The following is a 144,179-nucleotide window of genomic DNA, read 5'->3' as shown; positions in this document are numbered from 1 at the left end:
CAGGGGTGACTCTAGAATATGTTTGTACGATATGGGTATCAAATTAAAGGTATTAATGAGAGTTTTAAAAGGGAGTGGTGGTAGTTATATATGTGAAGGCGTTTTCCAGATATCGACCAAAATGTGGACCAGGGTGACCCAGAACATCATCTGTTGGATACCGTTAATTTATTTATATATGTAATACCTGCCAAGATTTTAAGGGTTTTTTATTTCGCCCTGCAGAACTTTTTCATTTTCTTCTGCTTAATATGGTAGGTGTCACAACCATTTTATAAAGTTTTTTCTAAAGTTATATTTCGCGTCAATAAACCAATCCAATTACCTCACCATGTTTCATCCCTTTTTTCGTATTTGGTATAGAATTATGGCATTTTTTTCATTTTTCGTAATTTTCGATATCGAAAAAGTGGCCGTGGTCATTGTCGGATTTCGTTCATTTTTCATACCAAGATAAAGTGAGTTCAAGTAAGTACGTTAACTAAGTTCAGTAAAGATATGTCGATTTTTGCTCAAGTTATCGTGTTAACGGCCATGCGGAAGGACAGACGAACGACTGTGTATAAAAACTGGGCGTGGCATCAACCGATTTCGCCCGTTTTCACAGAAAGCAGTTAACGTCATAAAATCTATGCCCCTACCAAATTTCAAAAGGATTGGTTAATTTTTGTTCGACTTATGGCGTTAAAAGTATCCTAGACAAATTAAATGAAAAAGGGCGGAGCCACGCCCATTTTGAAATTTTCTTTTATTTTTGTATTTTGTTGCACCATATCATTACTGGAGTTGAATGTTGACATAATTTACTTATATACTGTAAAGATATTAATTTTTTTGTTAAAATTTTACTTAAAAAAAATTTTTTTTTAAAAGTGGGCGTGGTCCTTCTCCGATTTTGCTAATTTTTATTGGGCATACATATATTAATAGGAGTAACGTCCCTGCCAAACTCCATCATGATATCTTCAACGACTGACAAATTACAGCTTGCAAAAATTTTAAATTGCCTTCTTTTAAAAGTGGGCGGTGCCACGCCCGTTGTCCAAAATTTTACTAATTTTCTATTCTGCGTCATAAATTCAACTCATCTACCAAGTTTCGTCGCTTTATCTGTCTTTGGTAATGAATTATCGCACTTTTTCGGTTTTTCGAAATTTTCGATATCGAAAAAGTGGGCGTGGTTATAGTCCGATATCGTTCATTTTAAATAGCGATCTGAGATGAGTGCTCAGGAACCTACATACCAAATTTCGTCAAGATACCTCAAAATTTACTCAAGTTATCGTGTTAACGGACGGACGGACGGACGGACATGGCTTAATCGAATTTTTTGTCGATCCTGATTATTTTGATATATGGAAGTCTATATCTATCTCGATTCCTTTATATATGTACAACCAACCGTTATCCAATCAAACTTAATATACTCTGTGAGCTCTGCTCAACTGAGTATAAAAATGAATGAATTAAAAGCCATCAAATGCATACTATATCACTGTATCAAATGGGAACATTTACGCAGACCCGAAATCCCACAATGTAGGAATTGTCAAAACTTTTTTCATAGTGCTGCCAATTGTAATATGCCAGCAGGTGTGTGAAATGTAGTGGGCAACACAATAGCAAAGAATGCCCTTCTTCTGAAGGTGACTCAGCAGAAAAACGAGACCCATACTGCGTACTATGCAAAAAACATGGACACCCAGCATCATACAGAGGTTGTGAACGCTATAAAGAGCTGCAACAGAAAATGAGACTGAAAAAACAAAGTTTAGCTACGACTAAAACTAATCACCCTATTAATTACAACAAATCTACTAATCATAATGTAAGCTATGCAAATGTATTGAGAGAAGAGCGAGTTGCTTCTGATACTATCAATAACCAAAACATGCAAAATTCTTTTCTATTAGAATTAAAAAATACACTCTTAGCACTAGTAATCAAATTACAAACCTACAAAAACAACTAGAATTGCAGACTCAAGGGTCAATGCAATATGTGGTATTATGGACTCAGTATGAGTGGTGGTCCCTTACAAACTGTTAATAAACCTCACTTAAACATTATTTTTTTTTAATGTTAACTCCCTCATAAACTTATGCAGAAGATTAGACTTAAGATAGACTTAAAAGATAGAAATCCAGATATATTACTACTTAACGAAACTAAATTAAATCCGAAACATAAGTTAAAATTTCTTGGATATAATTTAATAAGGAAAGATAGGTCGGCAGGTATGAGAGGTGGTGGAACAGCGATCCTAATCAAAGACAATATAAAATTTACGAAAGTTTTTAACCGTAAAATTGATAACTTAACACTTTTTGAAACTTGCATTGTTAAAATACACTTGCCTCCAAATAATATATTATACATAATAGCAGCATATTATCCGGCAGGGAACAATAATGACGTATTTAAAACAGAACTCAGTTCAGTTTTCGAAGCTCTAAATCTTTAACAATTGAATCATTATTACATACTAGCCGGAGACCTCAACAGTAAGCACGCGGACTGGGGTAGTGTCCAACAAAATTCTAAAGGCAAATCACTAAAAGATTGGCTTACGTCGAATGAGATGAGATACCGCTGCAATCTATATGCCACTGTATCTCCGTCATACTTAAGATCTAATTCGTTTTTAGATATCTGTATTGCAGACCATAGACTAAACATACAAAAAAGCAACGACACAGTCAACTGTCTCAACTGCCTTAACTACGATAGCGATCATAACGCCATAGAAATTATCGCTCGTAGAGACAACAATAGCTTATTCAAATTACTGGGCAACTCGCAACAAAAAATTTTGGACTACAAAAAAACAAACTGGAAAAATTTTAAAAGCACCCTGACTTCAGAACTTGAAAATAAAACGCGGACACCGGACAATAGGAACTTGAAAAACTTTGAGATCGACCATCACCTAGATAAACTTAACAAAATAATATTAACAGCCATAGAGAAGAATGTACCAAATACAAAATCTAACAGCACTACTAACACACTTATCAACATACCAATTTTAAAATCATTGCTTTTAGAAAAAAGTAAAACACTTACTTTGATAAAAAATTATAATCGCCTACAATTACATTGCTCTTATAGCACTATACAACAAGAAAAAGCCAAACTCAAACTAATAAAGAAATTAATTCAGGACAACATCAAAATACACATAAACAAGCAACTTGAACGAAAACTATCCTTTATCGATACTAACGATCCTCTTAAAATGTCAAAAATTAAGAAATCTTTTATAAAAAATCAGGGAGAGACTATCAGTCATATTTGTATTCCATTTGCTTCATCCCCACTCATACAAGAAGCCGGACTAGATTGTACCGTTATTGAAAAAAATACCTCAACCAACAATTACATTATTAAAAATAGCAAAGAAATAGTTGATATAATTGGCGTTCATTTTGAATCAATCCACTCTCCAAAACAGAACAAACCTGACAATCTCATTCATTCACAGGTTGAAGACTGCTTCAATGAGTTTTTGAAAACAAAAACTTTATTCGACAGCATCGAAGCGACCAAAACAACATTTACCATCGAAAAGAGGGCAAATAACCTTTCCGAAGAACAAACTGAAAGATTCTTCATTCTTCCCAACGACCTCTCAGATATCGTCCTAAATAATGTATCCACTGAGATAATTTTAGAATATTGTACGCTTTTCAACAACATGTTGAACAATGCATACTTCCCATCCCTTTGGAAAATCGCCAAAACTATAGTGATACCTAAAAAAGACAGAGATAAAAACAGTATCAAAAATCTTCGCCCAATCAGCTTGCCACCAAATATTAGTAAAGTTTTCGATGTAGCAATAAACATAAACATTAATAGAATTATCGAAAATAATAACCTAATAAGTTCCAAACAATTCGGTTTTAAATATGGGCATTCAACTATTCACGCCATCAGCCTTCTGGTTTCCGAAATAAACTGGAACTGGAATAAAAAATATGTCACAGGAGCTTGCTTCCTCGACATAGAAAAGGCTTTTGACCAAGTGTGGGTAAAAGGACTCATAACAAAACTCATTGGATACAAATTCCCTGTTCATCTTGTAATTCTAATTTATAATATGATCTCTAATAGAAAATTCTCGGTATATACAAATGGTATAAAAAGTACACGAGAATTTAATATAATAAATGGACTGCAGCAAGGTACTGTAAATGCCCCCATTCTTTTAAATATCTATATACTTGATTTGTTGCATAAAATAGACAACATAATAGCACTTGCCACCGTGGTGTGATGGTAGCGTGCTCCGCCTATCACACCGTATGCCCTGGGTTCAACTCCCGGGCAAAGCAACATCAAAATTTTAGAAATAAGATTTTTCAATTAGAAGAAAATTTTTCTAAGCGGGGTCGCCCCTCGGCAGTGTTTGGCAAGCACTCCGGGTGTATTTCTGCCATGAAAAGCTCTCAGTGAAAACTCATCTGCTTTGCAGATGCCGTTCGGAGTCGGCATAAAACATGTAGGTCCCGTCCGGCCAATTTGTAGGGAAAATCAAGAGGAGCACGACGCAAATTGGAAGAGAAGCTCGGCTTTAGATCTCTTCGGAGGTTATCGCGCCTTACATTTATTTTTTATTTTTTATTTTTAATAGCATTTGCCGATGATGTTGTTATTTATCACTCAGATAGTTCAATTACTAACATAAACACAAATCTCCAGAGTAAATTCAATACTGTCGAAGAATATACAATAGATTGGCAACTCAAAGTAAACGCTAACAAATGTGAAACTGTTCTGTTTCGCCCCCTCCCCCCCCCCCCCCCCCATCAAAAAATGCAACTCAAACATTAAAAAAAATTGGAAAAAGTTCCAAATTATTTCGATCGAATCCAATCTCATAATTAAACAATCCGAGAGAGTCAAATACCTTGGTATATATCTGGATAAATTTTTATACTATAACGATCACATTAACTACCAAATAACGAAAACTACTAAGGCGTTCCATGCTTATAAAAAAATGTTCTCGACAATATTTTTGGATAAAAGGCTGAAATCCATTATGTATCAAACACTTTTAAGACCTATACTTACGTATGGATGCCAGATTTGGTTTAACATATCCCCATCATACATGGAAAGACTGAGAAAGTTTGAACGTAAAATTTTGAGATCCTGTACTTCCTTGTACAGGTCAGCATATAGTAATTATACCATATACATTTCGAATGCGAAGGTCTATAGTACAGCAAAAGTACCGAGAATTGACTTCCACATAATAAACTTGACAAGGAGACATATACTACGCTGTCTTAACAATGACAAATAACACACTGATAAGTGCACCCTTCTATGAAAGCGAAGAATACTTTTCCATTACAGTTAGAAATTGATTTACACCCCCAGAATCATTCCTATACCTTGACAGGAATTTATTTATACATAATAAAGATCACATACCGATAATCTATCACATTTTTAGAAGAGCGAATATGAAAATAATCACCTCGAAAACAATTAACACAGAAACCAAACGTTTTAATACATATACCTCTACCAGAGACAAACTAGAAGCAATTTCCATCATAAGACAATGCTGGTGGCTAAATCACATATAACCACATCCGACATAACTTTCCCTTACTTAATTTCATCTTTTATTAAAAATATTTAATCAGGCATTGTTTTTTAATGTTTTTTTTTCTTTGCAACATAATCATGGTTCATACATACATACGGCTGGGTTCTCAGGTGCCGTATTTCCCCAAAATGCTTACGGAGATGACTCCTTAAGCCCCTAGGCGGTGCTGGTTCATCAATCAGATGTCTGTTGGGATGCCCAGGTTTCTGGGTATTCAACAGGAACTGTTTGGTCAGCATCTCATTTCTCTCCCTGATGGGGTAGTATTCTCGCCTCATTATGCAGATGGTGTTCTGGGGACATAAGAAGACAGCCCGTGGCGATTCTGAGAGCAGTATTTTGGCAGGCCTGTAGTTTCTTCCAGTGGTTGATTTTTAGGCTTGGCGACCATATGGGTGACGCGTAGCACGTAATCGGCTGGCTAATTGCTTTGTATGTAGTCATGAGCGTTTCTTTATCTTTTCCCCAGGTACTGCCAGCGAGGGATTTGAGGAGTTTGTTACGGCTCTGAATTCTCCGAACAATTGCGGCTGCGTGCTCACCAAAATGTAGATCCTGATCAAACGTCACACACAAGATATTGGGGTGTAGGACAGTCGGTAGCGTAGTGCCATCGACGTGGATGTTCAAAATGGTCGACATTTGGGATGTCCATGTTATAAATAAGGTCGCGGAAGATTTAGTCGGTGATAATGCCAGGTTTCGCGAGGCAAAAAACTGGTGAGATCAGGGAGGTAGCCGTTCATTTTATTGCATAGCGCATCGTTCTTTGGGCCTGGGCCTGTGGCCATTATTGTGCAGTCATCGGTGTAGGAAACGATTGTGACTCCTTCCGGTGGTGAAGGTAGCTTAGATATGTAGAAATTAAACAAAAGTGGGGATAGGACACCACCCTGTGGCACCCCTTGTTTAATTCTCCTTGGTTTTGATGTTTCGTTTCTAAATTGCACCGATGCCTGCCGACCACCCAGATAATTTGCGGTCCACCTTTTAAGACATGGGGGAAGGGTAGACCCCTCCAGGTCTTGCAGTAACGAGCCATGGTTGACCGTATCAAAAGCTTTTGATAGGTCTAGCGCTACGAGTACTGTTCTATGGTGGGGGTATTGATTTAAACCGCAATTTATCTGGGTGCTAATGGCATTTAGCGCGGTGGTAGTGCTATGGAGTTTTCTGAAGCCATGCTGATGAGGGGCTAGCTGCAAATTTGCTTGGAAATAAGGGAGCAAAATGGCTTCAAGCGTCTTTGCCACTGGCGATAGGAGAGATATCGGACGATACGACTCACCTATGTTAGCTGGTTTCGCAGGCTTTAGTAGCGGGACCACCTTGGCCATTTTCCATTTCTCGTGTCTGAAAAAATTGGAAAGAGACAGGTTGAAGACATGCGCTAAATATTTGAAACCCTCTTTCCCTAGGCTTTTAAGCATCGGCATGGCTATGCCGTTTGGGACCACTGCTTTGGATGGTTTAGCACGACCAATGGCGTCCTCAACCTCTTTAGCGGTGATGGTGATTGGTGACGCGCTGAATTTGTGTTTATGTGTGTGTCTATTGGCTCTCCGTCTATCTTTGTCGACCGTAGGATGCATTATATATTGTCGGCAGAAAGCGCTCGCGCATTTTTTCGCGTCCGACAGCACTTTGTCGCCAAAGGCGACAGAAACTTTGTCTTTGTGCTTAGTCGGATTCGATAGGGACTTTACGGTGGACCAAAGTTTACCCACACCGGTAGAGAGGTTACAACCTATTAGGTGCTCCTCCCATTTCGCCCGCTTGTGTTCATCCACAAGCAATCTGATGCGTTGGTTTATATCCCTTATTTGGGGGTCGCCTGGATCAAGCTATCTTATAAGGTCACGTTCTCTCGCTAAGTTTGTGGCCTCCGCCGGGAAGTGGGGCCGGATTTCGGGAATTCTCCCGGGGGGAATGAAATGTGCCGAGGCGGATTCAATGACCTTACGGAAGGCACGCTCCCCTTGGCGGGCATCAGTCGGGATAGGGAGGGCAGCAAAGCGGTTGTCTGTAAAGGATTTATATTCTTCCCACTTTCCTTTTTTGAAGTTTATGAAAGTGCGTTTTTCAGTGACGATGAAGTCGGCGGTACGCTCGAGCGAAATAAGTATGGGCAGGTGGTCGGATGCCAATGTTACCATCGGCTGCCAGTTGACGCAGTTTACGAGTTCTGCGCTCACGATTGAGATATCTGGCGAGCTGTGACAGCTTCCTACCATACGTGTGGGGCGTCTCCGTTTATTGTGCAGAACGTCGTTTCTTCTATTTGATCCGCCAACATCTCACCCCTACTGTCCGCCCGCAAGTTTGAATGCCATAGATCATGATGGGCATTGAAATCGCCTAAGATAATGCGATTGTTGCCAGTGAGTAAGGCCCTGATATTAGGACGGTATCCACTGGGGCAACAGGTGGCAGGAGGGATGTAGATGTTGATGATTTCTAGGTTTGCATCGCCTGACCGGACAGATAGGCCTTGACGTTCTAAGACATTGTCCCTGCGGTCGATGCCAGGATCAAATATATAATATTGCACAGAGTGGTGTATGATAAACGCGAGACCGCCTCCATTTCCGCTCTCGCGGTCTTTCCTGTGGACATTATACCCAGAGCAGGTCTGCAATGCAGATCTTGCTGTGAGTTTAGTCTCTTGAATCGCAGCAATGCGGATGTTGTGCCGCTTCATGAAATCGACTATCTCCGTAATCTTCCCAGTTAGTCCATTACAGTTTAACTGCAGAATTCTGAAGTGCATAAGGGGAGACGCCGCCACTCTGGGGGTAAGTGACGGGTGACTACGCCTGGGTTGTGGAAGGCCAGGACGCAATTGCTGTTGTGGCCCTGGGACTGGGCGTCCTTGGGCAAGCATTGGGGTACCCGGATGATTTGGGTTTGCGACCTGGCAACATGGCGCGATGAAACCCGTGGGGGGGTTGCCGTCGCGGAGACCAGAACATCTAGGAAAGTGGCACCACCCAAGGCAGGAGCTGCATTGGGCGGATGTCGCAAACCTATATATTCTGTGCTGGCAGACGGTGCAAACGGAGGTAGGGGCTAAGAGTCTGTTTCCCTGACCTGCACGATTGCTGCCGGAAAAGAGGGGGAGAAGACGGGGGCAGGGGCTGATGCTCAGCATTGCTACCAACTCTACTACGAAGGTAGTAGTTATGAGTGGTATCAGCTGTTTGAGTTGTTGGCGCCGTGGGGCGCGAGCAGCAGCGGGTACTTGTTGTGGCTTGCTGAGCAGCGGGGCTGCTGGAAGGTAGTGGGGGGGGGGGGGGGGGGGGGGGGGGCGCTTAGGTGTAGACTACGGTACGCCCTTGGGCGTGTACAGCAGGGAGCCACAAAAGATTTTTAAAAGTTACGTGGACGTCGGGTTTTGGGATCAAGCCCAGAACAACCTGTCCGATGCAACCATCCCTTGCACGAGACACACTGAAGAGAGTATGACCGTCCTAAAAAGATTCTTTTCCGGCAGATGCAGCAAAACCATTTCTCAGGACCGGGGTCAGGAGACGGACCCGGATTGGATTCGATGCCTTCCCGGAGTAAGAGAATATGGAGCAGTCCTGCTGCAAGGAGCTGCTGGGAGGGTGACATTTTGTGGGAGGGACGAAACAAATTAAATGGGGTCACACTGAAATGACAGTCCTTGGTCGGGAAAAATCCCGAGTCGCATAGAACCGACTGCCTTGGGAAGCGCTTGCTCAAAGGTCCTTATAAACCGACACCGCAATTTCTTGATAAATTGGCTACAGGTCCACATTTTGTATTCTTTTATTTATTGTATAATTCAAGCGTTGCGCTTTCGGAGGGAATCGTTAAACCATTTTTTAGGGAGAACATTACCCTGCAGCTCCGCAGGTTAGCTACTAGTTATGAGAGTGTTTTTGCCCGTTGTACCAGAGGTCACCTTGGGGCAACCCCGCCTATACACATTCTGTGCCCTTTTAGCATTGAAATAGATGTGCAGACTATGGAGGTACAATTTTTCTCAACATGCCTTGAGAAATATTCACTTTAGGGGCATGATAATAGGGCCATGCTAGAACAATAGGATTTTTCGTGTATTTTTTTCTGTCTAGGGGTCAAGCTGCCATAAAGATATGAGTCATTAACCAATCTATGAGTCATTATCCACTATTTTTCAATAAAATTGCATGTTTTACTGTATTTTCAATTGATAAATCGTGCTAAAGCATATTATTATTGTCTCAGATGACCATTGCGTTTTCATCCTAAAGGAATTTTCCATCCCGAAAAACCACAATTTTGCCTAAAACGCTTCTGGCAAAACAACAAACCTAATGAAACTTCAAAAATCCCCAAATACGTAAAAAAAATTTGAGTGGAACTACCTTCTTTTTTGTATCATGGCTTCAACTATATGTTTGGCTCATCTGTACAATGACAAAATATGTATGTTCAAATTGTCAAAATCTGTGTATTGGTATTGGTGCGAATTGTATGGAATGGAAACATAAAACTTAGCAGTTTTTGTGTATGTGTAAGAAAATGTTGCCAATGTGTTGGTTTCCTTTTGAGTTTGCCATCTCCTTTTGACAATCCCATCGACCATGCAATGAAAAAAATAAAATCAGCTGATGAGATAAGTCAAGCATATAATTGAGCCATGGGTTTAACTTATAATCATGATGAAATTAATATTCAAGTGTTCTCATCCCGTTGACGTTTTCCCTTATTCTGACAAGTTCAGCATGCATAATTTAGAGGGTTGTCTATCATACAGAACTGCTTTTGAATTCTACTACGATCGGAGTAAATTTTACTATATGTTTAGAAATATAATAACTATGCAAGCCGCTACCAGAACATTTTTGACATAAATATAAACATAACTTTGTATTCCCCAAAAGATTATAGACAAAATTTTGCAGAAAACTTAATTGTTTGAGGAAATTTGTAGGAAACATTTAGCAATAAAATTTGGTACTTTTTTAGTACAAGTAAATACTGGCAAATAGAGCTGCCGAAAAAGTGAGGTTATGTTGTTGACATCACATTTATTATTTCATCATGCCTTATAATATTTGCATCACGCAATTAAGCATTCTTGATTAAAAAACTTTGTATAAAAATGCTCCCTCAAATTAATGGACACTTACTCAAAAATTAGAAATTCTTATACTGTAGACAAACGGATATTTTTAACTTGTTTTAAGAAGTTAAAAAGCAAACTAAATTTTCACCTCAACAGACGGCACAACTGTGCATGTATTTACACAGCTGATTTTGAAGTTTCTTGAAAATATTTTATTAACTTTTATTCTTTCAAATTTTAAATTTTTGTTTAGGAATTTTTAGGACGCGATCAATAGCTGCAGCATGATCCAACATACCAACGGGTTTGTTCCGAAGGCCGCATTATACATACCTATGCATGTATGTATGTATGCAAATTAAGGCAGAAAGGCGGAAATAAAATGAAGTCCAAATCTGGGGGTTGTGGTGAACTTGTTTAAGGAATAAGGCGGGGACCGGCGAGAGCTGCTGGATACTGAGTATTACTGTTTGAACCTGAAGCCGTGCCGATAGTTGTAGCTTTGTAAAGTAGCCGCAAGTTGGCGAAGAGAGTGGGAATTAAATATTACTTTTAATTTTTGCTTATGCTACGAATTCAACATTTATGTGAAGCAGTTCCCGGTTATTAAATTGAAGTGCCGTGAATTGCTCATTTGTGTTTCAAACAAACTTTTCTTTTAAATGTGTCTACAGAAAACCAGACGACATATTAATAATCAAATGTAAAAATCTATGTATTTAATAGAGAAAATATCGCTGCCACTTAAGTAAACATTTTAAAATAAATAATTAAATAATGCAATATACCAGACGTATACAAAAATGATTAAAAACCCCTATAGAACAGCTATATAATAGGTGATTGAGGCTGTTTACTATTGTGAACGTTTTTTTCAAACATTCACCCATTCTGAATTCACAATGGCCATATTCTTCTATTTACAATTTTATTTATTTACAAGCAACCGATTGTCTATTCTGTAGGCCCTGCGATATTTAAATAGATAATGCAGCTAATTTCATGAAAATGTCGTGGATTGAACATGCGTTTAAGGAGAATATAATTCATGAAATAATTTCTTTTAACGCCGATAAAGCAAATTAAGTGTCTCATTTGTTGGCCTTATTACTCATTAAATTGAAATTGTAATCAAATGTAAAGAAAATATGTTTAGCAAATGTTTTCCTCATTACAAGTAAGTTTTTTTTCTGAGTGCAGTGCATTCGAAACCACTACTAGTTCGTCATCCATCTCTTTTACATACTTTCAACTATACGGCGGAAATTGTCGCAGCTGCATTAACTTTTCTGTAGTTCTGAACTATATAAAATTTTTCACTTTAGAGCTAATTGGTTTATTGGCCCTTTTTTCGAAACTATACCTAAAGTACCAAACAAAAACTAGTTCGATACTAACTATAATTTCATTATTACTTTATATTTAACCCCCGTGGTGTGATGGTAGCGTGCTCCGCCTACCACACCAAGGGCACCCTAATACCATCACCTATACAACCTTCACCCCAGTCATTCCTCCGTGAGAGGATTGTGGAAGAGGATTCATCTGGGGCAGGGAACCGGTTAAATTGTTCCCGTTTTGGTCGAAGTTGGACGGAACGGTTAGGGGGGGGGGGGGGGGGGGGGGGGAGGGAGGGGGGGGTTCGTTTGTCAAATGCTAAATTTAAGCCGAAAGCTTAAGTTGGCTGACGACTGAAGTGTATTCCAAGCGGAAGTTGTTGCGATTAAGGAGGCGGTGGATAAAATGCTACCTTGAGCTCAACTACAGTGAGATCGAGGGTGGTCTGGGAGTGCCTGACCTCTCTTGCGATTGCATCGAACTATTTTATAGTTAAGATTATCTGGGTCCCGGGCCATAGTGATATCCCGGGCAACTGTAAAGCGGATTTCTTAGCCCGCATCGGTACAACTGAACCGGATGAAAATAGCTGTAGAGATCTCGGGATTCCGCTGACCACCTGTGGTTTGCTCCTACATAGCTGGGCCACGGGTCAGCTCAGCAAACGTTGGGCGGACACCACCTCTTGCAGGGTAGCAAGATCTTTCTGGCTGAAAGTGGATGACAGGAGCTGCCGAAGTGCTGCTCCATGGGTATCCATGCGGTACGTCTTAGTATACTGGCAACTCCCTCCTGCTGGAGCTGTGTGGAGGATGATGAGGTGGAATCATCAAATAACTTTATGCTTGATTGCCAGCTTATTCCAGAACAAGGCGAAAGTACTTCGGTCGCGACTGACTTGGATCTCCCGAGGATTTATCCAAGGTTGAGATCGGTATCGTTCGGAACTTCATCGTTGCTACCCAACGATTTTCGAAGTAGCTATATCTACGTCACCGTTATTTTATTTTATTGTATGTGGTATCACAACTGACCTTCATGTTGTCCAAGTGAGCTTCCCCTATCAGGGTAGCTACCACCAAACCTAACCTATTGCCTGTTCACATTCATACACTTATAAAAGGGCTTCTACAAGGAAATACTTTGTTTCGCGTAGCGGGTGGTAGACTGGCGTAAAGAGATGCCGAAGACAGGCAATCAGGAAGGTACCAACTAAAATATTTTTGCCTGGATCAGAACTCTTAAAAATCAGTTGAAATTCAATGCAGATATTATAGCGAACATGTAGAGCTTCGGTCTGGTTCGGAACCCAGGAAATAGTATCAACAAGAGAAATAGATCTCAACTGTAAATTTTTACACTAGTTTGAAAAAAGCAAATACAATATGAGAAAACATCTGAGGCTACCTTTTCTCATTGAAAAAATAAAAGGTTTACATTACAACACTTTACATATGAAAACGAATTTTGTGTGAACACGTCCTAACATATTTAACAGGAAATAACAAAACTGCAGCAATTTTCAGTTGGAGGAGAGTCATATCGAAAACGCAAGAAAAAATACAAAGATTTCAATCAGCGGTTTGTTTAGTATTGCAAATTCATTTGAAGAAGATAAAATTCTAATACTTTTTTCTATACTTTTTCTTTATACATACATAATACCCTCCAAACGTTTCTAAGTGTTTTCTGAATTTTGACTTTCTGATAAAGAGGTTCTGACTATTGTTTTCTGAATTTATTGCGGCACGGTAAATCAGAAGCCATTAGTATCACTTTGCAACTTTACAGGATTATTGATCTTGGTATTAAATTTAGATCTGAGGAAAATTCGTTAACTATCACGCCAACTTTTTTTAAATAGTTCCTTAAAGTTTAAACCATCACAAAATTGGCAATATATTTATTTCACTCAACTACATTACCAATGTATAAATTGTAATGCACAGTAGGAAAATTATCAAAAAAAAAGTGAATTGTTCTGGTCCTTTCCTTTTAATTACGCTCGTTTCTATGACCGCAACTGTTTTATAGCTGCTTTCTGAAGACAATATTTGTAGTACGTTTCAACGTTCATTTCATTTAATGTTCTTGACATTTCTCTTTAAATGTATCCATAATAAATATATGAGAACACACGCTGAGTATATAATGCTCGGTTTCGCCCGAACATATACTTTCTTACTTGTTTTGTATTGCCTTTAAAACCCGAAATCCCAACAAATTTTTAGTTTTTTATAGCTTTATCGCATGATAAGAAGAAGAAAAATATTTGACATACATATATACAATTTAGAAATCATGGCAATTGTTTAAATTATTCCTTCAGAGAATAAAAATTATTAAGAAATAACTTCCCACATAGCATATGGAAGATTGATTAAAGTATAAATCACCACAATGAACGATTTTCGACTCCTTTTGATGACTAAAAACTGTTTAAACAATTCTGCGATCTGCGACTCCCTCTTATGAGTGATATATGATTTATTGAAAATAAAAAATAAATAAATGATGGTAAATATGACTCGAAAAAGACCAAATACTGATTAGAAATATGGGTTAAAAGAGGCTCACCAAGTGTAGCCGCGCGTAGGGTACCATTTTCTCCAGACGAGGGAGTCTTTTCTGATCAGAAGGATCCGGAAGGATCCCAAAATGATCCCGAAAAAGTCCGGAAATGACCCAGTTGGGATCCCGCACAGATCCAGAAGTGATCCCGGAAGGGTCCAAAAACTATCCCGGAAAAGTAACAAAAAATCCCGAAATGGCTCCTACGGCATCCCGGACGGATCCAGAAATGATCTCGGAAGGGTCCCCAAATGATCCCAAAATGGTCCCGAAATGACCCTGATGGATCAGGCAAACCATCAAGAAATTATGCCGGAAGGGTCCCCAAATGATCCCGAAATAATACAGAAAAAGTCACGAATCGACCCCAGAGGATCCCCAAATGATCCCGATATAGCCCCGAAAAGGTCCCGAAATAATCCGAAGGGATCCCGGACAAATCCCTAAAACCATCCAGAAATGATGCCGGAAGGGATCCCAAATGATTCCGAAAGAGTCCCGCAATGATTCCGACGGGATCCCGATCGGATACCGAAAATCATCCAGAAGTGATGCCGGAATAGTGCCGAAATGACACTTAAGGGGTCCTGGACGGATCCCGTAAACCATCCAGAAATGATCCCGATATAGTCCCGAAGAAGTCCCGAAATGACGCTGACGGGATCCCGGACAGATCCCGAGGGACCCCAAATGATCAGACGGGATCCTGAACGGATACCGAAAACCATGCAGAAGTGATGCCGGAATGGTCCTCAAATGATCAACTAATACCAAAATAATCCTAACGGTATCCCGAACTGATCCCGAAATCCATCCAGAAATGATCTTGGGAAGGTCCCAAAATGATTCCGAAATAGTCTCGGAAATTCCAGAAATTATCCTGACGGGTTCCCGGACGAATCCTGAAAGCCATCCTTAAATGATCCCGAAAAAGTCCCGAAATGACCCTGACGGGACCCCGAAAGGATCCCGAAAACTATCCAGAAATGATGCCGGAAAGGTCCTCAAATGATCTCCTAATATTTCCGAAATGAACCTGACGGGATCCCGAACGGATCCCGACAACTATCTAGAAATGATGCCGAAAGGACCCGCAAATGATCCCGTGTTAGTCGAGAAAAAGTCCCGAAATGACCCCGACGGGATGCCGGACGAATCCCAAAAACCATCCAGAAATGATTCCGGAGGGACCCCAAATTATCCCGAAAAAGTCCCGCAATTATTCCGACGGGATCCTGAACGGATACCGAAAACCATCGAGAAGTGATGCTGGAAAGGTCCTCAAATGATCACCTAATAGTCCCAAAATGACCCTGACGGCATCCCGGACAGATCCCGAAATCCATCCAGAAATGATCTTGGGAGGGTCCCAAAATGATCCCGAAATAGTCTCGGAAAAGTTCAGAAATTACCCTGACGGGATCCCGGACGAATCCTGAAAACCAATCTTAAATGATGCCGAAAAAGTCCCGAAATGACCCTGATGGGACCCCGAAACTATCCCGAAAACTATCCAGAAATGATGCCCGAAAGGTCCTCAAAGACGGATCCCGAAAATTATCCAGAAATGATGCCAGAAAGGTCCCCAAATGATCCCGTAATAGTCCCGAAATTACCCTGATGGGATCCCGGACGGATCCCGAAAACCATCCAGAAATGATGCCGAAAGGGTTCCCAAATGATCCCGTATTAGTCGCGAAAAAGTCCCGAAATTACCCCGACGGGATGCCGGACGGATCCCGAAAACCATCCAGAAATGATGCCGAAAGGGTTCCCAAATGATCCCGTATTAGTCGAGAAAAAGTCCCGAAATGACCGGATCCCGAAAACCATCAATAAATGATGCCGGAAGAGCCCCCAAATGATCCCGAAAAAGTCCCCAAATGACCCCGAACCGGACGGATCCCGAAAACCATCCAGAAATGATGCCGGAAGAGCCCCCAAATGATCCCGAAAAAGTCCCCAAATTACCCCGACGAGATCCCGGACGGATCCCGAAAACCATCCAGAAATGATGCCGAAAGGATCCCCAAATGATCCCGTATTAGTCGCGAAAAAGTCCCGAAATTACCCCGACGGGATGCCGGACGAATCCCGAAGACCATCCAGAAATGATGCCTAAAAGGACCCAAAATAAACCCGAAAAAGTCCCGTAATGATCCTGGAAACCATCAAGAATTTATCTCTCGAAGGTACGCAAATGATCCCGAAATTACCCCGACGGGATCCCGGACGGATCCCGAAAACTATACAGAAATGATCCCGGAAGGGTCCCAAAATGATCCCGAAATAGTCCCGAAAAAGTCCCGAAATTACCCCGGCGGGATCCCGGACCGATCCCGAAAACCATCCAGAGATGATCCCGGAAGGGTCTCGATATGACCCTTACGGGATTACAAATAAGGTGAAGCTAATTATAAAACCATGTTAATAAGGCAGCAGGCGCATTGGAGTGAATGAAAAGTTACATAGAAACATACAGGTAAAGCTAATAAAAGCGTGCTAATAAAAACAATTGAAGGAGGGCGGATGGCGGGAGTAGAAGGAGAGGACCACTGATCGTTCCTCCAAAATTGTCTAGATCTCGATCTGTATGTGCCAGATACCAAAAACTATTGATTTAGGAGAAAATGTATATAGAGGTATAACAATTTATAGATTTTACACCAGAGGGGGAGATAAAGGGGAGGAGGGGGGCGGAGGGTGTCACTGCTTACTTTGTAAGCCCTCGACTTATTTGACCCCTTGAGTCTGTGATATTGGTGAAGGCAAGTATACGTAAAGTTATAATGTGTAAAAATTATTAAAAAGTAATTGCTCTAAGGGGTCGTGGGACCCCTACCCCTCTTTCCATGTTCGAAAAAAATTTCGCTAGTAGACTACTGTCTGTGTCCCAAATTTCATCAAAATCCGTGTAGCCATTCTGGCGTGATTCAGTCCCAAAACGAAAAAATATAATTATTAAATTATAACCGTTCCTATGTGGCGGGGACCACGCCCCTTTTGAAAAATATATAGCTAGTAGATCCTTCTATAATATTGGCTATTTGTGTGCAAAATTTCATCCAAATCGGTCCAGCCGTTCTTGCGTGATTGAGTCACAAAGACAAACGTCTGGACAAACATCGAAACATTGAAATATCCAAACATCCAAACTTTGGTATTTATAATATATACTAGCCTTTACCCGCGGCCCCGTCCGCAAGGAGAAAATGAAATATGTGGGCTATTCACGTTAGCCTGCTTATAAAGTTATCTGTTTAAAAATTTTTTTCTGTCTAATGCATTTTATTTTTGTAATTGAGTAAAAAAAAGAACTTTATGAGCTGATAACCTGATAGGATCCCAAAATGATAACGAAATTATACAGAAAAAGCCACGAAATGACCCCGACGCTATCGCGGATGGATCCCGAAAACCATCCAGAAATGATGCCGAAAGGGTTCCCAAATGATCCCGTATTAGTCGCGAAAAAGTCCCGAAATTACCCCGACGGGATCCCGGACGAATCTCGAAAACCGTCCAGAAATGATGCCGGAAGGGAACCCAAATTATCCCGAAAAAGTCCCGAAATGACGCCGACGGGATCCCGAACGGATCCCGAAAACCATCCAGAAATGATGCCGGAAGGGTTCCCAAATGATCCCGTATTAGTCCAGAAAAAGTCCCGAAATGACCCCGACCGGATCCCGGACGGATTCCGAAAACCATCCAGAAATGATGCCGAAAGGGTCCCCAAATGATCCCGCATTAGTCGAGAAAAAGTCCCGAAATGACCCCGACCGAAAACCATCCAGAAACGCCCCGGGAGTGTCTCCAAAAGTTCCCGAAGTAGTCCCAAAAAAATCCGAAATGACAACGACACGATTCTAGACTTATACAGAGAACCACACAGAAATGATCCCTGAAGGGTACCAAATTGATCCCGAAATAGTCCCGAAAAAGTTCCGAAATTACCCTGACGGGCTCCCGGACGGATCTCAAAAACCATCCAAGAAGGGTTCCTAAATTATCCCGACATAGTTCAGAAAAAGCTCCGAAAAAGTTCCGAAATGACCCCGAGGGATCCACAACGGATAGCGAAAACCATAAAGAAATGATTCCGGAAGGGTCTCAAAATGATTCCGAAATAGGCCGAAAATTACCCCGATGGAATCCCGCACGGATCCAAATGTGATCCCGGAAGGGTTTCAAAACTATCCCGAAAAAGTAACAAAAAAATCTCAAAATGAATCTTACGGCATCCTGGACGGATCCAGAAATGATCCCAACATGGTCCCGAAATGACCCTGATGGATCCGGCAAACGATCAAGAATTGATGCCGGCATGGTCCTAAAATGATCCCGAAATAATACAGACAAAGTCATGGAATGACCCCTAAATGGTCCCCAAATGATCCCGAAATAGTCCCGAAAAAGTCCCGAAATTACCCTGATGGGTTCCCGTACAGATCCCGAAATCCATCCAGAAGTGATGCCGGAAGGGTCCAAAAATGATCCCGTATTGTCCCCGAAAAAGTTCCTAAATGACCCCGAAATCCATCCAGAAATGATGCCGGAAGGGTCCAAAAATGATCCCGTATTGTCCCCGAAAAAGTCCCTAAATGACCCCGACGGGATCCCGGACGGATCCCCAAAACTATCTAGAAATGATGAAGGAAGGTACCCAAAATGATTCCGAAAAAGTCGTGAAATAACCCCGACGGAATTCCGGACGGATCCCGAAAACCATCCAAAAATGATCCCGAAATAGTCCGAAAGAAGTCCCGAAATGTCCCTGACGGGGTCCCTTACGGATCCCAAAAACCATCCAGAAATGATGCCGAAAGGTACACCAAATGATCCCGAAATGACCCCGACGGGATCCCGGACTGATCCCGAAAATTATCCAGAAATTATGCCAGAAAGGTCCTCTAATGATCCCTTAATAGTTCCGAAATCACCCTGAAGGGATCCCCGACGGATCCGGGAAATTATCCAGAAATGACGCCGGAAAGGTTCCCAAATGATCCCCAAATAGTGCCGAAATTACCCTGACGGGATCCCGGACGGATCCCGAAAACCATCCAGAAATGAAGGCGAAAGGGTCCCCAAATGATCCCGTATTAGTGGCGAAAAAGTCTCGAAATGACCTCGACGGGATCCCGGACTGATACAGACAACCATCTAGAAATGATGCCGGAAGGTACCCCAAATGATCCCGAAAAAGTCCTGAAATGAATCCGACGGGATCCCGGACGAATCCCGAAAACCATCCAGAAATGATGCCGGAAGGGAACCCAAATGATACCGAAAAAGTCTCGAAATTACCCCGACGGGATCCCTAACGGATACCGAAAACCATCCAGAAATGATGCCGAAGAAGTCCTAAATGATCACCTAATAGTCCCGAAATGACTCTGACGGGATCCCGGACGGATCCCGAAAACCATCCAGAAATGATGCCGAAAAGTCCCCAAATCATCCCGTATTAGTCGAGAAAAAGTCCCGAAATTACCCCGACGGGATCCCGGACGGATCCCAAAAACCATCTAGAAATGATGCCTGAAAGTTCCTCAAATGATCCCGTATTGGTCGAGAAAAAGTCCCGGAATGACCCCGACGGGATCCCGGACTGATCCCGAAAGCTATCCAGAAATGATGCCGGAAAGTTCCTCAAATGATCTCTTAATAGTCCCGAAATGACCCTGAAGGGATCCCCGACGGATCCAGGAAACTATCCAGAAATTATGCCGGAAAGGTTCCCAAATGATCCCCAAATAGTGCCGAAATGATCATGACGAGATCCCGGACGGATCCCGAAAACCATCCAGAAATGATGGCGAAGGGCCCCCAAATGATCCCGTATTAGTGGCGAAAAAGTCCTGAAATGACCCCGACGGGATCCCGGACGAATTTCGAAAACCATCCAGAAATGATGCCGAAAGGGAACCCAAATGATCCCGAAAAACTCCCGAAATGACCCCGACGGGATCCCGAACGTATACCGAAAACAATCCAGAAATGATGCCAGAAAGGTCCTCAAATGATCCCTTAATAGTCCCGAAATGACCCTGAAGGGATCCCCGACGGATCCCGGAAACTATCCAGAAATGATGATGGAAAGGTTCCCAAATGATCCCCAAATAGTGCCGAAATGACCATGACGGGATCCCGGACGGATCCCGAAAGCCATCCAGAAATGATGGCGAAACGGCCCCCAAACGATCCCGTATTAGTGGCGAAAAAGTCCTGAAATGACCCCGACGGGATCCCGGACGAATCTCGAAAACCGTCCAGAAATGATGCCGGAAGGGAACCCAAATTATCCCGAAGAAGTCCCGAAATGACGCCGACGGGATCCCGAACGGATCCCGAAAACCATCCAGAAATGATGCCGGAAGGGTTCGCAAATGATCCCGTATTAGTCCAGAAAAAGTCCCGAAATGACCCCGACCGGATCCCGGACGGATTCCGAAAACCATCCAGAAATGATGCCGAAAGGGTCCCCAAATGATCCCGCATTAGTCGAGAAAAAGTCCCGAAATGACCCCGACCGGATCCCGGACTGATCCAGAAAACCATCTAGAAATGATGCCGGAGGGTACCCTAAATGATCCCGAAAAAGTTCTGAAATGACCCCGACGGGATCCCGGGCGAATCCCGAAAACCATCTAGAAATGATGCCGGTAGGTACCCCAAATGATCCGAAATAGTCCCGAAATGACCCCGTCCGGATCCCGGACGTATCCCGAAAACTATCCAGAAATGATGCCGAAAGGGTCCCCAAATTATCCCGTATTAGTCGAGAAAAAGTCCCGGAATGACCCCGACGGGATCCCGGACGGATCCCGAAAACCATCCAGAAATTATGCCGGAAGAGCCCCCAAATGATCCCGTATTAGTAGAGAAAAAGTGCCGAAATGACCCCGACGGGATCCCGGACGAATCCCAAAAACCATCCAGAAATGATGCCGGTAGGTATCCCAAATGATCCCGAAATAGTCCCGAAATGTCCTCGTCGGCATCCCGGACGGATCCCGAAAATTATCCAGAAATGATGCCGGAAAGGTCCCCAAATGATCCCCTAATTGTCCCGCAATTACCCTGATGGGATCCCGGACGGATCCCGAAAACCATCCGGAAATGATGCGGATCCCGGACGAATCCCGAAAACCATCCAGAAATGATGCCGGTGGGTACCCCAAATGATCCCGAAATAGTCCCGAAACGACCCCGTCCGGATCCCGGACGGATCCCGAAAACTATCCAGAAAGGGTCCCCAAATGATCCCGTATTAGTCGAGAAAAAGTTCCGGAATGACCCCGACGGGATCCTGGACGGATCCCGAAAACCATCCAGAAATTATGCCGGAAGAGCCCCCAAATGATCCCGAAAAAGTCACCAAATGACCCCGACATACTCCAGAGAAAGTTCCGAAATTGCTCCGAGGGGATCCACGACGGATCGCGAAAACCATACAGAAATGATTCCGGAAGGATCCCAAAATGATCCCGAAAAAGTCCGGAAATTACCCAGATGGGTTCCAGCACAGATCCAGAAATGATCCCGGAAGGGTCCAAAAGCTATCCCGGAAAAGTAACAAAAAATCCCGAAATGGCTCCTACGGCATCCCGGACGGATCCAGAAATGATCTCGGAAGGGTCCCCAAATGATCCCAAAATGGTCCCGAAATGACCCTGATGGATCCGGCAAACCATTAAGAAATTATGCCGGAAGGGTCCCTAAATTATCCCGAAATAATACAGAAAAAGTCACGAAACGACCCCTAGACGATCCCCAAATGATCCCGTATTAGCCCCGAAAAGGTCCCGAAATAACCCCGACGGGATCCCGGACAAATCCCGAAAACCATCCAGAAATGATGCCGGAAGGGATCCCAAATGATTCCGAAAAAGTCCCGCAATGATTCCGACGGGATCCCGAACGGATACCGAAAATCATCCAGAAGTGATGCCGGAAAGGTCCTCAAATGATCACCTAATAGTCCCGAAATGACCCTAAAGGGATCCTAGACGGATCCCGTAAACCATCCAGAAATGATCCCGATGTAGTCTCGAAGAAGTCCGGAAATGACCCTAACGGGATCTGTTGTTGTTGTTGTTGTAGCAATGCTCGCCCCACCTAATAGCCGCGACCGATCACAAATTGTCATCAATATCCTCTAACGGGAGTCCAAGGAAACTTGCCGTTTCAACAGGGGTGGACCATAAGGAAAGGGGTGTTAGAGGCGTTGGTTCCACATTACAATTAAAGAGATGGTTGGTGTCATGTGGGGACACATTGCAAGCAGGGCATACATTTTGTATGTCGGGGTTGATTCTGGATAGGTAAGAGTTTAACCTGTTACAGTATCCAGAACGAAGTTGAGCAAGAGTGACACGCGTTTCCCTGGGGAGTATGCGTTCCTCTTCTGCGAGTTCTGGATATTTTTCTTCAAGTACTGGATTCACCGGGCAATTCCCGACATAAAGGTCCGACGCCTGTCTATGGAGTTCACCAAGGACCTGCTTGTGTTTTTCCGCTTCATACGGCTGGGTTCTCAGGTGCCGTATTTCCTCAAAATGCTTACGGAGATGACTCCTTAGGCCCCTAGGCGGTGCCGGTTCGTCAATCAGATGTCTGTTGGGATGCCCAGGTTTCTGGGTATTCAACAGAAACTGTTTGGTCAGCATCTCATTTCTCTCCCTGATGGGGAGTATTCTCGCCTCATTATGCAGATGGTGTTCTGGGGACATAAGAAGACAGCCCGTGGCGATTCTGAGAGCAGTATTTTGGCAGGCATGTAGTTTCTTCCAGTGGGTGGTTTTTAGGCTTGGCGACCATATGGGTGACGCGTAGCACGTAATCGGCTGGCTAATTGCTTTGTATGTGGTCAAGAGCGTTTCTTTATCTTTTCCCCAGGTACTGCCAGCAAGGGATTTGAGGATTTTATTACGGCTCTGAATTCTTGGAACAATTGCGGTTGCGTGCGCACCAAAATGTAGATCCTGATCAAACGTCACACCCAAGATTTTGGGGTGTAGGACAGTCGGTAGCGTAGTGCCATCGACGTGGATGTTCAATATGGTCGACATTTGGGGCGTCCATGTTGTAAATAAGGTCGCGGAAGATTTAGTCGGTGACAATGACAGGTTTCGCGAGGCGAAAAAACTGGAGAGATCAGGGAGACAGCCGTTTATTTTATTGCATAGCTCATCGATCTTTGGGCCTGGGCCTGTGGCCATTATTGTGCAGTCATCGGCGTAGGAAACGATTGTGACTCCTTCCGGTGGTGAAGGTAGCTTAGATATGTAGAAATTAAACAAAAGCGGGGATAGGACACCACCCTGTGGCACCCCTTGTTTAATTCTCCTTTGTTTTGATGTTTCGTTTCTGAATTGCACCGATGCCTGCCGACCACCCAGATAATTTGCGGTCCACCTTTTAAGACATGGGGGAAGGGTAGACCCTTCCAGGTCTTCCAGTAACGAGCCATGGTTGACCGTATCAAAAGCTTTTGATAGGTCTAACGCTACGAGTACTGTTCTATGGTGGGGATATTGATTCAAACCGCAATTTATCTGGGTGCTAATGACATTTAGCGCGGAGGTAGTGCTATGGAGTTTTCTGAAGCCATGCTGATGAGGGGCTAGCTGCAAATGTGCTTGGAAATGAGGGAGCAAAATGGCTCCAAGCGTCTTTGCCACTGGCGATAGGAGAGATATCGGACGATATGACTCACCTACGTTAGCTGGTTTCCCAGGCTTTAGTAGCGGGACCACCTTGGCCATTTTCCATTTCTCGGGTATGACAAAGGTGGAAAGAGACAGGTTGAAGACATGCGCTAAATATTTGAAACCCTCTTTCCCTAGGTTTTTAAGCATCGGCATGGCTATGCCGTCTGGGCCCACTGCTTTGGATGGTTTAGCGCGACCAATGGCGTCCTCAACCTCTCTAGCGGTGATGGTAATTGGTGACGCGCTGAGTTTGTGTTTATGTGCACGTCTATTGGCTCTCCGTCTATCTTTGTCGACCGTAGGATGCATTATGTATTGTCGGCAGAAAGCGCTCGCGCATTTTTTCGCATCCGACAGCACCTTATCGCCAAAGGCGATGGAAACTTTGTCTTTGTGCTTAGTCGGATTCGATAGGGACTTTACGGTGGACCAAAGTTTACCTACACCGGTAGAGAGGTTACAACCTCTTAGGTGCTCTTCCCATTTCGCCCGCTTGTGTTCGTCCACAAGCAATCTGATGCGTTGGTTTATATCCCTTATTTGGGGGTCGCCTGGATCAAGCTGTCTTATAAGGTCGCGTTCCCTCGCTAAGCTCGCGGCCTCCGCCGGGAAGTGGGGCCGGATTTCGGGAATTCTCACGGCGGGAATGAAATGTGCCGAGGCGGATTCAATGACCTTACGGAAGGCACGCTCCCCTTGGCGGGCATCAGTCGGGATAGGGAGGGCAGCAAAGCTGCTGTCTGTTGCAGATTTATATTCTTCCCACTTTCCTTTTTTGAAGTTTATGAAAGTGCGTTTTTCGGTGACGATGAAGTCGGCGGTACGCTCGAACGAAATAAGTATGGCCAGGTGGTCGGATGCCAATGTTACCATCGGCTGCCAGTTGACGCAGTTTACGAGTTCTGCGCTCACGATTGAGATATCTGGCGAGCTATGACAGCTTCCTACCATACGTGTGGGGGCGTCTCCGTTAATTGTGCAGAACGTCGTTTCGTCTATTTGATCCGCCAACATCTCACCCCTACTGTCCGCCCGCAAGTTTGAATGCCATAGGTCGTGATAGGCATTGAAATCGCCTAAGATAATGCGATTGTTGCCAGTGAGTAAGGCCTCGATATTAGGGCGGTATCCACTGGGGCAACAGGTGACAGGAGGGATGTAGATGTTGATGATTTCTAGATTTGCATCGCCTGACCGGACAGATAGGCCTTGACGTTCTAAGACATTGTCACTGCGGTCGATGCCAGGATCAAATATATGATATTGCACAGAGTGGTGTATAATAAACGCGAGGCCGCCTCCATTTCCGCTCTCGCGGTCTTTCCTGTGGACATTATAACCAGAGCAGGTCTGCAATGCAGATCTTGCTGTGAGTTTAGTCTCTTGAATCGCAGCAATGCGGATGTTGTGCCGCTTCATGAAATCGACTATCTCCGTAATCTTCCCAGTTAGTCCATTACAGTTGAACTGCAGAATTCTGAAGTGCATGAGGGGTGACGCCGCCACTCTAGGGGTAAGTGAGGGGTGACTACGCCTAGGTTGTGGAAGGCCAGGACGCAATTGCTGTTGTGGCCTTGGGACTGGGCGCCCTTGGGCAAGCATTGGGGTACCCGGATGATTTGGGTTTGCGACCTGGCAACATGGCGCGATGAAACCCGTCGAGGGGTTGCCGTCGCGGAGACCAGAACATCTAGGAAAGTGGCACCACCCAAGGCAGGAGCTGCATTGAGCGGATGTCGCAAACCTATATATTCTGTGCTGGCAGACGGTGCAAACGGAGGCGGGGACTAAGAGTCTGTTTCCCTGACCTGCACGATTGCTGCCAGAAAAGAGGGGAGGAGAAGAAGACGGGGGCAGGGGCTGATGCTCAGCATTACTACCAGCTCTACTCTGAAGGTAGTAGTTATGAGTGGTATCAGCTGTTTGAGTTGTTGGCGCCGTGGGGCGCGAGCAGCAGCGGGTACTTGTTGTGGCTTGCTGAACAGCGAAGCTGCTGGAAAGTAGTGGGGATACGCTTAGGCGTAGACTACGGGACGTCCTTGGGCGTGAGCAGCAAGGAGCCACAAAAGATTTATAAAAGTTACGTGGACGTCGGGTTTTGGGATCAAGCCCAGAACAACCTGTCCGATGCAACCATCCCTTGCACGAGACACACTGAACAGAGTATGACCGTCCTAAAAAGATTCTTTTCTGGCAAATGCAGCAAAACCATTTCTCAGGACCGGGGTGAGGAGACGGACCCGGATTGGGTTCGATACCTTCCCGGAGTAAGAGAATATGTAGCAGTCCTGCTGCAAGGAGCTGCTGGGAGGATGACAATTTGTGGGAGGGACGAAACAAATTAAATGGGGTCACACTGAAATGACAGTCCTTGGTCGGGAAAAATCCCGAGTCGCTCCGGTACATAGAACCGACTGCCTTGGGAAGCGCCTAATGGGATCTCGAACGCATCCCTAAATAACCCTGACGGGATCCCGGACAGATCCCGAAATCCCATCCAGAAATGATCTTGGGAGGGACCCCAAATGATTCCGAAAAAGTCCCGAAATGACCCTGACGGGACCCCGAAAGAATCCCGAAAACTATCCAGAAATGATGCCGGAAAGGTCCTCAAATGATCTCCTAATAGTTCCGAAAGACCCTGATGGGATCCCGAACGGATCCCAACAACTATCCAGAAATGATATCGAAAGGGCCCACAAATGATCCCGTATTAGTCGAGAAAAAGTCCCGAAATGACCCCGACGGGATGCCGGACGAATCCCAAAAACCATCCAGAAATGATGCCGGAAGGGACCCCAAATGATCCCGAAAAAGTCGCGCAATTATTCCGACGGGATCCTGAACGGATACCGAAAACCATGCAGAAGTGATGCCGGAAAGTTCCTCAAATGATCACGTAATAGTCCCAAAATGACTCTGACGGCATCCCGGACAGTTCCCGAAATCCATCCAGAAATGATCTTGGGAAGGTCCTAAAATGATCCCGAAATAGTCTCGGAAAAGTCCAGAAATTACCCTGACGGGTTCCCGGACGAATCCTGAAAGCCATCCTTAAATGATCCCGAAAAAGTCCCGAAGTGACCCTGACGGGATCCCGAAAGGATTCCGAAAACTATCCAGAAATGATGCCGGAAAGGTCCTCAAATAATCCCCTAATAGTCCCGAAAAGACCGTGACGGAATCCCGAACGGATTCCAACAACTATGCAGAAATGATGCCGAAAGGGTCCGCAAATGATCCCGTATTAGTCGAGAAAAAGTCCCGAAATGACCCCGACGGGATCCCGGACGAATCCCAAAAACCATCCAGAAATGATGCCGGTAGGTATCCCAAATGATCCCGAAATTGTCCCGAAATGACCTCGTTGGCATCCCGGACGGATCCCGAAAATTATCCAGAAATGATGACTGAAAGCTCCACAAATGATCCTGAAAAAGTCCCCAAATTACCCTGACGAGATCCCGGACGGATCCCGAAAACCATCCAGAAATGATGCCTGAAGGGACTCAAAATAACCCCGAGAAAGTCCCGTAATGATCCCGGAAACCATCAAGAATTTATCTCTCGAAGGTACGCAAATGATCCCGAAAGTACCCCGACGGGATCCCGGACGGATCCCGAAAACCATCCAGAAATGATGCCGGAAGGGTCCCCAAATGATCGCGAAATAGTCCCGAAATGATTCCGGAATAGTCCCGAAAATGTCTCAAAATAACCCCGACGGGATCCCGGATGGATCCCGAAAACTATACAGAAATGATCCCGGAAGGGTCCCAAAATGATCCCGAAATAGTCCCGAAAAAGTCCCGAAATTACCCCGGCGGGATCCCGGACTGATCTCGAAAACCATCCAGAAATGATCCCGGAAGGGCCTCGATATGACCCTTACGGGATTACAAATAAGGTGGAGCTAATTATAAAACCATGTTAATAAGGCAGCAGGCGCATTGGAGCGAATGAAAAGTTACATAGAAACATACAGGTAAAGCTAATAAAAGCGTGCTAATAAAAACAAATGAAGGAGGGCGGATGGCGGGTGTAGAAGGAGAGGACTACTGATCGTTCCTCCAAAATTGTCTAGATCTCGATCTGTATGTGCCAGATACCAAAAACTATTGATTTAGGAGAAAATTTATATTGAGTTATGACAATTTATAGATTTTACACCAGAGGGGGCTGATAAAGGGGGGCGCGGAGTGTTTCACTGCTTACTTTGTAAGCCGTCGACTTATTTGACCCCTTGAGTCTGTGATATTAGTGAAGGCCAGTATACGTAAAGTTATAATGTGTAAAAATTATTAAAAAGTAATTGCTCGAAGGGGTCGTGGGACCCCCACCCCTCTTTCCATGTTCGAAAAAAATTTCGCTAGTAGATACTGTCTGTGTCCCAAATTTCATCAAAATCCGTGTAGCCATTCTGGCGTGATTCAGTCGCAAAGACGAAAAAATATAATTATTAAATTATAACCGTTCCTAGGTGGCGGGGACCATGCCCCTTTTGAAAAATATATAGCTAGTAGATCCTTCTAGAATATTGGCTATATGTGTGCAAAATTTAATCCAAATCGGTCCAGCCGTTCTTGCGTTATTGAGTCACAAAGACAAACGTCTGGACAAACATCCAAACATCCAAACATACAAACGTCCAAGCTTTCCCATTTATAATATATACTAGCCTTTACCCGCGGCCCCGTCCGCAAGGAGAAAATGAAATATGTGGGCTATTCACGTTAGCCTGCTTATAAAGTTATCTGTTTAAAATTTTTTTTCTGTCTAATGCATTTTATTTTTGTAATTGAGTAAAAAAAAGAACTTTATGAGCTGATAACCTGATAGGATCCCAAAGTGATAACGAAATTATCCAGAAAAAGCCACGAAATGACCCCGACGCTATCGCGGACGGATCCCGAAAACCATCCAGAAACGCCCCGGAAGTGTTTCCAAAAGTTCCCGAAGTAGTCCCAAAAAAACCCGAAATGACAACGACACGATTCTAGACTTATCCAGATAACCACACAGAAATGATGCCTGAAGGGTACCAAATTGATCCCGAAATAGTCCCGAAAAAGTTCCGAAATTACCCTGACGGGCTCCCGGACGGATCTCAGAAACCATCCAGAAAATATCCAGGAAGGGTCCCTAAATTATCCCGACTAACTCCAGAAAAAGTTCCGAAATGGCTCCGAGGGGATCCACGATGGATCGCGAAAACCATACAGAAATGATTCCGGAAGGATTCCAAAATGATCCCGAAATAGTCCAGAATTGACCCAGATGGGATCCCGCACAGATCCAGAAATGATCCCGGAAGGGTGCAAAAACTATCCCGGAAAAGTAACAAAAAATCCCGAAATGGCTCCTACGGCATCCCGGACGGATCCAGAAATGATCTCGGAAGGGTTCCCAAATGATCCCAAAATGGTCCCGAAATGACCCTGATGGATCCGGCAAACCATCAAGAAATTATGCCGAAAGGGTCCCAAAATGATCCCGAAATAATACAGAAAAAGTCACGAAACGACCCCTAGAGGATCCCCAAATGATCCCGTATTAGCCCCGAAAAGGTCCCGAAATAACCCCGACGGGATCCCGGACAAATCCCGAAAACCATCCAGAAATGATGCCGGAAGGAATCCCAAATGATTCCGTAAAAGTCCCGCATTGATTCCGACGGGATCCCGAACGGATACCGAAAATCATCCAGAAGTGACGCCGGAAAGGTCCTCAAATGATCACCTAATAGTCCCGAAATGACCCTTAAGGGGTCATGGACGGATCCCATAACCCATCCAGAAATGATCCCGATATATTCCCGAAGAAGTCCCGAAATGACCCTGACGGGATCTCGAACGCACCCCTAAATGACCCTGACGGGATCCCGGACAGATCCCGAAATCCATCAAGAAATGATCTTGGGAGGGATCCCAAATGATCCCGAAAAAGTCCCGCAATGATTCCGAGGGGATGCTGATCGGATACCGATAACCATCCAGAAGTGATGCCGGAAAGGTCCTCAAATGATCACCTAATACCAAAATGACCCTGACGGCATCCCGGACTGATCCCAAAATCCATCCAGAAATGATCTTGGGAAGGTCCCAAAATTATCCCGAAATAGTCTCGGAAAAGTTCAGAAATTACCCTGACGGGTTCCCGGACGAATCCTGAAAGCCATCTCTAAATGATCCCGAAAAAGTCCCGAAATGACCCTGACTGGACCCCGAAAGGATCCCGAAAACTATCCAGAAATGATGCCGGAAATGTCCCCAAATGATCACCTAATAGTTCCGAAAAGACCCTGACGGGATCCCGAACGGATCCCGACAACTATCTAGAAATGATGCCGAAAGGGCCCGCAAATTATCCCGTATTAGGCGAGAAAAAGTCCCGAAATGAACCCGACGGGATGCCGGACGAATCCCAAAAACCAGCCAGAAATGATGCCGGAAGGGACACCAAATGATCCCGAAAAATTCCCGCAATAATTCCGACGGGATCCTGAGCGGATACCGAAAACCATCCAGAAGTGATGCCGAAAAGGTCCTCAAATGATCACCTAATAGTCCCAGAATGACCCTGACGGCATCCCGGACAGATCCCGAAATCCATCCAGAAATGATCTTGGGAGGGTCCCAAAATTATCCCGAAATAGTCTGGGAAAAGTCCAGAAATTACCCTGACGGATACCGGACGAATCCTGAAAACCAATCTTAAATGATGCCGAAAAAGTCCCGAAATGACCCTGATGGGACCCGGAAAGGATCCCGAAAACTAACCAGAAATGATGCCGGAAAGGTCCTCAAATGATCTCCCAATAGTTCTGAAAAGACCCTAACGGGATCCCGAACGGATTCCGACAACTATCCAGAAATGATACCGAAAGGGCCCGCAAATGATCCCGTATTAGTCGAGAAAAAGTCCCGAAATGACCCCGACGGGATGCCGGACGAATCCCAAAAACCATCCAGAAATGATTTTGGAAGGGACCCCAATGATCCCGAAAAAGTCCCGCAATTATTCCGACGGGAATCTGAACGGATACCGAAAACCATCCAGAAGTGATGCCGGAACGGTCCTCAAATGCTCACCTAATAGTCCCAAAATGACCCTGAGGGCATCCCGGACAAATCCCGAAATCCATCCAGAAATGATATTGGGAAGGTCCCAAAATGATCCCGAATTAGTCTCGGAAAAGTCCAGAAATTACCCTGAGGGGTCCCGGACGAATGCTGAAAGCCATCCTTAAATGATCCCGAAAAAGCCCCGAAATGATCCTGACGGGATCCCGAAAGGATTCCAAAAACTATCCAGAAATGATGCCGGAAAGGTCCTCAAATGATCCCCTAATAGTTCCGAAATGACCGTGACGTGATCCCGAACGGATCCCGACAACTATCCAGAAATTATGCCGAAAGGGTCCGCAAATGATCCCGTATTAGTCGAGAAAAAGTGCCGAAATGACCCCGACGGGATCCCGGACGAATCCCAAAAACCATCCAGAAATGATGCCGGTAGGTATCCCAAATGATCCCGAAATAATTCCGAAATGACCTCGTCGGCATCCCGGACGGATACCGAAAATTATCCAGAAATGATGCCGGAAAGGTCCACAAATGATCCCCTAATAGTCCCGAAATTAACCTGATGGGATCCCGGACGGATCCCGAAAACCATCCAGAAATGATGCCGGAAGAGCCCCCAAATGATCCCGAAAAAGCCCCCAAATGACCCCGACGATATCCCGGACGGATCCCGAAAACCATCCAGAAATGATGCCGGAAGAGCCCCAAATGATCCCGAAAAAGTCCCCAAATGACCCCGACATACTCCAGAAAAGGTTCCGGAATGGCTCCGAGGGAATCAACGACGGATCGGCAAAACCATACAGAAATGATTCCGGAAGGATCCCCAAATGATCCCGAAATAGTCCGGAAATGACCCAGATGGGATCCCGCACAGATCCAGAAATGATCCCGGAAGGGTCCAAAAACTATCCCGGAAAAGTAACAAAAGATCCCGAAATAGCTCCTACGGCATCCCGGACGGATCCAGAAATGATCTCGGAAGGGTCCCCAAATGATCCCAAAATGGTCCCGAAATGACCCTGATGGATCCGGCAAACCATCAAGAAATTATGCCGGAAGGGTCCCCAAATGATCCCGAAATAAAACAGAAAAAGTCACGAAACGACCCCTAGAGGATCCCCAAATGATCCCGTATTAGCCCCAAAAAAGTCCCAAAATGACCCTGACGGGATCCCGAAAGGATTCCGAAAACAATACAGAAATGATGCCGGAAAGGTCCTCAAATGATCCCCTAATAGTCCCGAAATGACCGTGACGGGATCCCGACAACTATCCAGAAATGATGCCGAAAGGGTCCGCAAATGATCCCGTATTAGTCGAAAAAAAGTCCCGAAAGGACCACGACGGGATCCCGGACGAATCCCAAAAACCATCCAGAAATGATGCCGGTAGGTATCCCAAATGATCCCGAAATAGTCCCGAAATGACCTCGTCGGCATCCCGGACGGATCCCGAAAATTATCCAGAAATGATGCCGGAAAGGTTCCCAAATGATCCCCTAATCCCGAAATCCATCCAGAAATGATATTGGGAAGGTCCCAAAATGATCCCGAAATAGTCTCGGAAAAGTCCAGAAATTACCCTGAGGGGTCCCGGACGAATGCTGAAAGCCATCCTTAAATGATCCCGAAAAAGCCCCGAAATAAAACAGAAAAAGTCACTAAACGACCCCTAGAGGATCCCCAAATGATCCCGTATTAGCCCCAAAAAAGTCCCAAAATGACCCTGACGGGATCCCGAAAGGATTCCGAAAACAATACAGAAATGATGCCGGAAAGGTCCTCAAATGATCCCCTAATAGTCCCGAAATGACCGTGACGGGATCCCGACAACTATCCAGAAATGATGCCGAAAGGGTCCGCAAATGATCCCGTATTAGTCGAAAAAAAGTCCCGAAAGGACCACGACGGGATCCCGGACGAATCCCAAAAACCATCCAGAAATGATGCCGGTAGGTATCCCAAATGATCCCGAAATAGTCCCGAAATGACCTCGTCGGCATCCCGGACGGATCCCGAAAATTATCCAGAAATGATGCCGGAAAGGTTCCCAAATGATCCCCTAATAGTCCCGAAATTACCCTAATGGGATCCCGGACGGATCCCGAAAACCATCCAGAAATGATGCCGAAAGGGTTCCCAAATGATCCCGTATTAGTCGCGAAAAAGTCCCGAAATGACCCCGACGGGATCCCGGACGGATCCCGAAAACCATCCAAAAATGATGCCGAAAGGGTTCCCAAATGATCCTGTATTAGTCGCGAAAAAGTCCCGAAATGACCCCGACGGGATCCCGGACGGATCCCGAAAACCATCCAGAAATGATGCCGGATGAGCCCCAAAATGATCCCGAAAAAGTCCCCAAATGACCCCGACGAGATCACGGACGGATCCCGAAAACCATCCAGAAATGATGCCGGAAGAGCCCCCAAATGATCCCGAAAAAGTCCCCAAATGACCCCGACGATATCCCGGACGGATCCCGAAAACCATCCAGAAATGATGCCGGAAGAGCCCTCAAATGATCCCGAAAAAGTCCCCATATGACCCCGACGAGATCCCGCACGGATCCCGAAAATCATCCAGAAATGATGCCGGAAGGGTCCCAAATGATCGCGAAATAGTCCCGAAATGATTCCGGAGTAGTCCCGAAAATGTTGCAAAATAACCCCGACGGGATCCCGGACGGATCCCGTAAACTATACAGAAATGATCCCGGAAGGGTCCCAAAATGATCCCGAAATAGTCCCGAAAAAGTCCCGAAATTACCCCGGCGTAATCCCGGACCGATCCCGAAAACCAACCAGAAATGATCCCGGAAGGGTCTCGATATGACCCTTACGGGATTACAAATAAGGTGAAGCTAATTATAAAACCATGTTAATAAGGCAGCAGGCGCATTGGAGCGAATAAAAAGTTAGATAGAAACATACAGGTAAAGCTAATAAAAGCGTGCTAATAAAAACAATTGAGGGAGGGCGGATGGCGGGAGTAGAGGAGAGGACCACTGATCGTTCCTCCAAAATTGTCTAGATCTCGTTCTGTATGTACCAGATACCAAATACTATTGATTTAGGAGAAAATTTAGATTGAGTTATAACAATTTATGGATTTTACACCAGAGGGGGTGATAAAGGGGGGCGGGCGGAGGGTGTCACAGCTTACTTTGTAAGCCCTCGACTTATTTGACCCCTTGAGTCTGTGATATTGGTGAAGGCCAATACGTAAAGTTATAATGTGAAAAATTATGAAAAATAATTTCTCGAAGGGTCGTGGGACCCCCACCCCTCTTTCCATGTTCGAAAAAAATTACGCTAGTAGACTACTGTCTGTGTCCCAAATTTCATCAAAATCCGTGTAGCCATTCTGGCGTGATTCAGTCGCAAAGACGAAAAAATATAATAATTAAATTATAACTGTTCCTAGGGGGCGGGGACCACGCCCCTTTTGAAAAATATATAGCTAGTAGATCCTTCTAGACTATTGGCTATATGTGTGCAAAATTTCATCCAAATCGGTCCAGCCGTTCTTGCGTTATTGAGTCACAAAGACAAACGTCTGGACAAACATCCAAACATCCAAACATCCAAACATCCAAACATCCAAACATCCAAACATCTTAACATCCAAACTTTCCCATTTATAATATACTAGCCTTTACCCGCGGCCCCGTCCGCAAGGAGAAAATGAAATATGTGGGCTATTCACGTTAGCCTGCTTATAAAGTTATCTGTTTAAAATTTTTTTTCTGTCTAATGCATTTTATTTTTGTAATTGAGTAAAAAAAAGAACTTTATGAGCTGATAACCTGATAGGATCCCAAAATGATAACGAAATTATCCAGAAAAAGCCACGAAATGACCCCAACGCTATCGCGGACGGATCCCGAAAACCATCCGGAAATGCCCCGGAAGTGTTTCCAAAAGTTCCCGAAGTAGTCCCAAAAAAACCCGAAATGACAACGACACGATTCTAGACTTATCCAGATAACCACACAGAAATGATGCCTGAAGGGTACCAAATTGATCCCGAAATAGTCCCGAAAAAGTTCCGAAATTACCCTGGCGGGCTCCCGGACGGATCTCAGAAACCATCCAGAAAATATCCAGGAAGGGTCCCTAAATTATCCCGACTAACTCCAGAAAAAGTTCCGAAATGGCTCCGAGGGGATCCACGATGGATCGCGAAAACCATACAGAAATGATTCCGGAAGGATTCCAAAATGATCCCGAAATAGTCCGGAATTGACCCAGATGGGATCCCGCACAGATCCAGAAATGATCCCGGAAGGGTGCAAAAACTATCCCGGAAAAGTAACAAAAAATCCCGAAATGGCTCCTACGGCATCCCGGACGGATCCAGAAATGATCTCGGAAGGGTCCCCAAATGATCCCAAAATGGTCCCGAAATGACCCTGATGGATCCGGCAAACCATCAAGAAATTATGCCGAAAGGGTCCCAAAATGATCCCGAAATAATACAGAAAAAGTCACGAAACGACCCCTAGAGGATCCCCAAATGATCCCGTATTAGCCCCGAAAAGGTCCCGAAATAACCCCGATGGGATCCCGGACAAATCCCGAAAACCATCCAGAAATGATGCCGGAAGGAATCCCAAATGATTCCGTAAAAGTCCCGCATTGATTCCGACGGGATCCCGAACGGATACCGAAAATCATCCAGAAGTGATGCCGGAAAGGTCCTCAAATGATCACCTAATAGTCCCGAAATGACCCTTAAGGGGTCATGGACGGATCCCATAAACCATCCAGAAATGATCCCGATATATTCCCGAAGAAGTCCCGAAATGACCCTGACGGGATCTCGAACGCACCCCTAAATGACCCTGACGGGATCCCGGACAGATCCCGAAATCCATCCAGAAATGATCTTGGGAGGGACCCCAAATGATCCCGAAAAAGTCCCGCAATGATTCCGAGGGGATCCTGATCGGATACCGATAGCCATCCAGAAGTGATGCCGGAAAGGTCCTCAAATGATCACCTAATACCAAAATGACCCTGACGGCATCCCGGAATGATCCCAAAATCCATCCAGAAATGATCTTGGGAAGGTCCCAAAATTATCCCGAAATAGTCTCGGAAAAGTTCAGAAATTACCCTGACGGGTTCCCGGACGAATCCTGAAAGCCATCTCTAAATGATCCCGAAAAAGTCCCGAAATGACCCTGACTGGACCCCGAAAGGATCCCGAAAACTATCCAGAAATGATGCCGGAAATGTCCTCAAATGATCACCTAATAGTTCCGAAAAGACCCTGACGGGATCCCGAACGGATCCCGACAACTATCTAGAAATGATGCCGAAAGGGCCCGCAAATGATCCCGTATTAGTCGAGAAAAAGTCCCGAAATGAACCCGACGGGATGCCGGACGAATCCCAAAAACCAGCCAGAAATGATGCCGGAAGGGACACCAAATGATCCCGAAAAAGTCCCGCAATAATTCCGACGGGATCCTGAGCGGATACCGAAAACCATCCAGAAGTGGTGCCGAAAAGGTCCTCAAATGATGACCCTGACGGCATCCCGGACAGATCCCGAAATCCATCCAGAAATGATCTTGGGAGGGTCCCAAAATTATCCCGAAATAGTCTGGGAAAAGTCCAGAAATTACCCTGACGGATACCGGACGAATCCTGAAAACCAATCTTAAATGATGCCGAAAAAGTCCCGAAATGACCCTGATGGGACCCGGAAAGGATCCCGAAAACTAACCAGAAATGATGCCGGAAAGGTCCTCAAATGATCTCCCAATAGTTCCGAAAAGACCCTGACGGGATCCCGAACGGATCCCGACAACTATCCAGAAATGATACCGAAATTGCCCGCAAATGATCCCGTATTAGTCGAGAAAAAGTACCGAAATGACCCCGACGAGATGCCGGACGAATCCCAAAAACCATCCAGAAATGATTTTGGAAGGGACCCCAATGATCCCGAAAAAGTCCCGCAATTATTCCGACGGGAATTTGAACGGATACCGAAAACCATCCAGAAGCGATGCCGGAACGGTCCTCAAATGCTCACCTAATAGTCCCAAAATGACCCTGAGGGCATCCCGGACAAATCCCGAAATCCATCCAGAAATGATCTTGAGAAGGTCCCAAAATGATCATCCCGAAATAGTCTGGGAAAAGTCCAGAAATTACCCTAACGGGTTCCCGGATGAATCCTGAAAGCCATCCTTAAATGATCCCGAAAAAGCCCCGAAATGACCCTGACGGGATCCCGAAAGGATTCCAAAAACTATCCAGAAATGATGCCGGAAAGGTCCTCAAATGATCCCCTAATAGTTCCGAAATGACCGTGACGGGATCCCGAACGGATCCCGACAACTATCCAGAAATTATGCCGAAAGGGTCCGCAAATGATCCCGTATTAGTCGAGAAAAAGTCCCGAAATGACCCCGACGGGATCCCGGACGAATCCCAAAAACCATCCAGAAATGATGTCGGTAGGTATCCCAAATGATCCCGAAATAATCCCGAAATGACCTCGTCGGCATCCCGGACGGATACCGAAACTTATCCAGAAATGATGTCGGAAAGGTCCACAAATGATCCCCTAATAGTCCCGAAATTACCCTGATGGGATCCCGGACGGATCCCGAAAACCATCCAGAAATGATGCCGGAAGAGCCCCCAAATGATCCCGAAAAAGTCCCCAAATGACCCCGACGATATCCCGGACGGATCCCGAAAACCATCCAGAAATGATGCCGGAAGAGCCCCCAAATGATCCCGAAAAAGTCCCCAAATGACCCCGACATACTCCAGAAAAGGTTCCGAAATGGCTCCGAGGGAATCAACGACGGATCGCGAAAACCATACAGAAATGATTCCGGAAGGATCCCAAAATGATCCCGAAATAGTCCGGAAATGACCCAGATGGGATCCCACACAGATCCAGAAATGATCCCGGAAGGGTCCAAAAACTATCCCGGAAAAGTAACAAAAAATCCCGAAATGGCTCCTACGGCATCCCGGACGGATCCAGAAATGATCGCGGAAGGGTCCCCAAATGATCCCAAAATGGTCCCGAAATGACCCTGATGGATCCGGCAAACCATTAAGAAATTATGCCGTAAGGGTTCCCAAATGATCCCGAAATAAAACAGAAAAAGTCACGAAACGACCCCTAGAGGATCCCCAAATGATCCCGTATTAGCCCCAAAAAAGTCCCAAAATGGCCCTGACGGGATCCCGAAAGGATTCCAAAAACAATACAGAAATGATGCCAGAAAGGTCCTCAAATGATCGCCTAATAGTCCCGAAATGACCGTGACGGGATCCCCACAACTATCCAGAAATTATGCCGAAAGGGTCCGCAAATGATCCCGTATTAGTCGAAAAAAAGTCCCGCAAGGACCACGACGGGATCCCGGACGAATCCCAAAAACCATCCAGAAATGATGCCGGTAGGTATCCCAAATGATCCCGAAATAGCCCCGAAATGACCTCGTCGGCATCCCGGACGGATCCCGAAACTTATCCAGAAATGATGCCGGAAAGGTTCCCAAATGATCCCCTAATAGTCCCGAAATTACCCTAATGGGATCCCGGACGGATCCCGAAAACCATCCAGAAATGATGCCGAAAGGGTTCCCAAATGATCCCGTATTAGTCGCGAAAAAGTCCCGAAATGACCCCGACGGGATCCCGGACGGATCCCGAAAACCATCCAGAAATGATGCCGAAAGGGTTCCCAAATGATCCCGTATTAGTCGCGAAAAAGTCCCGAAATTACCCCGACGGGATCCCGGACGGATCCCGAAAACCATCCAGAAATGATGCCGGATGAGCCCCAAAATGATCCCGAAAAAGTCCCCAAATGACCCCGACGAGATCTCGGACGGATCCCGAAAACCATCCAGAAATGATGCCGGAAGAGCCCCCAAATGATCCCGAAAAAGTCCCCAGATGACCTCGACGATATCCCGGACGGATCCCGAAAACCATCCAGAAATGATGCCGGAAGAGCCCTCAAATGATCCCGAAAAAGTCCCCATATGACCCCGACGAGATCCCGCACGGATCCCGAAAACCATCCAGAAATGATGCCGGAAGGGTCCCCAAATGATCGCGAAATAGTTCCGAAATGATTCCGGAATAGTCCCGAAAATGTTCCAAAATAACCCCGACGGGATCCCGGACGGATCCCGTAAACTATACAGAAATGATCCCGGAAGGGTCCCAAAATGATCCCGAAATAGTCCCGAAAAAGTCCCGAAATTACCTCGGCGTAATCCCGGACCGATCCCGAAAACCATCCAGAAATGATCCCGGAAGGGTCTCGATATGACCCTTACGGGATTACAAATAAGGTGAAGCTAATTATAAAACCATGTTAATAAAGCAGCAGGCGCATTGGAGCGAATAAAAAGTTAGATAGAAACATACAGGTAAAGCTAATAAAAGCGTGCTAATAAAAACAATTGATGGAGGGCGGATGGCGGGAGTAGAGGAGAGGACCACTGATCGTTCCTCCAAAATTGTCTAGATCTCGTTCTGTATGTACCAGATACCAAATCTATTGATTTAGGAGAAAATTTAGATTGAGTTATAACAATTTATGGATTTTACACCAGAGGGGGAGATAAAGGGGGGCGGGCGGAGGGTGTCACTGCTTACTTTGTAAGCCCTCGACTTATTTGACCCCTTGAGTCTGTGATATTGGTGAAGGCCAGTATACGTAAAGTTATAATGTGTAAAAATTATGAAAAATAATTTCTCGAAGGGTCGTGGGACCCCCACCCCTCTTTCCATGTTCGAAAAAAATTTCGCTAGTAGACTACTGTCTGTGTCCCAAATTTCATCAAAATCCGTGTAGCCATTTTGGCGTGATTCAGTCGCAAAGACGAAAAAATATAATAATTAAATTATAACTGTTCCTAGGGGGCGGGGACCACGCCCCTTTTGAAAAATATATAGCTAGTAGATCCTTCTAGACTATTGGCTATATGTGTGCAAAATTTCGTCCAAATCGGTCCAGCCGTTCTTGCGTTATTGAGTCACAAAGGCAAACGTCTGGACAAACATCCAAACATCCAAACATCCAAACATCCAAACATCTAAACATCCAAACATCCAAACATCCAAACATCTTAACATCCAAACTTTCCCATTTATAATATATATATTAGATATTAGATATTAGATTAGATTAGATATTAGATCAGGATAATTTTTTGATCACAACTTTTTCGATTCAAAAGAAAACATGTTTAAAATGTTTCTTATCACCTGACTTTATACAAGTCGATTTTATTCAAATTTTCAGGATAGCTTCACATCAACCCAGAGTGTTCCTGTGAAATTTCTTTCCGGAAGTGGAGCAGGGACCGTTCTATTCGAACAAATTCTATTCATGGTTCTATTTATTTGAAATTTGGTTTATGGCCCTTTGCCTAGATAAGTATTTACAATACTTTTTTTCTGAAATAGACCGGGACCGACTGGGACTAGGACTAGGAGTAAGGGATGGAGAAAAATTAGAAGACCTAGAGAGAATAGAAAAGAGGGAAGGAGAAAGATACTGAGAAAGAGATAGAGTTAGACGAAGATGGATAGAGGGGTAGATTGAGCGAAAAAAGGTGAGGGAAAAGACGGAAAAGAGAAAGAGACGTAGAGAAAAGTAGAGAGAGGACTGAATAAGCAAAAAGAGAGGGGGACGGAGAGTAAGAGGTAACAAATTCTTAAACGTTATGCAGATAGACCAAGGATCGGGCAGAACAACGCCTGCTGGGTCTAGTATGCTAATAATGTAAAATATTATATGGTATTTGTTACCCGGCTTTAGGTCCATTTTTTTTAGTATTAAAACACCAAAAATTGTTTCTCCTTCAGTTTACCAATATATTTCGGTTACACACGGTAACCGTCTTCAGGGCTTTGAAATTGTTTTACACACTGTTTAACGTGGAGTTACTAACTAAAGTCGGTTAAACAAATACCATATTAAAAGAAACAGGTCGCCAAAGAAATTCAAGTTAAATATTATAACTAAGAAAATATTTACGAAGACTTCAGATATGATAACTGTATATGTATTAGATAAAAAAAAAATTATAAAATCCTTACTTGCTTTGTGAAAACTTAGCAAATGCCTCGATATTTAAATTTATCAAATTTATATGTATGTGGATAAAGTAATCTTCTGTTGTGCGTGATGTTGGCAAACAATTTGTATTTTCTTAGCGAATTACGGTAGCAAAAAGAACTGAGATGCACAATAAAAAAATTGTATTTTGTTTATTAAAATTTTTAAGGTTTGCTTTAGAACAGATGTATAAATACATACATACATACATACAATACTCATTTCGTAAATTGTTTTAACGCGAACAACTGTCTGTTTTCATTTTATAGTTATTTATTTTATAAATTTAAGTCTTTGTTCAATATTTAGCACTTCGTCACTAAGCTTTTGTTTTTATCCGCTTTTACTTGCTTTATGCACATTTTAGGTTCCATTTGTTCGTTATTTTCATTTAAACTTTCCATAATGTTTTATTTGAAAATGTACGAACTTAGTGTACATGTCAAGAACGTCAGAAGTCTACCAACAACCAGCTCTCTGATGAATCAGGCGCTTCGGGATATACATATATGCCTGGGCATCTGGAGTCGGGTTAACGGCTAACGCGGAAAACTTGATCTTATGTTATTTACTAGGAAATATAAGCTTCATAATTGGACTAGGCCTAAGCTTGGAGAGGTAACTCCACAAGAAAAGTATTACACAAAATATCTAGGAGTTGTACTATGTAGTAAGTGGCAGTGTATGCACGTGAAGATGCTAGTGTGAACGTGGGACCTATCGCCCAACTCCCTCATTGGGTATTTACGGCAATTATCAAGCTCATACTTTACTATGGTTTCCTAGTTTGGTGGACAGCCACAAAAGTAGATATACCTAAAAACTTGCAGATTAAAATAACGGGGCACTGAAAACCACACAGACACCAGCATTGCATGCCATTCTGCACATCCCACCTGTGAGCCTAATGACCAAAAATGAAGCGGTATCACATAGAAAAAGGTTTGAAGTCTCGGGGCAGCTTGAGTGCAGTCCGATTGGACATAGCATTATAAAAAAATAAAAATAGGGCGATCGGACGACATGGTTCCGTGCCTGAGCTTCGAAAGAGATCTTGGACAGAGACCGAGGGTCCGTTGCTTCCAAATTAACGAAAGGGAACTGCTGCCTATTGTGGCGATTCAGAAATAAAGAGATCGTACAGGCTGTCAGATCACTGCAGTGTTTTTAGGCTATAGCCGTGAGTAAAGCAGCAGACAATTTTGAAGATGCGTGCTTAAGCTGCAGTAGCGTCAACATATAAATTGATAGTCTGGCGCCTATCAACACAACAACCTCACATACTTCATCAAGAATTGTCCTAGAATGCAAGGAAGCATTGAATAGACTTCTCTCAGGCCGGTCAATACATCTATACTGGATTCACGGTCATAAAGAGATAGAAGGTAACGAAAAGGCCGGAGAGCTAGCAAGGAGAAAGAAGCACTCGATGAATCGACGGTAGACGTCCCAATCCGTTTGGAAGAAAGAAAAAGGAGATAGAAGTTATATATTATTCAAAAACAGGCAAGGCGTAGACAGACGCGCGCGGCTGTAAATTTCTATGATCATGCGCGGCCACCGTGGTGTGATGGTAGCGTGCTCCGCCTATCACACCGTATGCCCTGGGTTCAACTCCCGGGCAAAGCAACATCAAAAATTTTAGAAATAAGATTTTTCAATTAGAAGAAAATTTTTCTAAGCGGGGTCGCCCCTCGGCAGTATTTGGCAAGTACTCCGGGTGTATTTCTGCCATGAAAAGCTCTCAGTGAAAACTCATCTGCTTTGCAGATGCCGTTCGGAGTCGGCATAAAACATGTAGGTCCCGTCCGGCCAATTTGTAGGGAAAATCAAGAGGAGCACGACGCAAATTGGAAGAGAAGCTCGGCCTTAGATCTCTTCGGAGGTTATCGCGCCTTACATTTATTTTATTTTTTTTTAATTAAGCTAGGTCCTAGAAAGTCTAGTATTTGCCACGAAGACAGAGTTGTATACAAATCAAACAAATTCTGGTAACACTATGACCACATTCAGTCTACTTCAGACCTTTATTGACCGCCCAGTTTAACCTAACATAGACATTTTTATCAATTTTGGCGCTATTCGAGCGGAACAAACCTCAGCTTCGGATTCAATACTTCGAAATACATAAAGGTAGAAGGACCTGCCATAAGGGCTCAGATAAAAACAGAACTTTTTTACTTTGTGTGGCGGTGTCATCTGAACAAATTTTTTGACAAATTTGTTTAATTACGTGAATTGTATTTTTATTCTTTCCATAATCTACCCCAACAAAAGTATACGCAACTAATATGTGAGTGTGTCCGCCTTTGCTTACTCCAAACTGGAAAAAGAAGCGGTAAAGATGGGTTTCATGGTGAATGAGGACAAAACGAAGTACCTGCTGTCATCGACCAAAGAGTCAGTGCATACGTGCCTTGGTAACCACACTACTGTTGGCAGCCATAATTTCGAAATAGTAAAAGACTTCGTTTATTTGGGAACCAACATCAGCACTGAAATCCAGCGAAGAATAAATCTTGCCAATAAATGCTACTTTGGACTAGGTAGATTGAAAAATAAAGTCCTCTCTCGGCGAACGAAAATCATACTCTACAAGTCACTTATCGTACCCGTCCTGCTATATGGGGCAGAAGCATGGGCCATGACAACAGCAGATGAAGCGGCTTTGGGAGTGTTCGAGAGAAAATTTCTTCGAAAGATTTATGGACCTCTACGCGTTGGCGATGGCGAGTACCGAAGAAGATTTAAAGATGAGCTGTACGAGCTATACGCAGACATCAACATAGTCCAGCGAATTAAAACGCAGCGGCTGCGCTGGCTAGGCCATGTTATGCGAATGAAAGATGATGCTCCGGCCAAGAAAGTGTTTCTATCGGAACCCGCCTATGGAAGCAGAGGTAGAGGGCGGCCCACACTCCGTTGGAAGGACCAGGTGGAAAACGATTCAAACTCCCTTGGTGTGACCAATTGGCGCCGGTTGGCGGAGCGAAGGAACGATTGGCGCGCCTTGTAAGTAAGTAAGTAAGTGTCCGCCTTTTATAAGTGCCAAAATTTTTCACACGCACACACCTCAAATCTTTTGTTTTCACAGTAAGATCAATGCGGCCATCACAGGCTATGTCCCTCCTACATGTGAAGTCGAAATTTGACCTTTTTGTAATCCGGCTGTCATCATTATGTTATCAAAAAATTAAGCACATTTCTGAAATAAAATTAGAAATAGTGTAAATCCAAAGCGCAGACACTTAACATGATATCATAGCTAAAAACTTAGGCATATTGAATTTTGGTGTGTTCCAAGTCTTATTTCATGCTTTTGAATGAAGTAAGCTTACCACGCCATAGACTTACGTTGTTGTTGTTTTCATCGGAAAAGCACTCTCTGAACGAAAAGCGGAATGGTCATAATGGTATTCTAACCAGCTCCGTATGAGGACACAATATCAATCGCCACAATATCACTATCGCCTTCCACGAAATTTGGAAGGAACTTTTAGCAGCGTTTCCTACGAATGGAGATCCGACAAATTTTGAAAAGAGGAAGTTATGCCCCTCTACATAGATGTGTTCAAAATATACTGCAGTGTCGGAGAACGGATTTTCTTAAACAAATGCATATTGCACTGTCTATCCGTCTCTAGAACTTGGCGCGATTTACCTCCGAGCAGATTTAGGTGGTACTTCTATCCCAATTTGTGTCGTTCTACAAATTTTATGTTTTATACCGACTCCAAACGGCAGCTGAATGACTGATGAATTTTCACTGAAAAGCTTTCATGGCAGAAACACACTCGGAGTGTTTGCCAAGATACTGCCGTGGGGCGACGCCGCTTAATAAACCCTGTTTTCTACTTTGAAAAACTTTTATTTTTTAATTTTGATGTTGTCTTGCACGGGAAGGGCCAGGCCTATGTATACCACTAGAAAATTGAATAAGAGAGCTGGATGTATTCAGAACTCCTCGAAGATAGTCATAAAGTTGAAGTGGACACAACAGTCACCAGCCAATTCCGTAATTATCGCACTTGTCTAGGTTTCTGGTTACAAAAATATTGATGAAATCGGGAGAGTAGAAGTATATTTTGAAGTATAAGACCATTACCATACGAAAGGGGTACTCTTTAAAAAGTTTTAAGACTACAAAGCAAATTTGGCCTTATACAAAAACAAATTCATTAGGCTAGCACGCGAAACAATTGGGATTCTTCAGTGGGGGTTGCAGAGGTTGCGGCATTGATCGTTGCAAAGAAATGGCAACGCCCGGCCATGAATGGCCTGCTCTAAGTAATATAAGATACAAGATCTAGAACATTAAGCAGATTAAACTAATTGGTTTGCATAAAACCACAATCAATGAACAACAATAAACCAATTAATCCGAGTTTCAGGGTGAAATTATCAAAATGGCGGTTCGTTTGCCACTTGGGTATGGTTCTTCTAGCCTGTGCGGCCCAGGTCGACCCACAACCAACTAACTATAGATGTTTCAACCTACGATAAATGTGTTTTCGAATCCTAAGTACACAAATTGAGAATCTTTGGCAAATTCTGAAAATTGGCTTATTTAGGCCTTCAAACTGAGCCACAGTTCTTTGAATTTAAAATCGCAATGTCATGCAATGTAAATCCTAAGTGTACACAGAAATTCTCCGTTTTGGTTCGGAGCTCAAAATATGTATATTTATGTGTGTGTACGAATATTTCTTCAACCTTTTTGTGAAGTGATCTTGGGAACTTTAGGGCCTTTCTTATTATCTAATAACCAAACTTGAACGAAGAACATTTCAGAGAGTTGTGATGGAAAAACTGACAAGTAACGCAATTTGGAAAAGTTAGGCCATGAACTCGAAATTTTCCGTTAAATTCGCGCCAAATTTTTTTTTCATACAACTTTTAAATATTGCTACATAATATGGTTAAATATGTAGTATATATTATATAATTAAGATGTAGATATATATGTACACTTGTCATAACAATAACTCAATTGCCGAACACAAGTGTGGAAAATTACGGAGTATACGAGTGAACATAAAGAATTGAAGAGAGAAGGAAAACAAAATTTATTCAACGAAGCTTTTTTTCTGATGCTAACCGTAGGTACAATACCGACACAGTCATAGTTCATAGTTCTCATGTGCATACATACATATGAACGTTCATATAGTTATGTGTGCCGTTACTTAAGTATGTACATGCATACATACCTCCCACTTATGTATACATTTATTTATATGGATGTATGTATGTTTGATAACTACGTCGGCTATTAAGCGTTGGGCAAGCGTGGCGTATGAGCAACAAATTATCCTGCATATCTCTCCCAATGGGACTAATTGCAGCTCGAGCCTAAATTAGATCTTCAGCATTTACGCATAGCATTTTCCGTAGTTACTAATATGTTTTTTCTTTTACTTTGTAACGACGACACTTTTATATGCACATATACACCGGACACACACACATACACACAAGTCGAAGCAGGTAAAAGAAAATAAAAAATAAATATTTATTAATTTCGTCGTACTGACGCTCTTGCATGCTAAACAAAAATAGCATACTTACATACATACAGATACTGATATACACATATTTATTTATTTGCTCAGCAGCAGCGCTTTATCACTTTGTTTATTTTATTAGATTTTTCTCATAATATTTTATTTTTCTGCAGTTGCTCTCGTTGGGCTTAGGGAGGTTAGTTAACTGCGAAATGATTAATGGAGGACGGTCGTCAAGACCTTGAAGTTATGTGTATCTTAGATCCGTCGTACCACTACTAACTAAAAAACACCCATTTAAAAGAAAAATTAAAAAAAAAAAAAACAAAAACAGATATGGATGCATGTACATACTTTTATTCACATTTGAAGTAGGAACGAAATAATTGCATTCGAATTATTCCAATCAAATAAAATTATTATCAGCCAAAATTAAACAACCGAATTTGTATGATTAATTGACATTTGGATTTGGAAAGAAATTGGATTTGGTTAGCGGCTAACCAATCATTACACTGTTATCACAATAAACCATGACAACAACACTGTGTTGTCGGTGATACCAACAATGATAGCGTCAATTTTATAATTCAATATTTTTCTTTTTATCGTTATTAGGTACCACAACAACAATTTTTATAATTGCAAACGTCACCAATAACGCCAACCGCGATTAATTATATTCACAGCGAAGCTAAAACGCGTAACCAACCTGATTCGTATTCACATATTTTATTTACTTATTTGTTTGCGCAATTATTTGTTTATATAAATTTAGTATTTGTATATGTATCAATTTTTTTCTTACTTTTCTATTTCAGTCTTTCGTGCTGGTATTTTATAGTTTGTTAATTGCGTACTATGTGTTTAAAGAAAGACGTTAAGATGGAGCACAACCACGATATCAATTCAACCGAACGCAATACGCGACAAAGTTACACTGAGATATACCCCAGCGCATAGAGTCAAAAGTCGGCCAAGCGAATCAGCTATCAGCTCGTTGGCAAACGGGCCGCTAAACATCACACGTGTATGTACAAACGTATGTATGTATTTACATATACATATACATATTAGGGTGATTGAAAAATAAACTTACTATTCCACCCAAGCGATTGTTTCATAAATGTTGCAAATTCAACCAGGCCCTACGAGAAGGAGGGGGGTGGGGGGGAGGGGATTCCTCGGGTCCGGGGTTTCTCTCTACGGCCCTAAATGCAACATTTCAAACTTACAGCAGTGAAAATTATTGCCGATAACTTGGCTGTTGTGTCATTAATACACTGCAGGACAAGAAGCCTAACTACGGGTTATTTACAAGCTGATTTCTTTGAACTGTTTATTTTTTTTTTTTTTTTTTTTTGAATAAAGTTAACTGCCATTGGCCGAAAAAAGGTAAAGCATGACTATTTTTGCTCTTCTTGTCAACTTACTTGTATAATTGAATATAAGTTATCCAATTAGCAACTGTGAGGAAAAATATGGTCGGACAAGTGCATGCCCGACGATTGGAATCTGACGATGTTTTCTTTTCTGAAAAAAAAAATGCTACCCAGATGCAGCACGCTTAAATTCTAGGTCACCTAGCGTTCTCCCAAATAGGCTGAGAAAAACTGAGAAAAACCAACAGGGCGACACTATTTTAATAAAGGAAAACGCCATAAGTGCTTTTTGCCTAGTCCTCAATGACGGGGATCCTGCAAACTGCGTCAACTATCGCGGAATCAGCCTTCATAATGTCACATATAAGGTCCTGTCAAGCGTATTGTGCGAAAGATTGAAGCCTACAGTGAATCGGCCTTATAAGTGCGGCTTCAGACCTGATATATCTACCAGATTTTCACAATTTGCCAATTCTTGGAAAACAACTGCGGAAAAAGAATTGACACACATCACCTCTTCGTCGATTTAGAGCCGCCTTCAACAGCACGAAAAAGAGCTGCTAAAGTACCGTTATGTCTGAATTTGGTTTCCAAGAAAAACTTATACGCCCCTATAAAATAACGTTGAGCAACCCATCAGCTCACTCAGAATTGAAGGAAATCTCCGAGCTCTTCGAAAAAAAAAACGAGTTTTCAAACAGCGTGACCCTCTATCGAGCGATTTCTTTATTTTAATGCTGGATAAAAGTATACTAGCTGCAGACCTTAACCTCTCTGGAACAATAAGTGTAAAAGCGTGCAGTTACTGGCGAATGCTGACGGCATTGATACCATTGTCCTGAACACCCACGCCCGTAAGTTCTGTGTACTATAAACTGGAAAAAGGAGCAGAAAATATGGGTTTGATGGTGAATGAGGACAAAATGAAGTAAGTGCTGTTATCGAGCAAATAATCAGTGCATTTCTGCCTCGGAAACCACGCCACTGTTGGCAGTCATAATTTCGAAATAGTAAAAGACTTCTTTTATTTGGGAACCAATATTAACACAAATAACAACATCAGCTCTGAAATCCAGCGAAGTTTCACTCTTGCCAATAAATGCTACTTTGGACTGAGTAGGCAATTGCAATAAGTCCTCTTTCGATGAACAAAAATCAGCCTCGAATACATGGACGGTATCGAAAGAGATGGCTCTTGGAGTGTTCGAAAAAAAAGTTCTTCGAAAGATTTACGGACCTATACGCTTTGGTGACGGCAAGTACCGAAGTACCACTCCGCTTGAAGGACCAGGTGGAAAACGGTTTAAATGATTTTGGTGTGACCAATTGACACTGATTAACCCAGCAAAGAAGCAACTGGCGCGGCTTATTGGGCGACCATAGCTGCTTAAACGGTTAAGCGCCGCCAAATAAGTAAGTAATTACCAAGTCTTATATCGTCGGCTTAGATTAAAAACGTGCTAACCGCCTTTAAAAAATTGTACATGGCAGACAAGGTTAGGTGAGGTTACATAGACTAAATTAAATTATAGTGCTGCCATAAGTTTGTTTAACGACCAAACTGAAAACCCCTATAAAAAGCCAGGACCTGGACAAGGATCAGTTTGTAAAATAACTCCGTCCTCTTGGCAAGTACAACAAGTTTTTTAGGAACTTTGCAACTTTTTGCTTCTCGATCTGATATCTGCGTCACTAATAATAGCGCAGGGCACGATCACAAAATGTGCACGATCGTTTCTTCCTCCAGTCCGCAGTCCCTACATCTGCTATCACTAACTCAGCCTATTTTAAAGGCCTGTTACGCCAGAAGGCAGTTTAGAGCCGGAATACCCGTCATAAGTCTACAATTCTCTCTTTTTTATGATACGAGTAACTTTGAAAGTCTAAGATTGTAAGACCTACACATGATCTTCGCTACTTTACAACCCCGTGCTTGGATTTCCGCCTTTCCTGCTTGGTCGATCATGTGCATCTCTCGCCTTCTCCTAATCTCGCTCTGCGGGATGCAACCCTTTTAGCTAGGTCATCTGGTTTTTTCTTTCCCTTCTATTCACATATGCCCTGGGACCCAATATAGATGTATGTTTCTCCCTATCCCTATTCTTTCCAGGGATTGCTTACACTCCAATTGGCTGTCGAAATTAAAGTTTACGTGGCTGTAGTTTATGCTATTTTCTTCCAGTTTTTCTACTGCTTTGGCAACGGTTTCTACTTCTGTCTGAAAAACACCACAGTTATCTTTTTATTTCCGGATCAGCACAGTGCACCGCAGACCATACTCCATACATTACGTTGGAACCATTGGTCTACACGTTTGGCCTCATCTGCCATTTGGGATATTTACGTTACAAAAATCAAGCGGTAATTTTTAAAATTGACTTTTATTAAAAAGATCAAAAAGTAAGAGCGGAAAATAATAATAATTTTCTTTATTTCGAGCAAAACATCAGTATGTTCTGAATACTACAAAAATAACTTCCTCGATTTTTAAAATAATATAATAATTATTATTACTTCTGATTTTTACTTTTTTCTTCAGCCATAATTATTATCTTCGACTTTTATTGTTTGCTTAAGAATAATGATTATTTTATTTAAATCAATAATAATCAAAATCTGATTTTTATTTTATTATGCATAATAAATCTCATGACGTAGGTGACGTATTTTATCTCTTTTGGCCATTATGCATTATCTGCATGTATTACTTACCATTTGCTAATCTCTCATCGTACATATTGTAACGAATTTGGGGAAATTCCGGTTATTTGAAACCTTATACTACCGTTCGTATCGCTAAATTGTTGAACAAATAACTCCAGTACTCAATAATGCAAAATGGTCTTTATTAGACTACTTTGAAAGTACTTCACAATAGCACCTATAGTTCGCAACTAAAGCCGTGCTTAAATCAAACTGATTACTGACTACTCAGCTTTCGCTGCTTTTATACTCTCTGTTGCCTCGTTCACCCATTTCTCCTAAGGTCTAGTAACTTCGCGAACTTCAGGCCTGATTACCAGCCATATATGTACATGTATATTTGTAGTTTATAGTCTCTCGCATAGCCATATGCGTGTGTATATGTGAGTACTACTTCGGCTGATGGTGAGTATCTCTCTGCTGCCTTGTATGTACATGTGTAAATGATGATTAATGTTAGGCTTGGGTCGTTTTCGAACTAAAGAACTAACGAACTAGTTCTTTTAATTGAACTAGTTCGGTAGTTCGTTCAGTAAAGCGAACTAAACTTTTATGGGGCAACTTTGCAGGCAAAAATGTATTTAAGTTGTTTTAGAACGTATGGCAACTCACTTCGTTGTCATATGTATACCGAAACAGCTGATTGCATTTCCCGGCAATTCCGCAAAATCATATAATTAGTAATTTATACATGCAATAGTGGGTAGCCAAGTGATGCTTTTTATATATGAATGTGTGTATTAAATAAAGATTATTATTTTCAGATGCCGAAGCGAAGTTCGATATGGGGCCACTTTAAACAAAGCGATGGTGCAAAAAAAGTTAAATGCAAGTATTGCGGAGCTGCAATAAATATTTCTGGTGGGTCCCTTGGAAATTTAAGGCGGCATATGAAAAGTAAACATCCCTTCACTGCGTTGGAAAACGACGATGAAGAAGACGTTGCGATGGTGGATCTAATGTCTGAACCTGATAAAGGTGGTCAGCAAGTAAGAGCGGAAAAGTCTCCTTTTAAGCAGCCAAAAATGACTGCATATGCCAAAAAGCCTCCAAATAAAAAAAAATCGGACGAAATTGATAGACAGCTGCTAAAGATGATAGCTAAAGGACACCATGCCATATTTCCGTAAACTAATTGAAATGTTTTCCCAATGCCCTGGTTATAAATTACCGACAAGACAGAAGCTTTCAAAAAAGTTAATACCTGAAACATGTGAGGAGCTACGTATTAATGTGAAGGAATATATCCAAGCTGTGGAAGCTGTGTGCCTTACAACAGATGCTTGGACCTCGCGCAACAATGCTCATTATGTCGCTGTAACAGCTCATTATGTCAATAGTGACAATGCAATGAGTTCTAGTTTGTTGTGCTGCAAAGATTTCAACGATAGGCACACCAGTGAGAATCTGTGTAATTTTTTAAAAGATTTTGTATGTGAGTGGGGTATAGCTAATAAAATCTCTGCAATAGTAAGCGACAACGCACCAAATATTGTGGGTGCCATAACCCAGGGAGGGTGGCGGTCGGTTGGATGCTTCGCCCACTGTTTAAACTTGGTCGTGCAAAAAGCGACCCCAGAAATATCTGATGTAATAGATAAAGTAAAATCGATAGTGGAGTTTTTCAGACGAAGCGCACATGCAGTTCGAAAACTTGAACAAATGGAAGAACAACTGAATTTGCCAAATTTAAAATTAAAGCAAGATGTTGTTACCAGGTGGAATTCGACATACGAGATGTTGGAGCGTTTCATTAAATTAAAAGATGCTGTAACTGCTGTAGTAGCTATTATGCGCCCAAAATTGATTGTTGATCAATCAAGCTGGGAGGTTATAGAAGGGGTTTTACCACTTTTAAAACCCTTTTATGAAATAACTATAGAAATTAGTGCAGAGAAGTGTGTGACTTTATCAAAAGTTATAGTATGCAGAAATTTAATCAATAATTTTCTGTCAAAATTTTCGTCAGAAAACAGAAAAGTTATGGATTTACACAAGTGTTTAAAACAGGGAATGCAAATTCGTTTTGACCGATTAGAGTATAATGAATTATATGCGGAATGCACTTTTCTAGACCCCCGCTTCAAACAACAAGGTTTTCAAAATGAAAATGCATTTGAGTACACTAAAAATGAGCTGTCCCGAAAAATTTTAAATGAAGATATTCTCGCGGAACGGATTGTTATTGAAGACGACGGTGCAATTGAAGAAGACAAAAAGCAATGTATTTGGGATGAATACGATAATACAATACAAGGCCTTATGTTAGTAAGAACAGAGACTACGAAATCGGAAATTGAAAGATATATGGAAGAAAACTTTTTAGACCGCAAAAAGGATCCCTTAAAGTGGTGGGATCAACACAAGGTTATATATCCTAAACTTTACGGGTATGTTGGGAAAACTTTTTGCGTTGTTTCTACCTCCGTTCCGTGTGAGCGCATTTTTTCTGCATCCGGTCAGATAGTAAATGAGCGAAGAACGCTCTTAACTACAAAGAAAGTATCTAGTTTGATTTTATTGCACAGTAATATGTGATCAATTCAATATACATAGCTGCATGCTTTTTTCTCTTATAATTTAAACTAAAGTTCCTGCAATTCTTAACATGATCTCACATGCCGTGATGTTATACGCTTCTGTTTACACCATTAACATTTTACCGAAGTGGAATACTCTATTTTAAATATTATGGCTTTTAAGTTTATTTAATGAATTAATGTTTATGTTATATTTCAGAGACTCCAAATAATTATTATTTGAAATTTATTTTTTGAAATTTATTATTTGAAATTTTTATGTTTATTTGAGATTAAAATCTTTTAACCTTCATACGGTCTTCAAAAAGATCGACATTGAAGGTCTTCGGGCCAAATTTTACCCCCGTTGTAAAAGCATGGTATAAAAGTTATTTATCACACTGAAATGTTTTGTAAAATATTGCTTATTATTTCTAGCTCCAATTAATCGATAAAGATAGTTTTTTTGACAACTTTTTTTTTAATTTTCAATTTTTTTAATAAAAGCCACAAAAGGGTCAAATTTGCCCCGAACACCTTATTTGTAAAAACATCTGTGGCTCGAAAAGTCGTTAATGTATAAGCCCGAAATCATTACTATCTTTTAAGTTTCTAAAATGAATAAAAGTCATAAAATATCAGACATATTAATAGCAAACTTTTCGAGAAAAAACGATTTTCTTCCCAAAATGGGTCAAATTTGACCCGAAGACCGTATGAAGGTTAATACAATTCATATAATCTTCTGTTTTTTATTGATGCATGCTTTTTACCTACTCTTCACCTCCATGCTTGAGCAGCTCGGCGGGTGAACAGTTCTTTCCCGCGCTATGTTATTCTTCAACAGGGATATCGAAATTGGAACTTCGCCATAGCCGGGTAGTGGAGCATATTTTCCATCGTCATCGATTGGGGTGTCGGGCATTCCTCATCATACTAGTTATTTTTACGAGCTTGGCGGTACCTTAAGGTGTCCTCAGCGGCGGTGAAATATGCTCCTAATAACCGGTCACGTCGTTAGGTTGGATATAGTTTTCAGTGAGTAGTTGTTAGATTCGAGTGGAGAATTGCTCAGCAGTCTGTTTTGCGGGCTGCTTTTCGACAGCAAACTTCCTTAGCTTTGCTGTGCCTATCTTGGCTGCCACAAGATGGTTTCCCGAGTCGATATTTGGACCTCAAAAAGTGCGCACATCTAGAACTCTAGAGCTGTGCCTGGCATCAATCACAACATGGTTAATTTGGATTCGCGTTTCTCGATCAGGAGACAGATAGGTTGCTTTATGGGTTGGTATAACAAACAGCCATTTTCAGTATCGAGGTGAAATAAATCAGCCTCTTCCCATTGGGGTATGTTACCTCACGCAGGCTTGGTTTTCCGATCTGGCGTTGAAGTCACCAAGCATGATTTTAATATTGCTTCGGGACAGAGCTCGTATGTCTTCTATAAATTGTCGTAGGAGTCCTTATCTTTATCTTCCGTTTGATGCCACTTTCAAATTGAACTATTGAACTATTTAAATTGATTGAACTATAGTTCAATGAGGTGAACGAACTAAGGAACTAAAGACCTAATCTTTTAATTGAACTAAAAAATCCAACTCTAATTAATGTGTTTATTTAGCTTGCTTTAATGTTGTTGTGCCTTATTTAAGAACCTTAGGGACGTGAGTATAAATTAGTGATGCTAATATTCGTCACAATATATATTGGATGAGTTGGTGGGGTCGTATGAGTAACATTTTTGATATATGGAAATGAAAACAAATTACATTTACATTTTCATATCCATTTTCCAGCACTGATAGTGTTTAGGCAGGATCCCTAACTTTTCCGCATCTGATTGCGATCCCCCCAATGCAACTCTGCAAATCGATACTCGATACTCAACTTAATTTATAACCACCCACACCATCACCGTCACATGCATGTGTATGTGTGCTTTTTGTCAGCACTCATGCATATGCATGTCGGGGTTGATGTGTGGGTGCCTTTCCCCTCCAAAACGGAGGATTTTGCGGGTCAACGGTTGTACCCAGCAATCTCTGCCGTTCTGATCACAATGAATTCAGGTAATATTGTACCCAAATTATTTTACTTTTATCTAATAAAGTTCACCCATTATATCGAGGAAAATCCTCTTGTGTTTTCTTTTATTTCATTAGAGTGAACTGCCACCCGAGACCGACCCTTGTGCGCCTACCCACTGCCGGTTTACGACGCACTCAGGCCGAACAAATAGTAAAATTTTGAGTGATTTATTTTGGGAATCAGCAACTGCAAAGTAAGAGGAATATTCTTTTAAAATTGTAAGTCGAAAAACCTCATATTAGGTTTTGAGTTATATTATGAATTATAAAAGAAAAATCAAATTTTGATCATTATTCTTGATTTAAAAAATATTGATTATGAGGTAATGATTACTCTTAATTAAAACCATAAAAATCGAAGATATTAATTATGCTGAAGGACAAATTAAAATTCAGAAGTAGTGATTATTCTCATTATTAAAATCAAAATTAATTTTTATTAGTGATCAGAATTTTAAAAATGAAGTCAAAATATTATTTATGATTTAAATTAATAAAATCAAATTTAATTATTACTTTCAATTAAAAGAAAATTTTGTAAATAATAATTATCTTTATGCAAAATTATATAAATCGAATAATAATGATTATTTATTGGTTTATATTTGTTAACTCAAAATGATTACCGCCCCTGAATATATGTAAGTAAAAAGTTGCCTTTTATTATTCATGTCAAAAATAATAGTTAAAACTTACATTTTATTATAAAATTCAAAAATAAAAGTTAAAAATTTACTTTTATGATAAAAGTAAAAAAAGTGGTTGAAATTATGCTTATATTTTAAAAGTCGTTAACGGTTATTATAACCTCTGCCTATTTTGCGGTCATTGCCATGCAAAAGTAGAAAGCTTTTTTCCAAAGAAAATAATGCACGTTAGTTAATTGGAAATCAACTTGTACACCGAAAGAAATGATGCAAGTAAAGTCAACAAATCAGGATTGTGTTGTTGTTGAATTAACAGGCATTCAGTAAAATTGATCGCATTGTGGAGTTTTTTGTCGAGAAAACAAATTTGCTTAGTTATTTCAATGGAAGAAAATTTGTTGTCTCAAGTTAACAATATTCTGTAAAAGTTACAGATTCTCAATCAAACTAACCAATTTTTCTGTCAAAACAACTGATTTCATTGATCATTTCAACATTGTCAAGCTAATTCTAAAGAAAATTACGCTCTATGCGCTCATTTCTTTGTTCTTATGACTATCAGGCCCATAGTACAGGTTTACAAGTATGATATGTATGAGAAGGAAACAATTCCTTTCTCTTTCTAATACACTGCCGTTTGACATTTCGGTCAGTGTCAAACTATTTTCGAACTCAGTGGAACCTGCGTGGAACATGCGTTTGACACTGAACGAAGTGTCATATTTACCGGTGTTGCTGTCGTGGAAAGCGACGCAGGGAAACAAAAAAAGGAGCGGAATATCGGATATGGGTTGCTGTGATGGTAAATTTTTTTGAACGAATTTAGGATGAAAATGTAGTGCACCTATATGGGTCCTACAGAAAATTATACAAAAGTCTTGAGTTGGGGTATCTGAGGACGCGTAGTTATTCCAGTATTAAGAATACAAACACGAGTGCTAAGTTTTTCTACCCGTTTAAAAGTTCTCCGCGAGAAACAGTTTGAGACCGAGGTCGACTGCAATAACCCGTCCAAAAATTTGGAAAGAGAAATGAAAAGACGCGTTTTGTCCTGTTATCAATATTTCAAAGGCGAAAAAGTATTCGAATTATTGGAAGCGAGGCAAAAACGAGTCTATTAATACCTCCCCCAACGATTTTGGTCGTGTTTTAGCAAACGTCCCCGGTAATAAAGTATCACAATTTGTTAATTAAAATTGTCGAAAACATATAGATTTTAAAGAGAGATGTAATAAAGTGCTCGCTTGAAAGTAAATAAGGATATTTCTTTGTAATTTTACGATAAAAATTTTACGCAGTTTTCGCTAGCAGCTACTACACTTTTCTTGGACCTAAGAAGTACAACAGTGCCAAATAGCATCCACACAAAAAAACGAACAAGAACAAGCATTTTATCAGGTGAGCGTGGCTGTGTGTGTGCGTGCTGCTACATATCCTACTTGTAGACCTGTACTATGATCAGGCCACAGAAATCTCTGTCATATCACCAGCCACTGTTTTCATTGGCATTCTTAGCTTGACATTTGGCGTTTTCAGCGTTGAGTAATAGAAAGTTTGTTATATGAACGGCGAGTTGAGCCAACTAAAATGTAAGACGTGTTTCGGTATCATTATTATTAAACCGGCAACTATAGATTAATATTTTTAAAAACCCTGCCTGACGATGATGACGTGACGGTTTTCGAAATGCTACCATCGCAATATGCCAATAAATGTTTCATTCTTTTCAGTTTTTCCCAATAAAACCAAAATAATAATTGAATAAAAATTAGCACAAACAGTTTCTAAGGTTAAGTTTTTTTAATCAATGTTTTCAACTAAACGGCGTCGTGCTCTGTCAAAATTGATACTCATGCAAGCTTATGGAAACTTACGTGACGTAAGTCGTAAATACTTATGTAAATTGTATTCTTTAAATTATGGGGTTATATTAACATTTTGGACTTGTTTTAGCAGTAAAGTGCTAAAGCAAAAAAATTAAAAAAGTTTTAATTGTTTTCATCATTATTTTTGTCTACTCTGGACAAAAAGAGTCAGAAAACTTCGCCCTGTATTGTGTTTTGAGTAGGCGAAATATCTGCGCTTAATTTGAGAAATTTCAGCGCCCAGCGCGGCAAAAATCGCCGTCGCTCGGCACTGTATTTGCAGCTTTACATTTGATGCACTTCTTTTTTTATTGATTTTGCACTTTTTATATTCAGCGTTTCTTGCACACAGAGTATATTAACTTTGTTTGGATAACGATACAGTTATAAAGGAATCGAGATAGATATAGACTTCCATATATCAAAATCATCAGTATCGAAAAAAAAATTGATTGAGCCATGTCCGTCCGTCCCTCCGTCTGTCCGTTAACACGATAACTTGAGTAAATATTGAGATATCTTCACCAGATTTGGTACACGAGCTTATCTGGACTCAGAATAGATTAGTATTGAATATGTGCGAAATCGGATGATAACCACGCCCACTTTTATATATATAAAATTTTGGAAAACACAAAAACCTGATAATTTAGTAAATAATGCACCTAGAATGTTGAAATTTGACATGTGGACTGATATTGAGACACTTGATAAAAATTTGGAAATTTTTTTTAAATGGGCGTGGCACCGCCTACTTGTGATAAAATCAATTTTACAAATATTATTAATCATAAATCAAAAAACGTTGAACCTATCGTAACAAAATTCGGCAGAGAGGTTGCCTTTACTATAAGGAATGCTTTGGAGAAAAATTAACGAATTCGGTTGAGGACCACGCCCACTTTCATATAAAAGATATTTAAAAGGGCCGTAAACGAAAATAATAAGTTATAACTTAGCGAAAAATTGTTTTGAATCAATGATATTTCATTCCCAGGAGGATTTATAACAATAAATAGGAAAAACTTAAAATTTTAAAAAATGGGCGTGGCACCGCCCCTTTTATGACTAAGCAATTTTCTATGTTTCGGGAGCCATAACTCGAAGAAAAATTAATGGATCGCAATAAAATTGGGTACACAAATTTTCCCTATATTTTCCCAGGAAATACTTCTAGAAAAAATGGACGAGATCGGTTAAACACCACGCCCACTTTTGTATAAAAGATTTTTAAAAGGGTCGTAGACGAAAATAATAAGCTATATCTTAGCGAAAAATAATTTTGAATCAATGATATTTCACTTATTAAGTTTTATTGTAAGAGGAATTTTTTTTTTTTGAAACGGGCGGTGCCACGTGTTATTTAGAAAAGTAATTTATCTGAAATGCAATGTACAATTGAAGCTCACGCTGAGTATATAATGTTCGGTTACCCCGATCTTAGACACCTTACTTGTTTTTTTTTTTTTATATTTTAATGGTCGTAAAGCAGCATAAAGTTAAAAAAATCTATATTTTTAATCCCCCTAATATCTAATCATATATGTATGTATGGGTGTGGGTTTAAGAACACGAATTCGTGCTACATACCTATAATCAACAAATAGGTATGAACTTATTCTATAATTTTGTGAACGAGTGAATTCACGATGCAAAATAGGAGAAACGAAAATGAAATATCTCACATTCGCTGGCGCTCAGCTGGGATTTGGTCATAATAAATATAATTTAACAAGTAAATCAGTAAACGCTAAATTTGTAATAATTAATTTACTCAATACCTCAAATACTCGCGTGTAATAAAAACTTTCAAACCTCACTTATAAGGAAGAGAAAAATACTTCATATACCTACATACTTCCAAACATACAACAACAACAACTAATATTTATGTACGATACTTAAAATTATGCATATGTTTGCATTTACACTGACTTTTCCAAAGCTTTTGATAGAGTTCCTCACACAGTTCTGATAAAAAAATTAAGCTGTCTCGGTTTGCATTCAAATCTTCTTTTGTGGATATGTTCTTATTTAAGTAATAGACACTGTGTTTTTATCATTGATGGGAAAATGTCTAGTCCGTTTGTTGCGACTTCTGGCTTTCCCCAGGGAAGTATACTAGGCCCACTTTTATTTATATTATTTCTCAATGACATCAGTAGTTGTTTTTCGTTTGCAAAGTGTTTACTTTATACAGATGACTTAAAAATATTCTCAGCTATTAAATCGCCAGAAGATGTCATAAAGCTGCAGGATGATGTAAATAAGCTTCACCAATGGTGGCTGAATACCTGTCTCTCTTTAAATACGCATAAATGCTTCCAAATTATTTATTCAAAACCAACTAACATTTTGTCTACAAAATACAGTATATCTAACTATGAACTTCAATGTGTTGATGAGATTAAAGACCTGGGTGTCGTTTTCGACAAAAAGTTTTCTTTCATTAATCACATTAACTACGTAACATCGAAAGCATATTCTATGCTCGGATTTGTACGGCGCAATGCCTCAAAATTCTCAGAACCTATACCTTTAAGCTGCTCTACACGTCATACGTTAGATCTCATCTTGAATATGCTGTCTTCATTTGGAGACCAAACAACCAAACGGCCATTTGTAGAATTGAGAGAAATCAAAAAATTTTCCTTAAATATACCCTTCGGCCGTTAAAATTTTCGGAGCCGATTCCTTCCTACTCTGCGCGTCTTTTACTTTTAAGCCTCAAGTCTTTGGAAAATTCATGTATAATATTATTAATGGCTACATTGATTGCCCATATTTGCTGGAAAGGATTCGATTTAATGTTCCCCAGAGATCTCTCAGAAATAGCTTTCCACATTACGATTATTTCAGAACGAATTACGCTGGTAATGCTCCCATTACGCGTGCTATTCGGGAGCTTAACTCAATTAAGTAATTCCGCTGCTCTTGAGTTTTCTATACAAAGGGCTGAATTTAGGAATATTTTGAAGTCTGATTTCTAGGTACCCCGATTACTTTCAGGCATAAGTATTTTTTAAATTTTAATTGTATCATAGTCTGTAAGGATTAAAATTCATAGACTTAAACAAATAAATAAATAAATAAAATAAATAAATTAAAGTATGTCCATATGTATGCATGTACGTGAATATATGTACATATGTATGTATAAATGATTATTCTATACGGTATATACATATTTAGGTACTTTAAAAACAATTCGTTATATTGATGTTATTGTATCAGAGTTATCAGTTTTAGGGCAGGCATGCGAATTAAATTTTTGTTTTATCTCGTCTTTACGAATAGCAAAAACCAAAGAATTTATGCAGCTTAAGAATTAAGAAGGCAATAGCAATGGCGAAAAAGTCTTGTCAACAAGTGATTTTCTTCAATGAGAGCAAAAATTAGTAATCCCGGTGTTCTCTGCCAAAAAAAAAATCTCTTCTCTGATTTAACTTAATTTAAATACAAAGTTTGTGCAAATACTCCACTTTTGGGGGCGACGGCTTCTGAGTGGTATTTTTTAACTTAAAACGAGCTATTCTAGTTAATTTACTAAAAGCTGCTCATTCCCTCAAAAAGGAATTTATACTCAACTAAACGAAAACCCACTCAGACTTCAAAACATTGAAAAAGAGCGATTTCGCAGCTTTTCAATAATTGTTTTATTTTTGCTTTCATAAATTCCACGAAACCCATTATTTTCTTTCACCACCATGTCAAATAATCTCCCTCTCGTTCCCGTTAGTTTATAGGATCAGTGTTGCCAGAAAATTTTGAAACCTTAAGCTAAATTAAACAAAAAAATTGCTAAAAATAGGTAAACGAAATTTTCAAATATGAACGAAGAATTATACTCTTCGGCACAACATGTTTCCACCAAATGCAAGGAAGGAAAAAACGTATCTAGTATTATTTACTAGGAGATATAAGGTCCCTAATTGGACTAAGCCTAAGCTCGGAGTAGTAACCCTACAAGAAAAATAAACCACAAAAAGTATCTGGGAGTTATACCAGATAGTACGTTTTCGTAGAAGAGAGAGAGCGAAGAAAGCGTCCGCGGCACTGTATGCATGTAAGAGGATGCTACGATGCATGCGGGGTCTATCACCCAAACTCTCTCATTGGATATTTACGTCAATTGTCAAGCCCATTCTACACTACGGGGTTCTGGTTTGGTGGTCAATATATAAATTGATAGTCAGGCGTCGATTGAGGCAATAATCTCACACAGTACTTCATCAAGAAGTATTCTGTAATGCAAAGAAGTATTAGAAAAACTTCGCTCAGGCCGAACCATACATTTATACTGGGTTCCCGGTCATAAAGGGGTAGAAGGGAAAGAAAATGCCGATGAGTTGGTAAAAGACGGTGCAACACTCGCTCGATGATAGACGACCCAATCCGTATTAAAAAATGTAATTGAATATAGACCTTGCTTGCATATAACAGGATTATCTTTATTTTTCCAATCGGAAATAAAATAATTAGATTTTCAATAGAAATGTTTCCCTTCTATAATCGATTATGAAGAAACATTAGAGATGCCGATTTTTTTTTTATAGGCATAGAACCACCTCTAGGGTGTCATCTCAGAGGGGACGCGCGAAATGAAAAAAAAAAATGAAAACCTGAAAATTTGACAGGTTATTGGCAGTGATTTCTGCCATGGAAAGCTTCCCGGTGAATACTCATATGCCTTTCGGATTCGGCGTAAAACTTGTAGGTCCCATCCCTTCCAGCCAATTTGTAGGAAAATTGGAAGGGAAGGTGGGCCTAAATTCTCTTCGGAGGTATATCCGCCTAGTATTTATTTATTTATTTCAATTAGGGCATGTGTAAACTGGATTATAGGATGAATCTTTTATATCTACTGCATTCATTATTTGTTTAAGATCAATAGATAATCCCCGCGTACCAATTGACAGTGATCCAGATCCCTATAGAATTTAACATGCAAATGCAAGAAAAAAGGATCCAGATCAAAGTCCGTTGGAATGCGACGATTATAAAGTAAGGCTGTGTAACTCTGTGCTGTGTTGAGTTATTTAGTTGACACCGATGGTGTAGTTAATGGTGCTGATACATTATTTCGTGACTGCAAAGCTTTAGGAGGGACATCTCTTGGCAGTTGTTGTGTTAACAGTCATTTAATCTGTTAACAGCTCTAATAGGTTATTACTCATAATTAAATCTGCCTGTTACCCAGGCTTTATATAAATTGCCATCAGTGAAAATGGAGACAGTCCCTTGAATGCACTACTTCAGCGCTACAAATTTGGTGACTGGTTCTGAACTAGTGCGCAAGGAATGCGGAGGGGGACACTTCATATTGCTACTAATGTATGAATATCGAATTATTCTAACTATAGGCTGTTGATAAAAGTATTGATTATGTACGCGCTCTAGTATCAGCTGTATTTGCTCATACCCACACCGGATGCCCTGAGTTCAAACCCCGGGCAAAGCAACATCAAAATTTTTAGAAATAAGGTTTTTCAATTAGAAGAAATTTTTTCTAAGCGGGGTCGCCCCTCGGCAGTGTTTGGCAAGCGCTGCGGGTGTATTTCTGCCATGAAAAGCTCTCAGTGAAAACTCATCTGCCTTGCAGATGCCGTTCGGAGTCGGCATAAAATCATGTAGGTCCCATCCGGCCAATTTGTAGGGAAAATCAAGAGGAGCACGACGCGGCCTTAGATCTCTTCGGAGGTTATCGCGCCTTACATTTATTTTTTTATTTTTAAGAATCATTAAAAAATTTGTGAAAATTAAAAGTAATTCCAGCAAAATCTATATATATATAAAGAAGTGTACATTTTGATTGTCCTTCCATAACTCGATAACGGCTCGACAGATTGCCATGACATTTTTAGGAAAGATACAGGAAGGAGAGATGATGGTTAGTTGATTTTGAAATCCCAAATCGGTTTAGCCATTCTTTAGTTATGATTTTTTTTTAGAAAAAATTCAAAATTTGAAAAAAAGTTTACATTTCATAAAAAAAATTTATAATCTTTCATTTCTTTTTTTTGGTTGGTTGCTACGAAGTGCAACGGGGTCCGCTAGTATTTAATAAAAATGAGTAAGCGACACAATAGACGACTCATAAAAAAACAAAGAGATGTTTATTTAGCGAAATTGGATGAATGCAGTGTTAGTGGAGGCGAAGGTCAAAGTGTTAGCTCAATGAGAATGGAGGCGCCTGAAGCAGATGCGGGGCCAGCTACTGATGGTGACTTCGTTGGGGGTTCTGGGTGATGACTTAAAAACCAAATTAAAAAGTCGTATATTGAATGTCGACCAACACGAAAATGCGCCGAAGGATACTTAAAATTTTACACAGTGAAAATTTAGACGTGCCTCTAAGCGCAGAGACTCATAGGTCAAGACATTGAGAATGTGTCTCCCGGTATATATTGCCACATAGGAGTCATGAAGCAATTAGAAAAAATGGCGCACATACTAATAGGTTACGATTCGATATTTTTGGATGTGAATATTGATGGAATTCCACTTTTTCGAAGCTCGTGTTCTTATTTTGGGCCAATTTTGCTTCGCCTTGTAAATGTTTAAAATGCATCTGTTTTTTGCGTAGGAGTTTACTTGGGTTGGAAAAAACCTAATAATGTCGAAAAATGTCTGAAATCGTACTCAAAATTCTACGCTGCTCTTTTGGGTAGGAATGTTAATATATTTCAACAACATATAATTTACTATACCATTTTCCAAGTAGATGCAATTTCACGCTTACCCACATCTGGACAGCCTGAGGATATTTTAAAAATCTATGCTCATCGAAGAATTAAGCGATTTTAATGACTAATACAATGCATTTCCCTCAATTTTAAACGCCTAAGCCATACCCCGTTTTTAGTACTTTTTTTATTGCAATTAAAAATTTACAGTAATTGAAATATGTTCCTACTTATGTATTTATATTAATCACGAGAATTCATTATAATTTGATGTCAAGTTCTTTGGGTCCTTAAGAAAAGGGAGGTAAATTGGCTTTTTAGTCAATATGTATTAGTGTGTAATTATTTATTTATTTATTTCTTCGTCTACGGATAATCTTACAGACTACTTGAATAATTAAATATTTTAAATAATTTTAGTTTGAAGGTATTTATACTCAAACTAAAATCAATAGCCTCCGAATATGTGTTGCATAATCGAATGCATCTCGATATTGGCTCATTATATGCGTAGGTAGATCTATGCGCAGGAACAGTAAAAGGTCTAACCTGTCTAAGTTCACGCGCTGTATGGTTAAAATTTATTGGTTCATAGATTTGAGTACAATTTACTTTACCATTGATGATGTTATATATGAACATTATTGAAAAGTAGCTCCTTCTGTCTGATAAGCTTGTCAATCCTAACAGTTTACGCCTTCCCAGATAATTAGGCACGCCGTCAGGCCAATTAAGTTTACATAAAGCGAACTTGGTAAACATTTTTTGCACCCTTTCTATTTTGTGAGAGTGAATTTGGAAGTATGGACTCCAAATAATGCAGCAATAGTCTAGAAGACTACGCACCAACGAGATATACAGCGATTTTAAGGTCATTGGGTCAGAGAATTCGGCGGAGTTACACGTATGAAGCCAACCATTGAGAAAGCTTTAGACACAATATGGTCGATATGCTTTATAAAAGTTAGTTTCGAATCAAAAATAAGACCTAAGTCATTAAACAGCGTATTCCTTTCTAATATTTCCCCATCTATTGAGTAGGCGAAATTATAAGGATTACTTTTTCTTGCATATGAAACAACACAACACTTTTGGATATTAAGATGTAAATTGTTGACTGAGCACCAACTATGCAAATTATCTAGATCTGACTGAAGATCGAGGCAATCAGTCAAATTACGTACTTTATAAAGAGCTTCACATCATCAGCGAACATTAAATACTCTGCTTTTGCAAAAATATTTGGCAAATCATTGATAAATATAAGGAATAGGAGTGGACCGCAATGCGTTCCCTGCGGTATACCTGACCATGCATTTACTGATATAGAAGAGCTGGTGGTGCCCATTTTAACAAATAGTTTCCTTCCTGTTAAGAAACTATGAAAGAAATTTAAAAATTTTCCATTAAAACCGAAAGCCCAGAGATTGTTGATCAAAATTGCATGATCAACCTTATCAAAGGCTTTCGAAAAGTCAGTATAAATTACGTCAAGCTGGGCTTGATCTTCGAGAGCATTTTCAATTTTTTTCGTCATTAGTATAAGATTTGTGCAAGTCGACTTTTGTGGCATAAAGCCGTGTTGAAATTTCGATATTACACAATTTACCTGATTCATTAGTCTTTTTTCAAGTACGAAATGTATTAAAAATTATATCTGCGATATAGTCTTAGCGTAATCTCTAAATAACGCGTTTAATCTCCGAAGAGCTTTTAATTAATCAGCCAGTTTATCACCTATTTTTATGTTTGCTTGGTTGTTAAAGTTTAAAATAATAGTTGTAATTGAAGATTGAAGAAATACTAAATAACAAAGTTTTTCTAAGTTTTTACAATCTTCTTGAGTATGCAGTTTGCAATCGAGTGTTTGCCAAACAACTGCCGAGGGGTGACCCCACTTAGAAAAACTTTTTTCTTTTATATAATATCTTTCAAAGAGTTGTGAAATTTTTATGTTTAAAAATTTTTTTTTTTTTTTGTTAATAACATACATATGTATGTATATTCATTCAAGAAATTCGATTGAAAAAAAAAATAAAAAAAATTTATATTGGATTTAATCAGCTGTCAATGTTACATAAACAAATCAGTTGTCCAACTTCAAGACCGTATTAATTTTTGTAAAACTACTCTTGTTTGTATTATTTTATAACATGGCTCAATTATATGGTTGGCTCATCTCATCAGCTGATTATATTTTATTTTTTGCATGGTCGATGGGATTGTCAAAAGGAGATGGCAAACTCAAAATGAAACCAACACATTGACAACATTTTCTTACCACACACAAAAAGTACTATGTTTTATGTTTTCATTTCATTCCATTCGCCTAACACCAATACACAGATTTTGACAATTTGAACAGACATAATTTGTTGCTTTACAGATGATCCAACCATATAGTTGAACCATGTTTTATAACTTATGTAGGAAGACGGACAACTGATTTATTTATGAAATAAAAGTTTGTTTATTTGTTGTGAAATTAATTATTACTACCAACTTTAGAACTAGCTTAGAACTGTCGAATTTGAAACAGGACCATAACTCAGCACCTTTGTACCAGTCCATAACAATCTACTTTCGAACTAACCTAAAGCGGGAGTCATTGGTGCCGTATGTCGTATCGCTGTAGTCGTATCCCTAACGTTATCAGCTTTTTATCATTACGACGGTAAACAAAAAACCAATTGGTTGGCTATGATACGGTTACGACCTTAGCGGCACCAATAATCGATTGCATTGATTCCCATAAGGTTGGTCGAATCAGCTGTTATAAGGTTACCGATACGGTTACCGATAAAGCACCAATGTCTGCAGCTTTAAACTGTCAAGTTTGGAGCAAGTCCGTAGTTAATCACCTTTGCAGCGATCCATAGCTATTTACTTTTGAGCTAGCGGAGAACAATTCATTTTAGTACCAGTGTATATCTAGTTCGAAAGTTATGCAACCGGTGGTAATTGCCACTTCCTAGGACATCGCCATGTAAAAGTAGACAGTTGAAAGCTTTGCTTGGGGATAGAGCAGGAGCTAGTACCATATACAAAGTGTATAGTTCAACGCTACTTCTATACTAGTTCTATTCACTGCAGGGTTTATTACAACATTTTCCAAGTCTTTAAAGACCATATTTTGGCAGATATTAGCATTTCTGAAATCACAATGCAGTTAGTAAAAGCCCCGACACATAAGCAGTTTTTCATATAGATGAGTTTAACACAAGCTTGTGCATTATGAGTAGATTTCACGTATTTTTATGGAGAATGGTAGAATCAGCGACACTGGCGCCACCTGATATTGAAAAGTAGCCAACTCCCAAATTTTGTTGCAAGCAAATCATAAGAAGAATTTGACATTCGCTTTGGCTAAGGGTTTTGATACACTTTACAAGAGAAATTATTTTTCCGACTAGTTGGTAAATTTTCCAACATTTTTCGCAATTAAAAACTGCAATATAACAATCGAATGCGACACAAAATATGTTAGCAACAATCTAGCGGCAACCAGCTATAGAACAGGTTGTACCGAAAAGCGCAGACACAAACCTCTGGTGGCCATAGTGTATAACATATAGCTGAATCAGTTGCGATGAATAGTGGACACACACCATTTGTAGAGGTGAAACATAGACATTTATATCAGTTGCATGTGAGTATAATACGTATTGAAATTTAGGATTACTATTTTATGCGCAGCAATTTCAGAAGAGTAGATAAAGTTTAACGCTTAGTAGTCCATATAAAACTTAAGCGTAAACGTAGATCGATGTAAAAAACGGTTCCCCCATAAATTCAGAAAACAAAAATTCAGAAACACATTTTTTCAGAAAACATTAGTCAGAACCCTTTTTTCAGAAAGCCAAAATTCGGAAGTCAAAACTCAGAAACAAAAATTCAGAAATCAAATTTCAGAAGTCAATATTTGTAAGTCAGATTTCAGGAGTCAAATTTCAGAAGTAAAAATTCAGAAAGTAATCAGGCAGCAAAAAACATTAAATTTTACTTCAGAATTTTATTTCAGCCTGGAACACAGCAACGTCGAAGAAGGCGCTATATTCAATCGAATTATAGAAAATGTATTATATCACCAAATTGGGCGAAGTCCGTACATATAATTCCATCGAAAGGTGGCACAACGTCATTCGAAGTGCGTTGGGACACACCCTAACATATTTAATTGCATAAATAAAATAAAAAAACGAGCAGGCAATAATTGAAACAAAACTGCAGCAATTTTCAGCTGCAGGTGAGCCATATCGGAAACGCAAGAAAAAATATAAAGACTTCGTTTTTTTAATACTGTAAATTCAAAAGATCGCGGGTTCGAATCGAGCTCAAGGCCTAACAATAATTATTTTATCATTATTATTGTTATGATACATTTTTTCTTAATTGAAACAACAAAAATTGTTAATACATCCCAGAGCACGGGGAAAAAGTGTCAATCAATATGACAATATGGCATCATTGCCATGAAACAAGTCCAATTTTCAGATCCATTCTGCAACATATGCCGTAGTGCTGTGAATATCAATTGGCAAGAAATAGGGTAGAAGTAGAAATAATGAAGACAAACTAACAACCGCTGTGATAGCTGAATGGTTATAGCAGCGGCGCCTAAACGTTAACGATGAAGGAATTTAGCAGTGCCCGAAATGGATCTATACAACGAGCTTTGGCAGTTGTCTAAATTTTTTCCTTTCTACTATTCTAATTTAAAATTTTTTTAATTAAGAAAAATTTATCATACCCTACAAAAATTGTTGGATTACGTGTTCCATTTTCTTCATGTTGGAGTACTCTAACAATACTCCTTTGCAACGCGTTTGCGGACCACCATCAGCCGATCATTGCTCGTTTTTAACGACCGTGATCACGACACGATGACGATCGCACAGAGTTGCTAAAAGCAAAATATTGCATACAAATAACTGATAATAAAATTTTACTACGGCAACTCTGATAAAATACAACCGCGCATTGGTTTTATGTACCTATACATACTATAGTATAGAGAAATATTAGTTTCTTTATTCACGCAAATGCTAAATAGCTTAAAAATATTCGTAGTATAAAATATAAAAGTTGTATTGCCCCTCTTCATTTCCTTTAATTTTAAATTAAATTCACTCCGATAATTCTTTCCGACACAATTCCTCTTTAGTACTTTGGCATATGATCCTCTGTGGGTGCTCTATGGAGTACTACAGTGAAAGTACTTTGGAAAGTACCCTCACGTATGTACTCTATGGAATACTCACAAACAAAGCGACTCCTCCTAGGACATCGCAATGTTAATTGAAGCACATTTTTTGTATGAATACAGATTAATTTTGGAACACTCCTATACTCTTAAGGAGTATTCCTTACACTATTTATGGAGTACTCGCGTTTTTTGAAGGGAAGTGATACTCACATCGCTAGTCTGATGCTAAGAAAATGAAGCCACAACAATAATAAAGCAGGCAGTCACTTGTATCTACATAAACGAATCAATCATTATGGCTACACATATGTACGTACACGCAACGGAGAGAGACGCACAAACACATGCATATATCTTATCTGAGATGCTCCCAAAAGTAGGCAATCATCTGTGGAAGTATCACTAACATATACACGCGCATGGGCTATGCGAGAAGCTATAACAATCGTGCATCTGTGGTTATAGCTGAGAAATTTATAGCTTGTAAACGAGTAGTAAATTCTAAAAGGGGGTAAAGCTGAGAATCGGAATGAGTTTGATTTAAGCACGCTATCTGTTGAGAAGTAGAAGTGTTATTGTGAAGTACTTTAATAAAGGCCATTTTGCATTAATGAATAGTGGAGTAATTTATGGAGTTTAGTGATTCGAACGTTAGTAGAAGGTTGCAAATAAGCGGAATTGCACTAAATTCATTACAATAATGATAAAATAATTATTGTTAGGCCTTGAGCTCGATTCGATGCCGCGATCTTACAAATCAGGCCGATATAACAACAAAAATCATAAATTCACTTGAAAAAGATAAATAATAATTACGTTCTTGCTATTGCACACAATTCAAAATTTTAGATTGTACTACTTTTTCTTTATACATAACTACCCTGCAAAAATTGTTGGATTACGTGTTCCATTTTCTTTATGTTGGAGTACTCTAGCAATACTCCTTTGCAATGCGTTTGCGGACCACCATCAGCCGATCATTGCTCGTTTTTTTAACGACCGTGATCACGACACGATGACGATCGAACTGAGTTGCCAAAAGTAAAATATTGCATACAAATAACTGATAATAAAATTTTACTATGGCAACTCTGATAAAATGCAACCGCGCACTGGTTTTATGTATACATAGCATAGAGAAATATTAGTTTCTTTATTCACACAAATGCTAAATAACATAAGAATATTCCTAGTATAAAATATAAAAGTTGTATTGCCCCTCTTCATTTACTTTAATTTTAAATTAAATTGACTCCGATAATTCTTTCCGACACAATTCCTCTTTAGTACTTTGGCACATGATTCTCTGTGGGTGATCCATGGAGTACTACAGTGAAAGTACTTTGGAAAGTACTCTCACGTATGTACTCTATGGAATACTCACAAACAAAGCGAGAGTGGGATCACCTACTCCTCTCGTAGGACATCGCAATGTTAATAGGAGCACATTTTTTGTTTGAATACAGATTAGTTTTGGAGCACTCCTATACTCCTAAAGGAGTATTCCTTACACTATTTATGGAGAACTCGCGTTTTTGAAGGGTAGCTTTACCAGGCGAACGTTGTAACGCCCGAGATCGAATGGATGTTGCGTTATTTTTTCTGTTTTGTTTGTTGATAATTTAATTTATTGTTCTGTAAATTGAATTGAATTTTGAACGCATATTTGGTGAAATTTTCTATTAAAACATTTTATTCTTGTATCTTATTTTATTTTATTGTATTGTTTTTACCGCTGACGATTGTTGCTTTGATTACATTCCGAAGAAGCATGACTGATTACCCAATTTTCAAAGTTGATATATGCGCAGGCATTCCTTTTGGTTCTAAGGAATATAGAAATTCATTTGGATAATTCACAATTTTATCTTCATCTGTAACTGTGTCGATCGATTTATATTTCGTCACTTCACCAGGAAATTGATTTTGAAAGCGATCATTGATTTTGTTAACATGATCATTTTTGGGAGCTAAGATAGTTCTTTCGCATAGCCAAAAAACAAAAACATTTAAACAATTTTTGTTGTTATATCGGCCTACTGATTTTAAGATCGCGGGTTCGCATCGAGCTCAAGGCCTAACAATAATTTTTTATCATTATTATTGTTATGATAAATTTTTTCTTAATTGAAAAAATTTTTAAATTAGAATAGAAGAAAGAAAAAATTTAGACAACTGCCAAAGCTCGTTGTATAGATCCATTTCGGGAACTGCTAAATTCCTTCATCGGCAACGTTTAGGCGCCGCTGCTATAACCATTCAGCCATCACAGCGGTTTTTTGTTTGTCTTCATTAATCCTACTTCTATTCTGGTTCGTGCCAATTGATATTCACAACACTGCGACATCTGTTGCAGAATGGATGTGAAAATTGGACTTGTTTGATGGCAATGCCGCCATAGTGTCATATTTTATTGACACTTTTTCCCCGTGCTCTGGGATGTATTAACAATTTTTGTTGTTATATCGGCCTACTGATTTTAAGATCGCGGGTTCGAATCGAGCTCAAGGCCTAACAATAATTTTTTATCATTATTATTGTTATGATAAATTTTTTCTTAATTGAAAAAATTTTTAAATTAGAATAGAAGAAAGAAAAAATTTAGACAACTGCCAAAGCTCGTTGTATAGATCCATTTCGGGAACTGCTAAATTCCTTCATCGGCAACGTTTAGGCGCCGCTGCTATAACCATTCAGCCATCACAGCGGTTTTTTGTTTGTCTTCATTAATCCTACTTCTATTCTGGTTCGTGCCAATTGATATTCACAACACTGCGACATCTGTTGCAGAATGGATGTGAAAACTGGACTTGTTTGATGGCAATGCCGCCATAGTGTCATATTTTATTGACACTTTTTCCCCGTGCTCTGGGATGTATTAACAATTTTTGTTGTTATATCGGCCTACTGATTTTAAGATCGCGGGTTCGAATCAAGCTCAAGGCCTAACAATAATTTTTTATCATTATTATTGTTATGATACATTTTTTCTTAATTGAAAAAATTTTTAAATTAGAATAGAAGAAAGAAAAAATTTAGACAACTGCCAAAGCTCGTTGTATAGATCCATTTCGGGAACTGCTAAATTCCTTCATCGGCAACGTTTAGGCGCCGCTGCTATAACCATTCAGCCATCACAGCAGTTTTTTGTTTGTCTTCATTAATCCTACTTCTATTCTGGTTCGCGCCAATTGATATTTACAACACTGCGACATCTGTTGCAGAATGGATGTGAAAATTGGACTTGTTTGATGGCAATGCCGCCATAGTGTCATATTTTATTGACACTTTTTCCCCGTGCTCTGGGATGTATTAACAATTTTTGTTGTTATATCGGCCTACTGATTTTAAGATCGCGGGTTCGAATCGAGCTCAAGGCCTAACAATAATTTTTTATCATTGTTATTGTTATGATAAATTTTTTCTTAATTGAAAAAATTTTTAAATTAGAATAGAAGAAAGAAAAAATTTAGACAACTGCCAAAGCTCGTTGTATAGATCCATTTCGGGAACTGCTAAATTCCTTCATCGGCAACGTTTAGGCGCCGCTGCTATAACCATTCAGCCATCACAGCGGTTTTTTGTTTGTCTTCATTAATCCTACTTCTATTCTGGTTCGTGCCAATTGATATTCACAACACTGCGACATCTGTTGCAGAATGGATGTGAAAATTGGACTTGTTTGATGGCAATGCCGCCATAGTGTCATATTTTATTGACACTTTTTCCCCGTGCTCTGGGATGTATTAACAATTTTTGTTGTTATATCGGCCTACTGATTTTAAGATCGCGGGTTCGAATCGAGCTCAAGGCCTAACAATAATTTTTTATCATTATTATTGTTATGATAAATTTTTTCTTAATTGAAAAAATTTTTAAATTAGAATAGAAGAAAGAAAAAATTTAGACAACTGCCAAAGCTCGTTGTATAGATCCATTTCGGGAACTGCTAAATTCCTTCATCGGCAACGTTTAGGCGCCGCTGCTATAACCATTCAGCCATCACAGCGGTTTTTTGTTTGTCTTCATTAATCCTACTTCTATTCTGGTTCGTGCCAATTGATATTCACAACACTGCGACATCTGTTGCAGAATGGATGTGAAAATTGGACTTGTTTGATGGCAATGCCGCCATAGTGTCATATTTTATTGACACTTTTTCCCCGTGCTCTGGGATGTATTAACAATTTTTGTTGTTATATCGGCCTACTGATTTTAAGATCGCGGGTTCGAATCAAGCTCAAGGCCTAACAATAATTTTTTATCATTATTATTGTTATGATACATTTTTTCTAAATTGAAAAAATTTTTAAATTAGAATAGAAGAAAGAAAAAATTTAGACAACTGCCAAAGCTCGTTGTATAGATCCATTTCGGGAACTGCTAAATTCCTTCATCGGCAACGTTTAGGCGCCGCTGCTATAACCATTCAGCCATCACAGCGGTTTTTTGTTTGTCTTCATTAATCCTACTTCTATTCTGGTTCGTGCCAATTGATATTCACAACACTGCGACATCTGTTGCAGAATGGATGTGAAAATTGGACTTGTTTGATGGCAATGCCGCCATAGTGTCATATTTTATTGACACTTTTTCCCCGTGCTCTGGGATGTATTAACAATTTTTGTTGTTATATCGGCCTACTGATTTTAAGATCGCGGGTTCGAATCGAGCTCAAGGCCTAACAATAATTTTTTATCATTATTATTGTTATGATAAATTTTTTCTTAATTGAAAAAATTTTTAAATTAGAATAGCTCTGGGATGTATTAACAATTTTTGTTGTTATATCGGCCTACTGATTTTAAGATCGCGTGTTCGAATCGAGCTCAAGGCCTAACAATAATTTTTTATCATTATTATTGTTATGATAAATTTTTTCTTAATTGAAAAAATTTTTAAATTAGAATAGAAGAAAGAAAAAATTTAGACAACTGCCAAAGCTCGTTGTGTAGATCCATTTCGGGAACTGCTAAATTCCTTCATCGGCAACGTTTAGGCGCCGCTGCTATAACCATTCAGCCATCACAGCGGTTTTTTGTTTGTCTTCATTAATCCTACTTCTATTCTGGTTCGTGCCAATTGATATTCACAACACTGCGACATCTGTTGCAGAATGGATGTGAAAATTGGACTTGTTTGATGGCAATGCCGCCATAGTGTCATATTTTATTGACACTTTTTCCCCGTGCTCTGGGATGTATTAACAATTTTTGTTGTTATATCGGCCTACTGATTTTAAGATCGCGGGTTCGAATCGAGCTCAAGGCCTAACAATAATTTTTTATCATTATTATTGTTATGATAAATTTTTTCTTAATTGAAAAAATTTTTAAATTAGAATAGAAAAAGTTATAGCATTTTGAAAACAAAAACGGCGTTTTTTTAAATTCTTAACTTTTTTTGAGTTGGATGAAAAAATTTCTGAAAAACCTCTTTCGTAAGCTAGAAAAAGAAGAAAGACTTTCAGCCAATTCTAAAGGGGTCGGGTTCAAAATTGGTCGAAATGGGATGGAATACCCCATATATAGATGTAGATAGACTGAAGCTAAACAATTTTTTTAACAGCGGCAGATTACTAAACGTTCAAAAGGCATAACAGCTAAACTCAACAATGTAGTCAAACTTTAAGTGTTAAAATAACTTAAGTTTGTACGGCAGCCATAGTTTTTCCCCATTCCACATTTTACTGGAGGTTTTAGGACTAAACGTCACATAGCTCCTTATCAATTTTAATTATCCTACCATTAGGACATCCAGATATATGCAGTGTAATATATTCCATTTGTATGGGAGGTGCCACGCCCCCTTTTTCCCAATTCCATATTTTCTTGGTGGTGTTAAGGATTGACCTCAAATAACTTCTTACTGAATTTCAATGTTCTGGCATGTGTACCTTCAAAGTTATGCAGTACCAAAGATTCCATTTGAATGGGAAGTTCCACGCCCCCTTTTTCCCAATTACGCCTTTTGTTGGTGGTGTTAGGGATTGACCTCATATAACTCCTTACTGAATTTCAATGTTCTGGCATGTATACCTTCAAAGTTATGCATTACTAAAGATTCCATTTGTATGGGAGGTGCCAAGCCCCCTTTTTCAAAATTCCGCATTTTCTTGGTGGTGTTAGGATTGACCTCATATAACTCCTTACTGAATTTCAATGTTCTGGCATGTGTACCTTCAAAGTTATGCAATACCAAAGATTCCATTTGAATGGGAGGTTCCACGCCCCCTTTTTCCCAATTACGCCTTTTGTTGGTGGTGTTAGGGATTGACCTCATATAACTCCTTACTGAATTTCAATGTTCTGGCATGTATACCTTCAAAGTTATGCATTACTAAAGATTCCATTTGTATGGGAGGTGCCAAGCCCCCTTTTTCAAAATTCCGCATTTTCTTGGTGGTGTTAGGATTGACCTCATATAACTCCTCATTGAATTTCAATGTTCTGGCATGTATACCTTCAATGGGATGCAGTACCAAAGATTCCATTTTATGGGAGGGGCCGCGCCCCTTTTATATATCGAAATTATTTTTAGCCTAAAACCTTCCCGTTGATCGAAGGAACCCATAACCAAAATTTGGTGATGATTGATGTGTGGGAAATACGTTTCCATAGCGAACACACTCACACAGAATTTGATTTTTATATATATATGGCTAAACCGATTTGGGATTTCAAAATCAACTAACCATCATCTCTCCTTCCTGTATCTTTCCTAAAAATTTCATGACAATCTGTCGAACCGTTCTCGAGTTATGGAGTGACAATCAAAATGTACACTTCTTTTTATATATATAGATTCCTTCCCAATAAATAAACGTTTTTGTATTTTGAGAAAAATTTAATGTTTTTTCTGTCGTCTGATTACTTTCTGAATTTTGACTTCTGAATTTTGCCTTCTGAATTTTCACTTCTGAATTTTGACTTCTGCAATTTGACTTCTGAAATATCACTTCTGAAATTAGACTTCTGAGATTTGACTTTTGAATTTTGACCTCTGAATTTTGTCTTCCTGAAAAAAGGATTCTGACTAATGTTTTCTAAAAAAATGTGTTTCTGAATTTTTACTTTCTGAATTTATGGGGGGCACAAAAAAACACAGCTATTAAGTGCTTGAATGGTAATTAACCAATTTGATTAGTGTCAGCTTCTGCAATAAATTTTCTATATTCAAAGACCCTTTACTAAATTTACACTCTCTAAATAAGAAGACAAATAGAAAGAAACTGTTATTTTTCGTCAGCCAGTTGCCGAAGGTGTTACTTAGTTTTCGTATGAAATTTAAAAGTGTTAGTTTTTGTACTGGAGCTGATAGCCATAACAGCTACTGCTCTTTTTTGTTAGTCTTAAAATTAATTTTAAGCCTAAATATATAATAATATAGAATAATAATATATATATATATAATATATATAATAATAATAATAATAATAATTTTTTTTATGGCACGTCGATATTTCGAAGAAAAAAATATATTTTAGCCAAGATATGCCAATAATTTATTTACTCATTTTTTTAAATTTCGAAAGAAATCTCATTCAAAATATGCAAACAACGAAAAAATGGTAGATTAGGTTAGGTTGAACTGGCCGGTCAATAAAGACCTGATATTGGTTGAATGTATTCACAGTGTTACCGTTGTTACCAAACTTGATTCGACGACCAAAAGGAACATCCCCACTAAGTACCAGGACTTATGTATGTTATAAAATACCTCCTTCATCTTTTCGAATTCTAAATAATTTTTAGACCCTAGCTTAAAAGCTGCCCCGATATCTGAAAAATGTTAAATACTATTAAAAAGGTAAGCGGTTTAATAAATTTAGATTTTTACTGATAGCCTTACGGGAGTATTTAAATACGACATACAGCTCATTGTAGTGTACAAGAGCTGTATTTAAAAAATACTAAATAAGACTTTAAGACGCCTTCTGAATTGCCACATTGTCGCTAAAAGTTATTCAGTAAAGCAATTAAGAAATGGCCGAAATATGCAATTTTCCTTCCTTGTTTCAATTCCAAAAAGTTGTTCATACGCCTTGACAAACTACTGCCTTACAAATGCTTTAACAGCATTGTGTACAAAACTGTGGAGGCGTATTTCACATTAAATGTATTGGTTTTTCCAAGTATGAGCAAAGAGGATAAATATAATAAGAGCCGCCACTCGTTATTTTTTAGGCATTTACTCGATGTAAACTGTGAGGTAGTCGCTACTTTTGTTTTATGAGGGATATTTTTGAATTGCCTTCCATTTATCCATGCGGTGTTGTCACTTTATGCAAACGTGTTTTTTGGAAAGAGAATTAAATAATTAATTCAATACAGTCGGAAAAATAAACACAAATACCCCATGAAAATGTATAGAAGACATCATGGTTCAATTATGTACAGGTTGGCTCATCTCATCAGCTGATTTTATTTATGTCATTGCATGGTCGAAGGGATTGTCAAAAGGAGATGGCAAACTCAAAATGAAACCAACACATTGGCAACATTTTACTTACACATACAAAAACTGCTAAGTTTTATGTTTCCATTCGATACCATTCGCACCAACACCAATACACAGATTTTGACAATTTGAACAGACATATTTTGTTGCTTTACAGATGAGCCAACCTGTATATAGTTGAACCATGGAAGACATTTATAAACATCTCGCCCAAAAAAAAAGTAGCGACTACCTCACAGTTTACATCGAGTAAATGCCTAAAAAATAACGAGTGACGACTCTTATTATATTTATCTCTTTGGTATGAGACGGATGCCTTGTTAAAGCATTCAAACTTAAAATTTTTATGTGATGCATGCATTGATTACATTAATGGTGCGCATAATAATTACAAAGAGTTGATAAGTTTAATTAAAGATAATGAAAAAAAATGTGAAAGTATCGTGGAGGAAAAAATAAATAAAGTGAATGAAACTGTAAAGCAAATTAAAAAGATAATCACAGACCAAAATAAAGAGAGCCGGGTCGAAGTAAGAGCGACTTAAGCCCCCATTACTGATACTTAGCATAGACTTGACTTGACTTGGCGTAAACTTGGCAACTTAGCCACGATTATACTCCACTTGGCGCATAAAATCTGGCATCATAATCAGCGTTGAAATTTATTTTTAAATAAATGTCAATTTGTATGACAAAATGTCAAAATGAAATGGAAACAAACAAATGGCATCTCAAAATGTAAACGTCACTTAGAACTTACATAGAAAATCAAAATTCAACAGACTTCTAAGTCAAGTTAAGTTTTGAGTAATCAGTAACATGCAATGTTAATTTAACAGAACTGTAAGTGACAGTTCGCAAGCCAAGTCAAGTCTATGCTAAGTATCAGTAATGGAGCCTTCACGCAGACAAATTAAAAGGTGGAGTGGCGGGAAAAGCACCTGTCATTTTGAGCCAAAAGCAAATCAAGAAAGTGAAGTAACGAAGAAAGAAGTAAAAACAATAATTCAGCCATCAAAATTGAGTGTAGGTATGAGCGGAATAGCTAATAGACAAAACGGAGCAGTGGCAATACGATGCGAAATGGATGAAGCAAGAAAGATATTAGTTAACGATATTAAAGAAAAAGTGAGCGAAAAACATGATATCCAATTACCAAATATGAGAAAACCAAAAATTTTAATAAGTGGTCTGAGTGAAATGCTGGAAGGAGAGGTAATCGTAAACGCCATAAAAAGCAAAACAATTTGAAAGATAGCTATATGAAATGTTTAAAGATATATAAATCCCACAAAAATCCAGCGGTTCACAATGCATTACTGGAAATAGATGGACAGGGGTTCGAGAAGATCATGAGTTTAAAAAAAATAAACGTTGAATGGGATAGATGCAAAGTGTATGAGATTAATCATATTTTAAGATGTTTTAAGTGCTGGGGTTTTAATCAAAAAGCTGCAGTATGTAAAGAAAAGGAACAAATATGTGCCAAGTGTGGTGAAAAGGGCCATACGGATCGTCAGTGTACAAATAATGTGTTGAGATGTGTTAATTGTGTGAAGGCAAAACAAAGGTTTAATCTAAGTAGCTTGTGCATAAATCATGACTGCAGAGATACTTGTTGTCAATCGTTACAAAAAAAATTAAAAATTGAATCTGAAAGGATTCAGTATTAGCAATTAACGTCTAATATAAAATGTTTGTATTTGAACATTGGCGGTATCAGGGCGCATTTCAATCTACTCGCAGCCATCTCAGTTGAAGAGCAATTTGATTTTATTTGCGTAACTGAATCCCATCTTACAAATAACATACAAAACAATGAAATAAAACTCAGTGACTATTAATTAGTGAGATGTGATAGTATATCGAATCATACAGGAGGTGTATTTTTTATGTAAGCACGCAGTGGCAATTTGAAATGATAGAAGAAATTGCAATCGGAAAAAGTATATGGTGTCTAACTATAAAAGTAACACGTAAAAATACAAACAACCAAGGACTGTATAGATCGCCATACAGGCAAATCTGTCCAGAAAGGGTATTTTGTGACTTTCAACGAAAAAATAGATCAATTTAGTGATGTTGCTAGTGAAACGCTAATAATGGGTGATTTTAATATAGATTGGCTAGTAAACAGCGCATACAAGCAGCAAATTTTTCAAGCAGTCTCAGACAATGCGTTTACGCAAGTTGTTTCAGAACCAACAAGAGTTACGATTACTAGCGCTACATTGATTGATTACGTAGTGACTAATATGCCTGATGTTGAAGCTAAGGTGAACATGAACTATAAAATAAGTGACCACGAATCAATTGAGATAAATCTAAAAAACCGGCAAATTAACCGTGATAAAATAAAAATTACTGTTCAAAAATTCAAATTTGATAAGGATCTTTTGATAAGACAACTGCAAGATACAAATTTTGAAAATATTATGAGGAGCAATAGAGGTCTAAGCGACATGGCTAGTATTTTAAGTAATAAACTAAAAGAGTCCATTGATAAAATGATCACTACTAAAATGGTTACAAAAAAGAAAAAGTTTGATGGGTGGTTTGGGAACAATCTACGCAAAATGAAGCATACTAAAATACAATTATACAAGTTAGCCAGGTGGATCAATTCGTTTGCGGATTGGCAAAATTATAAAGATTATAGAAACTACTATACTAAGGAGCTCCAAAGTGCGCGAAACAAACATATATCTAATAAACTTGATACTTCAAAAGACCAAAAAGCAATGTGGAGAACAATAAAGCAACTCGTATTAAACGAAGAAAGAACTGAAATAGGCAAAATAATTGTGAAAGGCCATGAACTAAAAAATAAAGTGGAAATAGCTAATGAGCTTAATACATTTTTTATAGAAAGTGTTGAAGAGCTCAACAGAGATATTCCCCAAGTGTCATATACTAACTATGTTAAGCCATGTGGAACGCAATTTAAATTTAAAACATTGGACTTAAACGATCTCTTTAGCGTTATTAAAGTCATGAACAATAAAAAGATTACAACCGCGTCTCGACAAAAATTATACTGTGCGCCTTCGAAAAAATAGGAGCAACCCTCCTGAAAATTATTATTAATTCTCTAAAGAGTGGTGAATTTCCCAGCAACTGGAAAATGTCCATGGTGGTACCAGTGGAAAAAGTAAAAAACGCGGTGAATCCAGAAGAGTTTCGACCAATTAATATGTTAATGACCGAGAGTAAAATACGTGAGAAAGTGGTACACAAGCAATTGGAAGCCTATATGGAGAAGAATCAACTGATATCCCAAAACCAATCAGGATTCCGGCAGCGACATAGCTGTGAGACAGCGTTAAATTTAGTAATTTCTAACTGGAAATCAGAAATGAATGAGGGAAAATGCATAGCTGCTGTATTTCTGGACTTCAAGCAAGCATTCGAAACAATTGACAGGTGTATTTTGGTAGAGAAAATGAGAAGGTATGGAATTGATGGAGTCGAAAATCAGTGGTTCGAAAGCTACTTGAGTAACAGATGGCAACGCACGAAAGTCGCAGAAGGCGTCTCAGAGCCTGCACAAATAATACTAGGCGTACCACAAGGTGCAGTGCTTGGTACTCTTCTGTTCCTAATATATATTAATGATATGGAAAATATACTACAAGGAGTTGAAATCTGTCAATTTGCAGATGATACACTACTATATACTACCGGAAATTCATGTCAGGAGTGTATTGCTAGGTTGAACTATAACTTAAAATTTATCTATAACTATATTAGTATGAACAAGCTAAAACTCAACGTTAAAAAAACGAAAGCAATTGTAATCAACGGCGAATCGGAAGGTAATATTATAGTTAATGATGAAATAATAGATAAAGTTGACGAAATTAAATATCTAGGCATAGTCATCGACAAAAAAATCTCGAAAAAAATTAGATTTTTCCATAGAATTCGCAAAAATATACCTATCAACAGCGCAGTACATTTTGAATACTGTTCGACCATTTTATTCCTGGGATCCACACAGATGAAAAACAGGCTGCAAAAACTACAAAACAAAGGGATGCGGTGCATACTATTATGTAATAGGCTGACACCAATCACATATATGTTAGAAACTCTGAAATGGTTAAATATCAATCAAAGAACAATTATGAACGTACTTCTTTTTGTGTTTAAAATGAAATATCACCTACTACCAAAGTATTTAACGAGCCAAATAGCATATGTAGAAGATGTGCAACCCTACGGCTTAAGGAACAAGAATGATTTTAGAATTAAATTTTATAAATCCAATAAGGCACGAAATGTTTTAATGTATAAAGGCCTAAAACTTTTTAATGAATTGCCAAGCAATATAAAAAACGAAAGAAATATTAATGTATTCAAAAGACTGATAATATATCATATTAGAGAACATTATAGCTCATAATGAGCCAATTAGCTATTGCTAAGATTACCGATTTTGTACTACTAAACTGTACTTGAAAGTTTTAAATAGCTACGGCTAAATAAAGAAGCTAATAATAATAATAATAAATAATAAAACTCTTCAACCAATGATTGTTTCCGGATGAGACCACTAGACTAACTATAAAAATCAGGTAGACATGTATATCTGTTGTTTTGAAGTCTATGATTATATCTGGGAGTAATACTTTTAAAGTATTAATGAAAAGCAGCAAAAGTAGTCGCCTTTAATATCTATCTATCTAACTTACGAAAACATCAAAATATTAGAAAGCATTAAACATACTTAAATTATTTTTTTATTAATATTATATAACTCTAAAAATTAATACATACATATTTGTGTATTTACAATAACGAATTATAACTGAAACATAAAAAAATGTTAGTTTCTTAATTTCCACGGAGAATTTCAAGCTCCTCGGGAAGTGCGTATATACGTAATTGCTTTTCAATAATCAAATCCTGTAAATGTGTTAGCTCTTGTGGGACAAATGTCGCGCCATCTAAATACAAAGCCTTACTCCATGGACATTCGTCTAAAGCCGTTAAAAGACACCTTTTACTGATCTCAAAATCGGTACACTGATCCGATAAAAAACGTATGTATAGACGCCAAAATAATGAATTTCGCAATAAGGCTGTTTTCAATGTGCTTTGGGGCATATGACCATCATTAGCTAAACTCTTAAATATATGCAATATACGATTACGTACAATAAGTTCGCTACAACGTTTATCCCATTCAATAACCTGCGTTGCATCATTGGCAAACAATAACATATCTGCATTTGTTTGAATATATCTATAACGAGCTAAAACAATTAGAAATGTAACTGACAGTATTGTTGGTTGGACACTTAGGATTGCAGTGCGAGTACGAAACCAAGGCTCCGAGCTTAACATGCCACAATGTTGCAGTAGAAATAGGTTGCGAGGAAATTCATTTAATGCAACATACACTTTATTTCTTACCAATGTGTTGGGGACCACACAATTTGGACAAGCCATTTGTAATACAACAACATATAATTCCATAATTTGTTCGCGTAAAAAAATATGTCGATCATTATCTCTACGGAATATGTTGAGTAGTTTATCTAGATATTTGATTGCTTCCAATTTTTGTCCACTCAAACAATGAATTAGTATGCGCACTTTTAATAATGATACCAAATAGTCAGGTAGTAAATATTGTTCTAATATCATAATCTCAACATTTTTCTCGATTGTAATATGTTGCTCTAACTTATCGGATATCTTTTGAAGTGCCGCAAGCTTTTTTCCGGTGCCAATCACTGTCTTATTTCTTATGCTATCATCTAAAGCATACGCGGTAAGTATTTCTAATGCTTTGTCTTTTTTATTACAGCCGATAAGCATTTCTGCATATGTTACATAAGTGTAACATAGATCAGAGGTTTGCGTTTCTTCTGAAGAATGTGTGGTGATTACATTTTCAAATATATTTTGCGCTACATCCAATTCTTTGGGGTGTTCTAATATTTCATATTCGAAAATAGCAAATTCAGTATATAAAAGAAGAACATTACGATTTGGTAATTGTTTGAGTAAATTTTTAAAACGTTTACGTGCTGCTTTTACATAATCAGCAGTTAATTTTAAACTACAGCGTTCAAGTATCAATAATAAACGTTCAAAACGACACCAAAGTGCAATAAATAGTTCACGTTTCCTTTTATCTATATTTTCGTATGAGGCGGCACAATCAAGCAAAAACTGTTTTATGCAACGTACATAGATTTCATGTCCAATTGTATTACTTAAAAATGTTGGACTAACAGTCATTTCTTTAGCCAAAGTATATAAACCGAGTTGAAACTCGTTTTGCGATTTTTGTGAAATTGTAAAATTTCGTTGTAAACAAACTGCTAATATATCTTCAATTGCATCAGAATCGCCTATACGCTCCAAATGTGCGCTGAACTTTTCCGCCATGCCATCACATTGTATGAATGGTACTTTAAGCAATCTTAATATTAATAAAATTAAATAAAACGAGTTATCCCGTGATTTCAATGGATAGATGTAATGACAAATGTCTTCATTGAAAACAATACGCTGTGGATCATTGCATTTAGCCGACTCTGGACATGGTAAAAAGCTGAAACCTTGACGCAACTTTTCGATGCGTAGCCATATCTCATTCATAGGTAAACCCGACTGCAAGATAAGTTCCTCGTATTCAATCAATGTATTTTGATCAGATTCCACAGGTGTAAACGCTTGAAGATGATCGGTTGAAACGTTCAGTTCTAAAGCAAGCTTTAATAATGCAATGAATTGTTCATAAAGTCCTGCTTGACGAAGAAAAAGCGCGCAATTATTGAATAACCGCAGCATTATATTATCTGAATCGATATTGGTGACTACAGCTAAGGCTCCTTTTCTCATATCTTGGACATGATGCATTTTTGACATGCAACGCTCATATATACGCAATACGTCTGGTACCACGCAACGAGCCATTGAACCTTGGGTTGTCATTATTTGTGCAGTCCATAAGGTGTAACTGTAAGGATCTTTACTAAGTAAACGATCTAACATTTTTGTTACTTCAAATGAAGGATACGTTGCGTTTATTATATCAATATAGTGTTTATATAATTGTTCATTGCGAGGAAATCTATTTAATGCGCGATTAATTATATCCAATTTTTCTTCAGCCAATAAAAGCCGTGACCATTTGTATGGATTTTGATCTTGCAATGCTAGTAAATCTTGCCATATCTTTAGATCACAATGTAACTCTAGCGTTTTACGATTTAATTGGCCGAGACGCGCAGTATACTCATTTTCATCTAAAGCATCTATAGTATCATTGCTAACTTCACTTCTTAAATTTGCTAACTTTATTTGGTAGTACCGTTTTCCATGTTTATCTTTCTTATTATTATAACTACGTTGCGTTCCACCCAAGATGTCGCTAAATGAACGGCGATAGCGTGGACATGCAGGTTTATGTAAAGTGCGTACTGTGAGATAAAGTTGCACTTTAGTTTTATCTACATAATATTCTTCGCTACCATTAAATTCAACTGTAGGCAACGAAAGCTGCACTTCAGTCCTATTGCTTTCTTTATGCTTCTTTTTCTTCGTTTTATGTTTTTTCTTTTTGTGTGGTTTTGTATGTGGCTCCTCTACATTTTCAAGGCTGGTACTGCTAATCGATTCGAAAAATTCCATATTTCCTATATTTTTGATGTCATCGTTTTCTAACGGGAAGCTGTTGTTTGCCAGCCAACTAGACGTCGGTTCCTCACTATTTTCGGATTTTGTGTCTCTGCTGACATCCTTGTCAGCGAGCGAATAAGCCGGAAATAAGGACATTATCAGAATTCGCGCACTAAACTGGCAATAAACAAAAAATGTTTTTGTTTATATCTAACAAATCCAAACTAATCATAAAATTACAGTCAGCTGATCTTAATGTCCCTGCGCAGTGTGTTCAGTGAACTCCGATAGATTAAAGAAAAATATCGATAGGCAACGGCATGTGCCAGTCGTCTCTGTCACAAGCAGCGCTCTTATCACTGAAAAACGTGAAAAATGTGTAAGTGGTTCTATTTTCTTCCTTTTAAAGAGCTAATTAAACTTCCTTAACCCTAACGCCATAGTCGTAACCATACCCATATCCATAACCATCTCCAATGTGTGCCTTAACCTAAAAATCGTGAAAATTTCTTAAAAATGCAGAAAACACAAAACTCAAATATTTTTAGGTTATGGATATGGCAAGAAACCAAAATCAATTGGTTGGCTATGGTATTGTTATGGCGTTTGCGTTATGGTATGGCACCATTAATCGATTACATAGATTTCCATCCGGTAGGTTCGATAAGCTGTTTTAACTGGTTTTGGTTATAAGCAGCGGTGGGCACCACTACATTTACACGTTTACCAAATTGAGAATGTGTAGTAAACACGAACGCGTAGCGAGCACGAAAGAAAATCAAGTATTTATTTAGTTTGATTTAAGAGTTGTGCTTTTTCGTTCATTTCAGAGATTCGAATCTTTCGTTCTTTTTCTGATGAACGAACAAGTTGTTCATCTGTTCTTTTTTTTTCAAGCAAATTTGTTCACTGCTGCTCGCACCAGCGAAAAAAGCCAACAAGTATAGAGGGGGGTGTGTATGCAGCAATGCTTTGTGTAGGTATATTCAAATGTGTTATGAATAGATAAGTAAATATATATATGTATAATTAACTTCAAAAGAAGCTACAAATTTCGGAAAATCCAGGAAATTGAAAGAGTAGAGACACAAATTGTAAATATGAACTTTTCAAGTTTAATAAATGTAATAATTAGTTTCTTACAAAAGATGTTTTTCATAAATAGTCCATACATAATTGCTGTAGCAGTGCCACAAACACATGACCACACAAATCTTTATTGTAAGTGGCATCATCGACATTCGTGCTCACTGTGAATTTCAGCGTATGTGTGTATGAATTTACAATGTTCGCGAACGAGAAGAGAGAAAGAATAACTTTAGATAAAACGAACTAAAAGAACAAATAGAACCGAAATCGAAGATCTAGTTCACTTGTTCAGTTGAGAGACCCGGTCAATTGAACAAGTTCAGAACGAAACGACCTAACTCTATTTGATTTCAATGATTGAACGGTGAACACGTGTCACACGCACTCTTTGGTACTCTGTTTTAAGCGTGCGTGCAACACTTCCTCACTGTACGACCATCGAAATCAAACTAAAAGAGTTGTCGTTGATTTTGACGTAGTAGCCATTGTGCTCTCGCTTATTTATTTATTTATCATTAATCAAACACACAACCTTAGGTTAATTTACAGTGTTTGAGCTTACAACTAACTTAAAAATGACATTAAAAAATTAACTTGACAAGTGAATATGCTTAACAGGTTTGTTTAACAGAGAATAACAAGTCTGAGGATGTAATAAAATGCAAAGAAGAAGAATGTAAGAGAAAGTGCACATTGCCTTTTAATTAACGAAAATAGTTTATGAGCTCATTCTTGAAGCGCAGCGCATTTTGTATGGCTTTAAGTTTTTGGGGCAGAGCGTTCCAAAGGCGAACAGCGTAGACAAAAAATTGACGTTCAGTAACTAGGTAGTTGTACTTCATAGTAGTTAAGTTGAACGATCGAGGTGATTTGTTAAATTTAAGGCGGTCCATGAGATATTCAGTTTCGCGAGATGCGATGATCTTATGAAGCAGTGTTAGGCACTTTAATTGTAACAGGTTATCGAATTTAATAGAAAAAATCCGCTTGGCGAAAATGGAGATGTGCTCGTAACAACCAACACTATACACATATCTGACCATATTATTATAGAGGACATTTAGTTTACTACGACACAAGCTATTGCAATTGGCATAAAGTTCACATCCATACAATAAAGTGGGTAACAGATATGTTTTAGCTAACAGCAGTCGAATTTTAACTGGGGTAAAGTGTTGGGTAGTCCAAAGTGAGCGAAGCAAGCCATAAACCTTGCCTATTGCTCTATAAATGTGGTTATTGCCTGTCAAATTCCTATTAAAAATCATTCCAAGATTTGTTGCGGTGTTTACATATCCTACGACTGAGTTATTTAATTTTACTTTATTGAAACTATCAAGCGATATGATTTTCTTATAGATTACTATGCACTGTGATTTATTTGGATTTAAAAGTAGGCCATTATCACTTGCCCATTTGTTTACATGTTCTAAGTCAATGTTAAGATAACTAATACAACTATTAACAGATAAAAGAGGTCAACTGACATATAATTGCACATCGTATACATATATGGTCGCTTAGCAGGTGCTAAGCTCACGCCCACCCCGGGTTATAAGTCACCATTAATTGACCTTTATATCAGTCTGAAAGTAAGTGGAAAACGGCCTACTTCGCGACGACGATGAATTATATCTGCTTAAGCCATAATAAGTACGTCATAATTTTATCATTTATACAGTACTTTTTATACAGCCCACTAGCATGGTTGTTTCCAACCATAGATGAATGGATTTGCAACTCTTTGTTTCGAGAGAGCGCTGTCAAAATGCACATTTTTTATAACATTTATCAATGATGCCACTCAAACAAAAATTAATAGATCTGAAAATGGGGATTTTTGACATACATTTCGGCGATTATAGTTTCAATCATTTAATAAAATGATAGTCGTCAAATATTAATTTCTTTGAACTTATTTTACAATAATACGACTAGTTAGAGTTAAATATAAACAAATCTAAGTAAAACTAACATTTCGATTAAATTAATTAGTCAAATATTGTAACTGCATTTAACTCGCAGTGAAAACCATATATCCTTTTGAAATTTCAGTAAATCGGACCTATGATATAATAATTAACATTACTTAATGGATAGGGCTTATCCTACATGTCTGGCGTTCCAGGTTCTGTGATCAAGATGGACTGGTTGCATCGGGAGTTCATATTTACAAAACCTGCTTTTAGTGATAACTTTTGAATGGTAAATAATATTTACCCTCCGCCTTCGAACTAATAATACTTACACTAAAACAAGTATTTTTATCCTTTTTCCCATAATTTTTGAACGCTATTCTACAGTTATAGGTCAAACTAAAGTTTACCAAAATTTTTGGCACGTTTTTCGTTTTGGCTGGCACATTTTTTGTTCTGGCACCCGCTTCAGCTGGCGCGAGGGATTTATCTGTGATTGTTGCCAGCAACAACTAGAAGATAAAACCCTCGTGAGAGCGAAAATATGAGAGCATAAACAAAAGATTCGTATCAATCTGATCTATGTTTCCAACCCTTTTCCCAAAAGCATAGATCAGATTGATACGAATCTTTTGTTTATGCTCTCATATTTTCGCTCTCACGAGGGATTTATCTTCTAGTTGTTGCTGGCAACAATCACAGATAAATCCCTCGCGCCAGCTGAAGCGGGTGCCAGAACAAAAAATGTGCCAGCCAAAACGAAAAACGTGCCAAAAATTTTGGTAAACTTTAGTTTGACCTATAACTGTAGAATAGCGTTCAAAAATTATGGGAAAAAGGATAAAAATACTTGTTTTAGTGTAAGTATTATTAGTTCGAAGGCGGAGGGTAAATATTATTTACCATTCAAAAGTTATCACTAAAAGCAGGTTTTGTAAATATGAACTCCCGATGCAACCAGTCCATCTTGATCACAGAACCTGGAACGCCAGACATGTAGGATAAGCCCTATCCATTAAGTAATGTTAATTATTATATCATAGGTCCGATTTACTGAAATTTCAAAAGGATATATGGTTTTCACTGCGAGTTAAATGCAGTTACAATATTTGACTAATTAATTTAATCGAAATGTTAGTTTTACTTAGATTTGTTTATATTTAACTCTAACTAGTCGTATTATTGTAAAATAAGTTCAAAGAAATTAATATTTGACGACTATCATTTTATTAAATGATTGAAACTATAATCGCCGAAATGTATGTCAAAAATCCCCATTTTCAGATCTATTAATTTTTGTTTTGAGTGGCATCATTGATAAATGTTATAAAAAATGTGCATTTTGACAGCGCTCTCTCGAAACAAAGAGTTGCAAATCCATTCATCTATGCCCAAAAGTATTGTTGGACTGTCATGGTGAAGAGTTTTTAAGTTTCTTGAATATTATTGGAAAAGCTAAATAATTTTATATATTGAATCAGTTTTTGTTTCGTTTTTGTGGGTTTATCGAAAGGAGGAAAATTGTGCTCGCGAAGTCTCAAACAGCCAGACGCATTAACAAACGCAAACAAGTGTTGTATAGAGCAACATTTTCTTCAAGCTTCTGCTTACTTTTTGGCCTAATAAGTGAAATTAATACGTCACGCGATTCCAAGATGTCGGAAGTTGAGAACAACCAACAAACCAACGGAACGAGTAATGGAGATGTTCCCGAAATTGAACTGATCATTAAGGTAAGTGACACTGACACTTTTTGCGTGAGCACTTTGTTTTGGGGGAAATTGTTTCCTTAAATTTATTTCAGAAAATTTGCTGAAAATATATTTTGCTGCTTGTGTCTTTTGGATGGCGTGTTTTTGTATGCAAGATGATCTTTACAATAATTTGTATTCTCTAACTTTGGCAATTTCACGTTTGCCACTCTGCGGGCATACTTATGTACATTTATAATAAAGTTATGAATGTCGATTCTCCAGTTCCAGTTGTACTATGCGTGTATTTCTAAATAGGGTTTCCAATAAGTAATAGCGAATCTTCTCACTGAGTCTACCTCTTCTTCTACATGCTTACATGTTTTCGGTAAAAAAAGGCCGAACGCATTAGGTATTAACGATATGCCAAGTAACTTCATTCATTATAATATTTTTTATTTTTCCCTTATATTATTATTTTTTTTTCAAATTTATGGTGCTACCACGAGCGAAGTCGGCATGTGTGTGTACATATATTATCTATGATGCTAGCAAACAGGTTTCTCTTCGCTTAATAAAATGTCATATACCACAATTGCTGGCAGGCTGACTGGTTCATCTGGCGTTTGAATGTACCCACCTCGTGTATACATACAATTCCATAGCTACTGTTTCTGGATACATTACTAAGTCAAGCTTTTGTGAACTTTTATGTTTACTTAGCATTTGTGGCTTTTGTCAAAATATTTTAAGTAGGATTAATGATACGTCATCTATGTGACAGTTTTCTGTTCATATGACTAATTTCTACGTTTGAAATAAATGTTTAATACCTATATATCTTTAGATAAGCGAGCAAAATAAATTTGTAAATAGTGGGTGGGAGCATAGATATCTGAAAAAATTTTATTTCTACCCAGGGTCATCGTATGAGCCATACATACGCCTACATAGCTCCTAATACATACATACAAACATTCAGATCGAAAATTAGGAAATTTAAAATTTAAATTTCAAGTAATGCGTATCACAGAATTCCTGGACTAATATTTATACCCCCCAGCGGGTTAGGGGGTCAGAATATACCCGCGGTAGGTATGCCTGTCGTAACAGGCGACTAAAATATAAGATTCAAAGGGCTGTGTAGCGCAACCCTTCAGGCAATATATAGCTTCTCCAACCCAAATGTCAACCTCACCTATCCGCGGCGAATCCTGTTTCACTAACTGACGATGCTCTGGCGACCCCAAGCTCCTCATGGTACTTGGGGGGTGGGAAGGGAGGGATGGCCTGAAGGTTTAATGTGGCCACATAAATCGTCCCTGAGATGGTCGGGCTAGCACCTTAATGGTGCTGGGTTACCGGAGCGTACCGGATCTGTATCCGGCAAAGGCCCATCGCATCGATAACACCCCCAAAGCCTTCGGGGAGCACCTTATCGCTACAACAACAACAATAACAACTATTATTTATACATGTAGTAAATTAATGTATAGCTCCACTGATAATGGCAAATATCTGCTACCATGGGTATAAATGTGGGCTAATCAGTTTTTGCTTCTTTGAACCACATTCTATTTTTTTTTTCAATTGATTGCATTATAGATGGAGAGTGCGATAAACCTAAAAAAATGGCTTATTTCAATTGGCTTTAATAATAATAAGCAAGAGATACAGAGAGAGTTTCTTTTTTAGATAGTGGCGTCCTACTTTAAATTGTTTTCCTCTTGTTTTATGCCGATCCTTAACGGAATCTGCCTTGAAACTTACATAATTCTTTATAATAAGAAATGTATTATCTTTAAGTGTTGCCGTAACCATGTAACAAATGGCAATAAAAAGTTAATATTATTTCGGTAACGTTTTACAAGACGATGCCCCACCAAAATTATCAAAGGTGGTATCAAAAGACGCGTCTCCACCTCCGTTTTTAGAATCCGCAACCGAAAATTAAAATTTGTATTTCTCTCAAAAGATATAAGCAAAAAATCGGTTCAACTTTTCACGTGGTTGTTGTTTTTTTGTTGTACACACACACACTAATGCAGAAAGGTGTTCTGTGCAAAAAAAACTGTGGATCGGGCCCCATATTTCGGATTCTCGGGTCATTTTACGGTTTTTTGTAAATAACTTTCGACAGAAATAAAATTTTTGATTCTTAAAACGGAGGTTGAGACGCGTTTTTTGATACCACATTTAATAATTTTTGATAAAAATTAGGTGGTGCACCGTCTTGCATTTTCAAATTTTTCGTTGTTGCCAAGGCGAATTCATTACCAGGTGTCAAGGTGAATCCATACCAGGTGGTGGCAAAGCGAATTCAACCAATTCGCCTTACAGAAGAATGTCAAGTCAAAAGGAAATTTTCATTGATTCCGATTAACTGACATGTTGTAGTACAAGGCGTTGTATGGAAAATAATCAAGAAGAAGCAGTAAGCTGTTGGCAAAGCAACACCTGGTACTGAATTCGCCTTGGGTTGGCTCAACTCATCAGCTGATTTTATTTTTTTCATTTCACTCGAGTAGGGATTGTCAAAAGGAGATGGCAAACTCTAAATGAAACCATGGCGGAATGATACAAGGTGGCAGCATGGTGACATACCTACATCCATAAATAAGAATTCCATGTACTTTGTTTTTGTAAATTCGATGGACAAATGTCAAAATCGTACTGCGCCGGAAGTTGATGTATTAAATCAAATAAAAAAAGGTTATAATCAGCTGTTCGATGCGGCCACCTTGTATCGTTCCGCCATGAATGAAACCAACACATTGACAACATTTTCTTTCAACGTACAAAGCTGCTAAGTTTTATGTTTTTATTCCATTCGGCTAACACCAACACGCAGATTTTGACAATCTGAACAAAGGTATTGTTGGTGCTGTAGAAATAAGCCAACCATATAGTTGAGCCATGTATATCACATAAAACGAATAGGACACCTTGTGAACCGCCTCAATAATATACAAAAACAGGAAAAAACAAACGATTTTTTTTGCGCAAAATTTAATAGGTATGGGTTTTAAAAAAAAACAAAGCATATATATTTTTTGTTTTCTTTATTGATAGCGTTACGTACATATAGTATAATACATATCCATTATCAAGAAAAATTACATTTGTGTGTGAGAATCTAGCAGAGCTGTGCAGTAATAAATATATTTGGTAATGGTAATTGGTTAATTACAAGTACATATTTGGTAATTAAAAAATTCAATTATCAAGTACATTTACTTTTTACTGGTACTTGGTAATGAATACATCTTTTTTCAATTCTTGATCAATTACTTTCAATTATTTTCAAATATCTAAAAAATGGAGACAAGGAATTCTGATGATTTCGAGATGCACAGTCAGAAAATAATACTTCCTAAAATGGTTTTCAAATTAGCATATTTTATTTTATTGTCTTGGTTTAAAAAATAAATTTTTTACTGAATTAAAAACTAATTTTCAGCCGCTTTACAGATACACAATAAGTAACTAATGAAAATTGAATATCCAAGAGGCCGCATGTAAATTTTATGAAAGCTCTCCCCAAACTACAGTACTTTTTCACATTTCTCATGCCTCTTGTCCTATAAAGAGGTGCTGGTTGCGAGTGTCCCACGACTCAGCGGATTCACATCGAAATTCTCCTCAGTCTGTACCAATGTTCAGCCTTTCTGAAACAGCTTAATTTTTCTTATAATTGTGTGCACACAACGAAAGTCTGGGTTCATGTCCCGGGAAAATTAAAGAGTAGCGCGTCCAAATGTGGAGAGATCGGCCTAAATCGCCTCGGAGTAACATTGCGCCTATTTATTTATTCTGAAAAATAAAATGGCTGCTATTAAACAAAAAAAGAGTTTCTTAAGCTTCTAATATGGTGTACTATTCTTGCTATTTGACAATGAAAAGTTTTTTTTATACAAAAAATTTAAAATAATTGCAAATGCGAGTATTGAATAACAAGTACCAAAAAAATACTCGGTAATTGGTTTTTTCAATTAGTGAGTATTTGTAATGGTAATGGTAATTGTACTTGATTCTACTAGCTCTGGAATCTGGAGCTTACAAGCTTATCAAAGATCGATAAAAAAAATTTATAATAAAAGCACATACCTGAATACTGATTCGGAAATCCTATTGACAAGACTACGAGTTTTTTCGTTGAATATAAGAAGTGATAGTTTGAGATTAAGATGAACAAGTAAATGGATAGGATAACAACTTTCAACTTTTTTCGTCATGGGTGGAATACAGCTAATACTGTTCCATCTATTAATAACAATCGGACAATTCACAAGGTCTTTTATTCGCCGTAGGTGGCATGCTTTAATCAAATTTTATATTGGAAACCATGGAAACAATTCAAGTCTTAAAATTTTACATGCATCTTGTGAATCGCCCAAATATTATTTATTTATAAAGATGAGTTAGGGTAGTTATTTATCTTATTAATCACTCGAGCTGTAAATCGCAAGTTGTTTGACAGCTTTTTCAAAACAAGATATTTCATCCTAATTGAAATTGTCAAATCAGCACATTTTAAGACTATTAAAAGATAATATTAAAGATACAATTTAATGCTTTTAGGTTGATTGGAGGTTTTGCAACATTAAAATCCACAGTTTATCCGGTTTTATAAAAGAAATTATTTCCGCACCAAGGTTCACTTTCCCATGGAACCTCCCACTTGCAATGTGTCTCTATATGACACAAACCATATTTTTTTGTGTAATATGGAAGCAAACCCTCTTTATGGTCATATCATGCTAAACATTTTTTCTCGGAGTTGTGACTTCAGGTGATCATCATTTCGTTATTTTAAAAAGTTTCGGAAATAACAAGCAAATGTGGGCCGGAGTACCTACTTGCTTTTACAAATAGGGTACCATTTGGAGGTGAGATAATTGTTTACTTGCGGTTAAGGGAAGATAAAAAAGTGAAATTTGATTCGAAATATTTGAAATAAGCTGAATAAAATAATAAAAAGGTGTGTGAAGATATTTGTTGCGGACAGTTACATGTTTGCATGGGCATGCGCTCTTTCATGTTGTAGTTTAAACATGCATACATACAAATGCACATACATATGCGCTTCCCAAGGCATGTACCGGGGCGACTCGGCATTTTTCCCGACCAAGGATTGTCATTTCAGTGTGACCCCATCTAATTTGTTTCGTCCCTCCCACGAATTGTCATCCTCCCAGCAGCTCCTTGCAGCAGGACTGCTCCATATTCTCTTACTCCGGGAAGGCATCGAATCCAATCCGGGTCCGTCTCCTGACCCCGGTCCTGAGAAATGGTTTTGCTGCATCTGCCGGAAAAGAATCTTTTTAGGACGGTCATACTCTGTTCAGTGTGTCTCGTGCAAGGGATGGTTGCATCGGACAGGTTGTTCTGGGCTTGATCCCAAAACCCGACGTCCACGTAACTTTTATAAATCTTTTGTGGCTCCTTGCTGTTCACGCCCAAGGGCGTCCCGTAGTCTACGTCTAAGCCCATCAATGCCCATCAGGATCTATGTCATTCAAACTTGCGGGCGGACAATAGGGGTGAGATTTTGGCGGATCAAATAGAAGAAACGACGTTCTGCACAATAAACGGAGACGACCCCACACGTATGGCAGGAAGCTGCCACAGCTCGCCAGATATCTCAATCGTGAGCGCAGAACTCGTAAACTGCGTCAACTGGCAGCCGATGGTAACATTGGCATCCGACCACCTGCCCATACTTATTTCGCTTGAGCGTAACGCCGACTTCATCGTCACTGAAAAACGCACTTTCATAAACTTCAAAAAAGGAAAGTGGGAAGAATATAAATCCTTTACAGACAGCCGCCTAGCTGCCCTCCCTATCCCGACTGATGCCCGCCAAGGGGAGCGTGCCTTCCGTAAGGTCATTAAATCCGCCTCGGCACATTTCATTCCCGCCGGGAGAATTCCCGAAATCCGGCCCCACTTCCCGACGGAGGCCGCAAACTTAGCGGGAGAACGTGACCTTATAAGACAGCTTGACCCAGGCGACCCCCAAATAAGGGATATAAACCAACGCATCAGATTGCTTGTAGATGAACACAAGCGGGCGAAATGGGAGGAGCACCTAAGAGGTTGTAACCTCTCTACCGGTGTGGGTAAACTTTGGTCCACCGTAAAGTCCCTATCGAATCCGACTAAGCACAAAGACAAAGTTTGCATCGCCTTTGGCGACAAAGTGCTGTCGGACGCGAAAAAATGCGCGAGCGCTTTCTGCCAACAATATATAATGCATCCTACGGTCGACAAAGATAGATGGAGAGCCAATAGATGCGCACATAAACACAAATTCAGCGCGTCACCAATCACCATCACCGCTAAAGAGGTTGAGGACGCCATTGGTCTTGCTAAACCATCCAAAGCTGTGGGCCCAGACGGCATAGCCATGCCGATGCTTAAAAACTTAGGGAAAGAGGGGTTCAAATATTTAGCACATGTCTTCAATCTGTCTCTTTCCACCTTTGTCATACCTGAGAAATGGAAAATGGCTAAGGTGGTCCCGCTACTGAAGCCTGGGAAACCAGCTAACATAGGTGAGTCGTATCGTCCGATATCTCTCCTATCGCCAGTGGCAAAGACGCTTGAAGCCATTCTGCTCCCTTATTTCCAAGCAAATTTGCAGCTAGCCCCTCATCAGCATGGCTTCAGAAAACTCCATAGCACTACCACCGCGCTGAATGCCATTAGCACCCAGATAAATTGCGGTTTAAATCAATGCCCCCACCATAGAACAATACTCGTAGCGCTAGACCTATCAAAAGCTTTTGATACGGTCAACCATGGCTCGTTACTGCAGGACCTGAAGGTTTAATGTGGCCACATAAATCGTTCCCGAGATGGTCGGGCTAGCACCTTAATGGTGCTATGGTACCGGAGCGTACCGGATTTGTATCCGGCAAAGGACCATCACATCGATAACACTCCCCAAAGCCTTCGGGGAGCAACCTTATCGCTACAACAACAACAACAACAACAACTGCAGGACCTGGAAGGGTCTACCCTTCCCCCATGTCTTAAAAGGTGGACCGCAAATTATCTGGGTGGTCGGCAGGCATCGGTGCAATTTAGAAACGAAACATCAAAACCAAGGAGAATTAAACAGGGGGTGCCACAGGGTGGTGTCCTATCCCCACTTTTGTTTAATTTCTACATATCTAAGCTACCTTCACCACCGGAAGGAGTCACAATCGTTTCCTACGCCGATGACTGCACAATAATGGCCACAGGCCCAGGCCGAAAGATCGATGCGCTATGCAATAAAATAAACGGCTACCTCCCTGATCTCTCCAGTTTTTTCGCCTCGCGAACCGTGGCATTATCACCGACTAAATCTTCCGCGACCTTATTTACAACATGGACGCCCCAAATGTCGACCATTTTGAACATCCACGTCGATGGCACTACGCTACCGACTGTCCGACACCCCAAAATCTTGGGTGTGACGTTTGATCAGGATCTACATTTTGGTGAGCACGCAGCCGCAATTGTTCCGAGAATTCAGAGCCGTAACAAAATCCTCAAATCCCTCGCTGGCAGTACTTGGGGAAAAGATAAAGAAACGCTCATGACTACATACAAAGCAATTAGCCAGCCGATTACGTGCTACGCGTCACCCATATGGTCGCCAAGTTTAAAAATCAACCACTGGAAGAAACTACAGGCCTGCCAAAATACTGCTCTCAGAATCGCCACGGGCTGTCTTCTTATGTCCCCAGAACACCATCTGCATAATGAGGCGAGAATACTCCCCATCAGGGAGAGAAATGAGATGCTGACCAAACAGTTCCTGTTGAATACCCAGAAACCTGGACATCCCAACAGACATCTGATTGATGAACCAGCACCGCCTAGGGGCTTAAGGAGTCATCTCCGTAAGCATTTTGAGGAAATACGGCACCTGAGAACCCAGCCGTATGAAGTGGAAAAACACAAACAGGTCCATGGTGAACTCCATAAACAGGCATCGGACCTTTATGCCGGGAATTTCCCGGTGAATCCAGTACTTAACGAAAATTATCCAAAACTTGCGGAAGAGGAACGCATACTCCCCAGGGAAACGCGTGTCACTCTTGCTCAACTTCGTTCTGGATACTGTAACAGGTTAAACTCTTACCTATCCAGAATCAACCCCGACATACAAAATGTATGCCCCGCTTGCAATGTGCCCCACATGACACCAACCATCTCTTCAATTGTAATGTGGAACCAACGCCTCTAACACCCCTTTCCTTATGGTCCACCCCTGTTGAAACGGCAAGTTTCCTTGGACTCCCGTTAGAAGATATTGATGACAATTTGTGATCGGTCGCGGCTATTAGGTGGGGCGAGCATTGCTACAACAACAACAACAACAACACATACATATGTGCATGCACAGGCACTGAAATTATTGCCTGAAATCAATGGCGAGCTTTAATGATTTATTTTTATACCTTTCATGAAAATGATATGATATATTAAGTTTATCACGAATCTCAAAATTATAAGTCCTTTAAGGGGAAGAGATAGACCCACCAATAATTATACCGAAATTATCAGGATGATGAGCTGAATTGATTTAGCCATGTCTGTCTGTTTGAACGCAAACCAGTATCTCACTTTTTGAGATATCGTGTAGAACGTCGAGTCGCAACATATATGTATGTATATTCTGTGCTGGCAAAAGGTGGTAGGGACTGCCGCTCGCGCCCGACGGAGCTCATATGAGCTGGTGGCACCGTGGGGCGCGCGCATCAGCGGGAACTTTTTTGGGCTTGCTGGGCAGCGGGCTGCTAGAGGGTAGTGGGGGGGGGGGGGCGCTATTGCGCACACTACGGGACGCCCTCGGGCTTGACCAGCAAGGAGCCACAAAAGATTTGTAAACGTTACGAGGACGTCGGGCTTTGAGGTCTAGCCCAGAACATCCGTCCGGTGCAACCATCCCTTACACGTGACACACTGACAAGAGTGTGACTGTCCTAAAAAGATTATTTTCCGGCAAACGCAGCAAAACAATTTCTCTGGACCGGGATCAAGTACAGGTCCTGGATTGGGTTCGATACCTACCCGGAGCAGTAGAATATTGCGCAGTTCCGCTGCAAAGATCTGCTGGGAGGATGACAATTTGTGGGAGAGACGCAAGATATTAAATGGTGTTACACTGAAATAACAGCCCTTGGTCGGGAAAAATCCCTAGTCGCTCCGGTACATAGAACCGTCTGCCTTGGGAAGCGTAATTTCTTCCGCTTTTTAACCGCTAAAAGCTTCAAATTTTTCCAGATGCTCACAAATATGGCATATACTATTGATATTTTTTAAGAGCTGCGTACTGCATAAGAAAATTAGACAAAAGAAATTTTTCTTAAGCATTTCTTGAGTGTAATTTATATGGATTTTTTGGTTTTCTTTCTCTTAAAAGTGATATACATACATACATGAAAGTCATAAGACCTATGGCATTGCCGAGGACAGTCCCGTCGTTTTTTTTATACCTTTCATGAAAATGAAATGATATATTAAGTTTGTCACGAATCTCAAAATTGTAAGTCCTTAAAGGAAAATAGATAGACCCACCAATAACTATACCGAAATGATCAGGATAAAGAAGCTCTGTGAAGTTGGCACCTCCATTTGCGAGTTATTAAAAAAACCAAATGTCATTCGTTGGCCATTGTTTTGACAGACAAACATGGACAAACATGGACAAACGATGAGCAAACGGCGGTCATACGATTTAGCACAATGAAGCGAAAAAAAATGTCGGGGTTTTTTCGAAAAAAAAAAATATATTTTGTTATAACTTGTTAACAAAAGGTGGACAAAGGAAAATTTTTCCTGGACAAACATGGACAAACGATGGGCAAACGACGGACATACGATTTAGCACAATGAAGCGAAAAAAAAATTTGGGGGTTTTTTCGAAAAAAAAAATTTTTTTTGTTATAACCTTTTTAACAAAGGGTGGGCAAACGAAAATTTTTCCTGGACAAACGTGGACAAAGGAATGAGATGGCTTTTTTAATTACTCGCACATGTAGGTGCCAACTTCCCAGAGCTGGATGAAGAGCTAGTTGATTTAGCCGTGTCCGTCTGTTTGTTTGTATGCAAACTGGTCCCTCAGTTTTTCAGATACCTTGATAAAATTTGGTAAGCGGGTATATTTACATAAAATAAATAAATTTAAGGCGCGTTAACCTCCGCAGAGATCTAAGGCCGAGCTTCTCTTCCAATTTGCGTCGTGCTCCTCTTGATTTTCCCTACAAATTGGCCGGACTGAACCTACGTGTTTATGCCGACTCCGAACGGCATCTGCAAGGCTTCACTGAGAGCTTTTCATGGCAGAAATACACTCGGAGCGCTTGCCAAACACTGCCGAGGGGCGACCCCGCTTAGAAAAATTTCCTTCTAATTGAAAAACCTTATTTCTAAAATTTTGATGTTGCTTTGCCCGTGGTGCGAACCCAGGGCATACGGTGTGGTAGACGGAGCACGCTACCATCACACCACGGTGGCCGCCATATATATTTGCATAGGTGTCCGATTATACATTTGTCGGAACCGGCAAGATCAGAGCGCTATGGTGTATATATCCCATACAACCGATTTTTCGGAAAAGAGGATTTTTGTCATATTTTCCTCAATTTATCAGTTTGAAGCTTCAAACTTCACCATATGCTTTCACACATTGCACATATTGTTGTCTGAGAGAATTGTATAGATCGGTGGTATATACATATGTGGCAGCCTTGCCACTACTCATATGTAAAATGTATTAGCTTTCCAGTCTCTCAGAGCGACTAGTTATCCCGCTAAACCAGCGATGGACAAAACGGCTCGTATGAAAATAGAGCTGCCACCGCCCTTAGTATGTTCAAATTATTAAGCGTTTTAGGATAAACTAGCCTTTACCGGCGGCTTCGCTCGCACTAAAGGCCACAAATTCACAACCCGAATTGAATTTTCAGTTGTAATTTTAAAAGCTCCTTTATGATTCAAATCATAAACAAAGCAAGTTTTAAAATGAGAAAAATGGTCGCCGTAAATTAAACACACACCCAACACATGCTCCAACAAAGCAGTGTGGATTTAACGATATATGTATGTATTTGAGCTGAAGAAATTTGAAAGTTCCTTCATAATTTGAAATTTATAAATGAAAGCAGTTAGGTTTGTAATAAAACTGGTAAAATTAGTCGATGTTTATACGACTGGTACCTTTTTTTACTTTTAAACTGATACATTTCTATCTAGGCTCACGGCAACACTGCCACCAAGTCTGAAAAGGGTTTCGTTTTCCCACGATTGTATACGAAACGTGTATTAGTACGTTTTTCTGCTACTACTTCCTCTAATGTGACTATTTTAAAAATACTTTTTTAAATACTTTTATGTATATATTGCAAAATGAATCAGCTTGCATATAATTAAATGTATGTGAAGAAGAAATGAATGTCAATAATACACTGCTTAAAAATGTATGTTTTTGTTTTCGTACTATTGCAACACAGTTTGGGAACTGGTTTTCGAGGTTGAGAGAGAATATTTTCATTTCAGTTTTTTAGTGTTTCCGCAACCTTCTTGCGATGAATATCGTTTGAGACGAGGCGTACGATATTTCTAATGTATTTTTTTACTCCCCTAACACCCCAAAACCATTCTTGAAAGGTGTGAAGTGTTCGGCACAGCCGAAGACAGTCCCGTACTTACTTGTTTTAATTAAATTTTTGATAGGTTTGCTTAAAAACGTTGCTAATGCTATATTTAATTCTAAATGCTCATATGAATAGAAAATAAAAATGAACACTGTATTTAAAACAGAAAATACGTCGCAGAAAACTCACATCCCAATAACAGGCCCAATATCATTTTATCGATCGGTGCCTGATTTTGTAAATGTTAAAGGCCACGGCACAATGAAATTTTTCATATAGGTGCGTTTAACACAAGCTTATGCATTCCAATAACATCGCCACAATCAACCAATGTTGCGTTTGTAAATATAAAGGAACTTCAGATTTGGCAAATGAAGTTTATTCGCCTTGCCCATTCACATACAAAATTTCCTGAAGATCTGTTTTAAACATTCTCCCTATACAACAAAAATACTTGCTAATATATTTTGTGCCGTATTGATTTGTGATATTGCAGTTTTTAATTGCGAGAAATGTTAGAAAAGTTACTAACGAGTGGGAAAAAAAATATTTCACTTGCAAAGCGTGCCAGCACCCTTAGCCAAAGCAAATTCTTCTTATGCTTTGCTTGCAATCATTGTGAAATAATAAAAGTGGCGAATGTTTGAGAAAGTTCACAATAGTAAACAGCCTCGATCACCTGTTCAGTCGTTGTTTGATTACCTAACCCTTTCGTTACATCTTTTTACTGCGCCATTCAAAAAATCCAAATTTTTGTCTGAATATTTGTTTTAGCACCAATAACAATACAAATATATTTTTTTTTGGAATTTTTTTTAGTGCTATTTTATGTTGCCATATGGCAACAAATGTTTTGTATGTCAAAGAAAAGCAGTATTTTTTGTTTGTTTTTGAATAAAGGTTCGTACTAGGGCTGTGAACTGCATCCGGGTTTTTCAACTATCCGGATAAACCGGATATTCGAATAACCGGATAGCTAAGCAAAAAATCCGGCTATCCGGATTCACAAATGGGGAAATCCGGATATCCGTATGTCCGGATACTGGAATATGAAAGTTGAATATCAGCATATCAGAATTGAACGAAGCAAACATCGAAAAATTATTCGCAAAATATGTTTGTAGATTATTAAATTAAAGTCAAAATTCAAAAAGCCACAATTTTACAAACAAGTGAAAATAAGAACAGTGCCATTCGTATATATTCAGCCCAATTCTAAACGAAAATTCCGTGCGAGTTTTTTCCCTTCTCCCATTCCTCGTATTCTGAACAATGTTCGAAAAAGCGGAAACCGGGAGTGAGGGAGAGGGAGATTTCTCTGCCATTTCATAGGAGTTTTTTCACTAGTTAATTTAAAGGGAATGCATCAAAATAGTTAAAGGAAATTGGTTCTTTTAAGAAAAAACACTTATTTGTACAAATTTGTGCTAAAATATGTATTTACATTCTACCACAATATTCTCACTGTTAATACAACAACCACAATATTCTTTATTTTAAGTCGAAAAGTATATCATAACCAACGGAAGAGCTCTTTGTATATTTGATGCAGCCATCCAGAAATTGCACAAGGATTTTTTAAGAAGGTTTAATTAGATTTTGGCATATGGCGAAAGGCGAACTCAATTCGACTTGGCCGCCAGAAAATTGCTTTGCAGAATGAAAGCAGGCAACTCCGGCAGATTTGTGTTATCCCGCCGTCTTCTTCTTATGCTCCTCTGTTGATGTTGCTGTGGCACCAATTCATTACTCATTTCAGTGAATACCACATGAAATGCAATAATGTGCATTGTTTATACCTTGTTTCTTAATTTCAAACAAATTCGCAACAATAATTAAACTTTTAAATTTTTTAAACAAAATAAGAAATGCGCAACGAAATTTCAATTGACAAAACAGCTGACTTTGAAAATTCGAAATTCCTATTCCCCAATTTCTCTTCTCCCTAGGAGAAAAGAATTGGAGGAATTTTTCCGCGGGAATAAAAAATCCGCGTTTATTCAAATTGTACGTTTATTAAAATTTGGTTTAACATCAAAATAAAATTTTTTTTATAAATCAAGAGTCCTAAACTATCTTAAAATAATAGAAAAAGGTTTTAAATAACAAATCCATTCAATACTATAAATATATACTTACATATTAAAAAATAAATAAAGATATAAACTAAAAACGAAAAATCTTAGCATAGAAAGTAATACAGAAAACTAGAGCTATATAAATTATTTAAAATAATACAAAGCAAAGAAGTATTTTACCAAGAACTTAGTCGCTACAGTGATAGTCCTTATAGCAATCCCGTTCCCCGTTGGGTAGACATATGTAGGTGAACCAAACACTTTGAACATTTGTATATGGAAAATCCTGAACATCCTTTTAATTTGCATCTGTTTGCATTTTTCTCCCAATGCTGATTTCCATCATATCGGATAGAAACAGATGGTGCTGTTTCATATCTCTTTCGAGAAGTTGATGGACTGTCGATGTTTTCATTCAAAGAGACTTTTGGCTGTCCACGTTTGCGAGAACATGCGTTCTTATTTGCTTACGCTAGCGGTTCATCAGCAATGTCGTTGCGGAACTCAAGCCGATCCATGTGTTTCTGCTTTTGGCTTTTATTATTACCCTCATGATCCTTCCTGTACTCCAGCCATGAGTTGCAGGTCAGGTCAATAAAGTGGTCAATGAAAGAAGAAAATCTACTTTATCAACTCCTTCCATGCTCTTGTTGTACACAGTCACAATGTTTGGCTGAGCTATTTCAACTTTCGTCTTTTTTTTCAAATAAAAAGCTTTGCACATTTTTAAGCGGATCTATATATATATTTATGAAATCAATTGGACAATACCTCCATCAAGTCATCTTATGACATAAAGTTTGTCCTCACTTTCGATGCGGTAATCAAAAATACCTCTACCTTCCTTTTTTACTACACCTATATCCTCACACATTTTTTGGCAAAATGAAGGAATATCTGTGAGTGCTGTCCAGTTCATATCCAATCATAACCTTCAAACCAAGAAACATAAAAAATTCTTCCTTCGCTAAGTTAAATGATCGACCGTCTTTTAAAAGGGAGGCTTGGTTTGTCGCCTGCAATACTTCTTCAAAAAAATCAACAGTTAAGTACTCCAAAATGTACTGTACTGGAAGTTTTACATCGTTACTTGAATACAACTTGAGGAGGAGCCCACGAAGTCTTTTTCCATCGAAAGTCATTAACTTGTTTTGGTTGATAGTCCGAAGCACGCGCTTCTGAGTTAGTTCGTCATTACATTCTTCGTTGGTATTTTTAATACTTATATCATACGGACCTTGACGAGAAAGCTCCTCCATTATGAAAGTTTCATTATTGTCAAATGCCTCAAATAAATCCTCTAATATTTCTTCCGATTCAGAATCCTCAAAATCTGACAGATCTGAGTCGAAATTCTCCAAAATCTTTTCTATAACTCTGTCGCTTATTTTTCTTGCCATATTTGAAAATATTATTCCGCAAACAAGGACACGTCTCTGTGCTACCAGTTTCAATCGCAAATAAATTTCCTCCGCAATCTAATGCAAGTTAACACCTTACGAGAAATTTGTTGCCATATGGCAACAAGCTTAGTTTTAAAAATTAGCACGACTTTTAAAGCTTCGAGCGAAAAATATTTATATGCCAAACGACAGAATGGACATTTTTCAACATACTTTATTCAAAAATTGTTGAAAACATTTGCCCAAAATATCCCAAAAATTTAAAAATGCAAAACACAAATTTGAGAGTAAAGTGCTATATGCCAGAAGCCTTTCTTTAAAAATGTTATATTATTACCGATATTTAATGGGCGATTATAATTTATTTCACTTCTATTTAACCACTAAACTTAAATTTTTGAAAATATGTACGAAAAAAGTTAATATTTTTTACAAGAGAGGGCTGACGGCCTGTCAAAATTTACTGTTGCCATAACAATATCGCGAAAGGGTTAAATAATTTGCTCAATAGTGTTCTTCAATCATTTTTGTAAACGGCTGGTACATTGCATTATTTTTATGATTTAAAATATTTGCTAAATCGGCTGCTCATATTTTCTTTATTAACTACATTTTAGAAATAAAAATAGCCGTGTTTTTTTTACACCTACGTCGAAATTTGCTGGCAAAAAAAACACTTATCCTCACTTAGATAATGGTAAGGAGACCCATCTAGCGGCAGTGGTTAAATAACTAGCTACGGAACGGGTTGTACCGAGAAGCGGATATACGCACCTCTGTTGCCATAGTGTATAACCTATACCTGAATCGGTTGCGGTGAATACGTGGTCAAACCCACTACTACAGCAAAAGACGTCATGCCAGGGCACGTGAGTGGTCACAAACGACAAACGCAAGATAAGACGGAGCGAATGGCAGCCCAAAAGAAGAGAGAATGGCAGTTAGCTAAAAACACGAACAAGAAAAAAGCACTTAAGGCTAGGGCGGACGCAATCATCATTTCCAAGGCGGGAGCTGCGACGTACGCTGACATATTGCGTAAAGTGAGAAGTTGCGACAAACTAAAATCTCTGGGTGGTGACGTCAAAACGATTAGAAGAACGGCGAAACGAGAGCTGTTACTACAGCTGAAAAAAACGCAAGATGGGAAAACAAGGGCATACCAAGCATAAATTAAAGCGGTACTAAAGGACTCGGCTAAAGTTATAGCAAAGTCCCAAATGGTCATACTACAGTGCAGAGATCTCGATGAGATTACTACACCCGAGGAGATTTGCGACGACCTCCACCAGCAATGCAACATCAAGCTTTCAGACGTGACTGCCTAAAAGGCATACGTGCAGGGTCCAGCGGCACGAAGTCGGCACTTATAAGCCTTACCGCGGATGATGCCAAGGCTGTTCTTAGTACGTAAAGACCCTGGTAGGATGGGTTTCCTGACGAATTAGAGAGGTCAAGCAAGATAAACGCTGTTACAGGTGCTGGGGCTACGGGCATATAGCTCAGAAATGTAAGGAGACTGTAGATAGGTCTAGACTATGCAAGAAATGCGGTCAGGAAGATCATAAGGCTGCAAGTTGCAAAAACGCACCGAAAAGCGCGCTATGTGGGGGACAACATTCGGTAGGCAGTTTTAAATACCAACAACGAGAGGGCAGCAAAATGGCTGTCTCATGAGGGTTTTGCAGCCCAATTTAAACCATTGCGAGGCAGCCCAAGAGCTATTATCCTGAACAAGCCTCAATTTGGGCACCAGGGAAATTTCTTTCACAGGAAAATATGACGCCAACGGTAGCAGGATTCACGTGGGCAAAAATCAACGGTATAGACGTCTTCAGTTGCTACGCCCCTCCGAACATGACCATCATGGCCGAGTTCGAAGACATAATGTATGGGATCACCAGGGAATCACGAGGTAAACAACCGCATTTTGTGTGTGGAGACTTCAATGTATGTGTGGAGACGTGGACGAACCAACGAAAGAGGGAGAGTCCTCCTCGAAAGCCTTACTTCTTTGAGGCTAAAACTACCAAATAACCAAGGATATATACCTTCGATACAGGTACCAGACGATCCATTATAGATCTCACCTCCGTCAGCAGCGAAATAGCAAGACGAGCGAAATGGTGCATAAGCAACGTCTACACACACAACGACCATAAAGCTATTAGCGTAGAGCTGCTTGAAACTCCACGAACAGTAGCAGCAAAACATCTACAAAGTTGGAAATGGAAACATCACCTTTTCGGTCCACAAATATTTGATATTATCTGGAAGGATGCCATAGTACGAGGATCGCAAACGAAAGACCAGACGGTTCAAATAACTAAGTCGCTATGTATGGCATGTGATGCTTTCATGCCCAGAAGTCGCGGAAAAGCCCAGCGGACTCCAGTATATTGGTGGAACGACGAAATTGCGGTAGAACGTAGAAAATCTCACAAATCACAAAGAATAGCGCAGAGGGCACGCTCATCACCGACATATGCGGAGCTACACAGCACCTATGTTGCACAAAGAGAGGCACTTAAAAATGGCATAAAAAAGAGCAAGAAGTTGTACTTTAGGGGACTGCTGGATAATGTCGACCTTGATCCTTGGGGATCAGCCTACAGAACTGTGATGGCCAAAGTTAAAGGACCGATATAACAGCAACCACGATACTAATGAATAATATTGTTGAAATCCTTTTCTCGGCGCAAGATCGCAGGACTTATCAGAGGAAAGGATCACCTTGCATAGAGTTTTTGGAGAGGAACCTACCACGAGAAATTTAGGATCACAAATGTGCAATAGGAAGGAATGCTGAATAGTAGTGAGCAAAATGTATTTATAGTCATGACATGCCTGATGGGTGCTGAGAGGGAGCGCAGAGAAATGCGCAGGCGAAGCAGTGGCGATTAAATCGACACTCAGAGCAAATAGCGGGAACCTGGACGCAGAGACAACAGTAGGTTCTTAAAAAATGTGAAATATGGAACGCCACCCTGAAGTTAGGTGAAAGTGGTACCGGGGTGGGGCTGCTTTTTAGTCTACGGACACACGGTTGCTGCGGCGGCAGCAATTATGATGCATTAGGCATTTTTCAGCCCTCCCGCAAAAAATAAATATCAAATTGCACAATTAATAAGTCGCTGAGTCAAAACGTATCGAAAAAAAATATAAAATATCCAAAAAGTCAATGAATTCACCATAGCGAAAACAAAAAACCAATAGATTGGCTATGGTATGGTTGTGGCTAGGGCGTTAGGGTATGGCACCATTGACCAATTTAATTAACACATTAATTTCCATAAGCTTGGTTGGATCAGCTGTTTTATATATGGATATGGATATCACGAGTTTGCCAGGCCCTTAAACTGTGCTTCGGCATTCCCCTTTGAAACAGCGTTATCAGCACAAGTCCCAAAACAATATTTTTGTTTGCGACTCTACTTGTCTAAAACTAGATTTTGGGGGCATGTATTGAACCCAACACCTTTCGAAGAACCTATAAGAACTGTATCCGCCGGAAAGCAGTATCTTGTTCGTTCGTATTCAATTCAACATAACCGTTCCCCGAACTTGAGCCCACCACAAACTTTCTTGTCCACTATTGGATCTTAAGCCATTGCTAGGGCAGCCAGCTTGTCACTGGTGTGAGGGCTTAGCCGAACTTCAGATCGGCCTACTTTGTAGCTGATCGGTTTGAACGCTTGCATTGTGCCGGTTGCAGCATCAGAACAGTAGTGTTCCGATAGGGGATTAAAAGGTGTTTCGCATACATCGGCCTTCAAATAAGCAAGGACGCGGAACATACATATTGTTACGAATATTAGCAAAACTAAGGGGTGATGCCATCCCTAAGCCGATGCTAAGCAGCGCCTTGCATGCACATCCATAGACCAATCATTATGTATCTACATAAATGAATCAATCATTATGTCTACACATATGTAGGTACACGCAGCTGAGAGCAACCCACAAGCACATGCAGATATCTTTTCTGAAATGCTCCTAAAGGTATGCAATTGTGATTGTGGAAGTGTCGCTCACACATACAAGCGCATGGGGTATGAGAGAAGCTATACAAATTATACATCTGTAGTTGTAGCTGAGAAGTTTATAACTAACTAAGTAAATTCTGGAGGCGCCTAGAAGATGCCACGAGGAAATCACAGAGTATAAAAGCATCAGCGGTAGAGGTGCTATGGGCAGTTTTCAGTTAAGTACGCTATCTGTCGGGCAATAGTTTAGTTTCATCAGTTTGGTCGTTAAGCCAGCTAGTTGCAAAGTATAAGTGTTATTGTGAAGTACTTTAATAAAGGCCATTTTTCCATTATTCAATATTTGAGTTATTTATTCAACAGTTTAGCGATACGAACGTTAGCAGAAGATTGCAAATAAGGGGAATTGCAGCAAATTCGTTACAATTGGTGTCAGAAGAGGAATTGTTGAATAAATTCCAGAGGACATGGCACAGTTCAGTGAATTGAAGATCCAGCAACTGAAGAAGGAGTTGGACAGCCGTGGATTGCATACAACCGGCAATAAACTCGAACTTCAGGCACGACTACGAGAGGCAATGGAATTACGTGGAAGAGTATGTCTTTCATCTTGATGGCGAGGAGACAACAAAAATTGAAGAGAAAAACGAAACATCGCAGACAGTTACCAGCACAGACTTGAACATGATATTGGCTGCAATATCTGCACAAACATCGACAGTAACATCAATGTCGTCGCAAATGTCATCTCAACTGGAAGAACAGAAGACATATTTGGCATCACAATTGGAAATACAGGAGGCAAGCATTTCAGAAATGTCGACACAGATTACATCCAAAATGGAAACTAAGCTGGAATCGCAGGAAAACCATATAACAGCGAAGATTGAAGCACAAGAGGCACGTATAACAGAAATGTCATCACAAATATCCACAAATATGTCATCACAGCTGGAAGAACAAAAGACATATATGGCAACCCAACTGAAAGAACAAGAGACACGCATAACAGTACAACTAGAAGCACAAGAGGTGCGTATATCATCAAAACTCGAAGCGCGCATGGACGAAAAAATAATGCAGTTTGAAGAAAAATTCGAGGCAGAGGTGGATGCGTTGAGAGGTCGTATACAGGAGTTGCAATTAAATCGCCCAGCTGTTTCAGCAAGCAATCCAAAAGTAAAAACTTCATCCTTTGATGGTTCTGTTCCTTTCCAGGTGTTTAAGATTCAGTTTGAGAAGACCGCAGCAGAGAACAACTGGAATGCTGAAGATAAAGTTGCTGCACTGTTCATGGCATTGAAAGGGCCTGCAGCTGAGATTTTACAAACCATTCCAGAGGGCGAACGGAACTGTTATAAAGCATTGATGGGTGCTCTAGAGAGACGATACGGAACTGAGCATAGGAGACATATATACCAAATGGAGTTACTGAACCGCTTCCAGAAGCCTGGTGAGACATTGCAAGAGTTTGCGTCGGATGTTGAAAGGCTGGCACATTTAGCGAATGCGGACGCGCCCTTGGAATACACTGAAAGGGTAAAGATTCAGAGCTTTATAAATGGCATACGGGACGTCGAAACAAAGCGAGGTACATACGCAAACCCAAAGCCAACATTCGCAGAAACGGTGGCACAAGCTCTGATTCAGGAAACAGCGTCGCTTCTGTGTAAGCCAGTTTTCAAAGCACGCCGTGTGGAAGTAGAAAGACCAGAGTGGGTAGACACAATTTTGGAAGCGTTGAAGGGTACGCAGCAGAAGAATAATGATGCAGTCAAATGCTTTAAGTGTGGAAAGCCAGGGCACATTGCGCGTTATTGCAACACCAATCCTAACAGTTCCAACAATGTGGGTGGTCGTAAACGCAAAGCTGAAGGAGATGAGCAAGAGCGAGTAAGATGTAGAGATCGAGAGCTAGATCCAGCTATTGAATGCCCTGTGATATCTGTGTTGCAAATTGGTAGACAATCGAGCAGTCTTACCGTCAGAGGGAATGTGGATGGTAAGGAACGTGTACTGACTGTAGATACGGGCGCATCTCATTCCTTGATTCGATCTGATTTGGTCTACAGGAGAGTAAAGTCATTACCTGGAGCAAGGTTGCGTACGGTCACTGGCGAATATAACCAAGTCCGGGGAAAAGTGATCTGTGAAGTCTTAATTGGGAAGGTCATGGTTTTACACAAATTCGTTGTGGCGGAGATTATTGATGAAGTTATATTGGGAGTGGATTTCTTGGTTGACCATGACATCAGAATCGATATGCAGAGAAGGGTGATGCGTTATGAGAACCAAGATGTGCCACTTGACTTCAGTTTGGAAAAAGGGTTCAGAGACCACGAATGTCAAGGAAAGTAGATCGAGCAAAAGTTGATGGATCGAATGGGCCAAATAAAGCGAAATCAAAGGTACCTGCGAGAAAAACACTGGCATTGACAAACCCTAATGGACGCACTAAAACGACTGAAAGAATTTTCCAGAAAGAATGCAAGGGTGGTTTCAAGCCAGCGCGCACTACTGTTGTGAAACGTCAAGACGATACTGATGATGCAAAGTCAATCCGTCAAGATCAAGCTCTGCGAAATAGTTCTTCATTGGCCAAGCAACAGAGTGTGAGGGAACGGCCCAGGGTAATGAGAAGTAAGATGAAACACAGGTATGACAAGAACTTTAATTCGGAAGGTTCCTTGGAGGGAGATTTGGTACTGCTTTACAACCCTCACCGGCGCACAGTGTTTCGTGTAGAACAAGCTAGCTGGACAAAATTATTTTTTGAGATTTTCCGTTTCATATGCAGTCATTTATTACAACTACGTCATTTTTTTCAGCCATATGTTCTTTTTTTTTATTTTTTTCCAAAATTTTACTTCATATGCATACATTTGCTTATTTCATATACAGTAACTCATGTGAATAAGTGACATAGATCCAAAAAAATTTAAAGGAGTCAAGAATATTACTTTATTGTACTTAAATTGAATGGACTACAAATCTCAATACTCTAAAAAATTCTAAAAATTCGGAAAAAAATTAAAATTTTTTATGAAAATTCGTCGAATTCTTCAAACATTTTTTAAATATAATTTAGTTTTTGTTATAGATCGTGACAAATTTTCTTATGGAAAATAAGTTAAAATATGAAAATTCGTCGAATTTTTCAAATATTTTTTAAATATAATTTAGTTTTTGTTATAGATCGTGACAAATTTTCTTATGGAAAATATGTTAAAATATGAAAATTCGTCGAATTTTTCAAATATTTTTTAAATATAATTTAGTTTTTGTTATAGATCGTGACAAATTTTCTTATGGGAAATTAGTTAAAATAAATTTGCGAAAGCGAAAATTGTAAGAATTATCCAAAAAGGGGTGTCTACTTATTTATGTGAGTGACTGTACATATGTACATACATGTTTTGTATTTATTTGAGTATTTATCCTGGCACTACAATTTTTACAAAATTATTTTATAGTACCAGTCAGGAATGTAAAAGTGAATTACAATAATAATAATAACAATGTAAATATTTAAATTAATTATGTGAAAATTACTTATTACAAAAACTTAAAAGTAAAGTATCATACAAAGTAGAAAAGACAATAGATTTAAATTAAATAAAACCTGATCCAACAAAAAGTTATAGGGTAGGTTATCTTTTGTTTGTTTAGAAAAAATAAATTTAATTGGACGACAATACATGGTAGAAGAAGGTCGAGAATTCTGCCAAACAATGTTACCTTTTTCATCCTGTAATTGAAGAGGAACGAAAGAAAATATAAACAAAAACTCATCGGTGTCAGAACTGCATGTAAACTTCTGCTTATATGTACTATGGTCAGAGCTTCCATCGCAACCCCACTTGCTGATTAAAGTATACGTCAAGTTTGTAGGTAATAAACTAACAAAAACTTCTTGATTTGCTAAAACTAAACGCTCAACAGTTTTATCTAATACGGACTGGACTTTAATTTCCGCACGTGTTTCACCCACATCAATTTCATTTGGATAGCATTCTGCCTTAGCTTTTCTTAGACTATAAAATGATGGATAAACGTTATGGCCTGCCTTGATGCTCCACTTCCGAGTCGTTTTGTACCTATGAGTCGTCGACTTGCTATCTACGTAGTATGCTAAAGCTTCTACATTGCTCAAGCATATTTCATCTGGCTCACATGTCATCTTTGTTCCGGATATTTGAGTGGTTTCCTGTGATTTTTTTATAATGTTAGCAACATTTCTGTTGCCGGACATACGCGTTGATACTTCTGCCGCATAAAGTAATTCACCAGGACTTCTAGATTGCAAGAGGTCATCCACTCGACGCCGTTTGGTTTTTTCACTGCAGCTAACAAAGTCCTTCTTTCGTCTTCCGGGGCCGAGGTTACCTGAAGAAGTGGTTGGCTGGTCTGATAGCAACTTTGAATCCACCGTTATTGTAAATGTGAAGTCTGGACCCGAAAGTCACTCCGAGTTTTTATTCAAAAATCGCTCCTTATGTCTTCCAGAAGTGTTCCACTTTTGATCCAGCTTCGACGAATATGCCGATATTTGTAAGCTTAAACTTTTTATCGAATACTCGGCTGCTTCGCTTAAATCGTACTTAAGTACAACAAAACTCAATAATTCTCTATATCTGGTTTCCTTCGAATTTTGAACCCAAATGTCAAAAAACTCCGTTCTTGGTACGGTTATAACTAAACTGCTTTGTTTTGTTGATTTTCCGACAGGGTGAATAGTTGATGATTGTTGTGCTGCCATCTTAAGTGTCGTTGATCGTTCTGATTTGTTATCAGTTGTGCAGTATTTATATTACATTCAGGTATTAACGTAGATGCTAACAAATGGGGTTTTTTGTGTAGCGTTCCAGTGTGGTTATACCTGCATTAGGATTGCTTTGTATGTACCTGTTTTTATGCCTTGGTGACTGGTGCGAAAGGTTGTGGCAGGTTGAAGTCAGTGATCTTCGCCTTTTTGCTTTTGGTGTGCTCTTGTTGACCTTGCGCGTTTATTTTTGTGTGTGTTATGGCTACGTGTTTGTTCCCTGTACCTGGGAATTGGTTTTGCCGTTTGTATACCAGCTTTAAAGGTTCAAATATCTCGTCGGAGCTGGTACGTACATACATCCTATTTTATATGTAGAGATAACTAAATCTACAAAAAAAAAATTTTAAATAGATGTGCAAAGAATTCGCAATGGTTTTTTCTTTCGACTATTAGAGAATACTTGCGGCTATAACATATGTGAAATTTAGCCCGGATGTCCGCGGATGTATGTAACTTTTTTGTCCCTAAATTTAAAAATATAGAGAAAAAATACCTTTTCTTCTTAATAAAGGACTGTTAAATATATTGAAAATACTCTAATTGTGAAAGAATTACTGTTAAAAATTTTTACTTACCTTCGAGCTTAGAATCCATCAAAAAAATTATATAAAAGTGTTCACTTAAACGAAATATGAAGCTTAATATTCAACAAGAATTTTGCAAATTAATCAATGCATTTTACGGCCACTCCTGTCTTCTTACTTCAATTACTCAATATATATGAGCAGAAATATCAAAAAAAAGCAAAAATCCCGTTATTTTGTTTATTTTCTTTCATTTCTCATTACACTTTTCTTGGAATAAGAACTTTGTTTTTGTCCAGCTAGCTTGTTCTACACGAAACACTGTGCGGCGGAAAGGTGTTCCATCCAAATATGGGTGCAGCTGGGAAGGCCCGTACAGAGTTGTGAAGAGGATCAGTGATGTCATCTACCGCATACAAACAATTGGGAAACCACGAAGTAGAAGGGTGGTTCATTTGGAGATGCTAGCAGCGTTTAGATCGAGAGATTTGTCTGATCGGGACGATCAGACTTAGGTGGCGGGCAGTGTTACGAAGAGGGGTGCTGCCATCTCTAAGCCGTTGCTAAGCAGCGCCTTGCATGCACATCCATAGATCAATCATTATGTATCTACATAAATGAATCAATGATTATGTCTACACATATGTAGGTACACGCAGCTGAGAGCAACGCACAAGCACATGCAGATATCTTATCTGAAATGCTTCTAAAGGTATGCAATTGTAATTGTGGAAGTGTCGCTCACACATACAAGCGCATGGGGTATGAGAGAAGCTATAAAAATTATACATCTGTAGTTGTAGCTGAGAAGTTTATAACTAAGTAAATTCTGGAGGCGCCTAGAAGATGCCACGAGGAAATCACAGAGTATAAAAGCATCAGCGGTAGAGGCGCTATGGGCAGTTTTCAGTTAAGCACGCTATCTGTAGGGCAATAGTTTAGTTTCATCAGTTTGGTTGTTAAGCCAGCTAGTTGCAAAGTATAAGTGTTATTGTGAAGTACTTTAATAAGGACCATTTTTCCATTATTCAATATTGGAGTTATTTATTCAACAGTTTAGAGATACGAACGTTAGCAGAAGATTGCAAATAAGGGTTATTGCAGCAAATTCGTTACAATATGTATGTTGTACTTAGAACAAAAAGAAGACGTCGCAACGCTCAACATGTTGGAGGGGGACAAACAATTCAATGTCGCAACGGGTCTAATCCCAAATGGGTCGATCGAACTCATCTTTACTATTGAGGAGGCCTCGGTGTGATTCTAATACACTAGCCATCGCTCTGATCTGAAGGAAATGTTTCTTGAATTTTCTTAATTCTATTGGTTTAGTTATTCAAAGACCGAGCTTCTATTCCAAATTGCGTCGTGTTCTTTTTAATTTTTCCTATCAATTAGCGGTACGGGACCTACATAAATACACTCTATTCGTCTGCCAAACCACTGCCGTGGGGCGACCCCGCTAAGAGAAACTTTTTTTAACTGAAAAAACGTGTTTCTAAATTTTTGAAGCTTCTTTGCCTGTGACTTGAACCCAGGATCTTCGGTGTGGTAGGCTCTACCACCACACCGTGGCGGCCGCACACACACAACATCAAGACCGGTCCAGTCGTTTAGGAGGAGCTTAGTCAAATAAAAACGTGGAGAAGAAATATATCTATTAAGATTTCACCTCATTAGTGATATGATGTAGCAAAGTACGACAATTTAAATCTCTGCATTCATACACAACTGTGCTCTTACTGCGTATCCGAAAAGCCAGTTACTTTAAATTTTTCGAGATCCATGATTTAGACAGCTTTGAAAATGGTTATCTCCCATCAAAACCGATAAATCCCAAAGAAATTTTGTATAGGGGATTGTTTTTATGACTAAAGCGGCAATTACCCGCCGACGTGTGCCGTACGTACGGAGGTACGAAACACGTTTGACCGAACCCTCAAGCCCGTAGGAATCAATGTGTGCGTCTGTGTACATGTACATAACATATTTGTGTGTGTATTGTTTACAGATAAGCACTGTTGCCATTGTCCATTTTGCATGCATGCTTATGGAACATCAACTTTTTCCAATTTAATTTTTGATGTTGTAAAAGGCTGGAATTAATATTAAATAAATATAAATAGATTACATATTTATAATCTGCACTTTTATATAATTATTTCGAATTATTTTCACAATTTTTCAAACTTTAATTAGGTGTTTTTGCATAAAACTGCAAACGGTCAAAAATTAGCGTACAAAAGTTTACTAGGCAACTCTGTCTAGTGAGAGAGCGATCAGCTGACACGTTCTTACGAAAAAACTAAAATTGTTTTGATTTCTACGTTCCGGGCTACGTACGTACGGGCGTTGCACGTCGGTGAGTTTTCGTGAGTTTTCGTTTTAGTGGACATTTTTTAGAGCATTGTCTATTATAACTAAGAGTAGAGAATATTTTGCATGTGTCTTTCCTAACGGATTTAGGCAAGCTAAATCCAACCGCTTACCCATAGATGTTGTCATATGGCCGCAATCAGACGTAAATCAGAGAATATGACACAGCTGCTAACCCATTTCCCTTCGTTTATTAGTGGTGGTGGACAATTTTCTCACTACCAGTAAAAAATAGTTGTAGTGTAAATTTGTAGTGATAGTGAAATAATCATCGCACTAACAATTTAGTCCACTGTACCGTGAGGTATACCTAACTGAAAAGGTCGACGAAGTTAGTCGGTCGGTATAACCACCTGTCTATATGATTATTTGCAGTACCTCTCAATTTTAGTGATACCTGTTTGAATTTTTTTCGTCTCACAATTATTATCATATATATTATTTCTAATTGCTGTTTTTATGTACGGGTCCCTTATTCGCGCTTATTTGGAATCCAAATCTATGACCAAAGTTTTGGTTGTAAAGAGGAGATTCGGGCTATTAGCAAGCTTTGGGCAATTTTGGTCGTAATGCTTTTATTTAGCTATATTTTATTAAAATAATTTGTTAAAAATAAACGATTGTGAGCACACAAAGAAATCTATTTGTACTATGGCACTATTGTGAATATTTGCACTGCATTACCGACAGTTGCTACCATACGCCAACTGTAAGTTTTAATTGATTGATAGAACAGCTGATTTCTGTTGATATTTGATAAGAGACTTTAATATTGGTTGCGCAAGATGCGCTTGGGTTCGGCTCGTAAAGTATTAATCATTTGTTGTAACCTGCCTGATTGTCGGTAGATTCAATACAACAGATACTGCAGATATAATTACTTGGGGCATGACTTCTTCGCTTTAGAAACTAGTAACATGAAATCTTACAAAAGATGAATTTTTAAGCAAGCCAGTTTGAAAAAAAAACTGTCCACATCGTTTTCAGTTCCCCTGTTAATGTTCACAGCATGTTGGCCTACAAAAATTGTAATAATTTCGTCTGATTTTCCTTCATCTATTAATATTATTTTATGTTCGTTTGCTTTCGTAGTTTTAAAACTATGGAATTAAATTTTTCCATAATGAAAAAATAATGAAGGGCGCGATAATAAAAAATGCAAATTTAGCTTTTCTCGTTTTCTTATTTTGAAACATCCAAAAAATATGGTAGATATTTTAAGACATAACTAAAATATGGCAAATTAGAAACTTGTGCAGTGGGCTTTGCAAAATTTAATTAAAATGGCTTATCTTATAAATATTTTCGTATTATTGTGTAACTTAGTAATTGTTGATCTACAGTCAATATGCCATCTGAAAGGTAGCATTAAATCTTTTACTTTGTTGCATTCGCTGACGGGATTTTAGTTTGCTATATTAGAAAGGATTTGAAATAAATAAAACTACAAATGTGCATTACGTAAAAAAATGGGTTCATGCTAGAAGAGCAGTTTATTCAACCATCCGTCTGTTTAACAAAAAATATCAGCAGTACTTTTCTGGATATGTATTCATCTGGTACGATTTGCTGCAAACACGTCGAAGTTTCCCTTCCCCCTCCCTCTTTCTGTAGAGTATTTTTTATAACCATGTTGTTACTCATGTTCTAAGCTTCAAATCTTTAGTTCAACGACCCCAAGGCTCCCCAAATTTACATGAATCATTAAGGTCCACTTGCAGAACAGCAACTTATCTTTTTAAATCAGATTTAACTTAAAAATTTTATTAAAAATGTATGAATTTAAACCCTCCTGTGGGTTTAACTCTCTCTAATATCTCGACCCATACGCCAACCAGAGGATTTTTTCTTTTATATCAAATTGCGACTAGGTTTGAAACTATCAGGCCTGTTCTGAATTCCGACTCGGAATGAAAAGTAAAACGACATTGATTTCGACTCGGTTTCTATTTGGTGTTCTCAATTCCGATTATAAAAAATCAATTCGAAGTCGATTTCGAATCGTTTTCATTCCGATTCGGTAACCAGTTTAATCAGCTGTTTTTGTTTATGTGTTTTGTTTTAAGTATCATAAAATTTTATTTTAATTAAAAAATGCCTGCAGATATGGTTTTTGGATGCGCAGACGCAAGAAGACGTGCTATTGTGCGTGCGAATCATAAAAATGCGCTGGATCGGAATTCAGAACAGGTCGACTTCATTTCGATCAGCATCGATTTGTTTGCCTAATAGATTTCTTGATAGAAGTTTTTAAAGAAAGATTTATTATGCCAATTTAACTCAAATTTAAACAAAAAAATACATACAACTCTTCCAAATAAAATGAAGAATTAAAAAAAAAATGATTTGAAAGACAAATATCGCAACATTTGTGTATAATCTGCCAATTAATTTTTATTCCGACTGCTCAGAGGCAATACTTTTCAAACCGATAATTTTTGGTCGGAATCGAAATTGAGAACACCAATCCATTTCGATTCCGAAAAAATTGATCGGAATCGGAATTCAGAACAGGCCTGTATATTCTACATAGCTTAAAGTCTCTAGCTCACTGCGAAGTAGGTTAGGCCCGATTTTTCAGTGCGAAGTTGACTAGAATTTTATCCTACTATTATGAATGATTAGGTCAAATTTGTTAGTGCGAATTTGAAGTGTTGTTAAAGTTATAAAAAATGCTCGTTTCAATTAAATGAGTCCAAACGGCAGGGTTAAACTCTAATTAATTAAGCTTCGGTTTTTCAGTGCGCGTTTAACCTCCAATCAAAGTTGACTGGAGTTTAACCCTGCCACTTCGCTTAAGCTGAGATGAGCATCAAAATTTTATGTTATCGAACAAAGCGGCAAGGTTAAACTCTAGTCCACTTTAACTCGAGCTTAAACTGGCATTGAAAAACCCGATCTTATAAAGCTGTTGCAAGATTGCCAAATTAAGCAGTAATTATCATAACTGTTCCTTTGAGTTTTCTCCACCTGGCATGTACCGCTATTTTTATCAGTTCGATTAGCAATACCAGAACTTAATTGCTTTATATTTGTTGCTTGTATATTTTTGTTTTTATTTACACAGAACAATATTTTCTTTGTCGCTTTATAAGTTTGTTAATGTGTACTCTGTTTTGGGAGCACTCCATGGCTGTTACGGGATAAATCGTTTAAATGTTTACAGTTTTCGCCTTTAACTAGAGGCAAACCCTAATCTATGAAACCAGAAGAACCAAATATTCACTTTCATTTATAAAAGTTATTCTTAATTTAAAGAAATCCACGCTGAGCAGTATTAAATTCGATTGTTTACGTAAATGAGCGGCGAAGGAGAAAATTTAGAAGCGCGGTTTTTATAATCCAAATTTTCTCTGAACTTTTAGTTGAATAAGGTCTTCTTATCTCAGAGAGGACCTTATTGGGCAAATATTTTATGCAATTTTTCACTAGAATGGAAGCGAAATATAGAAAAACGAGCATGGTATCCAAAAATTTCAAATAAAAAAATATTTCCATTTCATTTGAGTGAAAAAAAAGATATTGTAATTTAACAGTTGTTGACATAGAAGTGCGAAACAAAATATTTCACCTTATGGCTACTTGAGAAAAACTAGTTGACTTTATGACCATTTCATATTGTCATAATTTCAATAGACCATGCGGCCGTTTGAAATGTTCATAAAAATTGTCGTTTTTTAAATTAAAAATTTAGTTTCAATATTCTTGTCATATTTACATATTTCTATTTGTATATACAAAAGTTAGAGGAGGTAGAAAATTTTTCACAGAAGTATTTTGATTGCGTTTGACAGAGTCCCTTTTTATGTTTGAACAAAAAAAATATATATATATATATGTATACATAGATGCATTTCACTCCCATTTGTTTTTATAGCGTAGGGCTGTCAACTGCATCCGGATTTTTCAACTATCCCGGTAAACCGGATATTCGAACAAGCAAAAAATCCGGGTATCCGGATATCAGGATTCGCAAACGGAAAATCCGGATATCCGTATGTCCGGATACCGGAATATAAAAGTTGAATATCTGCATATCAGAATTGAACGGAAGCAAACATCGTAAATTATTCACAAAATATGTTTGTAGATTACTAAATTATTATTAAGAAAATAGTTTAACATCATATTACATACTTACATATGTATTTCTAAATACAGGCCTTTTTTGTATTCACTGTTAATTGATTTAAATGTCCCACGAATTTATTGTTATTAATATTATTAAACATATATGGTACATCAATTTTTTGCTTTCACTGGATATCCAAAAATATGGGTTATTAACCGGATCTTCATAATTCTGGATATCCGGATGGTTGCACAAACGAATATTAACCGGATATCCATGCCTTCCGGATTTTATCCGTGTCAACGGATATCCGTATGGATATTCGAATATGCGGATAGTCCCAGCGCTATTATAGCGTGAAGTTGACACGTCAGGCTTAGTCGATTCGATTGGTTTTTTTATACAAATTTTTCTTATTCATTGAGGGTTGGTATACCTTAAACATATGTATTGCCAGTGAAAATCAGGAAATCAATTAGTAATTCGACTAAAATTTGTCATTTTCCATGGAATGCTCGTTCTAAAAAAATGTATGTTTACGACATCATCATACTTATTATTTCAAATGCTCAGCCGGCACTTCACGTACTTGCTAAGAAATACAAATAACAATTAAGTAAATACCCACCAAAAAATGTTAGCTTTTTAAAGCGAATTTAATTTGGACTGTGATAAGTATCAGACAACTGATTTATTCCTTATAATACTCCTTATTTTTCTTTATTATTTCAATAGATAGAGAATAGAAAGTGAGTAGATAACTACACCCGTTCAAAACGAAATGGATTTTAATGAAAATGGATTTTGCCTTAGCTCTCTGATTATTCTCGACTCGATTACTACTGAAGGTTTCTAACAATTTTCTAGAGTGGGCTAACTATGTACTAGTTATCTTACTTTAGAGGCTGTGTTTGCTGGGTACGTACTTATCCAGAAAAACCCCTTGAATCCGGTATTTTAGTCGCCTCTTACGACAGGCATCCAGAATCTTTTTATTAGCAAATATGGCAATGTTCATCATAGATGGCTAAAAGTTAGATGGTAAAGAGTTGTACTAGTGGAAAGATAGAGGGTTGAGATGAGAGTGGGAGTGGAATAGTGTCCCCAGTGACTCATAGGAGTGAACACCGAATTTCGGGTCCGATAGAAGTTTTTTTTTACAATTTAATTATTTGAAATATTTTTAATTTTACAAGCAATAAAATAAATAAATAATAAGCTGTTCTTAAACAATTAGCTTGTTCTTCATTAGATAACTTGTGCAATCTGATAATTTTTGATTCTGTCAAGAAATATTAATGCGCTGCTGCACTATCGCCCCTGTCGTACAGAAAGCTTGGTGACTTCAGTTTCAGAATCGTATTGAAGCAGGTCGCCTAAATTTACTTGAACTATTTAGTTTTAGCATTTAAAGATGGTCATCGGCTACCATTACTGGAATTGCACGTTTTTGGACACGAGTCCCAGTCTACCCAATGTAGGAATGCAAATCCCACATTCATGTTAATGCCAAAAATATCAGGGCACTTAAGCTCCAATAAACAAAAGAAATAAATTCTCACTGGTTGGCATTTATGTTATATTGACAGTCAAGCAGCAATTAAGGCAATAATCTCTGATAGCACAGCATCTAAATGCGTGTTAGAGTGTAAGCAGTCCCTGGAGAGAATCGGGACAGGGAGAAGCATATATCTCCACATTGCTCCGTAGACGTCCCAATTAGACTGGGCGAGATTAAGCGAGGGCGAAAGGTGCACATGATCGACCAAGCGGGAAAGGCGTGAGTTCAAGCGCGGGCTGTAAAGTGTCGAAGATTATGTGTAGGTTTTACAACCTTAGACTAACAAAGTTGCTTCTATCATTAAAAAGAGAGGACTGACTGGACACTGCCTTCTGGCGTCACATACCTTTAATTTAGGCTTGGTCAGTGATAACAGATGTAGGAAGTGCTGGCTGTAGGAGGAAACGATCGAGCACGTTCTGTGCTCGTGCCCTGCGCTTGCCAGGCTAAGACTCCAGCTATTAGGAGTGCTACAGCTGTCAGATCTAGAAGCAGCAAGTGGCTTGAGCCCTAGGAAGCTTCTAGTATTTGCCAAGAGGACAGAGTTATTTTATAACATAGGTCCTGGTTTTTGATAGGGTTTTTCAGTTTGGCCGTTAAAACAAACTTCTGCTAACACTACGGACTTATTCAGTCTCTCATGGACCGGCCAGTTCAACTTAACCTAACCTCACTGGTTGTAAAAAAAGTTCAAATAAGCATTATAGATTTAACATTTTCGTAGCTTTCCTCACACATAAATTTTCAAACAGTTGAGAATAGCATTTTTTAGAAGCAACGGAATTCCATATTAAAAATGTTCCTTTCAGTTTGGCAGTAAAAATCAGACTTATTTGAAGTTATAAAGGGGGGGAGGGGATGACTTTCATATGGCCTATATTTGCATCTTTTGCATGGACGCCTCTCTACGGCATCAAATATAAGTAGTAGACTGGGTCGATTTATTAACCTATATCGCGCCATCGATTTTTCGATAGGATTTAGGCTCAGGAAAAAAAGTTCCACAAAATTGGTAAATGCTGTTTTTTGAAAAAAAAATTTCTTTTATGGAGATTTAGAAGAATTTTGGTCGAAAAATCGATTTGTTTTTGCAGGCTTAAAATTTTTTTTTTTTGGGTATGAGTAGTGGAACTTTTTTTCCTGAGCCCAAATCCTATCGAAAAATCGATGGCGCGATATAGGTTAGCTGTCGTCCATACAAATCGACCCAGGTTAATAAGTAGGCTCTATACAATTCGTTCTGAACATTTAAACTTTTTGTGGCGTATATTTGGAAGGAATTTAGTTTTTCGGGGTTTTTAGGTTTAAGTGTGCGGTATGATACCACGATGCGTATTTAATACTGTTGAATAATTTAAGTAAATGAATCAGTTTTTATTACATGCAATTAAAGTACATTCAAATTTCGTCACAGAACGCTTAAGGTGGTACACATATTTGTACACGTGTTCCATACACATGCTTAAATAGAAATGTTCCTTGCAGTGTATTAGTGCTTTAGATACACAATTTCAGACAAGCAGATATCATTTCCTAGTCCACGGCTACTTCAGCTTCAATCATTCCATAAATAACTAAATAGTATAAAGGAATCGTGAAGCAGACTGCCTTTTTTCAATTAATTGTCACCCCCAACATAGAAATGAAACATTTTAATATTCTTTACAAAATTTTCGTTTCATAGTTAGTCAGTGATGAAATTCGTTTACATACAAAATAGAGAACCAATCCATGAGCATGGGACTATATTTAGATCGTAGAGTGTATAAAAAGAGTGATAGAACAATTCTTTCCACTGGACACACTTTCTTGCATAATTATAAATACATACACTCTTTTAAGTTCTACGCTATTTGAAAATGAAATGCAGTTCTATAAATGGTTTCAACATATAAATACGAGCGCGATTATAATTATGCGAGTGGTGTCTTTATTCCATAGCATCCCCGTTTTAAATTCTGTAGCGCATCTAGGAATATATGGCATGAAACGCCTGCCTTTCATATATAAAATGCCGAATTTGAATGGCTGCTCTTTTTAGTAGGTCATAAGCACCACTTCGATTCGGTCGGCGGGGACTTCAAACTAAAATTCTTGGAATTTTTTTTTGGAATTGATAATAACATTGGGTAGTTCTCTAACTCTACAATTAATATAAATGTAGAAAGTTTACAATTTTATTGTAAAAAGCTTTTTACAAGAAACAACAAAATATATAAGTGAACTAGTTTTAAAGGTCTTCAATTTTTACTTACCCATATCCATGGAAACTGGTTTTTATAGTTAATAATTTATAAACTAACCAATAATGTGGAAAACTATTTTTTATTAAAAAACCAAGAACTACGCGTGCGGTTTCTTTCGTTTTGAAGTTGTGCGCTGTATGAATATTGTATATTTGTGTAGATAAGGTGGAACGTTTTTTTACATTTTACACGCTTTCTAGACTCAGTGAATAACCTAACTTAAAAATGAAATTTACGAAAATTTAATGAAAATAATAAAAACAAAGGACTAAAATAATTAAAAAAAATTTAAAGATATTTGGTGGCAGCTTTCAAAATGCGCTTCGTTAAGACACCATATAACGCACCAAAGCCCATTGAAGGGAACGAGGCGGAATCGCTTGATTGTAATGACATGGTGGAGATGTTATATTCACAGATCTCCAATACTGCCAAAGCAAAGGAAAATAGAGAAACAATGGTAAAAGAACAAAAAAAATGTTTTAATAAGGTTTAATAATTAACAAAAATTAAATCAAATTATGATAATTTCACAGAGGCTTAATGAAACAATTGGCTTTCTATACAAAATACAAACTCATAATTATCTCAGTATTGCTTTATTGAATGCCCAATGGGGTGAAAAATCTAGTCGGTTTTGCTTGCTGTCTCCGATTTTATTATCAATGTAACAAACGATAATTAAAATTAAGTTATTTTAATAACTTATGATAAATAGAAAAAGACCAAAAAAATGGAGATTTTGATTTTTGCAGCATAAGATAATATGGTTTTTTTTTAAATACGCACATCTTTGGTCAGGTGCAAAATCTGCAAAGATATTCCATTTTATTTTGATTATCCTTAAAGTTAAAGTGGAAACGGCTGCTGTCCATTTTAATTATGTTTGATAAGAAGCATATTATTTTTTTAGGGGCTGCTGTTAATGAAGCAAGTGGCCCTGTGTGAAAAACAAAAATTAATTATTTCATTAAACGAAGTTGTCATTTCATTAAGTTTATGTTGGAAATTGGTACTACACTGGATACAAAAGCACGCTCATTTTGTTTTCTGGTATTTTCCCGAATATCTTCTTGACCTGAGTGATGAAATTCGAGTCACTGAAATACATATATTAAGAGATATATATACTTTTTGAAGTGGGACATGCGCAACTGGCAGATAAAGTTTTCTGTATAATAAATCTGACTTAATTTTCATGTTATAGGTTTGTTAGATTTTTGTGGGAAGTTGGTAACGTTGTGAGTGGAGAGAAAAGAACTTGTCAAAATAAGTTGTAAACAAAAGACTGAGTGTAAAAACTTTGTGAACTTTTTACAAGAAGTAAGAAGGAAGAAAAGAGCTAAGTGATGAGGAAGAAATAGTAGTTGTAGAGTTAGTTGACTTGTGGAAAGCAGATGATCTTTTGTTCATAAACAAAACTCATTTGATCGATCTCGATTTAAGATTTGCTTTCTTGTCGAATTTGGCATACATCATTATGCCGGAAAGAGGTTTGATAAAAAGGAGGGATGACGTCAGGTCAATTGGAAATGGTCTCAACGTCAAATTTCAAACAGCTATAATGAAAATGATATTGGTATTATGACCATCTTGAATCGCCGAAATGGTCATAGAGTAAACTATATTTTTAAACGGTTTTTTAGCTTGATTTGACAGGCCGGCCGGCACGAATTCTATAATTAAAATTTAGGTAACTTTCCGATAAGCTACAAACTTCAAACTTGGAATATAGTTCAGAACCCGATGACAATGCAACTCCGGTAGGTGGCACATGGATCGAAATATTTGAAAAGATCATATTTGTGGTCCGATTTGGCTCATATTTGGAATACATATTACATACATGAATAGAAAGCGGCATATTAAAAAATATCGCCGCCGGTTGGCACAAGGGTCGAGATATTGACAAAAATCGTATTTGTGGTCCCATTTGGCTCAATTTGAAACACTGTAATACGTGTAATACAGAAATAGAAATTTCTTTATGAAAAAAAAAAATCCTGCTAGGTGCGGCAAGGATCGATATAATAAAAATACTCGTATCTGTGGTCCGATTTAACTCATATTTGGAACAAATATTACATACAGTCCAGTAGAAGTGACATCAAAATACTTTGGAGTTCGAGGACTTAGATTGTAACAAATTGTCAGGAAAGAGTCCATGTAAGAGAAATAATAGCCAATTAATTAATGTATGAGAAATAATAGGCAATTAAGACTAAAAACTTGAAAATAAAATAATTTAAAAAAATGTTTAAGCTAAACGGTTTTATTGAAAACAATACTTACATGAAGTAATAATAATACTAAAAGGTAGAAAATAATTAGGTAGGTCCTAGGTACTAGTTATCACACTCCTCATCAATCTAGGGCGTTGATCAGACAATTAAATAAAAGCGTTGGAAGCGTCAAATTTCTAAAAATGTGAGGCATAGCATAACCTTATTAAGGTTCAGTTGGTCTTACGTATGACTATCAATAGTTATCGCTTGAGTGAAATGGTTTTCAGTCACTGTTCGTAACACGTTATACGGCACGGCCCTGGTTTTTCTAATTGAAATAAATAATAGTTTTTAAGAAACTAAAAACTATTTGATTATTCTGTTAATAACTTTAAGGCTCACTTTCAGAACGGCAGGCCGTTATTTTGGCTGAGAGTCAATTGAAAAAAATGTATGAGTTCAACCTCTCATGTCAGGCTAGCTCTGAGTTCATCCAGAATTTTATTTTGAGTAAATTATTTATGGTTACCTATTCCATCTTCTACTAATGTAACATAATATCTTTTTGATAAAAAATTTCTAATTTTTAGTTCGGTTAGTTATAAAAGCGTAGCTTTTTAGTTTTTCAAACTATTAAATATTTTTAAATTTTTTAGTTCGATGTATTTTGTTTGTAGTTTTCCATGTTTTCGAGTACGTTCAAACGTCGGATATTTGCTTGTACGTGAAGGACTGTGACTATTTCACTGATTGATGAAATGAAATTTGACTGCGATGGGAAATCGACTTAAAAAAAATATTTGCTTTGTTTTTTTTGTTGGTCATGAAAAAAACCTTAAAAATCAAAGTCGAAAAAAATAAAAAATAAAAATGAAACTTCGCAGGCTCGAAAATTATTATTTTTTGGATATGCGTAGTGGAACTTTTTTTCCTGAGCTCAAATCCTGTCGAAAAATCGATGGCGCGATATCTGTTAATAAATCGACCCAGTCTAATGTATATACTAGCGTCATCGTCAAATGTTTTACAACTTATTATTATTAAAGTATTACAACTTTTAATGCGCAGCGGTGGAACGTAAGGGGATGAAGTGCGTGTATAGCGTAGCATAGTCAACTCGACTATTTTACATACAATTTGACACCCATATTCTCTTTCATCCAATATAGCGGACCTGTGCCATAGTGGGAGAAGCATCGCCATACATTGATTTTGCCACCTTCATGTTTTATCCTTAGGAATGCTTATATGGGATCAGAAAAAGCACTCTGGCCCTTGTACATGCTCTCGGCGCCCTCTCGAACCAAATAGAACGACTTTGGCTTCATCGGACCACAAAATGTTGTTCCAATTTCGACTGGCCTTTAGCACAGTGTTTAGCACGGCACATTTTTGAAAATTATTGTCTCAAAACTTACAACTACCGATTGTACCACTTGAAATTAATAACAATTTTCACGCTTCATTCCAATCACTTCGAACGAGTACTTCGTTTGTACTGCTATTTTTAATCACAGAAAAAAACAACTGCGAGGTAACGGGACTTCATAAATGTGGCAACTGTATCGTAAACTTATTTAAATGCAGAGTGGTAGTATTTGGGCCTATGTTCTGGTGTACACAAATTTAAATAACAAGTGCTATTTAAGTGTAAAAAAAACTATGACAACAATTTTCATAGGTCACCGCTATTATTTCGAAAAGTTCTACTTCATTATATCAAAATTATCCTTATCGAATAAGATTTTAATTGATCCATGCCCATCCATCCATTAAAAGGACTACTTGAGTAAAATTGAGGTATCTTTACGAAATTCGGTATACTGGCTTATCTCGACTCAGAATAGAATCAAAATCGAAAATTCCGAAAAACGGAAAAAATGGAATGGGCGTGGCACCGCCCACATTTAGTTGGGGAAAATTTAAAAGTTTTGCCAGCCATAAATCAAAAGCCATCGAAGACTTTGAATGGAGGTTGTCCTTGTCTTTATGTAAACACCTTGGAAATTTAACAAAATCGGTTGGCCACCATGCCCACTTTAAAAAAATTATTTTCGGAGTCGAATGCTAACAAAAAATTTAACGTTCTTGCGGTATAAGACAAAATTATACTGATACTTTACCTCAGAAGTGATATGCTCTAGCAAGTACGAAAATTTAAACTAGAATAATTAGGTAGGTCCTAGGTACTAGTCATCACACTCCTCATCAATCTAGGGCGTTGATCAGACAATTAAATAAAAACGTTGGGCCCGTGAAATTTCTAAAAATGTGAGGCGTAGCATAACCTGATTAGGGTTCAGTTGGTCTTATGTATGATTATCAATAGAAATTTGACGCTTCCAACGCTTTTATTTAATTGTCTGATCAACGCCCTAGATTGATGAGGAGTGTGATAACTAGTACCTAGGGCCTACCTAATTATTTTCTAGCTTTTAGTATTATTATTACTTCATGTAAGTATTGTTTTCAATAAAACTGTTTAACTTAAACTTTTTTTAAATTATTTTATTTTCAAGTTTTTATTCTTTATTTAATTGCCTATTATTTCTTATTCTATTTAGTTCATTTAGTGACTCATTATTACAAAGACTTTTTCCTGACAATTTGTTACAATATAAGTCTTCAATACATAATCCTTCCAAAGACTTTACTCGACTCTGCGCCACATATGCTTGTCCTAGAGGCACTGGAATTCAGTTTGATTTGAGCTATCAAGCAGTTATTGATTAAGCACGCAATCTGTCGGGCAATAGTACAATTTCATTTGAGATATCAATCAGTTTGGTTGTTAAGCAAGCTAGTTGCAAAGTATTAGTGTTATTGTGAAGTACTTTAATAAAGGCCATTTTTCCATTATTCAATATTGGAGTTATTTATTCAACAGTTTAGTGATTCGAACTTAGCAGAAGGGCAAATAAGAGGATTTGCAAGTAAATTCGTTACAATTGGTGTCAGAAGAGGAATTGTTGAATAAATTCCAGAGGACAACAAGGACATGGCAAAGTTCAGTGAATTGAAGATCCAGCAACTGAAGAAGGAGTTGGAGAACCGTGGATTGAATACAACCGGCAATAAAGTCGAACTTCAGGCAAGACTGCGAGAGGCAATGGAAGCAGAAGGAATTGATGTGGACGAGTATGTCTTTTATCCTGATGGGGACGAGACAACAACAAAAATTGAAGAGAAAAACGAAACATCGCAGACAGTTACGAGCACAGACTTGAACATGATTTTGGCTGCAATATCTGCTCAAACATCGACAATGTCATCTCAACTAGAAGAACAGAAAACGTATATGTCATCACAGATGGAATCCCAAGAGACATGAATAACATCGAAGATTGAAGCACAAGAAACGCGTATGTCAGAAATGTCGACACAGATTACATCCAAGATGGAAACTCAACTGGAAGTACAGAAGACATATATGGCATCCCAACTGGAATCGCAGGAGACACGCATAACATCCAAGATGGAAGAACAAGAGGAGCGCTTATCATTGCAGGTGGCACAAATGTCTTCACAGTTAGAAGCACAGGAAGCAAGGGTAACATCAAAGCTGGAAGCACAGGATGCAAAAATCGCTCAATTTCAGGCAGAAGTCGATGATTTGAAGGGTCGTATGGAGGAGTTACAAATAAATCGCCCAGCTGTTTCAGCGAGTAATCCAAAGGTAAAAACATCATCCTTTGAGGGGTCTGTTCCTTTCCAGGTCTTTAAGCTACAGTTTGAGAAGACCGCAACAGTGAACAACTGGAATGCTGAAGATAAAGTTGCTGCACTCTTCGTAGCATTGAAAGGACCAGCTGCCGAAATCTTACAGACTATTCCAGAGCACGAACGGAACAGTTATGACGCATTGATGGCTGCTGTAGAACGACGTTATGGAAGCGAGCATAGAAAACGATATTCCAAATTGAGTTGCAAAACCGTCACCAACGAGCGAATGAGACTTTGCAGGAGTTTGCCTCGGATGTTGAAAGGTTGGCACATTTGGCAAATGCGGGCGCACCCGTGGAGTACACCGAGAGGGTAAAAATCCAGAGTTTTATAAATGGCATACGGGACGTAGAAACGAAGCGAGCGACATATACAAACCCAAAACCCACATTCGCAGAAACGGTATCCCATGCACTGACTCAAGAAACAGCATTGCTTCTGTGTAAGCCAGTTTTCAAAGCACGCCGTGTGGAGGTAGAAAGGCCAGAGTGGGTAGACGCAATATTGGAGGCGCTGAAAGGATCTCAAAAGCGGAATGAAAAAGTTATCAAATGCTTCAAATGCGGGAAGCCCGGTCACATTGCACGTCATTGCGATCCTGGTCCTGGTAGTTCCAACTTTGGTGTCCGTAAACGCAAAGCTGGAGAAGATGAGCAAGAGCGTGCCAGATGGAAAAATCGAGAGCTAGCTCCAGCTATTGAATATCCTGTGATATCTATGTCGCAAATTGGAAGGAAATCAAGCAGTCTTACCGTCAGAGGGAATGTGGATGGCAAGGAGCGTGTACTGACTGTAGATACGGGCGCATCTCATTCCTTGATCCGATCTGACTTGGTCAACAGGAGAGTAAAGCCGTTACCTGGAGCAAGGTTGCGTACGGTCACTGGCGAGTATAACCAAGTCCAGGGAGAAGTGATATGTGAAGTCTTGATTGGAAAGGTCACGGTTCTACACAAATTCGTTGTGGCGAAGATCGTTGAGGAAGTCATATTGGGAGTGGACTTCTTTGTTGACCATGACATCAAGAGCGATATGCAGAGAAGGGTGATGCGTTATGAGAACCAGGATATACCACTTAACTTCAAGTTGGAGAAAGGGTTCAGTAGTAATCGAGTAATGGTGGAGAAGACTCGACAAAGGCCACGAAAGTCAAAAGAAAAGGGTGATGGATCGAATGGGCCAAATAAAGCGAAATTAAAAGTACCTGTGAGAAAAAGACAAACATCGACATCGACAACCCCTAATGGACGCACTAAAACGACTGAAAGAATTTTTCAGAAAGAATGCAAGGGTGGTTTCAAGCCAGCGCGCACTACTGTTGTGAAACGTCCAGACGATAATGATGATGCAAAGTCAATCTGTCAAGTGCAAGCTCTGCGAAGAAGTTCATTGGCCAAACAACAAAGTGCAAGGGAACGATCAAGAAAAATGAGTAGTAAGATGAAACGCAGGTACAATGAGAACAAAAATTCGGAAGGTTTCTTGGAGGGAGATTTGGTACTGTTAAACAACCCTCACCGGCGGAAAGGTGTTCCAGCCAAATTTCGGTGCAGTTGGGAAGGCCCGTACAAAGTTCTGAAGAAGATCAGTGATACCATCTACCGCATACAAACCACTGGGAAACCACGGATTAGAAGAGTGGTACATTTGGAGATGCTAGCGGCGTTTAGATCGGGAGATTTGTCTGATCGGGACGATCAGACTTAGGTGGAGGGCAGTGTTACGAATATTAGCAAAACTAAGGGGTGCTGCTATCTCTAAGCCGATGCTAAACAGTGATATCATGCACATCCATAGATCAATCATTATGTATCTACATAAACGAAACAATAATTGCGTCTACACATATGTACCATGTACGTATACGAGCAGCGGAGAATCAATGCACAAACACATGCATATATCTGAGATACTCCTGAAAGTATGCAATGAGAAAAGCTATAAAATCGTGCAATTGCAGTTACAGCTGAGAAATTTGAGAGCTGATGGCAACTAGTAGATTCTGGAAATGGAAGCGCCTAGAAGATGCGAACGTTGAAATCAGAGAGTATAAAAGGCAGCAAATGTAGAGGCGCTGAAATTCAGTTTGATTTGAGCTATCAAGCAGTTATTGATTAAGCACGCAATCTGTAGGGCAATAGTAGAATTTCATTTGAGCTATCAATCCGTTTGGTTGTTAAGCAAGCTAGTTGCAAAGTATAAATGTTATTGTGAAGGACTTTAATAAAGGCCATTTTTCCATTATTCAATATTGGAGTTATTTATTCAACAGTTTAGTGATTCGAACTTAGCAGAAGGGCAAATAAGAGGATTTGCAAGTAAATTCGTTACAATACGTATGTCTTTTATTTAATTGGACAATTTTTAATTTTAGTTTCTTAATCCCTGAACAAATCCGCGGTGAGGGTACTTACAGGTGTCATCAAAGATCATTATGCTATCACACCAATGCTCCGACGATGGTGAATACCAACAAGCTCCCTCTGCAGAAGCTGTCAGGATGAGGAGGAGTCGATCTACCACTTTCTCTACCGATGTCCCGAGATTTCTGGGTGCACAGTTCTTCGACAGCCTCGCAGAGGTTGGGCAGGCCGACGTCTCACTTCTTCTTGGGTTCATCAGGAAAAGCAAGTGGTTCGTTGAGGACCACTAGGAGGTAATGCGGTTAAAAGAATGTACCGCCACCCTGGCCTTACTGAGCGTACTCACAATGGACAAAAATGTCTCCGAGTGGTAGTGTGGATAATACCCACGCACACCCCCTTAACCTAACCTAATCACGGTTACGTACTTATGAATTTCGCAAATATCGCAAGATTTAAAGGGTGTATTGCCAATTTACGTTAGGTTAAACTGGCCGGTCCGTGAGGACCTATGTTATAAAATAACTCCGTCCTCTTGGCAAATACTAGAAGATTTCTAGGACCTATGCCGCTTGCTGCTTCTAGATCTGATAGCTCACAAAGTTGGAGTCTTAGCCTGGCGAGCTCAGAACACGAGCAGAAAATGAACTCGATCGCTTCCTCCTCCAACCCGCACTTCCTTCATCTGCTACCAGTGACTAGGCCTCATTTGAGGGCATGTGACGCCAGAAGGCAGAGTCCAGTCGTAATACTCTTCATGCGCCTACAGTCATCTCTTTTTAATGTTATAAGTAACTTTTTTTAGTCCCACCATATTGACACTTTGCAGATTCGCGGTTGGGTACACGCCTTTCCTGCTTGCTACGGTGCAAGCATTGATGTATGCTCTCTTCCCATAGATGCTGTGCTATTCGAGATTATTGCCTTAATTGCTGCTGTCCTGTCAATATAAAAGTTGACGGTGCCGCGGTTTAAGCCAATTTTTCTATTGTTTCCAATGCTTTGCTTACGGCTACTACTTCCGTCTGAAAAACAATACAGTGATCTGAAAGCTTACAGTATTTGAGTCCTTATCGCGTTATACTATCACGTATCGAAAGGCATTTTTCATCGAACTATTAATATGAATCTGCCAAAAGAGTCGTAAAAATGACAAGTTATGGATCTTATGAGTACTGGCAGCACCCATTTCACATATTTCCGAACCAAATTAGCAATTTGAGCACCGTTGCGCCAACTATCCACCTCTATTGTGGCTCTAAGAGCCCTTTCGAAGGGCCGGTACGAAATAACGTAGTCTGTTCGTCCAGTATTTCACGACGCTGTACCACTATGGCCGTATGTTCTTCGCCACCAGATCTGCAGATGGAAAGTACAGAATGTCATATGTTTTTTCAATTAGAAGAAAGTTTTTCTAAGCGGGGTCACCCCTCCGTAAGCACTCCGATTGCATTTCTGCCATGAAAAGCTTCTCAGTGAAAACTCATCTGCCTTGCAGATGCCGTTCGGAGTCGGCTTAAAACATGCAGCCCCGGCCCGCCAATTTGTAGAAAAATTAAAAGGGGCACGACGCAAATTGGAACAGTAACCCTGCCTAAAATCTTTTCGGAGGTTATTCGCGCTTTACATAGACCTACATAGTATAGGATAGGTTTTACCATCGCTGAAAATTCCCAGTAAGAGAGAGCATTTGATACAGTCAACCAAGGCATGTTACTGCAAGACTTGAAAGGGTCCTCCCTTCCTCCAAGTCTCAAACGGTGGACCGCAAATTATCTGTCTGCTCGGCAGCCAAAGGTGCCGTTCAGGAACGTAACATCTAAAGTCAGAATAACTAAGCAAGGAGTACCACAGGGTGGTGTCCTATCCCAGCTTTCGTTTAACTTCTACATATCGAAGCTCTCTTCGCCACCAGAAGAAGTCACCATTGTATCCTACCATTGTACGCTACCGACTGTGTTACACCCATAAAAAAACAAGGTGTGACGTTCGATCAGGATCTACATTTTGGCGAGCATGCAACCGCAATTGCACCTAAAACCCAGAGCCGTAATAAATCCCTCTTATCTCTTGCCGGCAACACTTGGGGTAAAGGCGAAGACACGCTCATTACCACTTACAAAGCAATTGGCCGGTCGCTTACATGCTACGCGTCTCCGATATGGTCACCAAGTCTAAATATTACTCACTGGAAGAAAATACTGGCCTGCCCTACAGACAGCTCTCAAAATCGCTACGGAACCCCATTCTTAAAAATAAATACCCTGATCTCGCAGAAGGGGAAAGCATTCATCCTAGGGAGACGCGCGTCACTCTAGCTCAACTTCGATCTGGATACTGTAACAGTTAAACTCTTGCCTTAGTCTCAAACACCCGCCTCACTCTGGTCCACCCTTGTTGAAACAACAAGTTTCCTTGGGCTCGCGTTAGAGGATATTGATGACAAGATGGTTTTGATTGATTGGATGGGGGAAGAACTGCTGCAACAACATCAGAGAGAGGGCGATAGACCCCACCACACCCCAGCATTCTTTAACATGTACAAAGTGCCGTCGCGGCCTTCGTTACTCTCTTCTCCACGTTGAGGTCCTATGACAACTTAATTTCTTGAATGACTCCTAGATATTTTGTTCAAGGTTTCTCCTGAAGGGTAACGCCTCCAAGCTAAGGCCTAGTCCAATTTGGGACCTTATACCTCTTAGTAAGCAGTGTTTTGGCAAATCTGACTAAAAGCTAGTGCCAGTGTTATCCTTGAAAAAAAAAACTTTTTGGTGACTATCTATAATTATGAAATATATTGTATGTAAAGCAACACAACTGTTCGTTATTATCTATTCATTACCTTCTCTTTCCTTTGCACAATTTCTATTATAGTCGAAGAGCCCGTGACGGCCAGACGTTTGTCATTTTATAAAAGTTGAAATTTCGTCTGTGCATACTTCCAACTGAAGCAGGATCGTTGGTGTATTATAACACTTGAGACATGGTGCCTTTTAACAGATATCGTGCAAAAAATGTTGCAGAAAAATGGACCTTTCTTTCGTCATTTTATAAAGACTGATTTTCATATATGGTCTTCGTCACGATATAAGAAGCCACTAGCCTCATTTCTAGATACTTTCCATAGTGGCTTTGATTAGCCAGACACTTTTAATCCTTCTAAACTTCAAAGAACATCGAAGCAATTTTATACTGAAATTCGAATACAAAATCTTTAAAAAAACTTTTGAAATTTTGTTTGCCGTAAAAAACTCAGCTTATGAAAAAGTATTTAGCTTTATGAAAAAGTACAGTTTTGCATTATAAAAAGTGTCTGGCTGGACAAAGCCACTATGGAAAGTGTCTGGCAATGAGGCTAGTGGCTTCTTATATCGTGACGAAGACCATATATGAAAATCAGTCTTTATAAAATGACGAAAGAAAGGTCCATTTTTCTGCTAAAATTTTTGCACGATATCTGTTAAAAGCCACCATGAGTCAAGTTTTATAATAGACGAACGATGCTGCTCCAGTTGAAGTATGCACTGACGAAATTTCAACTTTTATAAAATGAAAAAGGTCTGGTCGTCACGGGCTCTTACTCTATTAGTTGTATAGCATATTTTACGGATTTGTTTGGGATGTCTTATTTCATTTTTGTTTACATTAAATACATATGTATGTACAAACATGATGGAACATACTCTAGTGCAGATAGTGCAATAAAATGAAAAAGAATTTGACGTACCTACAGAAATTGAAGATCACCTTTGTGTTTTGAACAATGACGTACAGACGAGCGGTATTTTCACAAAAAGGATACTAAAAAATAAAATAAATGATTGCACACTTAAATTAGAATCCATCGGTTTTTTGAAATATTTAGGTTAGTGGTATATAATGAACGAAGAGAGAAAGGCTGTTAACAAAAACGATAAGTGAAAGTGAGCAAGCAAGAATGTGCGTCGCTTCAGCTGCTTTTAGGAGCGCTGCGCCGCACCGCTTTAAATATATATTTATAGAATAATTTTAACAAATGTGGCTGCACAATTTGTAATTTGTCTGTACCTACTACTAGATTGCAAACGAATGAGCGTGCTCGATGAGAATTCAGTATAGAAAATAAACTCAAAGCTATCATATTGAATTGTGATGTGTGTGTTCACCACCTAATAGTCTGCTTTCATTATCCCTCTGCCCCATTTTAGGAAGAATTTATGCTTGTTAATGAATTTCTGGATAATACGAATGACAACAATATCAACAACATATCTGTCGGTGAATTATATAATTATATAGATGAAAAAGAGAATATTGTGGAAACAAATGAATTATTAAAACCAAAATTACAACAACAACAAAATATGAAGGAATATAGATTAACAAACATTGAAGAAAATTATTTAGCACCACGTAAAGATCATCTCGTACAAAATCAACAGAATGTAGCAACGGCAACAATAACACCAAAGGATCATCACATTCTTACGCTCACACATTTTGACAGTCAACATTTTCATTTCGATTTTGTATCACCGAAAAAATGTGAAACAGCCACAATTACAGATCTTACACCGTCTATGCACCTACAGCCTCAACAGAATCTGCTATGTTCTAACTCCACTATTGGAACTATAAATGAAAACGCATCTATAAATCAGGCTAATAATGTGTCACTTTTCGATGTACCAATAACAGAAGAAGTAGCAAATAAAGATGCATATACAATACCTAATAATCCAGATGGAAGTTTAAATTTCGCCGCAATGGTTGCAGAGGCATGCGAAGGTCTGTTTGATGAAATTGAAAAAGATTTGCGATCATGCGAAACAGATGGTGATAACAACAGTTGTCAAGATATTGAATCGACTGAGTCGACATCCGATACTAGCATTTGTAGTGCAACAACCACAGCATCATCAAAACGTCGTAAGAAGCGATCACATAACTCGGATGCAGTTAAATTAGCTACAAATGCTGTTGTGGTAGGTGGAATGAGCTTGGGTGAGGCGGCAAAACGTTTTAGTGTGGTACGTTCTACGGTGTCATCACGTGTGGTAAAACATCCGAAATATAAGAGACGAAAACAAAACAAAGAATTAGATGAGCTTATACGCAGTAAAATTAAGGCAGGTCTACAAATATCGGAAATTGCACGTTCATTGCATGTACCTAAATCGACTGTACATTTACATAAAACACGATTAAAGAATAGCGGCGAATTGCCACCAATATGGATTAGATGCGGCAACAAGGATATAGTTGATCATGGGGTGCAAGATCGTTTAATACAAGCATATCGTGGACATATCGTCAATGGAATGTCAGTACGATTTGCTGCTGAATTCTATTCTCTACCCATCACAACTTTATGGCGTTATATAAAGCGAAGAAAAAGTTTAGCAGCAACAAATAGCACCGTTGATGATTTTAGTAATAAATCCGCCTTAGATGAATCTGCAAATCATGCCATAGATAATAATGTTCTAAATGCTGAACAATTTTTCAAAGACTTGAACATTGCTGGGACTGCGAATAATAAAGAAGGCAATTTAGAATGTGCCTCAGTTGCATGGAGCACAGATTTAGTGAATTTGACTGAAAAAGAAGAAGAAATTATTGAACAAACTTTAATAAATGCACTTTTAGAATAAAAAAATTGAGTATAATAATTTTTGTTTATGTAAAACTATTATTTTTTACTTTGATCTCAATAATTGAATGAAAGGCGCTTACATATTTATTAAAGATTTCCAATTATTTAAAGATATTAAAGAATATTATTTAAAGATTTCCAATAAAACACCATAGAACCATCAAAGTTTGAGTACCGATTTTACTTATCAAAAATGTAGATGCGTGTTGTTAGCGTACATTTTCAAATGCATTTGTTGTTTGGAAAGTTAAGATAAGCTTCAAAAATGCTTGAAATGCTATCCTCATAAATACGTAAGAGAATCAGGATGACTTATTCATTACAAATATTTTCTTAAAACAAGTATTTGGCTAATACATACATACAAGCAAACATATGTACATTGGGTGACAACATTTTGTTTGTAACGTACTAATTCGTATACGTCATGTAATTCGATTTATATTACAGGCCTCAACAATTGACGGCAGGCGTAAAGGTGCTTGCCTCTTTTGCCAGGAATATTTTATGGATCTGTATCTGTTGGCCGAGTTAAAAACTATAAGTTTAAAGGTACATTTGTATATCTGTTCATATATGTGTATATCTTGTAAAATGTATATATTCCCTAAATACGTAGGTCACAACGGTCGATATGCAAAAGCCTCCACCAGATTTTCGTACCAATTTTGAGGCCACACATCCACCTATTTTAATTGATAATGGCTTGGCAATACTTGAAAATGACAAAATTGAAAGACATATCATGAAGAATATACCAGGTGGTTATAACTTATTTGTACAGGTAAATCATTTGAATTTAGGCTTTTGTCAGTTTTTTGGATTTGTAATTTTTATTTTGTTTAGGATAAGGAAGTAGCAACATTGATTGAAAATTTGTATGTCAAGCTCAAGTTGATGTTGGTCAAAAAAGATGAAGCCAAAAACAATGCTCTTTTGAGTCACTTAAGGAAAATCAATGATCATTTGGCTAATCGGAATACGCGTTTTTTAACTGGCGATACAATGTGTTGCTTCGATTGTGAGCTGATGCCTCGTTTACAACATATCCGCGTTGCCGGAAAATATTTTGTGGACTTTGAAATACCAGTTAGTAAAATAAGGCTCACTTGCAAAACGGCAAGTTATCTTTTTAACTCAGAGTTAACTTGACATGAGGGGTTAAAGTCATACATTTTTGACAAATTTTCAAAATTAACTCTGAGCTTACAAAATAACTTGCCGTTCTGCAAGTGAGCCTAATACAAAATTTGTCTTAAGTGAGGAGCGCGCCGAATAACGGTCCTGGCGTTTTTACCCCGTTTGTTGATATTGAAATGAATAGTAATCACTTTTCGATCCCCTAAAGAGTTTGAACTTAACGTCGAACTACTGATCATAAATTGTTAACACTACATTAACTCAACCCCAAAAAAAAGTTTGTATTCAATTTAAAATTGAGATGTATTGAAGTGCTAACTTTTTATCAAATCGTTGGTTTTCAAATGTATTTTAAATAGTATTGATTCTTTGTTTGTTCTTCTTTTCCCTTCTTCCAAACGTCTCGTGAAATCCGAAAGACAGGGCTGAGAGAATAGAAAATAGGTTATGGTGGTATTGCATATTTCATTCAACAATGCGTTATGTTGTTGTGGTAACCGCAAAAATACTTCCGGAATGTTTACGCATTGCGACATATTCGCACCACATGTTTAATGACTACCTCCGAACTGGTTCTAATCGAATGCAGAGCGGGACAGTTGGTAGCCACACTTGTACCAATGGCGCTATATGTATTTAAGTTAATTAACCAAAGGCGGCCCAGTGGGCTAGGGGCTTAGAATATACCTGCGGCAGATATGCCTGTCATAAGATGCGAATAAATACCAAATTGATTCAAGGGGCTATGTAGCGTAACCCTATAAAGGGGTTGCCAACGCAATTTATAGCTTTTGCAGCCCAAGTGTCAACCTCACCCACTCGTGGCGAATACTGTTTCTTCAGCAGCCGTGGCTCAGGCGACCCCAAGTTCCTCATGGATCTAGGGGGTGGGATAGCAGAACGGCCTAGAAGGTTCCATGTGGTCATACTAAATCGTTCCCGAGATGGTCGGGCTAGTGCCTTAATGGTGATTGTTACCGGAACGTACCGGATCTATATCCGGCAAAGGTCCATCAACATCGATAACACAACTTTCGGGGAGTGACCTTATCGCTACAACAACAACAACTACAAAAAGTTCTGCAAAGGGGGACAAGTGACATTTAGGACGTCACAATATTAAGAGTCAATTGAAAGCAATGCGAGGGGACAGAGCTAGAACAGATACCGACCTAACGAGATAGTTGGCTTTCGCTGCAAGGCCCGTACTGAAGCATTGGGAAGGTGAAAAAATAATTAGGAAACAAAGGGATAGTTTTATTCGGCGCAATATTACATGTTATAAAAGTAAGGTTAGATAAATCAAACTATTTACAACCTTTAGACCCATTTTACTGCTTTGTGGCGTTATATGTATCACATGTACCAATTGGATGCCTTTACACAGTCATGCCCCGCTGACCAGGATATCATCAATCATTATAAATTGCAGCAGGTAAGTTATGATTTTAATATATCAAATCATGTTATTTGCTTACCCAATTTTGTATCACATTTATAAAGATGCTAAAAATGAAAAAACACGAGGAGCTCGAAACTCCAACGTTTACTACATCCATTCCAATCGATATACCCGAGTAATAGGTATACAGTATATATGTGGTGAAGTATGCAAGGAATAAGGCGAAAAGTTATTTTGCGATCGGAGCATCTTAACCCGTTAAGCGTTAGAAAACCACTTATTTGCTTTCAAAAAGTATTCCAGGATATACATACTACGTATACAAATACCCATATATAAAATAAAAACAAAAACACAAGTATTTTTCCGTTATTAAAAATATGATCGAAGCTAAAACGGGACCATGGTATGTACATACATACATATGTATGTTGCTTTTGATTTATATTTATGAAGTATGTAAATTTATGTTGATTTTTTTTTTTTTTTTCTTTTAATTGGCAATATACACTTCATTTGTATCACTTTTGATCAATAAGCATAGGTATATTTGAAAATATACATATATACACTAAGTGCGATTATTATTTTTTATTTAAGTTTGATTCTATTGCCAATTCTAATATTTGATTTGAACGCATTCAGGATAAAAAACCTAAACGCTGAAATGAGCTAACCTCCTATGTACCGCGATTTTTTTTACATTTTACGTGGTGCCGTTAACGCGTTTAGATGAATTATCATTATTTTTTTTTAAATACTTTTAATATTTATGCTAAGTAATTGACAAATTTAAATATTAACAAATGCAAGCTACGATTGACCAAAATGATACGGTCCTGACAGATTATTATTATTAAAAATAATTGTTGCATGCCATTAATATTGAAAATTAAATAATTTATGGTACAATATGTAGAGTTCTAAATTTCCAAAACATATATGTAATAAAAAATTTGGAGTTTAGAATAAAAACTTATCCACCAGCTTATAACATTCTTTATATGCTTTTTTTTAGCTAAACTTATGCATACTAAATACATACTTAAAAAAATAGGGTACAATTGTTTTGTATATACAGATTATTCATATATTCATCAAAATAAATTTCGTACGTATATTTGATACAACCTGATAGTTTTCTTTAAGAATTATTCAACTCAGACCCCTAACTCGAAAAAATCATTATATCTTTCATATAATTGGAATGGTATATTAAGTTTATCACGAATCTCAAAATTGTATGTCCTTCAATAAGAAGAAGAGATAGACCCACCAATAAGTATCTGAATTAATCAGGTTGACAATCTGGTTTGATTTAGCCATGTCCATCTATCTGTTTGAACCCAAACTAGTTCCTTGTTGGGATGTCTTGATAGTTATCCGATTAGACATTAAATTGTAATAATTAAGCGGAGATTGCCTTCAATGTATGAAATCATTTATTTGAAGCATATGTATGTATGTAATACTCCCCTATATTGCTAGCATGATGGAACTATAAGAAGGTAAAACCCATGATACAAAAAATGGAGGTAGTTCCATTTAGTGTAACGTTAGCCACTTGACTTTTGCGGGGCCAATGACAATTTCACCAAAAACAAGCTACCAAATTGAAAAATGTTGCGAATTTTTCAAATTTTTTTTTTCTTTTAAAGTTATTTTAAATAAAAAAGAAAAAACAATGAACCCCATGCTTTGGAAATATTTTAATACGAAATATCAGCCTAGAAAAGAAGGTTTTTAATAAGTTTTTCGAACTCCCGAAAATTGTTTTGGTGGAAGAAACATGGATCGAAGTATGCAAAGCAAGGGAATATAGCCTTCTTAAGTGTTCGTACGTTTGCTCAGAACATTTACGTTTATCAATTGCTTGCTCAAAGGAGGTCCTTGTAAACCGACAGCGCAATTTCTTGATAAATTGACTACAAGTCCACATTTTTTATTTATTGTATAATTTTGGAGGGAATTGTGAAACCATTTTTTAGGGAGAACATTATCCTGTAGCTCTGCAGGTTAACCACTAGTTATGAGAG

The 144,179-nt window shown here is 38.8% G+C and overlaps 3 protein-coding genes across 12 annotated transcripts in view; 1 reads left to right on the top strand and 2 right to left on the bottom strand.

Moving 5' to 3' along the window:
- Nucleotides 1-47,966, bottom strand: part of gce (germ cell-expressed bHLH-PAS) — a 140,145-nt gene extending 92,179 nt beyond the window's left edge. For 2 of the 4 annotated variants that reach the window (XM_067786239.1, XM_067786240.1), the window contains exon 1: nt 47,754-47,966. The gene's annotated coding sequence lies outside the window, so the exon portion shown is untranslated. Of the gene's footprint in view, nt 1-47,395 lie in introns of all 4 variants that reach the window. The other 2 variants (XM_067786238.1, XM_067786241.1) reach the window with 2 other exon arrangements.
- Nucleotides 47,967-83,227: 35,261 nt separating this feature from the next.
- On the bottom strand, nt 83,228-86,485 carry LOC137249559 (nuclear exosome regulator NRDE2). The gene has a single exon (XM_067781188.1). It carries the CDS (start codon nt 86,388-86,390, stop codon nt 83,433-83,435), a length of 2,958 nt encoding a protein of 985 aa, XP_067637289.1. The 5' UTR covers nt 86,391-86,485; the 3' UTR covers nt 83,228-83,432.
- Nucleotides 86,486-90,637: 4,152 nt separating this feature from the next.
- Nucleotides 90,638-143,273, top strand: Clic (chloride intracellular channel protein 5). Of its 7 annotated transcripts, none has more exons than XM_067786236.1 (6): nt 90,638-90,972; nt 140,052-140,153; nt 140,221-140,385; nt 140,448-140,690; nt 142,066-142,176; nt 142,245-143,273. In XM_067786236.1, exons 1-6 carry the CDS (start codon nt 90,895-90,897, stop codon nt 142,320-142,322), a joined length of 777 nt encoding a protein of 258 aa, XP_067642337.1. In that variant the 5' UTR covers nt 90,638-90,894; the 3' UTR covers nt 142,323-143,273. The 7 variants fall into 7 exon arrangements, with proteins under 7 accessions (XP_067642337.1, XP_067642334.1, XP_067642333.1 ...); XM_067786235.1 differs by lacking the exon at nt 90,638-90,972 and adding an exon at nt 125,462-126,115; XM_067786232.1 differs by lacking the exons at nt 90,638-90,972; nt 140,052-140,153; nt 140,221-140,385; ... (1 more) ...; nt 142,066-142,176; nt 142,245-143,273 and adding exons at nt 125,431-125,449; nt 125,856-126,115; nt 138,154-140,041.
- Nucleotides 143,274-144,179: the final 906 nt, after the last annotated feature.

Source organism: Eurosta solidaginis, chromosome 4 (genome assembly GCF_040869045.1).
Source record: "Eurosta solidaginis isolate ZX-2024a chromosome 4, ASM4086904v1, whole genome shotgun sequence".
Taxonomy (NCBI): domain Eukaryota; kingdom Metazoa; phylum Arthropoda; class Insecta; order Diptera; family Tephritidae; genus Eurosta; species Eurosta solidaginis.
This window is presented reverse-complemented; position numbering and strand designations above follow the sequence as displayed.

What these genes read in the sequence shown, in the direction of transcription:
- Clic (XM_067786232.1), top strand. Translation starts at nt 125,972, where the DNA reads ATGCGCTTCGTTAAGACACCATATAACGCACCAAAGCCCATTGAAGGG. An exon ending in AGGAAAATAGAGAAACAATG is followed by an intron (nt 126,116 to 138,153) that starts GTAAAAGAACAA and finishes GCCCCATTTTAG; the next exon opens with GAAGAATTTATGCTTGTTAA.
- LOC137249559 (XM_067781188.1), bottom strand. Translation starts at nt 86,390, where the DNA reads ATGTCCTTATTTCCGGCTTATTCGCTCGCTGACAAGGATGTCAGCAGA.